Source organism: Lepisosteus oculatus, chromosome 8 (genome assembly GCF_040954835.1).
Source record: "Lepisosteus oculatus isolate fLepOcu1 chromosome 8, fLepOcu1.hap2, whole genome shotgun sequence".
NCBI lineage: Eukaryota > Metazoa > Chordata > Actinopteri > Semionotiformes > Lepisosteidae > Lepisosteus > Lepisosteus oculatus.
This window is the reverse complement of record NC_090703.1, coordinates 10,183,336-10,299,921: the sequence shown is the minus strand read 5'-3', so window position 1 is coordinate 10,299,921 and position 116,586 is coordinate 10,183,336. Positions and strand designations below refer to the sequence as shown.

Here is a 116,586-nt window from a genome sequence, read left to right as displayed (position 1 = left end):
CGGCTGATGTTTTAACCTCTGGCTGTATTTGAAAAGGCACGTTTGACGTTAGCGTGCACCGCTCCAGTCCTGGAGAGTCTATAGGTTGTTGTCCCACCTCTATTCTTAGTGATCTCGTTGTTAGTTTAACTGGCCGAGCTTCCCTCTCCTCAGAGTCCTTCAGCTGCTGATCGTTTAAAGAAGGCCTGTTCCAGTCCTCGTGCGTGCGGGCTGGTGAGACTGCCGGTTTTCTTCAAAGCAGCGGCGCCTCATGCCACTTCAATGTGTCCCATTAAGTTAATAATCAGGAAATGTAGCTTGTCAGGAGCTGAGGTGGAATGAAAACCTATAGACTAGCCAGCTCTCCCGGACCAGGGCTAGTTTAAACAGCTCTGATTCAAAGAGATTTAGAAAACCTGATGGATTCTGCCCCTTGATCACTGGGGTTGTGTACTTGTGTTTTAAATCCTTAACCAAGTAGTCCTGGTCAACAGCTGATTCAGTAGCTGAAATGTGGACTGGAGACACTGAAGTACTGTGTGTCACCCATGCCAGGAATATGAACTGCTGGATTTCCTGCATGTGGCTGGAGGGTAGCTCAGCACTTTGGCTCATTTCAGGCCATAGTGGAACCGTTTTTCACAATCACCCCAATCCTAGCTGAAACTGCTTTGCGCCAAGCACAACTGAACCGGCCTACATATTTCTTCATTATTATTTTATCCAATCTCCCGTTTTTCAACCCCGACCTTGTCGTTCGCGGGGAGCAGCTGAGTCTGTGCTCAGTTTATCCTGCCTCCTCACTGTGTTCAGGCGACACAAGGAGAGGAACTATGTGCCTGGCAGATAACTAATTGGAGGGAGGCTGGAACAGTCAATGAGAGACGTGGTGAAATATTCACGAACTGCCCACCTTCATTGCCTTGCGAGCTGAGCTGTGGCTTTGATATTACAGTACTTCCATCATCACGTGTGTCCCGCTGCACAGGTCTGAATCGATGTGCATTATGGCTTTATCAGTGGATGTGACAGAGGCGATGGCGTGCTTCTGCTTGGTAACTGGAGATGACTGTGTGGCTGTGGGCCTGGCTGTGGCTATTGAGATGGTGTCATCTAGCAGCTGCAGGCTGCACAGAGGACCGAATTAACCTGGTATTCATGCAGTGACAGGTGAAGGCCTGAGTGTTGTAGATACAGATAATCACATGAGTATCATCACCAAGGCTCGGGGCTATTACATTACCTCCCAAACTCTCCTGAAGGAACACACCGTACTTTGCTGCAGTCCCCTTTAAGGCAAAGGCTTAGGCACTGCTCTGCAGGGAAAAGAGCCTCCTGTCCGAGTTCCACCCTCAGATGCTGGTTTATGTTTCAAGTGGGTCTGTCATTGTTTCACAATGATGAGTGCACACCTGCAGGGAGTACGAAAAACCATAAACCATATAATCAGTGGTTGCTTCTAAGGAAAAACTGCAACACCACAAAGTACTCAAACTATTTTTTTTTCTGTTTTCTTCTGTTTTGTTTTTGTGGTTGAAATGTCTCAGTGGTGCTCTTTCAGAAAGAGCCAGTGAAACTATGAGGTAGGTCTGCATGATGACCAGATGCTCTTAATTTGACTTGTGCTTGAGTGAGATTGCTTTCTGATCTTTCTCATACCACTGTCCATTTTTGTTACTTTCCCATTTTTGGACCTGTGTGTCAATTTGAAACAGCCTTCATTTTGACCAATAATTGCCTTTTGTCCATGATGCACACAGTGATGATAAAATGATTTCTGTGAGTTTTTGAATTGCTGTCATGATACCTAAAAGAAGATCTTTAAAACACAGCTGAACACTACAAGCCTGAGAAATTAACGAAATATATTTATAACCACATAAGATGAATACAACACTTTTGTATATGCAGACATTGTAAAATAATTTATAATCTGGAACTCTCTTTGAAGACTTCATCATTAGAATGTTTTTTTTTCCATGAAGAGATAATATTCATATGAATAATTTAAAAAATGATTAATTTTAGTTATTGAGGTCTTATTTCTGGACATATCTGTTGACCTGTAAAGCCCTTATTTGTAACTTCTTTCTGCCAATGTTGAAACAGTTGCAATGCAGAAGCAGCTGTCTGCCCCTTCAAGCAGCTTTAACAGGCCTCAGGCCCAGGAGCACAGAGGCCTGCTCTGCAGCCTGGAGCTGGAGTACCAGCACACCCTGCGAAACATTGAGCAACAGCGGACACAGTATCGCAGGGCGCTGGGCAGACTGAATGCAGCCTGCACCTCTGGCTCTGTGAGGAACCCTGCAGTTCGCCCAGACAAGAGGCCCCGTCCCATCCTCCCAGCCCTCGAGGCAGCTCCAACGGCTTGTGAGAGAGCCGGGAGAAAGGAAACGCAGACAGAGAGGGCCAAGGCTGTAGCTGAGCCAGTGCAGCAGGGCTCCAGGTTGGCAGGAGACAGGCAAAGGATGCACCAGGGGCAGGCGAGCCAAGAGGAGCAGACAGATAAAATGGAGGTGGCCTGGGGGAAGACTTTAAGATCACGCGGCCTCAGCCAGCCTGGGTGGGCCACCCTCTCCTTCGAGGACATCAGACGAAGGCACAGGGTGATGATCCAGACACAGGATCCTTTCCGGAAGTGGAGGCATTTCCTGCTGTCAGCAGCCGGGTCCCAAGCCCATGGACACCTGCCATGTGCGCCGTGCCAGAGCCTCATGGGAACTCTGCCCAGGGCTGCACCTGGGCCCAGACCAGAGCATGCTGGGAACCTCAGATATCCCTGGAAACACTCCACAGCACACGGAGCATTGCAGGCTGGGATCTCTGGGTCAGACCTATGAGCAGAAAACCGCTTGGTCAGGGGACATCAGCTTCTCATGGGTGTGATCTCTTGGAAGATTCAAGCCCGGTAATTAGTTCCAAGTCAAAAGCTGTCCGCTAACACTTATTTCTGTGTGTGTTCACCCCATTTTATTATCTGGCTTTCATTATAATAATAATAATTGCTTACACTTATATAGCGCTTTTCTGGACACTCCACTCAAAGCGCTTTACAGGTAATGGGGACTCCCCTCCACCACCACCAATGTGCAGCCCCACCTGGATGCCATAGTGCGCCAGAACACTCACCACACATCAGCTATCAGTGGGGAGGAGAGCAGAGTAATGTAGCCAGTTCATAGAGGGGGATTATGAGGAAGCCATGATTGGTAAGGGCCAATGGGAAATTTGGCCAGGACGCTGGGGTTACACCCCTACTTTTTTCGAGAAACGCCCTGGGATTTTTAATGACCACAGAGAGTCAGGACCTCGGTTTTACGTCTCATCTGAAGGACGGCACCTGTTTTACAGTATAGTGTCCCCGTCACTATACTGGGGCATTAGGACCCACATGGACCACAGGGTGAGTGCCCCCTGCTGGCCCCACTAACACCTCTTCCAGCAGCAACCTTAGTTTTTCCCAGGAGGTCTCCCCTCCAGGTACTGACCAGGCTCACACCTGCTTAGGTTCAGTGGGTTGCCAGTTGTGAGTTGCAGGGTGATATGGCTGCTGGCATATCATTGACAGTCATTATCTTATATTGTTAATTGATGTGTGGTTTAAATCTAATTCTTGAAAGGTGATGGCAGTAATCCCAAACACAAGGGGGCTTACCTCTTACAGAATGGTTCCGATATATAGAAACTGTAATTGATGTGCTTAGCCTGATTACAGATATTTGCTCAGATATTTAAGCAATAAATGGCAGTTTAGGAAAACTACGTTTTGTTTTTGTGTGATTATTCATTCTTAGTAAAAAAATCCTTTATTTAGTATTCACAGTATTTCACTACTGCACAGACAGAGCGTCCGAAACTAGGTAGGTTGATGGGTCTTTCGGATTTTCCAAGGTCTCTTATCTTGTGAAATGAACAATTCCTTGCGATGTCCACTTTACTCCACAAGGGGGCGCTATATCTCCGAAATGTATGCCAGACGCATCACAGTCCAATTGCCCAGAGAAGTTACACACGTCACTTGGCAAAAATGGCACATTTATGTCAGGTCTGGAAAGCTTCATTGAATGATTTTGAGAATAAAGAACCACTTCTTTAGACGACATTGTTTCAACGTACTTAATGCCATATCAGATTTAAAAGTGGTGGACAACTGTGCAGTCTTTGCAAGAGGCAAAACGATTGATTGTCTTGTGTGAGGGAAACAAAGGCCTTCTGTGGGCAGTTTGAGAAAAAAAACGAAACCAGGCTGCAAACAGATTGAGGAGAGCCGCGTGACCCCAGTGGTTTGACTACTGCAGGGGTCCAGGGCTCGATCCTTATGTTCTGGCTCGGGTGCTTCTCTATTCTGCTCCCTGAACTGGTCCTGGAAAAGCACGTGCACACACAGAGACCGAATACAATATAATGAAGTCCATCGAAAACACAAAAACACCTGTGGCCTAAATAAGAAATTTCCATGGCACTGTATTTGTCTTTCAAATTTGGTGACATTAAACAGAAATATGTTTCAATTCTCCTTTACTTTCAGTGTTTTCTGTTGCCCGAGTGTGAGATGCATGGCAGGCCTTGTGTTTGTTTTTAAAAATAATTATCTCAGTGGAAAGAAAGTCTAAGAAAGTGGAAAGAAAGACTAGTCTAGCTAAACGTCAGAGTGACTGCCTGAGTCATGCTGGCCTGCAGCACGGATTGGAAACTGTGAGTGGAAGTGATTGGATTCTGGAAATTAAGCAGCAAGCTGGAAAGGCATCAGGATTGACAGCTAGCGCCAATGTTCCTCAGGAACAGAGGACGGGGCACTTCCTGGCAAACAGCGCTCTGTCCACCTTTGGTACGTTCAAGGGACAATCCACTGCTGAAGACCAATGGAAACACAAAACAAGAGAGAAGAGCCTGGTGAGAAATGTTCTGGATATTCTGTACATTGAAGTAGTTCGAGTAGGGGGCTGTGTCAGCATGCGTAGGCTGCAAAGGAACAGGTAACGGGTTTATTCCCTGCTGGAAAGAGAAGAAAAACACAACGTTTCGGCTGTGGAGCCTTCTTCGGGTGTGAGAAAGACAGGGTAGACGGCAAAGATTAAAAAGCACAGGAGAACACAGGCTGGAAAAGTGGAGGAGGAGGGAGAGGGGAGAGGCAGAGAGGCCACTCAGGAGGTGCAAAGTGGAGAGGGGTGGAGAATGGTGTGAATAGAGAAGATAACACGAAAATAAGTGTATGAGCAGAAAACGGTGCAATTTAATACCTGACACTCCTTCAGATAACCAAAATCAGCGGTTCGTGGGGTATCATCACAGCCCTTTATTTTATTCACCGCCTGGAGTAAACAGAAATACCAGCCAGAGGACGCAGGTGGAAACTAGGTAACAGTGTCTTTAAAACCCCAAAACAGGAGGTGTTTCTTTACCAAGCCACACTGGTGAAGCCAATACCTTGACTCCTTTCACGAAAACAGCTGGACGAGATCCTGGGATCAATTAACGATCAACTACCAAATGAGCAAAATGGACCGATTGTGGTTTGCAATCCATTCTCAAGCTCAAACCATAATTCAGTCCATCAGATCCATGATTCTGCAGTTAGAAACTTGCCTTTGCGTGGTATTGTGCTCTGATGACATTTCTGTCCCATTCCTGCTTTGTGTTTGGAGTCAGCAGCTTATTTCGCACCTAGACATCCGTGTCAGGATGTGACAGGTTTCCTGCAACATCGCACACGCGTAAAAGAATGACCGCGCACAGGGACGAGCCTCCGCAGCTCATGAAAGACCTGAAGCGCACAATAGCGCACGTCAGCCACATTTTCACTGTCTAACGCTGGAAAGCTGTAAAGACTCGCCCTCGTCATACCCAGCACTGCTTGCATTGATCTCCACAATCGTTTATGTTATGTCGCGATATTTTACACGAGTGCTGTCGTTTAGCGTGAAACGGAAGAGGTTCAGATTGCGCCCAGCGAAACAAAAGGTGTCTGAATGTGAAGACGAGGGTGTGGCGGCCGGTTAATAGGAAATAAGCGCTGTGTGGTAAAGGCGTTTCAACTCATTGATGGTCTGTGGAAACGCCTCAGTACTGCGAAGCTCTTCGGTCTCCTCATTTCCTCATAAATTAAAGCCATTTTTTAATAAAAAACGTAGCCGGTGTCTGTCCTCTACATAAACTTAAGACACATTTGAAACGCTTGTTTTTTTATGAAACGTAAACAGTTGGTGCTTTATATTTATATGTTCAAGAAACTATGGAACGTATAGAAGCCCTTAATTCGCTAAATATTACTATTACCTTAGGGCCATTTCAGACTTCCTGTTAAGTTATACATACTGTATATACACTGTATTACGTTATTCTAAAACGTAATACTGCTTGTCTTCACTCCTTTTTATGGAAACTTTAAGAACCATTTATTGCTGAGCACAGTTGTTCCGGGGTTTGGCGTTTGTAGACTCAAACATGAAAACATTACATTTTGAAAAGGACGCTTGAAACACGGTGAAGTATTTTTCCCCCCTACACTCTGTAGTTGTGTGTCATGGTATACGTTCAATTCGGTAGATCTATCCGCAGTTTTAATTCACCCACCACCCAAGCAAAATAAAGCGAAGTCGTGAATGTAGACATTTGTAAATGCAGGTCTTAGAAACTACTATTGCAACGAGTGCGCGGAAAATGGGCTGGTAACAGAACAGAGCTGGGGCTTTCTTAAAAAGGCTGCTTAGGTGGAGTTGGCCCTAAAATAATCAAGGTAAGGATTATAGCTTTAGCGGTGCAGTATTGCGACACAGGCATACGTGTAATTAATAGCTCTCACTTTTATCAGGATGAAGACAGGAAGGGGTTATTTTAGACAAGCCCCCCTTTCGGTAGCTAAAAGTGTTTCCAGAGCCAAGTTAAAATAACATACAAACCCCCCCTCCGAAGCGCGATTCAAACACCGGGCGGAAGAGACTTCACCTCCCTTCCACGCTCTCGCACGAACTATTTTTACACGGGGGGTGATAATATAGCGAGGGGGCGGTGTCCCTGTCAGCACGCACGGGCAGCGCCCTCCCTCGAGAGTAGCCGAGCCCCCTGTCAGTTAAGCGTGCAGCTCGTGGCCTGTCTGCGGCATTATTTGAAATCCCTCACAGTACCCACTGAGTGACGCCTACGTCATAACGCACCACCTCTTTCTTTTTTCACATTTGAGCGCTGGCTGTCGACTCACACCCTCGTCCACCGAGCGCCTCTCCTTTACTGCCGCCAAAGGCAATAACCCCCTTCGTTGCGTTTTTTCATTCAAGAGAATCGTTGCACATGAAAGATCCGGTTGGGGGGTGACACATCCCGAAACTGCGCTGGCGGGCGGCCGCCATCTTGGCTCCCGCTGCCGTGCGCCGCAATGAGGGACGCCGAGCACGCGTTTGGAGCCCCAATGGCGTCAGTTTCCTGAGCCTCTGAGCCCCGTCAAAGGCGGTGCGTGGTAACTACTCTGCGCATGCCAATGGGCGGAAATGGGGAAAAAAAAGTGCCTGAAAGTAAGCGAGCGAGAGGAAGTGGCGGGTGATCGGGTCCGCACCTTTTCCGGTAGCCGAGAGCCGCTCGGAGCTGAGAGAGAGAGAGGCGAGAGCGGGGTGGATCAATCCGGGGATCGGGGGGCCGCAGAGCAGGTAACAAAAAAGACGCCAGACACCGGCGGGACCGGCTGAGAGAACCGCGTCTCAGAAATGCCGGCGCCGCTTTTGTTCAGCATTGAGCGGAAAACGTAACCACGCTAGCGGCGGCTGCGCTTAAAGTTGTGTTTTTTTTCCCCTCCCCTGACACCCCTCCCTTTTCTCAACCGCTCTTGTGTTACAGGGAGAAGAGAAGAGGAAGCTCTCGAATGAATCAATGACCTTTGGAGTCGCCTCGGCTCAGGCTCTTCCGTCTCCGACAGAAGTGTGGCGGACCCGGGCGGACCAGGCTGAAGCGCGGAGCCGGTGAAATTGCGAGCTGCCCACCCGGTTCAGAAAGGAGGGGAGGCGGCGGCGGCGGAGGAGAAGGAGGAGGAGGAGGAGGGGAGAGAGAGAGAAACGGGCGAGCGGAGACCTCGACACGGGCACGCCAGGAGGAAGTCTGTGAACTAGCTCCCGCAGGCTTCTGCGAAGGCCTGCTCGGGCAGCCGCGCCGATCCTCAGCCAGCTCACTTCTGGAAGTTGAGAGAGGGGCCGGGAGAGCAACACCCACCCCCCCCAGCCGGACCCGTCTGTGTTGTAGGCCCTCGCCTTAGAGAGGAAGAAGGCAAGCCGAGGGACTGGAGAACCGCATTACACGGACCCGTAAGTGGATCCCGGTGTGCTCTTGATGTGGACTTGAAATAACCGGCCTCCCCACACCCTCTTTGTCAACCTCTTTCCGGCACCTGGATTCCTCGCCACTCCCGGTGTCTTTTAACTGTGACCTCGGCCTCCCTTTTGGCGTCCCGGCTCGGTTCAAGGCAAAACCTTTTACTGACTGAAAGGGATATCTGACAGCCCGGGAGGAGGGGGGACGGACCGACCGACGGGACAGCTTTGTTGTTATGGATTCTTTTCGGATGTTGTCTAGAAGTTGCACAGCCGGCTTTTAGTGTTGGGGGAGCAGTAATCTCGCACGGACGGATTGCCGCTTTGCAGAGACACCGTCTGCGTCTACAGCCCAGCGATTGAATGGTTTCTAACTTCAGCCTGTCCTGATGTACTGTCCTTTGCTCCCCACCGGATATTGACCAGTGCGTGACCAGTTGGCTGCTTGGGCTGAAAGTCGGGAACTGTTCGGTAAAAAGAAATACAAAATCAGAACATCTTATTTATTAGGTCTCAAGTGCACAACGGGGGTCCAGGTGACTTATTGAATTTCTCAGAGGAACTGGATATTTATGCGCTGTTTACACGATGGGGAAGATGCTATCCAAGATATTTGGCAACAAGGAGATGAGAATATTGATGCTTGGACTTGACGCCGCGGGGAAGACCACCATACTTTACAAACTGAAACTGGGGCAGTCCGTCACCACCATCCCCACCGTAGGCTTTAACGTGGAAACCGTGACCTACAAGAACGTGAAATTCAACGTGTGGGACGTCGGGGGACAGGACAAGATTCGCCCCCTGTGGAGGCACTACTACACGGGCACGCAGGGGTTAATCTTCGTGGTGGACTGTGCGGACAGAGACCGCATAGACGAGGCCAGGCAAGAGCTCCACCGCATCATTAATGACCGGGAGATGAGGGACGCCATTATCTTGATTTTTGCCAATAAGCAAGACCTGCCTGATGCCATGAAGCCGCATGAGATCCAGGAGAAACTGGGCTTAACCCGCATCCGAGATAGGAATTGGTATGTGCAGCCGTCCTGCGCGACTACAGGTGACGGACTGTACGAGGGGCTGACTTGGCTAACTTCTAATTACAAATCTTAATGGTCGAATGATGACTGGTTAGAACAAGCAAAAAAAATAAAATAATACAAAATTTACACGAGAAGAAGCAATTAACAAATAACATGGCTTCTCGGAAGAATATAATAAAAAAGTTTGATTATAATTCATTTTCTTTTGATTATTATATGACCCCCGTATAACTAATCATTTTTTTTCTTAAAGTAATTATTTGGCTGGCTTTAATTTTGCTTTTGCGCTGTCCTTGGATCACGTTCTTTATTGATTACCGTGACTCAAGAAATACTCCCGTGAGAGACTTTTTAAAAGAAAAAGCAGACTACATGAATTGCCTCAAGCTCTTGAATTTTCTTAGTTTTATTGTATTATTTCCTTTGGCGGGGCGGGGATTTTTTTTTTCTGTTTTACTTCTCATTTTTGCCTCTCTGAACCTGCTTGATGTAGACTTTGCTTCTTTTACATTCATACCGAACATGTGTGCGATGTTCAGGCCTGAAGTTTCTAATAGTAAATATATATAAAAATTGTTTGAAAAAAAAAACAATACGGCGTGTCTCTAAATTTTATACTGTTTCTTTGAGAAGGAATTAAGCCCAGAGCTTACAGATTTAAGATTGCCGAGAGAGCCACCAGGTGTTTAGCAGCACCGTTCTGTTACAACTATGTGAAGTATTACTGTAGGTATAGATGCTGAACGAGGTACAAGTATACTACAGCAAAGTGCTCAAAACACTTCTATATATATGTATTCCTTTGTAAATGAGCGTCCCAAGCATTGGTGACCTGCAATGCTGTTTTGAAGGACCCCCCCGCCGCACACGGGTTTTAAAAGTCAGGCTTGAAGTTGTTACCACGGGTAACTAGGTTGGGCCGGAAGCCCCCCTCCGTGACGGACTGCTGCGCCTCGCGAAGACTTCGCCGAAGTTCCCGTGACGGGCTCGCGCGCTCCGCCATCCCGGTGCTGCTCCCCGCTCCGGCGCGTGGCGGCCGAGCGAGTGACTCATCCGCCGAGAAGGCCCGGCGCAGGCGGAGGAGCGCGGCCCGTAGTCTGGGGTTGTGCCGGGTTAGGCGTAGCTCGTCACAAGGGGGTGGGAGTTTCAAATTAATCCGCCAGTTAAAAGGAACACGTAGGTGTTTTTAACCGACCTCTCTTTTTTTTTTCCTTCATAACGTCGATGTATCAATGCCTTTTTTTTTTTGTTGTTCCTTCACATTTTCATTTATGACCTTTGTCGTGAAGGTGTGGGATTTTAAACTTTATTAAAAAAAAATCAGCTTCAACTGCAGATCGGCTCATGTCATACGTTAAAAAATAAACAATGGAAAAAAAAAACAATGGTCTTCTGTAATTAAATTATAAATCGCGTTTTATTTTTTCTTTTATGTGTTATGCTGATTTCCGAGCACTGTACAGAATGGCAATTGTAACCAATTTAATTCAACTAGCCCTTTTAAATAGTTTCTCTCTGGTTTTGACCAAGCCGGAACACTGCAGGGTATTTGAGAGGTTAATGCTGCTAGCACTGTGGTCCAGCTGCTCTTTGGGACAGGAAAGGTATCATTGTATTTGTGGAGGCTTGCCAGAATCACAAAAACGATTCTGGCGAGTGTAGCTGGGCTAAATCAGGTACTATGACTTCAAGTTTCCATTACTTTCAGGACTGTGACTTAGTGGGTGAGAGAGAAGTTTTCATTAATTTCTTTTCATCTTTTATTTTCTGAGCATTATGCTAAATGGTTAATAGTACTGTAGTAACGTGTAAGGTCATGAGAGAGAAAACTCAGTCACAAAAAGCACCAGTTTGCTGAAATAGCGGCAATAGTTGTTTCTAGCAGAGGAGTTCAGTTTTTAAACACGAGGCCGGTTGTTACTCACAGAGACATTAAGATAGTTGGTTCCAATACTCATTTGTTGCTGATTTAGACCTCCATGGTGTATTTAGAAAGTGTGTGACAAAATTCACCTGTGAATAAAATGGTGGTGATGCTGGCCTTTTGTAGGAAACTCGTCCTGCACAGTGTTTTACACAGTTGAAGGCTGATCTTTTTTCAGATAAAATTGAGGCGCTGCTCCTGTTGCTCTGTCGGCAGTATCATTGTGTTGGGCTAGACCAAGGCTGGAACTTCAGAGTCTGACTGCCACCTGGAATCCAAAATCTAGAACAGCATCTCTGTGCTCCTGCTCAGCCAGGAGAGAGACCCCGTGTGCTGGCCTAAGGTCGTAATGCTGCTTTCAGTGTGGGGTGATTTCAGAACCACCTTTATATACACGAAGGTTGCAGAAATATCTCTCCATCTGGTTTCTAAAGGTTTTGGTTCTTCTAAATGTGAACTCTTCAGATCTGCTGAAGGGAATGGCAGTTCACCCAAGGTAAGAATCTGCACACCGATTTCACGGGCAAGAAGTGACTCAGTAATTTTTTTGTTTTCCGTCACGCGTGAGGGCTGCAGTGTTACGGGGCCATGTGGTGCCATGGGGAGCCCTGTCATCTTCATAGCACCGAACCCTGGGCTCGGATGTGGCTCTGTCTGTGTGGAGTTTGCATGTTCTCCTCAGGGTTGGTGTGGGGTACCCGAAATTGGCACGCACTCACCTCACCTCTTAGCGCCCTGTGATGAACTGGTATTTCGCCTTGGGCCTGGGGGGTTAGTCCCACCTTGTACCCTGCAGCTCTCTGACTGGGCTTTAGCCCAGAGCAGCTGCAGGAAATGATCAGGTGGCTGGTTGCGTGGTTACAGGGACAGGGCATCTAACTAGTCCATTGCTATCTCTTTGTTGCAAAATAACTCCCTGCTGATGATTCAGCTTACCCTGCGAGCAAAAATGCTCATCTCAGACCTCTTGTCATCATCATTCCTTCCATCGCCGAGCAGGGAGTTACCCGAAGGGAGAGGACCCCAAGTACGCACAGGTGTCGCGGGAAGGAAGCGTGAGGGAGCTGTGAAATTCTCGGAAGGGTTCTGAGGTTTGGCTGAAAACGGAGGTGAAGACACTTTAAGGCGCTCTCCCAGTAGGGGATGGGCCTAATTAAAGTGCGCTTTGCTTGAAAACCTGCATGTGGCATTTCCTCTCGGCGTTCTGCTGCTAATGAATGCCAAGTTCACGATCATCAGCCCCAGTCTTGGGTGTCTATATAAAATCTAGCGTTTTAGACCTCTGTAGTAGTATACCTGCTAATTTGTAAGTTTTAGAAAGTTACATGGACTATGAAAGTTTTGTTAATCTCTAAGGCAGGCTACAGGAGTCCATATACAATTCATCTATTCCAACAGGGCTCTAGTTTGTGTTTATACTTGCCTTTTTGTGTCGTTCCCTGCCTGTGGCTGTAGTTTTATTGCTGCTTTGTGGTTGTGTAACTAGGTTGTTTGATGTGCTGATTCCAGAGGGGGGGGGCTGCCAGGGAGAAACTCCAAACTTGCTGATTGGGAAAAATGCAGCATTGCACTCAGGGATGAAGCCCAGCGGTGAAGAATTGGAGACAGCAGCCGGTGCGGCAGTCCCTCTCCTGGCTGTGCAGAACCTGCACGTGGAGGAATTGCAATGGTGACATTGATGTAGAAGGGGTCAGTACAAGCAGAAAGGAAGCTACTTCGTGTGGTGCAGGGGTCTCCACCCCAGGTCCGGCAGAGCCCAAGCCCAGCAGGAAAGGTTTCATCTTCTCCAGTCAGGCAATGTGTTGAATTAGGCGGTCGAGAGCTCAGGTGGAAAGAGAACTCCCTCGCTAGATGTTCCTACCCCAGCCATCACCCTCAGACCTCCCGTTCGGTTGTCCTGTCGAACACAACAGGTCGCGTGTCATTCTGCAGGTCTGTGTCACTCGAGTGTGCGTCGCGGAGATCGATCCGAAACCTCGACTCGCTGTTGAAGCAGTGGCGCTGCTTGCGGTCCGAGGTGTTTCTCGCGTTCGGTGGCCCCTGCTGGTGGTCATTTCAGATGCCTTGTATGTCTCCAGTGCTAACTGATGACGTGATTGACCTGCTGGCTTGACTTGTTCCTTTGGTCAGGCCTGTGTGTCAAAACTACTCTCCTTCAAAGCCACTGTTCCCAGCTAATTCAGTAAACGGAGCTTTCCACATCATCTCTTCGGCTTGTTGGCCGTTATTTCTGATAACACAGCTCTTGTTGGTTGATCCAATTGATGATGAACAGACAGGTGGGGATGATGATGTACCAGATGCATCAGCAATGAGCTGTTATTCCTTCTGAAGAGGAAGAGGACCAGTGGATTGTTTCAGACGGCACACCTGAATAAGGGCAGTTCTGAGAAGCAGGAATCGGTACAGAGTTGACACAAGTCCAATTTGACCTCTGAAAGAGCTGAAAGCATTTTTACAAATTGACCCCCGAGTAGAAAACTGAAATCAATGGAGCAAAAACCAGACAACAGTGTTTGTCCAACAGACTATAGGCACAAAGGCTTCGTTCTTTTGGTAAGTTGGGCAGATTGGTTGTTTTCTGTGATTTTGCTAGGGGGGGTTTGCTAGGCTTGACATTCCGCCAAATCATCTCATCACCTGTGTCCAATCAATATATTCATTAGTGAGCTGGTTTAGTGTTTCTGTTTAGTCAAATTCACTTGAGTGGGTCCAGGTCTGTTGAGAGTGGTCAATGAATCAAAATGACACCAGAAACATTTAATCAATATCCATATCACATACTTTATTTTTCTAAATAATTCATAAATGAAGTGGAAGTTTCTTCAAGTGTAGATTGTTTTGAAGGGGGTGATGGGGTAAGTGATCCGCTGATGAATGGTGATTCGTCTCAATCTCTCATGTAGTGTGGTGGCGACAGCTGTTGCTATGACCATTTCTTAAACTGCTAAGCCGAATTGGTTCATTGGTGTCCTGTAGATGGAGTTCTGAGGTGTGGCCGTGCAGAATGGGAAAAAAAGGCTGACTCGGCTAAGCTCTGTGTTCAGCAGAGGTGAGCTGTGTGCATGTGTGTGCGCACGCAAATTTCTCAACGTGCAAGAAGCTATATCGTAGAAATCACAAGTTATGTTTGTATTTCTTCTGTGCAAGTTATACAGCCTTGTAGTCGACTGAGATGTTTAGGCTGGGGACTGTGAAAACCAGTATAGAAATGTCAGTTTTGCATTGACTTCCAAAAAGACATTGTTTACCTCAAACAGTAGTCTGGAATTTGACCTACTCGTGAGTTGAAAATTAAACCTTAAGATCCGGTACGCCTGGACAGCATTCCACCTCTTTTCTGTGTGTTAAAAATGCACTGTTCAGAGGCTGTGGCATTCTGTAAGGTTTAAAAAGACAGGCTTTCAGAAAAGTGCATGTGACTGTGCTGCAGTTTTATCTTATTTGCTAAGCGAAGCTTTTTTTGCTATCGGAGGCTTAATGCAAAATTAAAAAAAATTAATCTTTTGTAATACGTCTTCTGTTGTACTGAGTGCAGTTTTGTGTTTTCTAGCCTCTTGTAAGTTATGCTTTGTCTTCCGACATTTTTAACTGTTCTGTCAGCTGTCACTTCCTGAGTTTGTGGCTTTCTGCTAAAAAAAGTGGCCAGTCTGAACCAGTCTAATTGCCATTAATGTCAATTAAGACATCATCAGGAGACATTTTAATATAATCAAAGAGTTCTTGAATCTGTTTTTCAGCAGCTTACACTTACTGAAGCAATCTCAGGTTTTGCAGTTATGTTTTGTTAATCAGTCACTCACACTTCCTGATTCCAAAGGGCGTGCTTCCAGCAGTTTGAGAAGCACAGACTTTAGTTTTGTTATTAGATGCTATTTTTTTCATGCAGAATGATAAACCAGTGGTGTATAGCACGTCTCAGTGAAGCATCCGTTTTAGTGAATGTTATAATTTCTGTGTGGACTTTGTTACTCTTCTAAGTGTCTGGAAGAGGCTGGAATCAAACCTAGAGATCTTTCTTCTTTTTACTAGTGCGTTGATGGATTGCTTAGTGAGACCCCACGAAAGCATCTTTTGATTAATGTATTAATTCAGGAAACATTGTGTCAGCAGTTATGACTGGTTATAAATAGAAAAGGGGAGGAGACTGGGTGGAGTTACATCATCAAACACTTCAGATTTCCTTTTCAGAAACCCTTAGAATGGGGATTGAAATCTTGGCTGTGTGTGAAGCCAGGTTTTTTAAAGAAGATCATTTGTTTAGCAGATGCCCCGATCAAGTTACAATATATATTTGTTGCAGAAATATGGCATTCTGTGCCATTTTGAGTTGCATGATATCTTGAATCAGCCCTCCCTTCTCTCTCACACACACACTTCCCGCTAATGAGGCGATCAGGTACAGTACATCTGCGTGAGATCAAATCCAGTGCCTCGATACCCCGCATGCAACTGTCCAGACCTGCACAGACCCCACCTCTCTCTCACGGGCCGGGGAGAGGGGGGGGAGACTGAGGCAGGGATTAAAAACATTAGCTGTGTTTAAACAGAAAATGATTTAAAGAAGGAGAACAGAAGAGGAGAAGGAGTGTATTCTGCCTAATTCATGAAATCATGGGAAAATAACAGAGGGGAAAGAACAGTTTTCAAATAATTTCTCCCAAAAAACAGAGCAGCAAGCAGCTGTTGGTAAGGTTAGCCTTTAAGAGGAATTCCCAAGAAAAGGGAGGGGGTTATTGCAAAACCTGTGGCAACTGTAAACAGTGCATAGATAAAGAGCTTCAGCAGGGAGGTTGGGAAATAATCCCTTCCATACTGACACTCCTACAGATGCTTTCATCCAGTGAAAAATCCAGCCCAACCCTGCTGTGTGAGGCTGGGAGCACAGAGACGCCTCCATTAAGAAGAATATCCCCTGAATGCACAAACTGGTTACTTGAAACAAAGGAATCGGGAAGACTTGATTTTCAGCTCCTGCTGTACACCTGAAGCTGGTGCTCCAGGTGCCAGGTATGCTCAGGTATGCTCATCTTTAGGTATGCTCTAAAGATGGGGCTGGTGCTGAGGCTCTAGGGATGGGTCTGCAGAGCACGATTGCAATCTCCTCCAGCGCTCCAGAAAGCAAACCAGAATGTTCCCAGACCGGAAACCCAGCATGTGTAATAGGGTTGCTGCCATTCTCTTGATCTGGGGAGAGTTCCTTATCTTTCAGATGTGTAACCAGGGGCCTTGCAGCTGTATGGCCAGTGTTTTCCTCAAAGAGGCTGAGTAACGAATGTGGGGAATCACTCTGTTTTTTAACAGCCAAATCCTGAAAGAGCAGGTGGACACAGGGGGGTGGAGCAGTGTATTTTTACTCCCCCACTTAAAGAAGACAACAGAGCTGGGGTGCGAACAATTAAGGTGTAATGGAACTCCAAAGACACTCTACTTGCACCAAACCCTCGCTTGCACTTGCAGGAGTTTCTGTGACGTCTTACAGAAAAAAACCAAACCCACCTGAGCCAAGTCAGACCTGCCCTCAGTCTAGTTATTTGAGCCTCTCTGCTGCATCGGCACACCTCTTGGAGATGAGCAACACTCCGCCAGCAGTTAAAGAGGAATATAGGCCGGCTGGATTTCCTTGCTGCGGACTGCGAGCCTGTGGGTGCATTCGGAGAGCTGGCACACAGAAGGAGCTGCCTGGAAATATTGGTGCTGTCACACATGGCACAGGCGCACGCGTGCCCACACACTGTTGACATTCTTGGTTGCTGTGTGGAAACTGTTAACAGATTTGTGTTACAGGCTGAGCCAACAGGGCCTTCACCACCACCACCACCCCACCCCCTCCAGCCCTCAAAGGAGAAATTCCTGGTGTAAGAATCTCAGCTGTGAGCCTGCGCTTGCCCTGTGTCTGACCTTCTCGAGCGACTCTAGGGCCTGGGGCATGAGGGTAGAAAGTGCACTGCGTCCCATCCGCTGTGGACAATGTTGTCATCGCTGGCATGTTCTATACAGACCTCCGGGGGGCTGAGAATGGAGAGTCAAATGTACGAGCTGGTGTTTTGGCAGCATGTACGAGCGTTTTTTTGTGTACCAGGACTTCCCATTCCTGCTGAGCCTGAGATCTGCAGGTCTGTGCTGTGGCTGAGCTCTGGATGACCTAACGGAGCCCTGCGCCAAATTAATAACTTCATCCACAAGGACCAATTCATTGTGCGGGAGTCCTGAAGTGCTTGGGATTGCAGTCGACTGCAATTGACTCCAAGTAATCCTAGGTGGGCAACATTGCTAAAACCGAGGGGAGACCTCTGTTTGATCACATTCTTGGTTCAGGTATGGTTGTAACTGAGAAGTTTTGAGCACATCTGTTTTGAACGTGCAGGCACTGTGGTTAGAAGCTGGATGGGGAAGCCAGTTTATTATTGTTAATAGTAATATCTGAGCTATTGATCTGATCCAAAACAACTTTTCTACCCGATTATACAGCTGGGCATTTTTACCAACTACACTACACCCCAGGAAATGTGTTTGAAACTGCATAGACATCTCATTCCTCTTCCTGTGAAGTCCTTATTAGAGCTCATCAGCAAGGGATAGCTAACTCCGAGCAGTGAAATGATTGTAAATACGGTGCCTTGCAGGGAGCCCTGAAACCCTGATTTTATTTTTATTTTATTTTGTTGCTGCTATTTCTTTACATGTGTGCATGTAGGAGGGGTGATACAGATACAAGATATAAATAACGTGAGACTCTCAGTTCAGCTTATGCAAAGTACATCTTGCATGCTTTCAGAAATGCAGTCTGCGGATGGACAGAATCAGGCAGTGAAGCGATTGCTGGTTTAGTGATGTTTAGTGATATGTGGAAGCTCTGGAACACGCCGAGTGGACCTCTGGGTTGTCTCAGCCAGAAACGTGAGTCCAGGGACAGAAGGCGATGAACAGCCCCGGGAGAAGAGCTGCTGTGAGCGAACAGCTGGGAGAGACAGAGAAGCAAAAGAGGTTGAAGCTGATTATAACAGGGGTAAAAGACAACGACGATAGAATTTTTATTTTAAAGAAGTACCTGTGGCACTATGTTTACTGTCACATGATTCATCACTGCGAGTGCATTTGCAGCCTGGTATTGTGTATGTTACCTAGGAGCACTTTTTAAAAATATATTTACTTGTAAGGAATATCTTTCTGTAACTGCATCCACTGCATATTAGCTGTACTGTAGAGAAAAATATCATGCACATTTTACTCTATACTGAGCATGTAACCTTGTACCTACTTTTCAGCTACCAGTTTGCATTTTTTTTTGTCCTGAGCTATCTGAGTCTGAGGGCAGCCCTTGTCTCAAATATTGACTTTTCCTGGACTTTGAGCACTTTAGCCTGTGTCCCAGACTGTGGAACTCTTAACCCTTTCCTCACTCCTCAGTGTGCAGTAAGTACAGACCAGGGAGAGGTTCTTGGGATTGTGCATGTGGCTTTGAGTTCATATTCATCGGAAAGCAGCACTATGTAAATAAGATGCTATTGTGTTAGAGTTTTTCCTTGAGTCCTGCGGCAGCTACATTCCATATCTCCTGATCAGGTGCCTCCTGTGCCTTAAAGAGTGGGCTGCCCTGTGTGTCAGTGTCGGTGCATGCTCTCTTCCATGTGGGCCCCACATGTGTCTGCCCTGTGCGATGCAAAGCACCCTGAACCAGTGCTTTTGTTTAGAACACTCTTTTAACTAGCTCCTCTCATGAGAACTTCTACACGAATAGCTCCACGTCTTGTACCGCACTTCAGCAGTTCTTTCTTTTACAGTTGACATGGTGAAATGTTTTCCTTTGTCTGTAAAACTGTGAAAACTGATCCCTTACTGATGTTAATGCCCAACCTGCCGCTCACCTGCAAAAAATGTCACTTGTGCAAGGTGACCGTGCAATGCTTGGCGTGACCAGAGAATAGTGTGCATTTATTGCACCAAAGCATAGCTTTTCCCAGCAGTCTCATGGCATCGAGCCCTACCTCAGCTGACTTGCTGTTGCTGGACAGTGCAAGATGTCAGGAACCGGTTGTGAAGCCCAGGCTTCGAGCCTTCTACTGCAGTTAGTGGCTTCACTGTCAAACATCGGCTGCCCAGCCTAGCTGGTGCAAAGCTTTCTAAAATTTGAGGCGTCCAAAGGCATACCTTTCACACGAAACATGCACTTTGAGGTCCTCAAGCACCATTACTACATAACCCCTCTTGTGAAAACAGAGGTGCATTGATATAATAGACATTAAAATACAGCAGACACCCCTCTGCCCACATGTGTGTTTGCCTGGTCTTATTTTTATATATTCTTAAGGTTAAGCTGTTGAAATGACTCTTTTACAAATTTCAGCACTGGAAAAGACAGGAGGCAAGACTTTTGTTCGCTACGATCCTCACTGTAGGCTCCACATGCCAGTCTGAAATGGATGTTATAAGAAAAGAAACCAGTGGAAGTTTTGGCGACTTGTGGAGCGAGTCTTTCGGGGCCCTGCCCTTGACCATTGAGCGTTACTGCATGGGCAGCCGGAGGGTGGCTGTGTGCCGACAGTGCACGTTTTTCTGCAGGAAAGATTCCTTTAAGCGAGGGCAAGTTGGTCAAAGGAGAGGCAGTGGCCAGGCTTGCCCTTGGTCTCTCACGTGTGGCTGTGTTTTTCTTGTTTGACCTGGAGTTTATCAAGCACCACTGGGCTTTGATAAACTAAGTACACTGTTCCAAGGCCACTCTGTCTACGTATGCGAAAGGAGCCTGCTGACTTCAGCCAGGCACGGGGAGGTAACTGTAACTCTGTGCCTGTCCTGAACTGAAGAGCTGGTTTCACTAAGAGGTCTGACCCGGTCCGATCCGTTGCAACACAACTCCGGGATGCAGAGATTTGCGTCTCTCGCTGAACTTTGGCAGCACATATATTGAACTAGTTACTTGCTTAATTAGACTTGAGACATATTTCCGTACAGGACTGAAGCATGACTTGTTAATTTCATTTATGTTATTGTTTATAATAATAATTTTGTCTTGGAGATGCAAAAATTGGTATTCTCTGCCACATCTTTAATCTCTGCTGCACCAAACCGAGTTTAATTCAGAGATCATGTACAAATCCTATGCTGCTCAGTTCTGTGACAGGACAACATTGCTCATTGTTATAGGCAATAAACATGGGCCGATAAATCAAGGTGGCAATAAAAGAAGTCCACTCATGCAGGTGCAGAATGTCTAATTTGTCCGTGAAAGTCAGTCTCGGAAGTTGTCAGCGCAGTGAAGGACCACGACGTTAAGTGTGCCACTCTTCCTCTGCTGTAGGAAGTTAAATTTAGTGTTCAGTATGAGCAAAAGCACTTACAACCCCAGCTCCACCACAGTGTGTGTCCCTTTCCTGTGTGCGCTGTTCAGGAGGGTGACTAAACCGAGTAACGCGCACGATGACTTGACGTCAGAGACCATCTGAGACTTTCATTTCCCCTTTTGTTCAAGTCTCTTTCTCTAAGGAGCGCTGCTGTACGGTGTGCTGCTGCTAAGTGCCTGCTGTATACTGCATGTTGAAGCACACACCTCTTTGAGATGGCATTTTAGTTTTGCTGAGGTGGTTAAGGCAGGAGGTCCCAGCATGCTGAACCAGACCACAGAGGAATGAGGTGCTGTTTCAGAACAGTCCTGTCACCTGCTCAAGCAGTCTGTCACGGTGCTCCCCATGGGTCAGGAAATAAAACCACTTGATTCCCAGAGTCAGTGTTGAAGACATGGGCGTGTTGGGTGAGAAGATGAATTTCCCTGGAGCTGGAAAGAGTTCAGAAGAGGAAGTGGAATATGCGGTCTGTCCATCTTACCCAACCATGAATTGCCTTAGTACAGTGCAGCTGTGCCATCTGCACAGTGGACCCTTTTTCATCTCAGATGCTGTGTTGTATAAATGCAACAATATTGTGGCAAGCTAAGAGTGTTATCTCACTGAGAATGGAAATATATAGTTAACTAAAAGGCAGAAAGCTAGATAGATTGAAAAAATCTAAAACTGATATTCAATAAATCTACTCTTGGTGTTCAAAAGGACCAGCAGCTGTATCGCCCTGCAACTCACAACTGGCTACCTTCTGAAACAGGCACCGTTCTTTGGATGAGTCGTAAAACTGAGGTCTTGACCCTCTATGATCATTACAAATCCCAGGGCATTTCTCTCAAAGAATATTGGTGTTACCCCAGTGTCCTGGCCAAATTTCCCTCTGGCATTTACCAGTTATGGCCTCCTAATAATCCCCATCTCTGAACTGGCTTCATCACTCTGCTCTCCTCCCCACTGATAGCTGATGTGTGGTGAGCGGACTGGTGCACTCTGGCTGCTGTCACATCATCCAGGTGGCTGGTGGAGGGGATCCCCATTACCTGTAAAGTGCTTTTGAGTTGAGTGTCCAGAAAAGTGCTACATACTGTTAGTGTAAGGAATTTATTTGTATTATTATTATTATTATAATAATTATTATTATTATAATTATTAAGTGATGAAGTCAGTGAGGTGGGGACCAGACAGTAGTATAGCCTTGAAACCCACAAAACTCCGCACTGTATTCTAGATCTCTGCTTTTGTATTCATTGTTGGTAATAAAGGGTCAACGCATTAACCTTTGACAACAGCTTTAACAGCTGGCAAAACTAATCAAAAACTCAAGGTTGTCTGAAAAATACATACAGTACAGTAGACTCACTAGAACTATGTCCTTCACCAAAAATACCTGGGGAAAAAACTTTTTCCATATTAGAAGATAAGGATATCCTGGCGGGCGCCTAGATTAGTACTTGGCCTCCTCCAGCTTGTGAGATCAGCACTGTCTGCAAGCACACAGCGCGTGAGGCTGGCTGCTGCACCAGCAGGGCTGAGACCTCCCGGGTGAGACTGGCCCTTCTCGGGGGTGACTGCGTGGCAGCAGGGCTGCAGTCCTGGGCTGGGCTCAGAGTCAGGGAGTGCAGAGCGTAGTGGCTAGAGAGGGCAGGAACCACGTGCTGCACTGCTTTGCAGCTCTCTGCCACTGCAAGGGGGGAAGGGGGGGTTTCCTGGTTTAATTACTCTAACCAGGGAGGAATGTGAAACTTGCCTAATTGTGGGCGTGGGTGTAGACTGAGAGAGCAATAGGGCCCTTCTGCGGCTCAGAAAAACAAGATGTTGCCATACTGTTGCTCGCACATTTCCCTACCGCAGATCACTTCAGCAGGTGATGGTCGTCTCTGAGCCATGTGCTGAGGGATGACTTCCTGTTGCATTTCCTATTAGTGCTGTCTTCCCCAGCTGGCGAGATGCGTGGTGAGTCACTCCCAGCACAAACTCCTGGGTGAGTGGCAACGTGGATCACATCTAAAGCTTGTTAGTTCCCAGCAGAGATGACTGGAAGGGCATCTGATACACGTTTTCAAAATCCTCTAGATCACTGCCAGCGTCAACCCAGCAAACGTCTTCAGAATGAACGGCAGAACACAAACCAGAGGGCACAAGTGGAAACTGCACGGACGTGCATTTAAAGCCAAACACAGGGGGCACTTCTCTACGCAAAGGGTTGTGGGAGTGTGGAACAATCCACCCAGCCACGCTGTTGAAGCCGACACTCTGGCTTCCTTCAGGAAACGGCTGGATGAGATCCTTGGAGTAATTGATAGCCAATTAGTACCAAACGAGCCAGATGAACCAAATAGCCTCTTGTTGTTTGTAACCATTTTTTATGTCCTTTATCTGCACTTCAGTGCTGCTTTTGTAAACTCATGATTGTTGAGTGTGGTAGTAAGGAAACAACATTACCCTGTTTGCTCATCCTAACAAAGTTACTGTATTATGCCCAATAACTGTGTACCATACTGGGCCTCAGAGGTCTCTAATGATTAGGGGTAACTGATTTTGTATGGTTGTAATTTTAAGTCCTAATTTCATCACAGGAGCTCAGTTTGTTCCTTGCCTTAGTATTTATGCTTGAGCTGCTTGTTTACTCTCATCACTTGTCCTGAACTCTAATGCCTCTCTGATTAAATCTCCTGGGCACTTGGTTGGTAAAAGGTTCCCCCGTTGAGGAAACTTTACAATACAATAAAACAAGTGTTAATGAGTCTTGCATGAACAGACACATATGAAACTCTCAGAAATGGCACAGGAGATTAACATGCTGGGCCTGTCTGTGGCCCAGTGGTTACTTGAATTTCTGTTTTTTTTTTCATTCCATCATCTTTTTATTTGCCCCCAAGTGTTCATTAAACAGGCAAGTATAAGTAGGCCCAGATCTCTTCAAGGTTTCTTTGCACTATTACTTTGTACTGCAGTTGTGTAAGGCTGGAGCGCGGCTTTGATCAGAATGATGCTCCAGTCCTTTCCTCACTTCCTAATCAATACCTGCAAGCAGAGGAGTGACAAACCAGGGAACAGTCAACCTCAATACCCTGCACTCCACCCTCTGAGTTTCAGACATTAATTCTACAGGAGAAGAAAGATTTTTCTTTTAACCGATAAAGCCTTTATCTGGAAATGACACATCTTAGTCGCATCTTTGAACCAAGTACATCAGACAAGGACAAATAATGGAAGCCCCCAATAATTCCCAATGACTCGAGTCCTGGAACTACCTCCATGACTTAAACAAAACCTTTTACTTCATCTCTTCCCTGCCTTTATGAAAGGACAATCAATCCGATTCATCAGGGGGTGCAGGAGGCTGGGGCGGAACTTGGGTTTAGTAGGTAAAAAGAAAGGAAAAGACCTTAAATTAAAGGTCTGAAGCTTTTATAGCTGAGAAAGCACCTGAACACATTCCCCCTCATCTGGCTTTAAAGCAAGGATAACCTCATTACAAACTCAGGTTTTTAAGAGCTTTAGTTTTAACTTGCAGGTCTAATACTTGCAATTCATGTTACTTAAAGTTTTCTTTAAAAAATAAATCCTGAGATAAAACATGAGTCTTCAATACCACATGTACTGTAGCTACACAGGGATAGATTTGTAAAAAATTTAAAGTGTGAATATAAACCACAATGCACATGAAATCTGAACCCCCTACAATCGCCGAACCAAAAGCGTTTTAAACAATGCCCCAATGGCTTTGAGCAATCATTTCTACAGGATTACATTGCAAAACAGCAGCATTCCTTGGCCAGTATGTCCAGTGCATTGAACAAAGTGAAGCTCTTTCTCATGAAATAACTTGGATAGTTTTCAAAATGTGCAGGTGGGAAATTCCTACAATCAACAAGTTCCTGTGCAAAAGTGGTCAGTAGTAATAATAATCAACTTTATTTTATATAGCACTTTTTAAAGTTGACTTTTCAAAGTGCTTTACAGAGAGAGAAACAAATACACAGTAAGAGGCGATAGCAGAATTAAACATTTACAGCGAAGGATTGGAATACAGGAGGAGAGCAAAGGGGCAGACACAGAACCAGTTACATGTCAGCCCTTCTAAAAAAGGTTTGGAAATTGAGATCTATCAACATTATACAGCTATAGTCATACATAATGGCACACATCAAATTCCCTTTAATAAAGTCTTATCTATTTCAGTTCTGAAACTTCCATATTTATTGTTATAATATAGTTTTTTTCATCGATAGCTTTTCTTACAACATTCTATTCAATGAATTAGCCTAATTAGCTTTGAGCAGGCTGAGACCATGTGACTTCCCTCCTCCCTGGGATAGCCAGGTTACCCATCACAGTGGTTACCCCCAGAAATGCTGGGTGGACTGAAGCCACTGGGGTAAAGGCCTTCACTCGAGGCTTCAACAGCAGGATCTGCAGCAGGATCATGAGTCCACAGCCTCACCCACTGCTCTCTGTTGTCCTCTATTAATACCTGAATCAAGTATGTAGCATAATGTACAGTACATCCTTATGACTTTCATACACTAGATACGGAAGGTTCAAGTTGTGTGATAGGACTGGGTACGAGCTCAGCCTGCGTTTACACATCCACACACAAACTCTTTAGAAAGGCTTTTGCATGGTGCTTGCATGCAGTCAGCAGCCAGAAAACAGCAAAGAGGGAGGAAGAGGGATAAACACTTTTTTCACTCTTTAGCGAGAATACCGAGAGTGAAACAGCTCTTTCTACTTTTGACAAAGATGTTATTAACTTCAGTGTTGCAGGCAGAAAGCAGTGTTTTGGGAGCACAAGACAGATTCCCCTGCTATATTTGATCATGGAGCTCTCTTCCACAATAGCGGAGTGCCGGGAATTAGGTCTGCTTCAGCTTTAGAGTTTTTTATCTCATGGTAGAGTGATTGAAAGCAAACATTTGCATAACTGCTAACCCACATTACAGTACTGCTTAGAATTTTCCACGCTGGCATGCAGTTACCCGCCCGATCTTTAAAGAATCCATTGCTGTGAGTAAGTCTCAGTGCGTCAGCCTTTGTTTTCTTGCGTATCCACACCCACAGTTGCACAGTGAAATTCACCCTTCAATTACTATTTATTGATGCAGTGATGTAGCACTGTTTCTATACAACGCTGCTTTGTCATACACCACGCATGTTAACACTGGTATTGTTCAGTTTCATGCTAGGAGGTTCAGCCTGGGCATTGCTGTGAGGAGCATTATTTGTCATGAAAAAGCACTGAATTAATGCTTTTGAGATTATTGATCGCTGTGTCACAACTTGCCACAGCCTCTTTTTACTGGGAGGCTATAAAACACAACAGTAAATGCTTACCAATAACACCAGTCTGTTCTGACAGTGGCTTATACAAGTAATTTATAACAGTTAAATAAAAAAATAAGGGAACACTGAATGAGGCTGTATAGCTTTTCAAATCTTCTGTGAACACTTTTGTGGTGGCAATAGCATAATGGACAAATATTTATTATACAAAATAACACACACAAGACACACAAACTAATATTTATAGTGCACTGTTTACAATAGGAGTGAGTTTGCAGGGTACATCAGTGTTCATCAGAGCTTCTCCCTCTGAACCATGTTAATGCACCTGGGTTTGGGAGTAAACACTTTTAGTCTTTTTCCAAAATATGGGAAACCAAACATTCTACATATTTTGAAAACTCTACAACGTGCCAAGATAACAGCAAGAATAGTTCGGGGCATCTGTCCAGCATTTCCGTTTTTATCCTTTTATCCTTCACGCACTGGAGGGGACCCACTTCTGAGGTGCAGCGCCCGCTCGGGTGACACCCAGCAGCCAGTCTGCGCCATCAGCCGATCAGAAAGACGAGCAAGAAGTAGTGCACCAGCCGTCGGATTAATGGGGAGCTCTAGGGAGGCCGGACTTGCCAGCATTCCCCTTTCCCCAAGAAGGGATAAATCCCTCACTTTTATTTCATACTAACCTTTATCTTGGGTAAATGAGGCCAGAGGTCCCTCTTCATGCTTCAGACCCAGCAGATGAAGGGCTCATGTGTGCTGTCACTGCTCATGCCAGCCTGCTAGCGGACCTGTAGCGGGAGTGGTCCGAGCCCGAGGTGCGAAGTGGGCGATGGCAATACGGTACTTACCGAATCGCCACACTGTGCTGCCGGGCAGGAAGATTAACAATCGCGTGCACTGTGGCACAAAGGCCTCTGTTCTTCTGCACAGAGCAGAGCAGGGCGCTGGGCGGAAGGCCAAGCATGCAGCCCAGGAGAATTGAGAAGTGCGGACAGGGCAGGGCCTGTGGAGTCTACTCTGGCTGAGCAGGCTTTTCCCCCCCTTCCTGCACAACACTGACCGCAGGCGTACGTCACACTGACAAACATCTCCGAACAGCGGCCGCTCAATAAATACACAGCAAGGGCCCACCTCGCTAAACCACCAGCACATTTGCAGGTGTCTTCCCATGCCCACGCATGCAGTATACCGGCACCGTCTCTGAAACACACGTACTCTCTCTAGTCCACACAGACACTGCCACTGCAAGACAGAGCAGCAAGCACAGACAGGCCCAGGCATGGACAAAGGTACAGTGTTCACGCACAGTGTATCATTCCAGGGTCTTGAGAGAAAAAAATACAGCTTTTTAAACAGCTTTATCCTCCTGTGTCTGACTTGTCGCTCACCAGTAGAATCACCCAGAGAGAGAGGATGTCAAGTCATGCCTTCCAGGAGTTCTCACGGTGAGCCTGTTTCTTTTTTTAATCTTGATTGCTCAATCCGAGCCATTTCCACTGAAACTGGAGGCGCAGAGTTATTTTCCAGCATGGACCTTTGGCACTTTGTACATGGTACTCAGTGAAGAACAGGAAAACAAACCACACTTAGTACTAGATTCTAGATCCAGAGCGGAGCAGAAGAAGTATCATGCACATCTGTGTTCAGCTCTGTATGACCTGGAAGATTCCTAGTCAGCAGAGGTGACCTCTGTTCTAGATTAGTGTTTAACCACAGAACCACACCAGTGTGCCAGTGAGTGTCAAGCAACAAGTCTATCTGCCGGTTTGCTACAATACTGACTCCTAGACACATTTGTTGAGCTCTTATCACAGTAAAATAAAGCACTATTGTCTAAAAGCATTTTGGATGATTGAAAAAAAAACCTGTCTGATAAAAAACAAAACTGTCCTTTATAACACCAATCCATCCCAGCACAGGAACCGCAGGACTGGTGCCCTGTCAGGAGACATACCAAGACACAGCCACTCTAAAGGACTTGAGGAGTTTCATAGGGATACGTTACAGCCTGCAATGTGGTCCCTTACTTCCAGCACCTTGCTGTCAGTGAGGGAGAAATGAAAGACCCTGTCCTGCGTAATATGCTGTACTGTGAAGTCTGCTGTGCCCATTGCTTGGAGGGATGCTCCAGGGACCATGAGAGCCCAGCTGTGTTGAAACTCTAGAGTTGTTTATATAATTGAAGAGTTTCTGCCTGAATCAGGTGTACTGTAACCCGGGCTCAGGTGTTGCAAGCCCTTGTTTAACCCTGCTATCAGCTGACTTGCGTAATCGTTGTTTCTGCTAGTGCACGTTCAGCATGATCAACTTTCCCTAACTTGGCATTCTCTGTTTTTTAGTCTGTCCTTATGAGATTTGCCCCCCAAACTGTCCCATGCTTTTGTAATGAGATTCGCCAGGTTTCCCTCTGTAGTTTTACACTGATGGCCGTGAGTGTGGGGGCTGATCTGAGCTGGTCCAGTCCCCTGACTTTTTTTTTTGGGTGAGGAAGGTTGTCTGCTGAAGTTAAAGAAAGAAGGCTCAGGGGCCCACAGAGTGGCTCAGCTGGAAATGATGCATGTCTCTATGCTCCATGCGGAGCGGGTTCGAGCCTGTGTCATGTCATCTGCTGACGGTGCCCAGGATTCCTCAAGAGGTGGCACACTATTGGCCGCATGTCACGAAGGGCAGGGTTGAATTAGTTACCCAGGACTCCCCTTGGCTCTTGGAAAGCACAGCACCCCCTGTGGCTTCCCGTGGTGTTTTAAAGGAGTGGCTCGAAGGTGGGCGGGGCTGGGGGCGGGGTCTGTCTCCACTTCTACACTCCCCCCTGTGTGAGGGGATTCCCTCTCAGCTGTGGGTGGGTGTAACAAAACAATGACAGAATATTCTAAATGGATGCAAGAGACAGCGTTCCTCCAGGAGGTAAGTAACACACCAGGTGGACTATTAATCACCTGTGGAGGAGATTATAACACAACTACTGTTGATTTAGGAGCAACAGGAGATTGACATCAGTCCATATTGGTGCTTATTCTGGTCCTGTTTACACTCCCAGTGACTGGGAGCAGTGAATCCTGTTCAAGAGTCCTGAAGGATGGCAGCTTGGTTGAGGCGATTTATTTCACCGCCAGGTCTGTGGGACCGAACCTGCACCCCTCAGGGCTCTTACTGCTCTTTAGCTTCAAGAAGCAGCCCAACCACGTCATACTACTCCACACTCCAGATTAGGCTATTACACAGCTTCTATTTGTCTGAACTTATTTTTCTGTCTGATATGCTTGCATGAGGTTTGATGACAGAGACAATGGTGACTACAGCAGACTCTAGCATTTGTGTGGCTCTGATCATGTAGTTGTGGAAGACTCTGAGATGACAGTTATCTCGAGAGTTTGCCCTGAGCTCTGAGTCTGAGTCTTTTGTGCACAGGCAGAAAGCCTGTAATGTTTCCATAATGTTCACCTTGTGAACTGGGCTGTAATCACTTGTAATAAGGATTATCATTAGATATGCCCAAGTGATTTCAGATGATTTTCATTGGTGTAATAAAAGCCCAGCCTCAGCTTTTATCTTCAAGAGACAGGCACTAATGAGAAAGACACATTTTAATTCATTGAACAGTCAGGTTACTTTCATAATATTTATGTACTGAAAGCTGCATATGTTTTATAATTAAGAAGGTAATAACTAAAGGGTACAGTGAATGTATGTAGAATTTTAGTCTTGTCTTCTTTTTAATCGGCAGTGAAATCTGTTATACTCTTACCGGAATTCCATTTCGTTCAGACAAATGTGTGGAATTTAAATTAACCCTAAAAAAAAATACATGACCATTACATGGTTATTGCTGAGCAGCCATCGTTTATAAAGTTTTAGACCCCTAATTTATAAGTTAATCAATAAGTTAATAAATGTAATTAATATTATTAATATTAATTATTAATATTATTAATATATTAATACGTTTATAAAGTTTAAAACTCCTAATAATAGCATTCTGTTGTGTTTTGCATTACTACCTAATAATACTTCATATACCAATATCGTTCACATATACTGAAGAAGTTCATAAGTGTGGTGTGAATTAGTATATTAATTGTTGAATGTGAAGTATTGATGATAATATTATGGTATCAGGTGTAATATTAAATTTCACAGTGATATGAAAAAATCCCTGGATGTTATTAGTGTTTATTGAAGAGAGTTCTTTTATACCGAACGTCCTCAGCCTGTGTTCAGGAGCTGCCAAAGCACTCTGTGTTTGTTTTCCCCATTTCCATGGTAACCGCTTGACAGCAGCACTACAGCGAATGACTTCATTTTCAGTTGAGGAGATACAGTAGATCTGAACCAATCCAGAATAATTTTCACTCATGGGCAGCAGAGTACCCCAAGTGTCTTCAAGGCAAACGAACAACCTCATGAATTGGTGAGCAATCAGTTCGTCAAGAGGGTTTATTTTGTGCAAAATAAGGAAGCAGAGATTTTACCAGACGCCAAGAGGTACAACCGCATCACTCCATTCCTGGCTTAACTGCATAGGCTACCTGTCAGTTTTTGTCTCCCGTTTATTTTCCTCGCCTGCTGAGGTTTAAACTGACTTGCTGACCCCCTCTGTTCTAGTCCTGGAATTAGATTCTGTGATTGTGCACTACTGCTAGCTCCTATGCCCAAGGGAATCGTATTCTGGGAATAGTTTCACCTCTATATTGTGCACTTACTCTGGAGCTCTCTGCCAGCTGCTGTTTCTGCCTGTTATTCCACCATTTCTCTTTCTGCTGCCCTGTCACGGCATGACAAAACGGTTCTGTATGTGGCTCAGTTTAGTGCATCATGGCATGACTCCCAGTAGCTTTCACTAATGATCTAAACTTGCACTGCATTTATTGCAACCTTGCGTTCTGGCTCTCATCCCTGTATTGATTGCTCTGCTCTCTTCTGCTTCAAAGGTGCCAGGCATGCTTGCACTGTTACTGCAAGAGTGTGCACCAGACAAGGGTGCTCCTGTCCTGTCCTAAAATGCTATCCTTATTCAACTGAAAAAGCTTCAGCAATTGTCAGCTGATTAAGACCAGCTCTGGGGTTCAGACATTAAGGTAAGAAACATACCCGCTTGTCTGAAAAGGCCAAATCCAGGAAGGACCCCTCCTACTCTTGCTTCCTTTGAAAAAGGAAAAATAAACTTTTAATGGAACATGATGAAATTAATTGTCTGATGGGAACTCTTATTGTTCCATAATGAAAAGCCATGCAAGATGTTTTAACTTTATTTTTGCTTCATCAAAAGATTTAGAAATATAGCCTGGAGGTAGATGTTTCTGAATAAAACCAAACCTCTCCTAGTTGGTTCACTGACACCTGCTGACCTCTGACCTCTTTAAATCCCAGGCCTGTAACGTGGCGCTGTGCTCAGAACTAACCACAGTAAACGTCTTCAAACGACAGTACCCACGGAGAATTACAGTAGTACAGCTGAAACAATCAAGCTTTCTAGCTCTCGTGTTTTAGCGGGGAGCGTGCAGTCACCTGGAATTGAACACTTTCCCGTGGATAGTCCCTGCAGTACATGTACTCCCTGAACCTGCAGCTGACTGCTACACACACACTGTTCTCCAGCACAGTTAAGGAGGATGAGCGTACAGCTGCAGGAAAGGGGAGGGCTCCTAAAGACGCATAGAGACCATTGTTATTAAAGTAAAACACAATCTGATCCAAAGACACTCACTGCTGTTCCTACGGAGAGAAACACTTCTCTTCTTTTGAGACTTAATCCCCCATTTGGTACCCCCCCAACCATTCCTCGCTGTCCGCTGTGGAGTGTCTCCACCCCTCAGGGCTTACAGCAGGGAATTACGCCCCTTGTATCAGTTTACCATGCTTTACCAGGGTGAAATCACAGCACTGTCTACTAAAGCACAGGTATCGATAGGGGTAAAAGGCGGAGGGTTATAGGCAATCATGATACCCGCCACAAGCTATAACACAGTAAATACCAAATATAAATGTAAGAAAAATGAAAACAAACTCTGCATACTCTCCACAGCCACTATATTGCTTTGCAGCTGTGATTTTAGACCAAGCCATTAACTTTCCAGTTAGATCCATTTGTTCAGCTGCCTGTGCTCTAAATATCCTTTAGAACGATCACAGGGAAGAATCTGTGGAACTCTGTAACAAGGGTTTCCCACAGGATATTTCAGGGATTTTGCCCCCCAAGATTTTGCAGGAATTCTGAATGCTTTCTTCATGTGTTTTGCTCCGGGGCTTGGAATCGCAGCAATTATTTTGTGACCTTACTTTAATATTTCTAACCTTTGATCAGAGATAGGCTCTACTAGTGAAGTGTGGGGTGGGTTGCTCCAATATTGATTCATTTCGGATCTCCTTCCTTCCTGTGGTGGTGCTGCTGCAGGTAGCAGGGTTAGTCTCAGTGAGCTCCTGAGGCCCTTCGCCCTGGGCCCTGGGCTCTGGGCTGCGCCATGTGGGACCCCCCACAGAGCTGTGTCTGCTGGGCTGCACTCCGGCTGGCATTCCTGCCTTATCTGAGGCTCAAGGTCATGTGCTGAGAACAGCAAACAAGCGAGGACAGGAAGGAGCAGCGGGTGGTGTGATTGCAGTAAGACCTGAGAAGCCATGGGCACTTATACCCAAGACTGAGATCAGGAAGATCAGTAAGATCAGGACGCCATAGCAGCAGAAGGGTTGGTTTGATGGGATCCGAGATTGTAAGGGTATTGTTTGACTCTGCATTGTGAGGCCAAAGTTCATTAAGCCACAGTTAGATTCAAGCAGCTCTCTCAGAATGCGGCCCGTCTTTTAGCTCACCTGCTCTCGTCTTAGCTTTGGAGCCGTGAGAGAGCTGGGGGTCTTCGCCTTGTTTACCTGTGGAAGTGGCACGTTTCCGAGGCCGAGCGGCGCTGAGTTTTCACAGGCTGTGTCCAGACGGGGAGAGGAGAACCCTGTGAGATGTGTCCCATGAAGCCGGCAGTGTCAGGAGGCCTTACAATGTTTACAGCCCGAGCAGCAGTCCCAGTGCCCTCGTATAGATTTGTCACGGCGCGCGCTCTTGATCAGATCGAACAGGCGCTTTGTCGCCTGTCCTGACACACTTTCTAAAAGCTTCCTCTGCTGCAACGCCTACAGAGTCACACCGCGCCTTGATGAAAATGCTGCTGTTGGCTCATCTGAGGAGAGGGATGGGGGTTTTAGGAAGGCCTGCCACTTATCCTGCAATGGATTTTAATTAAGAAATGGGCCGCCTCTGAAAGGCCTTCCCTCAGTGTAAAAATGAAAATGTGAAATGCAGTATGTCTTTTCTGCCAGGTCTTTGCTGAATGCACTGTCAGCACTGGTTTGCAATGTGCTCAGGAGAAATGAGGTGGCTCAGTATTGCTCATATTGGGATTAATGACTCTTGGCACCTTCTGATGCCAGTGTGCCATTTCTTTCCGATTCTCCGAACAGAAAGACTGTAAACACACCTGCGCTGTCCTTTCCTCCTTTGTAACTTTCCAGAGGTGTTTTGGAGTTGCAGAGCCAATACATTACTCTGTAGCGTAATGTGACTGCTAATGTTCTGGGAACATTAGAACCCCCCCAGACTAAATACATTCATTTTTACCTTATCCTTATCCTGCCTACCATCAAAGCTGTACAATCTGCTGTTACACAGGGGAGTGTGATTCGAAGAAAGCGCAGACTTTCCTGAAATCTTGGTCTCCTACAGAAACAGGGCTGTGACACAGCGACACAGGGGAGAAAGACGAAGCTGTGATGTCCGCACACAAAAAGAAACAAAGTTTTTTTTTTGACGCAGCGGTTCCCTGACGTGTTCTTCTTTTGCCGTATCGATCACCTAAAATCGCCCCCCACTGCGAGGAAGCGTGGGGAGTTCTGCTGAAGCAGCGGGTGGGCAATGCGAGCAGGCCAGCCAGCGAGTCGTTCATGTTGAGACGCGGACGCGTGCTACGGAGGCGGGGCTTTGCTGCAGATGCGTTTCCCAGGCGGAACAGCTAAAGAAACAGTCCCGTCGACAAGGTGCTGACCTCTGAAAGGTGAGAGAGGCTGGGGGGGTTGGGTTCCCTGTGACGCAGGGGACTGATCGGAACTTAATACCGGGCAGTCATCAGGTTTCTGCCTTCCTAGGGTGTCATCAGCCTGGGACCGAAACTCCGCCAGTATGAAGAAACCCCACCCTGAGTCTTCATGCAAGAGCTTCTGTTTCTGTGGTTTAACCCTTGTTACTGGCATGAACAGTTTCACTCTGATTGGGTTTTGCATAATTTTGCTGTGGGTCTTTAGTTTCTATAATTTGCAATTATAAGGGAAGGAACTGGAACATCAAAAGGGAAACCCCAGCATCAGGGAAACAGAGAAGGGATCGCTGCGAGGCAGAAGAGGGCCTGGGAAACAGGGCGGTCAGCACAATGTGTGTTTCTGTGCCTGTGCATGTTGTGAGGATGCCCATGTAAACATTGTATTAGATCTCTGCTCCCTGTGTGCTTCCTGTGAGCCCTTTCTATGTCTTGAATGCAGGTTTTACCCTACATTCAGACTGATTAACCCCTCCCTGATTTATGTGAAAGGGATGCGATGACACCAGGCATTATTAGAGAGCACTTACTAAGAGACTGATGACTGTGTAATCCTGATGAGGACACTGGTGTGAGTCTGTGTCACCGGGTTGTGGTCAGTTCAGTGAGCTGAAACCTGACGCCACACATGACGAAGCAAGTGGACACTGAGGTCTCACACGGCAGCTCCTCGTGCTTGAGCCCCTCTGACCAGACACAAGCATCGTATTTTGGTACCGTCCAGCCCGTGTGTCCAGACTGGACACCATAACGTCATGCAGGAGGAGCTCGGCTGCTGCTCAGGGGCAGAATGAGGGGGTGTAGGTGTGGAAATGTAACCCCCTTGAAACCTGGATGCTGTAGAATTCTCCTGAGATGGACCATGAGAATATAAGTTACAAAGGGAAGGAGACTGTTTGCCCTTGCTATGCCTTTCTTTTTGTAGTCGGTAGGAACTGATGATAGGATTTCAACCAGCCATTTTTTTTTGAGAAAATTCAGAGTATCGGCATTTTGAGGGGGCTTGTTCAATACTCCCACCACCCTTGGTGTAAACAGTGTCTCGTGTCTGCACCGCAGGATGTACTGTGGGGTTGACGCTGGGATTGTCACTGCAGGGGCACTGGATTCTGACAACTTGTGGACCTTGTAAAAGAGAAAAAACGTGAGAAATTCCTGCTAGAAAAGTGCTCTCAAGCCTCACTGAGAAAGAATGTGGAGTCGCCTGGCAGGTTCCAGCCCTGGAATCAGGACTTGCTTACACTGAGGGAGGGGGGTGGTGATTTATATTCCATGTATGCGATAAATACACACACGCAGTGTGCCAGTATATGAACATAAGAAAGCCCAAACACTGTGAAGCACTTGGCTCACCATTTCCACCTCTGACATTAGCTTCTCAGTTCATTTGTCATATGCACAAGTGCTATATGCAAATGATTGATGTTGGAGACAAATCTAGAAAAACATCCAATGAAAATAACTTCCGCAGTAAAGCTGAGGTCTTTGCATTCTTTAGACATTAAGCTTTTTATATATATCTGCCAAAGGACTCCCAGGTCACATCCTAGTCAGAAAGCAGCTGCATGAAGTGAGATTTGCAGCTGTAAAGCATGCAGCACGACCGTAAATTTCAGATTCTGCACTGTCCACACCGGGCAAATTAATTCACTAAAGGCTGCACATGAATCAAGGACACAAAAAAACAACAACATTGTGGCATGTATCCAAGTTAAATAATAATCATCAATATCATCATAACAGCTGTAGCCAGTCAGGGAATACAGCACATGTACGAATGAAAAGCTTCAGAGAAACCTGACAGGCAGGGAGCTCTAGAGGCAGAAGGCTCAGAAAAGCCATTCAGGCTGTATGTGTTTTCCCTGTGCTCATGTGGGTTTGCATCTGGGGGCTCTGGTTGTCTCCCACAGCCCAATGACATACAGGTAGGTTAACTGGCTTCTGTGAAAACTGGCCCTGGTGTGAGTGAGTGTGTGGTTTACTGGGATGGACTGGTGTATCCTGCCTTGACCAGGGGTAAGCTCCAGCCGCCCCCAACTGTGATCCGGTATTGGATAAGGGGGTTAGAAAATAGTTGGATGGACAGTCTTACACATGGAGCAGCAGGTGCTGAGCACAGCCTTAGGCACTTTGCTAAATGTTTTGAGACTGAGCAGTGATACCCTAACTGCCTTTTAAGAAATGGGTGCTCAGGGGGAAAACAAAGACTCCAGACATTAGAGCGCATTTCTTTTAGAATATGTTGTATGAGCACACAGAGACACGTTAATGGATGTCCAAACACGTCGTAACGACAAGTCAGTTATGAATGAACAGCGCCCAGCAAAATCCAGCATCCGGTACACAGGCCGGGCACGCACAAACGCGTTCGCTCTCACGGCACAAATCTAAGAACAGACTCGTTGATCCTCTGGTTGTATTTGTATTTGTAAATTTTCATACATTTAATAAAAATTATGGCCCTCGGGGAATCAGACTGGTAGGCGATCGAAACTTTGGCAAGGACGAAAAACCGCCGCAAAAGCAGCAGAGAGAATAGGCGTGAAGATGTCGCGTTGAAAGTAAAGCAACGTTTCAATAGGCATCGCTGTTTGTTCCAGCAGGGCACGGACGAGAGGTAGCAGCCGTGCTGGAGACGAAAGCGCGCAGTCGGGGAACGAGAGAGGCGCGGAAGGGCCGCTATAATCATGACCTCCGTGCGCGCAGGGAATATGAGCGCCTTCTATCTGGGCGTCGATTTAGACTAAACAGATTCGAGTGCAAGGCAACTTAGTTATCTTTTATTCCCAGAGCTATTAACCTGCTTAATTCAAACAATCGATGGCATATTTTACTTTATTTTTTGTTTTTAATCTCTTTCTCTTTCTCATCTTTCCCTCTTTCTCTTACTTGTGAATTTATTTTAATGCAGCGCGTGTTGTGTTGTGTTGTGTCCGTGACCTGCCGGCAAATTAAAATGTTTTCATCTGGGACAATGAAAAGTAGTGACTAATTCGGGGTTGTGAAGGGGAAACGCCCTTGCTCCTCTGACATGTCATGCTCTGTCAGCAAACGTTTTAAGTCATACACCGACTTTATGTAACATGTAAATCAGATGCCTTTAATGCTCAAATAAAGGTGTATGTTTCTCTAAAAAGTGGAGAGAGACGCCATGATTCCCACATCGCAGCCTTCAGCTATCAGGGTTGCTAATGCACCTAATATACATACACATAAACCAGCGACCTGTGTCAGCTTGCCTATGGTATTGCAGACAGCTGGTGGTGGCAGGGGGTCTAAGTGGAAATGAAGAGGAGGTGCATTTAAGACCAAGTTTCCCCACCTCTTTACGCAAAGAGTTGTGGGGGTCTGGAACAATCTCCACCGTTATCTTTTTGATATGGATTTCCTGGTAGGCTTGAATGAACAACTGGAATCTGATGCTCCAATCAAAATGCTACCGTCAAACTAGCTGAAAGGGCTGAATGGCTTCCACTTCCTTGGAACTGTTCCGACGTTCCTGTGCTCTAAAATGGTCCACCTGGCACATTCCTCGATGCCTGAAAGCAGAGTCAGCAGTCCCCCCTGGTATCCTCATTGTTTACTGAAGAAACACACTGCGCGTGGGTTGGTGTCGGGGCAGACAGCTCTCCGCTGTTGCAGTCGAGCAGGACTCTGCTGGGAGGCCCAGCAGCCCTGCGTCTGGGGGCAGTGACCTGGTGGGCCGTGTTCATCCCCACAGGGGCCCCGGGCATGAGCAGTGTGAGTGGGAACCTGTTTACAAAATTCCAGAGCATCTCCTCTCTCCTCACAAGTGCTGTGTCAGGGATATGGCACGGGTCCTCCCCATGGCACCCTCGAGCCCTGATTATTTCACACCCACCTACTAGGAGCTGGCTGTGTCACCGAGTGCGTGGAACTGGATCGGTGACGAACGGTAGCGCAGTGTGTTGATGTGAAGTATGCAGGAAGGAGCTTTCTCTCAAATGCTTTTATTGTCTTTTCTTTCCCCGGCAGCCCCGATGGTGTGAGCTCACATCAGTTGTGTATTTACTCACATCTACAGGGGGTGTATAATTTCAGGCAGGGCATTTAGCCTGAGGAGCAAATGTGGGTTGAATGTGTCGTGTCTGGAGAGACAATGAGCTGTGTTGTTCCGGCATCGCGGAATGCGAATGTGTGCTTGTGTGTCAGAGCACAGAACTGCATGTACAGAACGCTGGCTAATTGTGCTTTTCTGGACCTCGTGTTGTCAACTGAAGTAGAGTGTGCTTTTTGGGCTGTTTGCGTTAAAGTGATTCTGTTTCAGATATGAAGAAGAAACAGTGTGTTTATTCTAGCTCATGTATGTGCACTCATCAGCTGTCCCTTTGCCCTTCAGACGCTGTGTTAAAGCAGCCGAGCTTACTAAAGCCCAGAGAAATAAGAGTGGATAACATCATGGAGCAAAGAAGTGTGAGAAACAATGATGACATAGAGACCGTGCATCACCAACGTTTGCAAAATCACAGGGAAGGTGGGGAAACACTTTCTCCTATAGGCTCTTTTGTTGTGAGCATCTGCTCTCAAAGATTACAAGACTAAGCTCTCAGAGCTCACATAGTCCTCAGGGGAGATGGCTGGAGACTCAGGCCTCTGGTTAAGGGAGAGCAGACCACCTCTCCCCAGCTCACATGCAGAGACCCTTAGTCAGAATGACAGGGCGCACCCAGGGAAACAAGAACTGAAACAAACCGAAGGGCAGGCTGACTGATCCCACTGATTACTCAGGGACTCCCCCTATCAAGACTCCAGTTAGGGTGTCGTTTGAGATCAGAGAGACACTCCCAAGCCGGTCAGCCTTTATCTAATTAACGTGCTTTTGTGCCACATGGAGAGCTAGGCCAAGGCTTTCCTGCTAGTCTCCTGCTCAGCCAGCTCCCCTCTCCCCTTCCCTGGTCCCTCTCCTCTCTGCCTCCACCTGAGTGATGACAGACGAGCCTAAGAGAAGCCATGAGCGGACGAGCTCAGGCCTGGGAGCTGTGAGACACGTTCCCCAACGGTCTGGCCTGCAGACCCAGAGAGCGACTTTAAGATGCAGTCAGCATGTATCTGTTCGTTATTAGGCCCTGCTCTCTGACTCACTGGAGCTGAACCGGCCCTGCCGTGCTGCAACTATGAGAAGAGGCAACAGCCAGATACTGTCTTATTAAATAAGAACAGCTGAGTGGTTTAATCCTTTGTCAAAACTATAAATAACACAGCACCTAATTGCCTTTTTATAGGCTGATACTGTCATGCATATTAATTCAGGAAGAATTTGTTAATCTAGAATTTTAATGTTTACTTGCTCCTTTTTTCCGAGGAAAGTGTCTCTTCTCGGTATCGTGTCATGGGTTTTCGTGCGTGAAGAACATGATTTGCACAGTCTTTCATAGCAAGGCCAGGCTGAAGAAGAGAAACGGGCTCTGTGCTTGTTCTGAGAGCGCAGACAGCCTGTGTGTCTCTCGGCATCGTGTCCTCGTGTCCTTCGGGCCGCTGAAGGCAAAGACATCGGGCAGGGCGGCTCAGGGCCGAGACGTGAGCACAGGGCAGGCAAAGATGGGGATAGGGGGAACTCTGCCGTTAATACAGAGAACCAGGCTGACGTATCGGCAGCCCATGTGTGAACCGGGCATCTGCTCCGCTCGGTCTCCTCCGTTTGAAGAGGCGAGTGGGACTCCCTGTGAAGTCAAGGCCCGGGACAGGAAGCAGCTCGGAGTGTGTGCTGCAGTGTGACACACACAAGCCCTTCCCAGCCGGCCTGCTTGTCTCGTTTGTCATCCTTCATTTATTTGTGTTCCGCACGAATTAAACTGATGACACATTGTTTCCGAGTTCAAAAGGACAGCAGGGCGTCAAAAAGAGAAAAAGAATGAATAAAAAACGAGAAACGTCAGTAAAGGACAGAGCCATTGATAAAGATTAGCCGGAGCTCTCATCTACAGTAATGCGGTCAGCTTTGAGACATATTGCCTATTTTTCAAGGAAGGGGGATTGTCCGTTTATATCTATGTGTGCGGGGGTGTGTGGGGGTTGAGATCTGCTTCTGCGTGGGGTTATGTGAGGGGGATGGCATGGATGAACGTGAACTAGGCAAGCTAGTTTTGAAAGCAGTGGCAGTTCGAGCAGACGCGGGTCTGTTTTCACTGCGGTGTGGAAGGCCCTAGCAGTGAGCAGAGATACAACAGGTGCTCGGAGCACATCTGACCTTTGTTTTGTTGCCTGCAGACCCCTCAGGGAAGGAGTGTAGCCCACGTGTGTCACGACGGGGCCCCCTGCCAGCAATCCCGTTAGTTACTCCCACAGGGGGGGCTGTAGTCTTGATGACAAGGCTACTGCTGTGGAAAACCACGAAGTCATAACAGTTTTGAGTGTGAGGAGGGCTCTCTCTCCCTTACAGCTAGCATGAAACTAACCCGTTGTGCTCCACTGTGTGAGAAACGCCTGACGCAGGAGGGGGAATAGACACAATATCTCGCAGCTACGTTTCCGGTGTGTCTGGGGATCTTGCTGTCTTACACCTGAAGTGTAGTATCAGCAAGAATGTTTCAGATAAAGCCCATGAGAAAAATGAATACAAGCCTACCCATGAATACATCTCTTCTTTACATGTAGAATAAATTACATTGTTCCTTTTCTAGAACAACCTCCCAATGCCAGTGAGTGGTTTATCAAGGTGGCTTCCCTGCCGCAGTCATTAGGAGGATCGTAGTGTTCCACACCTCAGTATACACCCAGTGGGCCACCTGCTTTCTTCATCACACTGTGAGCCTCACAGTGCCTCCAGCAGAGCTGACAGCAGCTGGAGGAGCACTGCAGTCACACAGGCAACTATAATAATAATAATAATAATAATAATAATAATAATAATAATAATTCCTTACACTTATATAGCACTTTTCTGGACACTCCACTCCAAGCTGTTTACAGGTAATGGGGATCCCCTCCACCACCACCAGTGTGCAGCCCCACCTGGATGATGCGACAGCAGCCATAGTGCGCCAGAACACTCCCCACACACCAGCTATCAGTGGGGAGGAGAGCAGAGTGATGAAGCCAGTTCAGAGATGGGGATTATTAGGAGGCCATGACTGGTAAAGGCCAGAGGGAAATTTGGCCAGGACACCAGGGTAACACCAAGATTCTTTGAGAGAAATGCCCTGGGATTTGTAATGATCATAGAGGGTCAAGACCTCAGTTTTACGACTCATCCAAAGAACGGTGCCTGTTTCAGAAGGTAGCCAGTTGTGAGTTGCAGGGTGATACAGCTACAAGATACAACTCATAACAGGCAAAGGCCAGGGGGAAATTTGATCAGGACACTGGGGTAGCACCCCTGCTCTTTTCAAGAAACTCACTGGCATTTATAATGACCACAGTTGGTCAGGACCTCGGTTTTTACTTCTCATCCGAAGGACGGCTCCTTTTTACAGTATAGTGTCCCCGTCACTACACTGGGGCATTAGGACCCACACAGGCTGCAGGGTTATATTATTGATCTATTGATCTATATTATTGAACTACTGATCCCAAGGGGGCGACCCTTGCACACCAGGCTGGCAATAACCTGTTCAACGGAAGACTGTCCTGCCCTGGAGGTGTTTGGCTGAACGCGTACCGTTGCCTGGGGAATCCCAGCCACAGCTGGCTGCCTGGAGGAAGGAGTAAAATCAGCTTTGTGTAGGCAGGCTTTCAGTCGAAACTGGGCCTACTTGTTTGCACGTATTGTAAAGCCTAGCCACAGGCAGGTGAGCTTGGGATGTGTGTTTCGGTTCCCTTTCTGCAGCTGCAGTCCAGTAGGAGTAGGAGGGACACGTGAGTTTACTTGTTTCCCAGTCTGTTGCAGGCAGTCAAGGTTTTTCTTGATGTTACAATGATGATTTTTGTTATGTTGATCTGCAGTGCATGAAGAAGACTTGGCTTCGGTCTCACTTGGCTTCTGGTGTTTTAACCAGCAGCCAAATCACCCTGCAACTCACAACTGGAACCCACTGAAGCTAAAGAGGTGTGAGCCTGGTCAGTACCTGGATGGGAGACCTCCTGGGAAAAACTAAGGTTGCTGCTGGAAGAGGTGTTAGGGGGGCCAGCAGGGGTCGCTCACCCTGCGGTCCATGAGGGTCCTAATGCCCCAGTATAGTGACGGGGACACTATAATTCTGCCTTATTATTAAGCCTCGCCGCTACACTGTAAACAGGCGCCGTCCTTCGGATGAGACGTAAAACCGAGGCCCTGACTCTCTGTGGTCATTAAAAATCCCAGGGCGTTTCTCGAAAAGAGTAGGTGTGTAACCCCAGCATCCTGGCCAAATTTCCCATTGGCCCTTACCAATCATGGCCTCCTAATAATCCCCATCTATGAACTGGCTTCATTACTCTGCTCTCCTCCCCACTGATAGCTGATGTGTGGTGAGCTTTCTGCCGCACTATGCCTGCCGTGGCATCATCCAGGTGGAGCTGCACATTGATGGTGGTGGAGGGGATCCCTATTACTTGTAAAGCGCTTCGAGTGGAATGTCCAGAAAAGCGCTATATAAGTGTAAGAAATTATTAATTATTATTATTAAGGGGCTGGCGACATCGCTGTGGAAAGGCCTGTGAGAGAGCACCAACAACAGGGCTTTCCTTCAGAGAGGAGAGCTTGCATGTGTTTCTATGGATGTGTTGAGGTCTGTCTGTCTGTGGATTGCTTCTTGGTGTCTGTGTGAGTGCTCCCAGCTGCCTGCATGCCCACAGTACCACATGAGAAGAATAAGCTTGTTGCAGCCAAAATTGACTGCAACACAGGAAGACCAAGAGTTCCTATCAGTGTCACCAATCTGTAGCTGAGTTTGCATCATCGACTTGCTGACAGTTCCTGTGTCTCATGTAAGAAGTCAAGATGCTTTGTAATCCAGTTCGTTGATGCAGTTCATCCTGGACTCCAGCAATTGTTAAAATTGAAAAGGATAATATCCCCATGCTCTGGTCACTTTGTCCAAAGGAACACACAATACACACACGTTCATCGTCTCAGCTGCAGCTCATCAGTGACTCAGTGCCTGACTCACTGACCCCGTGACAGTCACTTTTAGAACTTTTGTACTGCTCTGCCTGATCACTGACCAGGCTTGGCCATCTCTGGGCTCCTGCTCACAGAGCTTTTTCTGCTTCATGTTTTTGTTCGAGAGCAAAAAAAAAAGTTATCTGCCCAAAGGGAGTCTTAAATTAGCAGCCTGAAAGATTTATGTTACATTGAGGTATTTACTTACTAGCAAAAACAGGTGTAAACTTAGCAAAGTGGTAAATTTTTCAGGAATATTGGCCTTAGTCCCCGCGTGCTGAAAGCCCCAGGATCTGCGGTGCTGCTGCTGGACACAGACTGGAGGTCAGAGGTCAGTCGCAGTCACGGACTCGGAAACCGAAGGCGAATTCCTGGCGTTTCTTCTGGTGTGGCTGCAAAGGGCTGTGTGGACGAGAGAGCTGTGTGTGAGGTGCTCTCTGTCCCCAGCCCACCGTGGCAGTAGGTCTCAAATGCCCGTGCCGATTCAAGTTGCATTCGTGAAGAAGCTCTGATCATTCCTGTTCTTGCCGTCTGGCCTCAGTTGGCTTGCTGTTAACGACGCAGCCCTGTTGAGGACCGCTGAGCACTGAGCGGCTCTCTCTGGCCTGTCAAACTGCTTCCGGCCCTCTTATTTATTTTACTCTTACTCGTTTGCCTTCTTCATTAACACCCCTGTTCACATCCACAAGGCTTTAATAATTTAATGAGGAATTTTGACATTCCGGTTTTATTTATGCTGTATATAAATGTAGTTAGACGATGAGAAAGTTTTAGCTGTTTTTAAAACTGAAGATGCTTGGCAAATACACCCCTCTCAATTCTGCAAACGCCAAAGGCCCAGTCCTTTATGCAGGACTGGGCAGCTTCAGGGACTCATTGCTCATTGCTCTTCCAGCGTGTGGGCCCTTTGAGAAAGCTGGATGAGATATTTAGAAGGGTTTGGTGAGTCCTCTGTTTGCCATGAGAGTGCTGATGTAATCTTTCAAGGCGATTGTGCAGCAGCGTTCAATGAGATCTCCTCCACCCATTTAGTCTGGGACGAAGTTAAGAAAGGGAGTTTTGAGAAGAAACATTTTCTTTGTCTGATATCTTGATAAAGCTTTGTTTCAAATGACGGTCAGCTGCTGTTTTGACTAAAGCAGCCTTACCACCCTGCTGATCTTGTCAGATTTCAGAGGCTCAGCAGGGCTGGGCTAGGAAGTACTGGGATGGAAAGACATGCTGTTGAAAGAGGACAAACAGGTCATGATCTGCTTTCTTCATTTCCAAAACAAATGCTCCTGTGTGGTTCTCCTGATGGAGTCTTCCTATCCCATGGCTGTTCGTTAAGATTAGGGATGTTAACCTCAGTGTCCTGAGCTTGCACAATCTGCCCTCCTTAAAGTTCCTTAATTCTGTTGGTGAAGCAATTTCTCATTTCTTCACCCGATCGCCCAGGTGGGTGCTGCTCTTCAGTGCTCTTCAGACAGAACTCAAGTGGGAATCCATCCGTGATGTTGTTGATTTTGGACGCCCTGCTGTTTCCTCTGGTAAGCCCGTGGGAAACGGGAAGAGATTTACCCAAGACACTCTGGGGGGACTTTTCCCTGCTGCAGGGCTCTCACCATCCACAGAGCCAGTTCCTTTGCCACCTAGCCACCCCTGTCTGCCATGCTGCCTGTCTCTGCAATAATGTTTCAAGTCCTTCGTAGTAAAAGACACTAACCTAGAGTGGTAATGTATTGGAAATCAGACCAATAGTAAAGAAAACAATATTTACATTTTTGTTTTGAGGTATTAGGAGAATCTAATATTTGGATGTTGAAAATACACACATTACTATTGTACTATGTACTATTGCGTACCATTGGAGCTCTTGCACTACCGTACTGTTGGGCTACATAGTAATGATCATATGGCTTCTTCAGCGGGGTGCTAAAATCAGTCTAATTCTCTTTCCTCCCAGGGCCTTCTGTGTATTTACACAGCACAGCCCAGTGGCGGGAGGGGTGTGTCTGCCAGCCCTCAGCCTTGGGATTTGGGTGTGCAAATTCATGCAAATGCTTCAGTTTATGATGTCGTCCTTCTTAACTTGAAGAGTCCTTTCATCCTTCCCCCTGGTGAAAGGAGGCTCTGATCAAGCGGTCTGTGCTGCAGGCCGGGCCCTGAGAGTCTGTGTGGCAGGGTGAGCAGTGAGATCTAGACGCTGTGGCCTTTTCAACAGAGCGACGCTGGTGACGTCTGCAGGACAATTGTTGGTTCTCTTTCCACGTTTCTCACATTGTAAGTTAATTCTTGCGGCGCAAGTCAGGAAAACGGCACGCAAAATAAAACACACTAACACCTACGTAACATAAGAAAGCTTACAGAGAAGAGGAGGCCACAATGGTAGATAGTAGCCAATGAAAAAAGACTGTTCCTGAAAGAATTCAGGCCATTGGCTTCAATGGCTTGGCTTGGTGGCTTGTTCCATTTCCCTCAGCCCTTGGGGTGAAGACTGGACCCCTGTTCTCGGCTTTAAATGCACTTCCATGCGGTTTCCTCCTGGGAAGACCGCAGGGTTGACTTTGTCAGTGTCCTTCGGGATTTTGGATATTTGCCGTGGGTCTCTCCAACGCATGGGTCGCAGGTGCCGTCTCGGACAGGAGCAATGTTGGAGGTGAAGGTGATGTTGCTCTTCCCGCCACAGTCCATGCAGAGAGCGATGCCCAGTTCCCTGCCGAGACCCTGACCCTGCCCGACTGTCTAGAAAGGAGATAATCCCTCAGGTTGCCCCACAGAGCCCACTCAAGGTTTTATACAGAATGTACCTTATTGAAGCTCCATAAGGAAATGCAGTGGCCTACAGCAGTCTTGGAGAACACTGCCCGAGCACGTACAAGAGAGGATGGAATGATGACACTGGGCAGCTGCCTCATGCACTAGCGAGGTGCCTGATCAAATCAAGTCTATCTGGAGTAGAGGGCAAGCTGACAGAGAGAAAGGGAGCCAGTGAAGAGAGACGTGAGAAGGCATCCGTTTCTCTGTAGAGATACACCCCCCCTTCTCCCCTGCCCGTGTCCCCAGAGCACAGGGCAGGAGTCGGCCCGGTGCAGTCGGCGTGCGAGCGTGTGTCATGACTGCGACAGCTGTGTCTTGCTCTGCCTGATGTAACAGATCAGGCAGTCAGTGCCAAGAAGGGGGGGGGGGCACAGAGAGGACTCAGTGCTGCAGACTGTGCTGGGACAGAGCTCCAATCACAGTGGGCCCCGGAAAGCACAGTGCTAGTCCAACACATGCCATCTGAACGCAATTTCTCCGATACAATCTAGAGACGGACTTTCAGATCAAATCACCGTCTTCTACAAAGTCGTCAATGTGTGCATGTATTAATGCGGAGCTCTAATCGTTTAATCTCTTAAATGGAAGCCCTCCGCAAAGCACTTCGGATTAGATTAGCCTGAGTCGCCTGTTTCTGTTTGACTGAAGTTTCCCACAGCCTGGATGTAGAAAGCTGAGAGAGCCTCCGTTTGGGCTCCATGTACGAAACGTGTACGACTGCACAGTGTGAGAGAAGGGGTTTGTGAGTGAGGCCAGTGCAGGACGTGGCTGGCTGGGAGGTTCAGGTGCCCTGTGAGTGGGTGTATCGTGTGCTGGAGTCGCAGCAGGGGCATCTCTGGGGGCTTTGCGCAATGAAACCGGGCTCTGCGCTCTCTCTTGAAGGATGAGGCCACATCTTTCTCCTAAATGCACTAGAGGCCCGCGTTGGTTTCTATGGTGATGACAAAGCAGGAAAATATCGTGGTATTGAAACACGATAATAATATAAACATGCAAATAACTGTACCAAGTGAGAGACAGATGTATTATAACTTTGTATTTTTTCATGTTTTTGTTAAAAAACAAAACTTGTGTTATATCTGTTTTAGGAGATGATGGGGTGTCTTTTTAAGGGCATCTTAACACAGTGCTGTTAAAGCTCACAGTGATGTTAGGCTGTGACTGTCCTATTAAACCTTCTTGTGCAATCCCCTGCAATGATGGTGCACACTTCACCAGACAAGGTGAGCTGCAGAGATTACTGGAGGAATGACGCAGGTCGTGAATATATATTCGAGTGCATAGTCAGACTCAAAGCCACATCCTGCCTGTGTGTCAGGCCTGGTGGCGACAGGGGCCCTGTATGAGACACAAGGCTCACAGCTCAGCATAGTGCAGAAACTCCACTCGCTGGGCGTGAGATCATCACTCTCGAATTAGGCGCTGTTTCTAACTTCACCAGGCCCAGTTTGAACTTCAGCACTCGTGTCACACATTCTCCTGGGAGGGAACATGCAAGTTGAAATTTGTAAATAAAAGTGAGCCGTTGGCAAAAACCCTCTCATTTACATTCACATTTCAAAATATTTAAATAAAGCACCAAATGTGCCTTTTTTGTTAACCTGTTATAGTAAAAGACAGTTATGCAAAATTAGTCACTTATTCTATGTAGGCTGAAAGTGCAGTACAGCTGCTTCCTCTCTATAGATTGGGAAACAGGGTCTGGCCTCTTTAAGGCCTAATAACTGAAGGGAGGAAGTGGCAGCTTCTCCTGACAACGGTTAACAGGGAAGTCAAAGGTAATGTAGAACAATTCCCATCAAACTCAAATCTTTGTTTAACTTACTCTACTGACATGAACATATTTGTACACATTTGCTATACATAAAGCCAAGTTGTGTTGCATTATATTTACATGTTTCTGTTTCACAGAATCTGATTCTAATGAAACATGAAAATACTCATTAAAAATATATATTTTAAGGTGTTACCCTTTACCGTGTGAACTGCCTTGCCTCATTATTTAAACACTTAGCTCCATCTGTTGGCCACTTGCAGTAAGTGTAATCCATGTTATATATAATCCACTTGTATGAACTTTTAATGGTTGTAGGTCATTGTGGAGTATCCTATTTTGTATCGCTATTTACTCTCTAACATTCTCTATTTCAAATGTTCAGAGTGAAAGAAGTGATTTCTCATGCAGGTGTCTTCTGTCACAATGAGTCCACCTGGGGAATCTCACAAAAAGAAGGAAGAGACATGGGTGAGCAGCAGGGATGACTCCCTCTCTCTCTAAAGGACAGAGCTGGTGTCCGGTGGTGAAGTCACTGACCCAGGAGCCAGGGTCCGAGAGTGACAGATGTCCTGTCCCAGCCTGAGGGACAGAGTGAGTCTCTGGAATAATAGCATCTTATTGTTCTAAATGTTTGTAAATCTGTGACTGTTTGCAAATTATTGACCTGGCAATACTGTCATTAACCGTCCGCCTCTTCTACCCTCTTTATTGACAGGCCCTGTGCTGTCCACAGCACCCCCACAACTATCCGAACCCTCCTCCTCTTCCTGGAGGGGTTCAGCAGCAGATCCGTGTCAAAGCAATTAGGCCAAAACATATCCTCTCTCCAGCAACCTGGGAATTGTAATGGTGCCTACTGCTGTGAACTTAATCACCCAATTTGCCAAGAGAAAATATAGAGACAGGCAGGAGGCAATTAACTCAAATAAGCCATTGTTTCCATTTATAGAAAAAAACTACAGATGCCAATTAATCTTTCTAGTCCAACCCACCCTCTTCCTCTGCTCTAGTCACTGAAGGGCCCCATGGGAACTTAACCACAATGGTAAAAAAAGTCACCTAAAGGTCAGGACCTGAGGAAGCTGACTGTAATTGCCCTAAACTGCTATTAGACGCTATTAGGTCACTGACAGGCCTCGGTAGGTGGACTCCATGCAGTTGCATTTAAAATTGAGCACAGAAGGCACTTCCTTAAGCTGTGTGAGTATAAAACAAGCAGCCCAGCTCGCTGGTCGAAATGGCCGGAGGAGATCCTTCGATCGGCCTTCTACTGCCCTCTCGGCTAGCTCTGTCGAACGGCCTCCTCTAGCTGGGAGCTGTTCGTTGGCAGTAGGGAAGCAGGAGGCCCAGCTCTCGGCCACTCGCAGCTGACGGGAGCCAAGACTGGGGGCTGTATCGGCGCAATGGAAACGGAATTCGCGTGTTGGAACCGCTGAGTGACGAGGCAGCTGACTCAACCTCACACGGACAGGCTTACTCTCCTTACACACTAAACACACTCCCACGGCCCACTACTCACCCTGCACTTTCATGCACAGAGGAAAACGAGTCAGCATCTATGTGTTAGCCCCCTCGATGGCTGCAGCCCTTTGACCAAAGGTGACAAATCTTTGTTCCTGTTAGGATTTAGAAACCATTTTAAGATTACATCCGCACTGGCCCTGTCTCTTACCCTATAACCCATTGAAAGGCAGTTTTACCACACATGTAACATTATAAGTGTTTCCTGAGCCTGTTCACACTCCTCACAGCAGCCCCAGATAAAGGCAGGAGAGGTGAAATGCCCAATTGCATTTTTGCTTTTTTTTTTAAGAGGCTGAAATTTTAAATATCATCCCCAGCCTTGCAAGACTCTCGATGATAAATGAATGGGAAAACCTTGCCTTTGGCTTGTCTGAGTGAAGGTGACACAAAGGGTTGTTTTGAAGAATGCTTTTCTGTTTAATGCCACAGCCAAGTTAGCTGTAAAAAGGTTCCTTAGCCTCTTGACTCATAAGAGCGAGAGCAGGCAGGATGGTTTCTTCTATTATTTTAAATTACTTTTTCCCTAAGGGTAGTACAATATTGTCTTCCATCCAGTGGCCAAGTTTCCACACCATCTCTGTATACTTCCTTTTCAAGGTCTAAAAGCGGCCTTAAACTATCCCCAGCTTCCTGTTTTTATCCTGTGCTGGGTTGGTCACATGATGCAGACTTCTCACCCACAGATTTCTGGGAAATGTTGTCCTCCCAGAATTTGCCAGAATTGAAGAAACTGGATATGAAAGGATAGAAAGAATGGATAGAAAGTTGATATGGGGCATCCTTCCACAGCCAAAAGTAGTAAGGAAACATGACCACAATCTGTTTTTTTTTTTAATCAAAGTAAATATTTTCAGTCAACATTTTTTGTGGCAAGAGCATGAAATTGTTTTCAGAAAGCTATTATTAAACCAATCCACTTACAATGTATAGTTGGTCTGTAAATAGTGGGAATTAAATATGGTTATATTTATTTTTGCAATCTCATGGATTTCTGTCTTGCGACATCGATTAGCCTGGACCTAAATTCCATGCTAGCTTGCATCTCTCTCGCTCTCCAGCCCGAACTGGCGACTTAACTGATCTCCTCGCCGTTTCAGAAATTCTATTTTACCCTCTTGGAAGAGCCAGCGATGCAGCATTTTTAAAAAAACATTTATTGACGGTAAAGAACAAAAAAAATACTTGTTCACTCGATCTTGAGAATTTGGACGCAGATCATTTTCATTTCCAGCCCACATTCTACACGGCAGCCGACTGGGAATAACACCCTTTTCCGAAGCAGACAAGACCACAGGCCTCTAGCGATGGAAGAGCCCCACTCTCTGCAGGGGGCGGGTTTTAGAAGTAAGCATCTCAAGACAGTTCCACGCTGTACGCCTTCACGACACACCTGGCCTGTCCCTACACAGCCCACTCAATGGCCCTGGTGGCGTCTCCCCGCAGACAGTACCCAGGCCCCAGCATTAAGAGGCTCGGGAGCGGAGGAGCAGGATGTGGATGTCCTCACTGCTGTACTCCGGGTCCTGCTTTTCCAGTGGGATCTCCTCGGCCTCAAAGTCCTGCAGCAGCAGCTGTTCAGCACAGGGACGGAAAAAGACCGGAGAAGGCGGTCAGGGGCCAGTTTCGTTATCCAAAAGACACGTGACGACCCACTGCACTGGAAGTGGATAGCAAAAAAAAAGAAGACGCCGCCACCATATTAAATAAGAACTCCACTGGACCCAAACACCCACTGACTATCACCGGCCCAGTCAAGAGGGGGCTAGGGCTTCGGCTGCTGGTAAAACTGGTGCCCCATCGCAGACGGCTTCTCAAGTAACGGACAGCTTCACGGCAGCTCACACCTCTCGAGGACCAGAAGAAACTCATGGTGGCTGAAGACCAGGCCCAAAAGCCAGGATATCCCTGTATGAAACCTGCAGAGTGGGGAGTGGGGAGGGCGTGGGTGGACGGGAGGGTTGCTCACCTCGAAGAAGCGCTTCTCCACTTCAGGGTTCTTGCCCATGGTCCTCTGTTCATAGCAGCAGAGGACGCGTGTCTGCGGCCCAGCCAGGTCTCTTAGGGTCTTCACTAGTGGCTCCACAGACTGTGGGTGTAAAGACATGCAGGTTTCCAACAGGAAGAAAATGGCACATTGTAACAGTACACAGTCTCCTTTCCACCCTCACTTACTAAGCCAGCAGCCATACCACCCTGCAACTCACAACTGGCAACCCACTGAAGCTCAAGCAGGTGTGAGCCTGGTCAGTACCTGGATGGGAGACCTCCTGGGAAAAACTAAGGTTGCTGCTGGAAGAGGTGTTAGTGGGGCCAGCAGGGGGTGCTCACCCTGCGGTCCATGTGGGTCCTAATGCCCCAGTATAGTGACGCTATACTGTAAACAGGCGCCGTCCTTCGGATGAGATGTAAAACCAAGGTCCTGACTCTCTGTGGTCATTAAAAATCCCAGGGCGTTTCTCGAAAAGAGTCGGGGTGTAACCCTGGCATCCTGGCCAAATTTCCCATTGGCCCTTACCAATCATGGCTTCCTAATAATCCCCATCTCTGAATTGGCTTTATTACTCTCTAAACTCCTCCCCACTAATAGCTGATGTGTGGTTAGTGTTCTGTCGCACTATGGCTGCCGTCGCATCATCCAGGTGGGGCTGCACATTGGTGGTGGTGGAGGGGATCCCCATTACCTGTAAAGCGCTTTGAGTGGAGTGTCCAGAAAAGCGCTATATAAGTGTAAGCAATTATTAATTAATATTATTATTATTATTATTATTATTATTATAAGGTGCAGGTCTTTGATTTCTACTGTTGTAGCTCCTTCTTCACAGATTCTGATGAGCTGCTCAAGAGTTCGCTATGTTCGCCATCACGAGTCAAATTCCTTTGTGTAGTACTTTTATTTTAGCGATGTTTGGAAAACCTGGCACAGCATTACACTTATTTACTGGAGGAATGCAGAAAATGATGCCAAGGCGATGCATTCTTTGATAAATAGTGAATGTCTGTGATAACGCCAGTAAAAGGTTTTTGTTCTTATTTTACTTATTTTAATATATTGTATATTCAATACCAGGTCTGGAACAAAATGTAACATTGCAAATGTCCTACCTGCTCATAGTAGATGCAGTCAGCCATCAGCAGGAAGTCAGGTGGAGGCAAAAACTCTGTCACATCTCCTCCCCTTCACACGAAAGTGAAAAACAACTGTAAGGAAAACTGCACCCTTTTACGCCCTGAAAACAGCCGATACTCGTACAGATTTTGCAACACTTTCACATAATAAAATATACAGACTTAACTTTGTTGTGCTGATTAACTTACTTTTTAATGTCTGTTGACAAAGAAAACAAGCCAACTCTCTGCTATCTCTCTCTGCAACTCAAAATAAATCTCTCCCACCAACCAAAACGTATATCATCCCATTTAAATATATGTTGGTGCAATGCCTTGTTGTTAGTTTTTACTTAATGCATGGCACTTCATTCTTTAGAAACAAGCGATCAATGGAAATGCTGTACAAACCATTTCAGTACCTTGGCTTTGACAGACCCAGTGCGGACGAGAGGCAGGTGGTCCCTGATGTTTAATTCCAGCAGGGGCTGTAGGTCTTCCAGATCCGTCACAGTGACACGGGCTCTGCAGGAAAAAGAGCAACAGTTATTAACAACTGTACACGGTCACTCTTTACTAAACAAGACTACCGTCTTTACCCCTTTCTAAACACTACACAACACGCTACAATAACGTGCCTCATCCATTATAATTGTCTGTGTAAATTATGTTACACACAGACACATAATTATTCACCAGGGCTGGTAATGAGACGAGCTTTCAGCTGGGAGCAGAGGACCCAGCTCCAGGGGGAGCAAAGTCAGATGAAAATGACCGAAGACTCACGCAGCTCCGTAAAAAAGGACTTGACATGTTTGTGCCACATTTTATTTTGCGCTAGGATTTTGAAGCGAGTTGTGAGGCGTGTGTAACCCCATGCAAGTGAAGCGATGACTCAACTCTGTCCCGACCTCTACCACTGACTCACACTGATGTTTTCTTCTCTTCTCACACTTCTTGTTTGACTTGTTTTTTTTAAGTTGTATGTTATTTAACATGGTGTTGTTGCTGCTGCTGCTGCTCTGCGTTTATGTATTGGTGATTCCTTAATGTCTTCGTATCGGCGCACACATGCAAATAAGCACGTCATTGCACTTATGCATGTGTTAGGTCACATGCACTGACAGTTTTTTTTCCTTGTTTGTACCCCTCTCTCTCTCCCCAGCACCTCTCTACAAAAGGACAAGCAAACAGTAAAACCATCAGCAGAGTAGGTGTCCTCCTGTCACAGCCCGAGCAACAGCAGACGAACACATCAGTGGCTTTCAGTCTACTGAGTACACTTAACACTGCGAAGCCCAGCGAGAGGAATGTTCTGCACCAACAAGAAAGGGGGAAAACCTCTGTACTGTATTGTATTGAACTACATTTCAGTGTAAAGATGTATTATAATATACTGTATCATATGATACATACGCGTGTTTTGTACACGGCTACTATTCTGTAATAATACTGTTCTGTACAGTTCATATGCTCTACCAATAAAGTTCCTGGAGTTTGTATTTAAATGTCATGTGATTACGATGGCATGTTTTACCCCAAGACCGGGATCTCTGCTGTTCCCACCACGCAAGGGGACAGACAGACCTGTCTGAAAGGCGGTTGGGTACAAATTTACAGCACGTTGGAGAAAAAAAAAAACTGCACTGAGGAACGCTCTTGATCATCCTGACATCTGGTGTCAGGATACAGACATATTTCAAATATTTAGCATTAGTACTGCTAAACCGTGAAACAAGTTTGTGCGTAATACTATATTATACATAATATTATAAACATAATAAGTTTAACTTCATCTAGTCTAGTCACAATAGAAGTCTAAAAAATAACATTTAAACCTTAAACGAATGATTAAATATGTTATTTACCTGCTGAATATAATTACCACGATACGTTCTGACTTCTCTTTTGCTATTTCTACTAATACATTAACAGTTATGCAAAAGTAAGCATGCACGAGAGAATAACAAGTAGTTCATATCTAATTCAAATTAAAATAAAAAGACGGGGTGCGAACATCGCTTTAAAAAAAAAACAGGTTCTGGAAGAAAACTCCCATGCATTAAAAATAATGCTCAACGCAGCGGTGGTTTTTAACCAAGGTTCAGCATATTCCGTGTGGATATGTTTAAAAGATAAACTGTAAGTGCAAGATTTTCCACCACCTCGCTTCATAGCTCCCTCTTTACCCTATGCTAAAAAAAAATCAGTTAAAGACGTGTATATTATTCACCCCAGCGTTGCAGCCATTAGACCCACGACTCCGGTCCCCGCTCCCAACTCCAAGACTGTTTTGTTTGCCCATGTGTTGATCCCCTCGGAGGGCTGATAAAACTGCTCGGTTTCGAGGTATTTCGCAAGCACGATGGCCGCGTCCCAAACCACACACCCAACATCTCCCTTACTGCACTGCTTTATACGCAAGCAGGACCCGTCTCGCTTCTCAATCTCTCTCATAAAATAGCTTTCACCCTCAAGGTCTTCCGAGGGCGACGCCATCTTGTGTAATAAGTGACTGATGTACACGGGTCTCCGTGGCCAGTTCGTGATGTAAAATTACTTCGAGTCGCCGTGAGGGGGCGATTTTTTCGCGTTGTATTTGGTTTAGGATAGGAGTACGCTTGAACACGTTAGTGCTTTTTTATGAGGTTTATATGGTCTTAACCTGCGTCATGTGTCAATAAACACGGTTTTACTCCACTATATGGCAAAGATAAAATAAGATCTTTTGGGTTATACTGTTGAATGGTTTGTAACATTAAGTAATATATAAGTAAATATGCTTAATTGTGGTAAAACAGTACATTGATCTAAATTCACACTAATGGAGACTGCGCGCGAGCGGTCCGTGAAGTCCACTCGCGCCTTCAGCCGTAACGACAGTAACAAGCTGCGAGTTCCTCATTCCTTGTAGATTTACCTACCGATAATGAGTTATTTTACTTTTGTATGATATTCAGCACATTTCAGCACTCTCTATCTGATAAACGCTTAAGATGTTTCGCAGCAGCACTAACGATACGGTTGACAGCTCAGAGCCAGGTCGCAGCTCGCTTTCTCCGTCGTCCGATGCACCAGGCCCAGCTCCGCCGGGGTCCTGGAGTTCGCTGTCCCCCGTGAAGCGGTGCGCCCGGTCGGGAGGAGGCCCCGGCCAAGTGGGCAGCACACGCAGCGACCCTTCATCTTCATCAGAGAGGTCAAGGGTAGCGCCCACCTCCACTACAGCACCTTCCAGAGACGGTATAACTATTATACCGGTTTTAGGAGTACTAACAATATTGTCCGAGAGATTTAATCATATAATTAGATAGTTTATCTACCTCTTCTACGTTTTTTCAAGACAATTGTGTACTCATTTTATTTCTGTTGAGATTGTTGTTCAATACTGTGTATGAACTTATTGTTTAATAAGTAAAAGACCTAGTCATATTGTACAAATGAAGGCTAACTGTAGAACTCTGTCTTTTGTGCACCAAAATTGAGTTATTAAAATCCAATAATATACTATAATGTCATTATCTCACATTGATCTTACTTGTCTTTCCACCATCCAAAATCCTTCAGCTAGCTGTTTTTGTTTACCATGTTATTTAAGAGCAGCATAATCTGAAACATTGAACCAATCAGCATGGAGAAACAATAAAAAGGTTATCACAGACAGAAAGTTTGATAGAGCAAAAATGAAAGTGAAATGTACAGTAACTGAGTCACGTACCACGCAAACAAATTTGGGTTGTGTGTGTTTACAGTGTGTGTGTTTTTCCACTGAAACGGCTTTCCTTTTTTAGATTCTTCTGTTGTAGGCAGAATCTCTAACCTAGGGTGGGCACGCGTGCCAAACCTCGCCTCGGGTAACAGCAGCTCCTCCGTTTGGGGTGCAGGGACACCCCAGCTGCGCAGGACCCCGCTGTCGTCTGGGGCTTGCAGAAGCTCGTCTGGTCACCACTCTCGCACTCCCCAGATGGAGCGCACCAGTACAGTATTACCGCTTGTAACTGTTCTACTGAGACGGGACCATCATGTTTTCATTCAGACGTGCTTGAAGGACACCCGTTGTATTTCTGTGAACGTGCAAGATTGTTTCCTCACACAATACTATTGTATCAGTTAATGACTCTACACAGCAATTACATTGATCTGTTGAAATCAGTTCATGTAAAAGTAGTCTGCTTTGGATGTATACATTTTCAACTATGCTGCATACAGGAAAACTGAGGAGCAAAAGTAATTTTGTCACGCCTTTTTAGTCACAAGAACCTGCTCTCCTCTGTGCTGTTGAAATGCCCATTCATTTCTTTAAATGGTGTCTACTGTATATTCTGTGCGTGCTTCCCGGGTGTCTTCTTTAACAACAGATGCCTTCTCCCTTTCAGTGACAACTTGTTCATCTGTTTCCTCTGCTTCCGTCGCCTCGGTGATCGTGGCAGTGGTGGAGGGGCGGGGTCTTGCCCGGGGTGAGATCGGCATGGCCAGTATTGACCTAACATGCCCCGAGCTCGTACTTTCTCAATTCTCTGACACTGGCACATATGCTAAGGTATATATTAATGCAGTATAGAAATGAAAAATATATATTTTTTTTACCAAAAGAACTAAAAAAATTCAACACCCTATTTCTACCTTCCTTCTCCAATCTCCTTTTCCCATTGTGGCATTCCAGTAGCTATGATGTATAAGTGCAACTCTTTTGTTTATTTTGCTGAGATCTAGATTTAAGCCTCTTACCTTTACTTTCTGCAGATCTTAACAAAACTCCACATCTTAACCCCATTGGAAATATTAATGCCAGACACTGCAAGTGAAAAGGGCAAAGGAACAAAGCTCTTCAGACTCGTCACAGAGAACCTCCAGGTATACACATAGATTCCTGATGGGGAGTGTGCAGAAGGGTGCAGACTCCAGCGTATCAGATTTTTTTTTAAACCTGTGATTCTGTCAAACTAAACCACACAGCCAATCTGTCTTAACTATGTTCTTGGATTGCACCATTTAAGAATCTCGTTTCAGGTTTTTCATTTCTGTAAGAAACATTTTCTTTTCCAGAATATTTCCATCACTGCTGTTCAGAGGAAGTATTTCAATGAGGGGAAAGGACTGGAATACATCCAGCAGCTTTCTGCACCCGAGTTCAGCACGGTCCTTATGGAGGTGCAAGCTAAGTAGGCGTTAACACAGAGAACATATTTTAGTTTTCCAGAAGAGACTCAACTCGATCTTTAGTATTTTGATTTTTTGTGCATTGGCGAGTTCTTTCAAATGTTTTTTCATTAATGGTTGGATACATGGTTCAGAGTGTTATATTGTGGTTTTATATCTCATAGTTAACTACATTGTAACCAAATCCTGTTATTAAATAAAGTTATTTTATGAATGTGGGATGCCTGAGAAGGACCTCAAAGCTAGAACTGCTTACAGATTTTCTCACTGCTCCATTTATTTTTACTGAACCACTTAAATATCAAATATATGCTTAACCTTTAAAAAGAAACCATACCCAATTCTAAATGTTTCTGCAGTGTGTTAGCGACATTGTAGGTTACCCGAGACAAACGATATCTTGTATATTTTAAACTTTAAACTTTTTATGTTCTTTCAGATACTACTGCCTGGCTGCAGCAGCAGCTTTGCTGAAATACTTTGAATTTATGCAGAACGCGGTATATGCCCCAAAATCCCTGAAAGTGAGTTTCAAAGGGAGCGAGCAGACAGCTATGATTGACTCTTCTTCTGCCCGTAATTTGGAGCTGGTGGTGAACAACAGGGAACCCAGGTGATAACGCTTTTCTGTCAGATTAATGACAGAAATAAAATAGAAATATTTTGCATCATTGCATAAAAAGACATATTAGAAAAACCCTGTCAGTTTAGTAAAAATAAATTTCAAGATGAAATAAGGCCAGGTTTTCTTGAGGCATGAAAAGATGAATACTTATCCAGAAAAAGTATATATATATACAGATTTTCTGTGTTTTATGTATAGGATAAAACATAAAAGGCAGAAAATAATATCTAGCCATATCTGCACAGTTTATATTAATCCAAAAATTATTGTCTTCTCATAAGTTCTCAAATTGTAATTCATTCTTTTTGAGGAACTTGTGAGTGTGGCTAAACCAGCATGTTTTCTTTTATAAATAGAGTGTGGCCCGTGTTAAAAATATTATACTACTAAGCTTTTTGTTTAGTTTGTTCAGTGGTTCCCATTTAGTTTAAAATCAAGTGTAAATTAGAAAGAAATGTGGGCATGAAAGTAGAGTGATTAGACAATAAATTCAGGGAAAAGATTCAGCTTGTTGTTCATAAGTATACTTTCTTGTTAAAGGTAAATCATACAGTGCTGTGCTGTAAAATTAGCTTTGTTTATTGCATTGTGTAAAATGCAGTTCTTTGCCCCTCATTGTATAAATACCAAGAATATTGGAATAGTTCCTTCATCAGGTGTAAATATGAGGGATTTAAAAAATGCTGAAATATTTGACAGATGGTATTATAGCTTTGTGTTAAAAAGCTAAATACCAGTATTTTCTGTTCACTTTCAATTTTGCAAACGTGTCTTTGCAAAGATTAATCTGTTCACTGTTAGAAATTAGTGAGGACGTTGACTAAAATTATTTCTGAATTTAATGTTCACAGGAACTTGAAAGTAAGCTAAATATGTAGTATGTGTTATTTCCTGACCAATTGCTTCACTCAACCATAAGAAAAAGGCTTACATGAGTAAATGTACATTTTAATATACATTTTGTTCCCTGATACTTCATACCTTATTCTTCATTTTATCTTGGTTCTCCCTATGTTGTGAAAGTAATATTTTCAAGATTGCAGTAATTCTTTCTTCACTGTACTATGCTGTATTTTGTGTTTGTGGTCTTTCTGTGGTTTGCCTTGGCAGGAGTGAGCACACTCTGCTGGGGGTCCTAAATTATACCAAAACTGCTGGGGGGGCTCGCAGACTGCGCTCCAACATCTTGGAGCCCCTGGTGGACGCCAACACTATCAACATGCGCCTGGATGCTGTGCAGGAGTTGCTGCAGGACGAAGAGCTCTTCTTTGGTTTAAAGAATGGTAGGTAAGACAGATGTAGTATGCACCTTGATTAAATAAAGAAATATATTTAGAAACATAGGAAAATGACATGAGCCAAGCAGTCTTAATTGATCAGCAAAACCTTTATCAAAAACCTTTACCAACACCTTTATCAGGGCTGTTAACTTAAACCCAGCTTGCAAAACAATTCAATATTAACATCCGGCAAAACCTATAGATATAAGGTTATTTCTTCTTTAACAAAACCCACTTTAATTTAAAATCAATGCAGATATTCTTTATTATCTATATAAACAAATCACTCATAATAGTGCCTTATTCTGTGTACTAGTTTCTTAACATGCTCACCGGTTTGGTGAAGTTGTATTAATATATCATGCGAAACTATACTTTCTCGTAAATGAAGTCTGTTAATTCATGTTATTGTTAATGACATCAATGATAACAAATATTTATGTATTTTTGATCTGAGTACCACACCCACACAGGCTGTAGGTATTAAACCAATGATTTATCATTGTTGTGGTTAGGTTAAGTACTTAAGTACATAAAAGTAAAAGATTGTTTGGTTGGTGATAAATAATTGATGAAATGGATGATGTATTCATTAATATTTCACTCAAGTTTATACCAAGAATAAAAAGCATGAGCAACATGCTTAAATCTTGAACAGAGAAAGATACTTATTATTTGAAATCCTCCAAGGCATTATCAAAGTTCACCCAATGGACTTTAGAACTGGGAGTTAAACAAGAACTGAAGAAACTATGTGAAACTGCAAACTGAGGACAGGACTGTTGTATAAAATGGGTTGTGTGGGTTTGGAAAAACATGCCCAGTTATGTTTTTATAGCCAACTTTTTTTGAGAAATGACTGAATGAAATAATTAGATCAGTTGGATACTAGCTGCCAAATGAGCAAAATGGATGGAATGGCTTTCTGTAATTTGTAAATTTGCTTACCTTCTTATTTGTATTCTTTCGGTTGTGTCGTAGTGCTGATACTGAATAGTAAAAAAATATGTTTGATTGACATATTAATATCTTTGAGGATTTTGAATACCTGAATCAGGTCCACTCTTTGTCTTCCATTTTCAAGTCTAACAGGACTTTAAGCCAAGGAGTTTCTGGTCACTGCTCTCTGTACTGATTCCAGAGTTGCAATACTGCCTGTGTTGTGTTGTGTTGTGTTGTGTTGTGTTGGACCACATTCTTGTGAAATACACTGTGTCACTGTTACTCAATGAGATTAATGACTGCCCAGGAAAGAACTGGAATGCTCCGATGCTGCATATACTGTAAACACAGTCCTTCCCAGTGAGCATGATTTTCCTGTTGGAATGTATGAAGAGCTCATGAAATTAGTTGTGAAGTTTCAGAATTATGGTCAGTGTGTCACTGAGACAAGTCAGTGACAAAATCATGAAGGGGTGTGGATGATGGAAGGTTGCTATAACTTTCTTTCTGCAGTTATTCTGAAATGAACTGCTTCTTTTACCATATCTTTTTCTGTGTTTTATTAAAGCTGGAAACAGAAAATACAGCTTTCACTTAATGATTGTGTTCCCCAACCGCTTCTATTATTTTGTTTTACCAGACTCCTTGTTCATGCACAAAGTTTTAATTTATTATAAATCATTTAATTTTGTCTGTGATTTTGCAGCATAATCTGGTTGGTTATTTTCCATATTTATGTTTTTTCAGTTTTGCTTTTACTTCCTATTTTTGTCTATACTGTTTCTCTGTTTTACAGCAATTGGACGCTTTCTAGATATAGACCAGCTGCTCTCTGTTCTAGTGCAGATCCCTAAGCAGGAAACGGTACAAGTTGCAATATTACAACCTTAATTTTTGTTTGTAGATTTCTCAAATAAATGATAAATGATTAAATTAATTCACAAGGCAATGAGATTCAGACTGTAGAATAATAACAATAAATTGTCTGGGAGTTTCCATGTTTAAAAGATAGTAAAACATTTTCTGCTTCTTCTAAAATTGTATGTATTTAGATTTAATCTATACGGGTTGAAAGCTCAGACATTTGCTGTGTAGTTCCTAGTAAAATGAGGCCTTCCTTTAGCAGTTTTCCATTTGCACAGAGTGGACGGAAATGCTAGTCTGTGACCAAGCTGAGAACACCTGCTGTGGCTGTGTTGCAGGTTCAGCTGTCCGAGGCGAAGATCATGCACGTTATTCACCTGAAACACACACTTGAGCTGGTGTCACCTCTGAAGGTGTGTGGACACTCATTTGAAAGTTAGTTAAAATTAATAGAATGAGCACTAAATTGGCAAGGGTATAAGGGGATTTGTAGAGATAATACTTTCAATTTAAAAACCAATATATGAATTTTATTATCTTTTTCTATGTGGTGTGCAAATATGGTTCATTGAAATAAAATGTAGAATTTCACCTAAAGGCTTTTACAAAATATGAGTTCATATGAAAATATTCACTCACATGAACTGAGTATTTTTTAGAGAATTTAAAATAACATATTACAGAAAGTAAAAGACACAGTATCAACTGTAACAATTCACTACTGAATGTTCAGGACAGCTATGCGAAGATAAGGAGAGTCCCTCTGGCCTTTGCAGTAAAAGCTAACACTGCTGTGCTTTGGTTGTTAGGCAGTGCTACAGAACTGTCAAACTGTCCTGCTGAAAGCGTACTGTAACTCTCTGGACGACAGCAGGTAATTCATCTCAAACTGGGATTGGTGTAAATGAGCCATTAATGTGTTCTTACAGAGAGCAGCAGGAGCTCTAGGACAATGTTAAATCTATGTTAGAACTGCCTGCAGTTCTTGTTATAGATTGTAGTATTAATGTACATTATTTTTCTTAAAATATGAATATCTACAAATGCTGCTCTGATAAAGATAAGAAAGTTATATTATTTAATAGGATTATTCTCCCTGTATTCACTTGCAGTCAGGATAAACCATGATCATGAGGAGAAAATAGCTGTGAAAAATTCAACAAGCTGTGTGATTCAGTCCAGAGCCTTGTCTTTTTTCTTTCACTCAGATTTGATATTATCCTAGAACAGATAAAAACTGTGATAAATGATGATACCACTTACATGAAAGGAAATCTCAACATGCGAACACAGAAGTGCTACGCAGTGCGTCCCAACATCAATGAGTTCTTGGATATCGCTCGACGTGCTTACACTGAAATTGTGGATGACATTGCAGGTAGTCATCTTTCCTTATAGAGTATGGAAAGATCTATATAATATAGAATATGTTGAAGAAATAAAGAAATTTTGTACTAATCATTTTTAAACCGCAGGGATCTGGAGGTTGTGTCATTTCTGTCTTTAGACATAGTATCAGTTTATTCTGTTTTGCTTAAAACAGCATCACAGATTTCCCCACAGATTTTATGACACAGGAAACATGAATTTTGTGTGTCCCTAATGACTGCTTTTGTGTAACGTCCATGTGCAAATAATTTCACCAGTAGTTTCCTTATATTTAGTATCAGTTGGCTTTCCTAGAAAACATTCTTGTGAGTCTGCTAAGCAATTAAATATGATTTTAAGATTATGATCTTGAATATGGTTTTTATTAAAGAGCATCAAAACATATGAAAGATAAGTACTACAAAATACTTGCACTGTGCTATTTCAAAATAAAACGACAAACGTATTTTATACAGCAGCCCTCAAGTAATTGTTTTCTGTTATTGTAATAGGAATGGTCACCCAGCTGGGGGAGAAATATGATTTGCCTTTGAGAACTAGCTTCAGCACAACAAGGGGGTTCTTTATTCAGCTGAAACTGGATGGAGTGGTACTGCCAAATGGACAGCTTCCCTCTGAGTTTATAAAGGTATGTTTTCCTTTTTTGAAAGCGGTAAGTCAACCAGGCAAAACAAAGCAAGCACAATTTAATACGTTACTTCAAAAAGTAGCATAATTCTAAAAAGTATTGTACATCGATAATGAGAAAATTACAAAAGGGAAGACTGCCAAACTTTTGTGGAAGATAACAGGATTGTTTTAGAATCCTGGTCTTCATTGCTACAGATGTTCTGTTTGATTGCGACTGAGCTGTTGAATGTGATAGTGGAGGGTGCCTGGCTTTGATGGTTGATGTCTTTTTCAGATCCACCGGGGTGTGCATGCCACTAGCTTACAGTTTTTATTGCCACTCTAGGTCCTTGCCAAAAAATCAGCTTCCTCCAATTTTTTAGAGCCTGCTATAGCACACAAAACTCGGATGTTCCCTTACACCCTTCTTTGTTTACTGGGGATCTGTCCAAGATTGGTGTTGTAAAATGCTTAAACCTACAGAGCTGGTGCTCACATGTCCTAGGAAGCTTGCACTTTCCATAAAGAATTTCAACAGATTAATGCCTGTTTATGTTGAGAAACATCAGTTAAATATCCTGTAAACGTAATCGACTAATATTTGAATTCATGCAGAGTGCTTACGTATTTTTTTAATGTTTGTGGATCAATGAACTGTATACTGTTTCTGTAACTAACCTTTTTATGACTGTTTTTGGATTGCACCTGAATTCAGGTCACTAAATTTAAGAATAACTACAGCTTCACAACAGCAGACCTGATAAAAATGAACGACAGATGTGATGAAGCTCTGAGGGAGATTTTCCACATGTCCTATGTGTAAGTGTCGGAATAATGATGCTTATGTACAATTAAGATTTCTGCAAAATGTTTTAATTGAAAAGCCCCACTGCTGTGCACAAGGAAGCACTTATCATTGTGTCCTTGACCTTTACAGGAGGCCTGTTGTGCGACAGGATTTTCATGGAGCTGCTGCAGCTCTGTCTCTTATATGCCTCCTTTCTGTTCCCAGGGTGGTATGTCAGCTGCTCAGCACTGTTCATGAGCATGTACACTGCCTTTACAAGCTGTCTGATGCAGTTTCCATGCTAGACATGCTGCTGTCCTTGGCAAATACTTGCACTATCTCTGACTATGGTAAGTACTGTCCTTATTGCAGCTAATAACAATAAAGGATGACATGACTGGTCATCCAATGGTCTAGCTCAGATTATCAGTCTTATTTGAAGGGAAGTCCTACATTTAGCTACATTACAATTAGTCAAACTAATAAAACATTCATGGCTATCTGACAAAATCTGTTCTTTATGTGGTACATCTTAAGTGAGAATCCTAGGACAGTAATATTCACAGATGTGCAGATTCTTCTCAGTACAGATTTATTCAATATATCTGGTCCTAAATGTTAAATTAGTGACCAACACAAAACTATATTTACATAGGTTTGTATAACATTAAAAAGATACCCCAATAGCATGCATTTTAACAATCTGTTATCGTGTCATTTTAAGAAGATGACTGTGAGGGAGATTATTTTCACACCAATTGATTTTTCTGAGACTGCACAAGGGCCGGAGCTGCATGTGCCATTTTTCCTATTTCTGCAACTAGTTTTCCCCATTTAGTTGTTTCCTTGAAAGCAGAAATGGCAGGCTTACGCTAATTTTACAGTGTTGTAGCTTTGATAGTTTAAAGCAGCTGTGGGAAATGTTTGCCAGGCACAGCCATAAATACTCAACTCCTTGTGATTAATAAAACGTCTGCTACTGTTTGGAATCACCCCATATTCAGGCGGACTGGGAATAAGACTGGGGAAACTCTAGCGTTCCGTTATCTGCAGTAGGAAATACAGAGCCTGTTATTTACATGATGATTTATGATGCAGGGATTTATGGCTTTTGTGTTACTTTATCATTGTATGTGCTGTAATCAAATTGCTGCTTCCTTGTTTAGATTGAATGGTGCCATTGAAATGTTTTCCTGAAACTAAATTATTATTTCCTGAGTACTTCTCATGGTGATAAGCAAATGACTAATAGTTTATTAGCTTTATGTCTACCTTACAGAGCTTTTTTCATGTTTTTGAGGAAATTGTTAACTAATAACCATGTTGCAATTAAAGAGGAAATGAAGCATCTCTTAGCACCCTCAATGGAAGAGCGGCAGAATAATTAGTACAGGTTGTGTGCTTTGATAATCGGAACCTTACTGTTACGTTTTTACTTTGTCTTAGTGCGCCCTGAATTCACAGACACTTTAGCAATCAAGCAGGGACGACACCCCATCCTAGAAAGGATCTCAGGGCAGCAGCCCATCTCCAACAGCAGCTACATCTCCGAGGGCAGCAACTTCATCCTCATCACTGGCCCCAACATGAGTGGCAAGTCCACTTATCTCAAGCAGGTGGCACTCTGCCAGATCATGGCACAAATAGGTGGGCAGTCTGACACTCCTAAAATGATTATAGAATTAATCAACAAATCAAATTATGTACCCAAATGTTCCATTAGTTACAAATAATATTTCATACTGTAAGTAGCAGTGTCAGATATTTTGCCATTGTGTCTTCTGGTTTTTGTTCTGACCTCTAAATCATCAATTACTTTAATCCATCTGCTTTCTAGTTTAGACTTTTGATTAACATGTTTCTGCATTCAGTCCTGATTCCAAAATTTAGGTCAGCTCTGAAACTCAGCAAGTAGTACAGGGTTTGATATCCATTACAATTACCATTAACAATTTGACCATTTAAGAGCTCAAATTACCTTTAAAATGTTCCTGCATGTGATTTAGAACTCAGCTGGAGCTCAAACCAGAAGAAGTTGCTCAGCACCAGTGTTGGACATCTCTTCTATACATTATACATCTTTAAACTCGTATCCTTATCCCAAGAGACTTGTATTTAAAACAATCACTGAAGTGTAAAAAATTGAGTTGCTCCAAAAAAGACCTATATTGTTTTCCCAGGCTCCTTTATTCCTGCAGAGTATGCCTCTTTCCGAATTGCAGACCAGATTTTCACCAGGATTGGGGTGGATGATGACTTTGAAACAAGTTCATCCACCTTTATGTTGGAAATGAAGGAGGTAAAGTACATATTGATCTTCATTAATAGCTTTACACAATATGTTATAAAAGTAATTCACATCTAATGTGAAAACAACAGAACAAATGTTAGAACAAAGCTGTGTATGACACTTTTTTCTGAATCTAGGATTGATTTACAGTTATAATAAAATGTGCCATCTAACAAGGTTTATAGCTTCACAAGCAAATGTATATAATATGCATTGAAAACACGAAAAAATGCTTTTGTTTTCAACACTCATTTGTTGTGCTTTTAATACCTGTCAGTATATAATTCAATCTAGTAATCATTCATTGTTCTGTGCTTTGTGCATTAATGGAATCAATAAAACTTGTTGATATGTGCCTAATTTGAATAATTTGAAATAGTGTTAGCCAATGCTGCTGTAAACAAAAGGCTATATACAGTACTTTTTACATGAGGTTTTGGTTGGCTTTCAGGAGTAGTTGTAACTGCCTGAACAAGAATTATTTGCCTACCAATAAAGATGAGGGTTGTCATTCATCATTTTATTTTACTGAGAGGTATGCATCGGAGCCAGAGGCTGGCAACAATAGTTTTCAGTACAAACATTCACCATCTTTAGAGCCCTGCTGAAAGAAGTGTGTCATGGCATTTCTTCCTTTGTCCTCTCCCTTCATTATTATTGGTTTCATACGCATAACAAAATCAAGAATGTATAGACTTTGTCCTTCAATGTTTTCTTGATTGATAGAATTATATTTTCATCGCTTTACCGACCATATTATCAGACGGTCCGTTTTATTGATTTTTTTGTGTCCGCTTTAAGTATTGAATATACCTCATCGGTTTTTGTTATGTTTTTTTCTTTTCTTCTAGCTAGCTTACATTATACATAATGTGAGCCACAAGTCTCTCATCATTATAGATGAGCTGGGAAGAGGTACCAGTGCCGAGGAAGGTGTTGGCATTTGTCATGCAGTCTGTGAATTTCTACTCAAATTTAGGGTAAAATCCTTATTTCTACTACAAATGGCAATGCAGTAAGAGTAGGTTTTGTCTACCTAATAGTCTACCCAATATATATCTTATCTTTGCAATAATTCTTAGCATTTGTATATCTCTCCATCTTCACTAAGGAGACCATCTTTTATTTTCTGCCTTTGTATCACAGAAGACTTTACAAACACTGAACACGTTCTGAACAATTGTGTTTTTCAGTTATCATCCCTAGACCAAAAATCAATAAAAAGTCTAAATTCTAAAGGTATCATATGGAGTATTTTAAAAACTGAGTAGGGTTTGTTTTAGCTTCTTAACTACTTTTGTTGGAAATACTTTTATCTGCAGATGTGCTAATGCCATAATGATAAAAAGCTCGCTGAGATTTCTGGCTGAATGCTGTATGTTATTTTTTGATGACAGTGTTGAAGTTTGATGAACCTCTAATGTAACCAGAGAGTAAAAGCTCTGGAATGTCTGCAGGCATTCACCATATTTGCTACGCATTTCCTGGAGCTCTGCCAACTGGAGACACTCTATCCCAACGTGGAGAATCTCCACATGGAGGTTCAGCACACCCGCAGCTCCGACAACACTGAGAAAGTCACCTACACCTACCTGCTCAACCGGGGCTGCTCTGAGGAGAGAAACTATGGTAAGAATGTTCTTTAGGCTTGTAGCACACACCTGCATTCCTAACAATATCCTTGTACGGCATTAAGCAAGGCTTATTCTAAAATGTGCCAGTACTGTTTATCTATAAAGTGCCCATATAGAAAATAAAACTAAGTCTGTTTAGTAGGTTTGGAACCACTTGTCTCTAAATAAAGGAATTACAACAATTTAAACAACAATTTGAACACCTAGAGCTTATTATTTAATGGTGATTTATTGTAGAAGTGCAGGTTGTTCATAGTATGAACTAAAAAAGTTATAATTTGTTTGGTTCTAAAACAAAAACATTTAATACAGTGTGTGAATTTCAGGACTGAAGGCTGCAGAGATCACAGCCTTATCACCTTCCATAATACATGAGGCAAAGGAGATTACCTCTCATATCAGCAAACAGCTATGGGTAGGAATTACCAAAATTCACTCTGAATTTGTGTGCTTTGCTGAGGTACAGGTTTTCATTTAATTTTTCTTTATTCTTCTGGGCAAATGAATTCATAATGTAGATTAACGATGTCAATTACAGTCATATCCCCAGGACTACTGTTGGAGCAATTAGCAACTTGACTAGGCATATCTGCCCGGATTTATTTTTGTGTTGCTACTCTCAATACAAAACCGTCTTTGTTACGCAGTCAGCAAAAACAATTGGACAAATCATGCATATGTCAGGACATGTATTTTTAGTTTTATCAGCCAATTTATGTTTAAAGATGTGCATTAAAAGTTCTCTTTGTAGAAAGATCACAATAGACTAATTCGTCCATTTAGCAGGTTTTTTGATAGGGACACTAATATGTCATCCTTCTTAAACCTCTTACTGACCACTGCAGTAAATAAAAGTGAACATCTCAGTATTGATCTATTTGTTCCACAATATATTTATGTTACAATTGAAGAAACATGAGCTTTGCCCCTTTCTAAATTCTTGTCTGTGGGTTTTTCCAAATTATTTTTTTTAAATGCTTTCTTGTCATGACCTTTTTCCTTTCTATCAGCCTACTCTCTCTTTCTCCCTCCTATCTCTGTGCTGGTGCGCTCCTGCTGGCCGTGTACCTATTTAAAACAGGCGAAGAAACACAGTGACCCGGAGACGCAAAAACAGCGTTCAGTGTATCACCTGGCAACACGCCTCCTGCAGACTGCGAGGAACTCCTGCCTGGACCCTGACAGCCTGCGCATCTACCTCAAGGGTCTGAAGAAACACTATCAGTCAGAGATCCAGGCTGCCCAAGAGTCTGTGTCTATGAACACAGAGGAGTGACCACACAGGTGTTGGGAAAGTACACGAGACATCTGTCTGGGCACATCAATAAGAGTGCTCTGTCATTGACATTGGGCATTAAATCAACAGGCATGGTGTTCAGACCAAGCTGTTGCTCAAACGGGATTTTTAACATTTTATCTATTACTTGCAAGGAACCTTCCTATGAATTAGTTGGCTGATTGCTATGGTCTCCTGGCAGAAACACTAATTTGGATCGAGTACGGGCTTGATTGAGTTTCTATTGTATTTTTATGTACAAAGCATTAGGATACTGCCTCCTTTGTGAATATCATCAACAATATGTCATCAAAAGCTCATTGAGGTTAATGAGGCAAAACGCCGGGAATTTGTGCATTTTTTTCTGTGAACGTAAGATCTTAACTCTTGCATTTTGAAGGCAAGTAAATTGGAAGTTTGCAAAATAAATATATAAAATAAACTGAATATGGGTTCTCTTTAAAAGAAAGATCCAGGGCACCCTTTTTCTGTAGTTCAAATTAAAAGTGTTTCTGAAAGATCCACACGGGTTTAGGTAAAATGGAAGGACTTCCCAGACTCAGTTCCTACCCGATTCAGAAGCAAGTACCTTTATCTATAATCACTCAGCATTCTTCTGATCCTGTAAAGCAGGGCTTGCCTTGTCTGATCCTTGTGATCACCCCAGATACCTGACAATCTGCATTCAAGTTGAGTTCACAGTCAATACAACAGTTTATTCAGCTAATAAGTGGCAAATTTAGAAACTTCATAAATAGTTCTTATCGATTTGAAAGTTAGAGGCTTTACATATAAAATATAGTTGTTCAAATGAATCAGTCAGCATGTAAAACAGCTGAAAATAATTAGTTCAGATTAATCATATTAGTTCAATTATGAAACAGAGCTCATCTGGAACAAAAACCAGCAGGTGTGAAGAGAACTGGGTAACCACTGGTGTGTGTGTGTGTGTATATATATTGAGATATTACCTAATAAAAGAAACATGCTACGTTAAAAATAAAGGTGATGTGTGTGCTCTGATTCTCAGATTTCCTGATTAAGAACACTTTCACTATGTACAGGGATAAGACAAAATGCTCTCATGTTGTAATCTGATTTCCGAGAATTTTTTTATGTACTCGGAAAAAGGGGGCTGGACGAATCTTTCACACAAGTATAGATTTCCTTAGATGTGAATTCCTGTTTGGCCTTTTGATTTTCCGGAGTTTGCTTATCTTTCTGGTTTGTATTAGTAGGTTGTGTTCTTGAAACTGCGTTTTTATGAAGCATTCTTTGTTGAAAAGATTGCATTATGCTGTGTACCTTGGTTCAAAGTCTCATCAGAAGCGTGACATCACCTACACAGAATATACTGGCTCATAGGGGAGAGTGACACCTACTGCTCTACCAACCCCACTTACAGTGCCAGCAAACCACACTTACACGTCTCCAAACCCAGAACTGACCAGGCCCAAATTTGCTCAGCTTCTAAAATCAGATTAGATTAAGACAGCAAGTCATGCCAATACACATGACTAAGAGGGTTTAATTTATTTAATCTCATTCATAATTTTTTGAAAACGGGCCAAGTATATCTTAACGATCATGCCAGGGCTATTTTCCCCAGTTACGAAGCGCACAGCACAGAGATCGAGCACGAATCCGTGCTCGCAGACGGCTGTGTTCCTGCGGGCTCCACCCTGTCTTTCAGAAGTCCGGCCCCTCGCAGCAGCCTCCTCCCCGGACTGACCTGCGCCTGAGTTGTGCAGCGCCGACCCGCCCCCGCGAAACCGAAACAGGCTGAGGAGCCGAGCAGCAGTGGCTGTAGGGGGTCTCCTTACCATACACTATCAATAGGGAAACACCGCTCCATTTCAGCCTCCACCACTATCACATTCTCAGGTAAATTTATGCCGGTCGTCTCCCTCTCAGCGTGTGTGTGCGCGGTTGTTTTTTTTTACCCCCTTCTCTCCTCTGGGGAGGGTGAAGAGGTTTGCGTCGCTGAGTCAGTGTTGAAACCCCGGGCCTGTCCGGCAGGCAGTGCCGGGAAGACTGGGAAGCGAGACTGGGTCTGAGATTTCAGGAGAGGCGGGGGCTCGGCCATCAGAAGAAAGGCCTCTGGGCGGTGTGGCTGGACCAGCAGAGGGCTCGGTGCCGGGAGTGCGGTTCAGGAGGGTGGGCTGGTAGCGATTGAACCGGGCTCGGTCTGTTTCATCGTGGAAAGATGAAAAAAGCCGGTGTTTCGTTCAGGTCTCGCCGTCTTCATCATTGTGGGGGAGGTGGCATTTAAATTACGCCCTTTTTGCCGAAGAAGGTTACTGTAGATCAAACCTCGGGAGTTTGCCTTCTCTACCTCGCTTAACGGCGCCGTGTGGATCCGTAAAACCGGCGACCCGGTTTGGTGAGGCCCAGTTTTGTGACGGGGTATCCCCAAATGACCACCGATTGCTCGCCTGAGCTGAGCAGCAGTACCCGTGTAATTGCCACCAACAGCAGGCGAGGTCGAGGGAAGCGTTTAGTGACGATAAGTACGTGGGTTTTCCCAAAAAAGAAAAATCGACTCGAAGCGTAAATGTTCAAGTGAGGTACTTTTCGCCCGTCCGCCTCCAACTCTCCTCTCACACGCGTTTTATATAATCCGTGGTAGATAACCTCGATACTCTCTGGTCCTAGTGGAGATGATGCAGTGTTTCTTTGTCAGGTGGAGCAGCCTGTATCGCCACGGTGCCCTTCGCCTCGTTTCTCCTGCTGCGTGTTTCTCTTTTTTTACTTTAAAATGGGTGATTCTGTAGAGGCGGGGAGGGATCTGGTGGCACATTTATACCGCCGAAGAAACAGTTCCTGGTCTGTGTCGGTCTTGCAAACTGAAGCCCTCGTGGTTCAGAGAGGCCAGCGAGCTGTTCGTGTCGGGAGTGATGATGATGATGGCGAAGGAAGTTTCCGTGGAGCAGGGGTGTCATGTCGTGGTCTTGTATGACTGGGGGTTAAGGGGGGAGCCGCACCCGACGAGCTGAAAGAAGCTGTTAAATCCAGTTCAGCCAGCCGGCAGTTGTCTCAGCTCGTTAGGGAGCGGAGCCGGACGGAGACCCCCCCGGTCTTGAGTCCTCCGTGGGCCGCCTGCCTGAAGTGCACACGGAGAAGCAGCATGGTAGGAGGGCTGTCAGCTCGGCTCCAGAGGTCATTTTGGAAATGAACGCCAGTTCCGGCGGTGGGCTCGTCTCTTTATATTTTTAGACCCCGCTGTATTTCTCTGGCAGAAAGTCCCTCGGTTCAGGCTGGCCGGCGCTTTGCGCTTGAACTCGGAGGAGGATCTTGAGCAAACGGCTGGATTCGCAAGATGTTACTTTTTAAGAAAAAAAAAAACTCTGGGACTAAACACTTATCCTTACTATGAAGGACTGTACTGTCGGCGAGCTACAACCCTGTGTCCAAACGCTGGGGTGTGGGGGGGTAGCAGTAGGATAACCAGGCGAATTGCAGTGTTGGAAACAGGATTTGGTAGCATTTCGATCCGAGCGAGCGGTGGGCTCGTCTGCGTGTCTGCAGGGAGGAAAAAAAGCTCCACTGAGACAGTACAGGACCCGGGCCTGGTTCTCCTCCTGAAAGGCAGCCACCCCTTCGGCCGCTGTGGTACATCTAAAGCGATCATTTCCCGACAGGCTGGACGCCCTCTGTGAGCAGCTGAGGGCGAGGGTGTCTCGTAAGGTCACCGCAAGCCGAAGACGACACGTCAGAGTGCCGGCTCGGTTCTGTGTTTTGGGAAACCTTTCAGTATTTAAGTGGGCACCCATGGTAACACTTGACTTGGGGGGGGGCGGGCCGTATTGGGTCGGGTCCGGCCCGTTTGCTCGGTATAGTTGCTGGAGATGAGGGGGGGGCGAGAGAGAGACTAGGAACAGGGATTTTTAAATCTATTTTGTCTGCAGTTTTTTCTCGCCCCCCCCCCCCCCGGAACCAGAAAATGACTTGACACCGCTGGCGTTCAGTCTGTGATTAGGATACTATTAATAAACCGTCAGCAGGCCCTTTCATCACGGCCTTGCCGGGAACACAGCAGAGCGGGCGGGGGTGGCTCTCTCAGCCGCGGTGCCTCGCTGGGAGGCGGATAAACCGTGTTTGAAAAGGAGCTTATTGTGTGCGGCTGGGGGACTTTCAACAGTCGGTGCCGGTTTTTCGTTTCGTCTGAACCTTGGGGGGGGATAGCAGAAGGCTAAAGTCGACACGAAAAAGTGACTTTGAGAACTTCTTGCTTTCAAAACCAGCGAAGATTTAGTGGATCTGCGTGGGCAAGGAGCAGCCGGCTTCATTGGTGTGTCCATGAAGCATGACCTTCCTGAATTGTTTTTGCGACTGTTTAAAAGTATAGGTCCTGACAACGTGTTGAGTTCTTATTTTTTTTAAATCAAGGCTTCAGGTTTCTTTTCATGTTGCTGGTGAGGGGGCACACCTGTCCGGTCTATTCAGCCCCGTCTAATCCGCCTCTAATCTCATTTGGCCGTTGAAATGAGAGGGAAATTACTGGTGGGGTCTCCTCAGGTTGCCGGCGTGTCTGATCCCACGCCGTGTACCGGTTTTCACCCCGTTGGTCAAGTGAGGTGGGCCTGTAAGTCTCCCAAGTTAGAATTCCACTGGTGGAAATGCCTCGTCCGGAGTTTAAAACCTTCCGCCTTGCCCTGTGTGTTTGTAGAGCCCTATGAAATGCACACGAGAAGAGGTGCCATCTTTGCTCTGGGGTGCATTTTTGGCCGCGGGCAGATCTCCTGACCTGCCTGACGTCTATGCCAACCTGTTGCAGAAGACCAGGTAGTGTGGGCGTGCTGGTGGTGGAGTTATTTAGGTACGTGTCAGGGCGGGTCTCTGCATGCAGTTAATGCACAACAGGGCCGGGACGCATGCCTGCCCCTTCCGAGCCCCAAAACCAAACAGGCCCACACCTGATTCTGATAAGTTTATCTGTGGTACGATGGCATTGAAAGCGCACGCTGGGTGACATTGAAGCGTGTCCCTTCTCCGCACGCTCTCTGTGTGACGAGTAGTGTGAAATGGTTACTCGGGGCGCAGAGAGAAGAACATCTGTTTTAAGTCATTCGTGACGGCTTCGGACAGCCTGGTAGGAAAGGCGTCTATGTCTGCAGCGTGCAGCTTAACGAGCAAAGGGGCTCTGTCGGCATGTTACTGGAGACATGAATCGACTTGTACGACCGACTGCTCTTTTTAATCTCCTGCGTTATTCGCTGTTCTGTTCGACCAGGTTTTGGGAACCTTCGCTGGGTGTTTGTTTTTCCAGAGTGGGTGTCAGTGTCGTGGCTGTGGGCTCTCGCCCTCTTCTCGCCTGCTCTTGGTGTGGTGGAGTGTGCTGGTTTCGGCGAGGGCCCGCAGTCCGAGCACAGAACACCCACCCGGGTCAGGACTGCTCGGCGGGAAAGCTGCTTCGTTTCTCCCCAGATTGTGCAGGCCTCGTGACAGCACTGCGACGCATTCTTTTTTTGTGTGGGAGACATGACATTTCCCCTTCTGTTTTTTTTTCTCCTTCTTGCGGTTCAGGAAACTGGGGGTTACACAAGCTCGCCTCAGTTTCCTGTGCTTGGGTGAGACGGGAAAAACATGGCTTTCTTGAGAAACGCATGACTCGGAATGAGCTGAGCCCCAGCACTCGCCCCACCTCAATGGCATGAAGGCAGGAGAAGCAGCTGCACAGCATTGCGAACTCCTAGAGAGCTTACTCATAGCTTTCAGCTGTTATAAGGGAGCCAGTGCTGCTGTTGTCTTTCTCTGAAGGCCTGTTTTCAGGTGTGGTCTGATGTTGTGCTCTGACACTATGGATATCTTATCGCTCTTAGCTGATAGAGGCATGATGGGATATGTGAGTAGCGAATTCAGCCTTGTGGGATACGATAATGTTTTATTAGTGTTGTTTTGCCTCTGCTTCGCTGTCTTTGCATTAAAGATCAAAGATCCCTTTATCTCCTCTCTGTAGGTAAATTTTCTGGCTGTAAATGTGGATTAATTTCTGAGTGAACTGCCAGACATTTCTGCTCAGGTTAATGGATAGTGGATGCTGCACATTGGTGGTGGTGGAGGGGAGTCCCCATTACCTGTAAAGCACTTTGAGTGGAGTGTCCAGAAAAGTGCTATATGAGTATAAGTAATTATTATTATTATTATTATTATTATTAATGCATCTCCCCAGTCTTGAACAGGGTGCGTTGTGTGGGAATTTTCATTTGGGTGTGCAGAAAAAATCCTCAAAGGTCTTTAGTGAGTCGGAGCAAAGCATTGTCATCATGTTCAGCAGGTAAACCAGGATGAAGCCTGCAAATGTGGTGGAAAATTTGGTTATGTTTTGGAAATGAAGGGGATAGGAGAAGTGACCTTTCATGCATTTGGTTGAAGAGAAATCTGTGGGGATGCACCAGAACCGTTGTTGAGGATTCTGCTGTGATCAGCTGCAGGCAACCAACGCAAAACCCTCTGGTATCTTACTTGGTCTGGAATGTGCCCTGTGACTCAGACAAGTCACACCTGAGCTGTAGTGCACTGCACAGAGCTCTCCCTGTTGTTCTCCGACTCTGGTGGCCAGGATATTAGAAATTTACAAGTGCAGTTCCCTTTCCAGCTTTCCTAGTATTTTAATTTTTCTTTTATTCACCTTGCATGGGTGGGAGTGAAACACCACCCAGAGAACACAAGTAGAATCTATTTGGAAGGACATGCTAAAACCATGAAAAGAAGCCATTTCTTTACGCCAAGGGTGGTGGTAGTGTGGAACTCTCCATGCCAGCTGTGTTGCTGAAGCCGAGACCCTGGCTTCCTTCGGGAAGTGCCTGGATGAGATCCTTGGATTCATTATCTGCTAGTGATCAGAACGTGGGGCAGATGGCCTGCTTTCTTTCGTAGCTCCTCCTGCGCGTAGTTTGCACGATGTGGGTGTTTTTGCAGATCAGGCCCTGGCTATCAGCAGTTCCAGTGGCAGTAGCTGTGATGCCCTTGTCTGCCTGCCTGATGATGCTGCCCTTGGCTCTGGGAAAGCCCTGCCAGGGGCATGCTCTGAACCGATCTTTGTTTTTGCTTCCTGAATAGTGGTGTCACTGTGTTCAATATCTGCAGCAATCAGTTCAATCTGGAGAACGTGGAACTCCTTGAAGGAGGGAGCTGTCAGGTTTCTGAAATTTGGCTGCTGTTAATCAGCAGTGGCGCAGCAGGGCTATCCTCTTTTAAAGCAGTATTATCACTACAGTACTTTAGTTTTATCCCCCTCTCACTTATTTAATACACTTATCTTCCATGAGAACATATGGTTTCAAATGAGAGGAAGCCATTCTGCCCATCTGGCGTATTTGGTTGGAAGTTAATTGATCCAAGAATCATCTTCAGCGTTTCTTGAAAGAAGCCAGGGCATGTGGGTTCAGCACTGTGGCTTGGTAGCTTGTTCCATACACCCACCACCCTTAGTGCAAAGACCTGCCTCCAGTGGTCAGTTTTAAATGCCATTCCACACAGTTGCCACTTGTGTCCTCTCTTTTGTGCTTCATGCTTTGTTGGAAGGAGTCCTCTGGGCTGGTTTTGTCACTGTCTTTGAGGGTTTTGAGTACTTGTCTAGAACAACGTTCGGGTCCACGTGGTCCTCTCTTGCTTGTGAGCGGTCCAGATGAAGGCGCTGGTCAATGAGGCGGGCACGGTGTGTGGCGAGGCGGGGAGAGGTCCTGCTCAGGCTGGACCTGTCCCGGGCCTGTCCTCCAGGGAGCCTGCAGTCCCAGCGTCCCTCTGCGTTCCTGTTCTCCGCCAGGACAGGGCCGCGGGGCGTGAAAGGGAAACCCCACACTCTGCCTTGTGTTTGGAGGACAGGGGTGTTGAGTTGTCGATTTTCTGGCACACCAATCCCTTTCCATCACCCTCTCCTTTTCACAGCTGAACACGTTACTCCATCGTTCCCAGCTTCTCTCCCTGTCTGTGTGTCTGTGTCTCATGGAGAAAAGCTGGGGTATGCGAAAAGACAAATTCCTAATGCAAGAAATTGTATAGGGCTAATAAAGAAACATTATCATTAACATTATTATCACTTGTGTGGGAGGGGTTTTAATCGCCTTTCACACACTTGTAACTTTTAACATTGCTCAGAGCCTTTGACTACACGTAGACAATAAGACCTTTCTGAAAAGACGTTTAATGACGGCGCAGGATACGAAGGCACCGTTGGAGACCCGCCTCCTGGCGGGTTGAGCAGGATATTGGAGCCCCATTACACTGAGAGTTAATTGAGGATTACGGTTATTTAAAACAGACGAGACTGATTTCAAAGTGGGGCCTGAAATGTTTCATTCCTCGGCCAATAGTCTGATGCTTCTGAACTCCATGGATCCCAGCAGTAAATACCAGTTACTGATGGGGACCTCACAAGTAAACTTTTCTTGGATTGTTGAAAGGAAGCATTTATTTTTAGTTGTATCTTGTTTCCTTTTTTTTTTTAAAGAAAAGCCTGATGAAGTGTAGGCGATGAGCTGCACTGCCACCAGCCCCAGCACGTTGTTCCTGATGGAACTGGATTTTATACGTGCGAGATGAAGTGAGACTTCAGGATGTATCCTGCACTGCGCGGTGCTGTGGTCGTCTACAACGCAGGCTTTCTGTAATCTGTTTAATCCCAGGCACCCAAGACAGGTCTGAGCTGGGCAGGACAGCTCTGCAGCACCCTTCCTCCAGTTCCTACTGGTGCAGCCGCTGCTTCTGTGACTGTGTTCAGCCCCGCTGCTGCTGCTGGTCTCAACTCGGCCAGCACTCTGCAGACTGATTCTCCACTTCCTACCTTTGCTTGACCCAGTTTAAACCCCCCTGTGGGGAAAACGAAATGGTGGGCCTGTTACAGAAAGGGACCTCGCCGCAGCTTCTGAAGGGAGCGAAGCCTGAGATTTCGGTAGCGCTGTGCTGGCTCTAGAAGACTTGGAGGCTCAGTTTGTGCCGGGGCGTAGCTTGGTTTAATGCAGCAGGCGGGGGCTGAGGAAGCGGGCGGGGTGGTGGAGTTGTGGATGGGGGTGACCCCTGTGACCCCTGCTGTGGAGACAGGCTCCTCCCACTTTTGTCCCCGGAGGTGGCCTAACTCGATTGCTGATGGATGAAAGTCGTGCTAGCAATCGCCCGCCAATCTATTTCAGCTTCAGGGGGTTGACCTGTTAGTGAAGTATTTTGTCCTTCTGTATTTGTGACTGTGTTTGTTGGACTCCTCGAGTTCAGATGATCTGTGTTTCTTGCTGCGCTCCGACTCCGTCTATAATTCTGCACATGGAGAGTGTCCTGGAAGCCCCGCGATGGTATAAGTACCCCTGATGCACAGTGCATGTCTTCAGAGGTCTACCACTGGAATGCGAGCAGTAATGCCTGCCCCCAGGGTGTGGACTCCCGTGATCTGGAAAATGCCACGGATTGCATCCGCTGTGGATAAGCCAGGATAGCAGAGTGTTTTGCAGCAGCGTGTCCTGTTCGGAATGGAAGGTATTTAGCTGCAGGGCAGTTGGCAAGCTGAGATTACTGTGTTCAGCAGATAGTCTAATTGGATCAGGGCGCTGAAGCGCGGGGAGAGATGGGGGGGGGGGAGAGGGCACGCAGGATCCCTATAACGTGTGTGCGCGCGCCTCGAGTCCGCAGGGCTCTTTGCACACTGCCTCTACCATCCACGTTCTCCTGCCCGAGGAGGGCCGGCCATTGTCGGGCAATCAGCTGACTCTTCAAAGGTATACAGTACTATTTATAGGCCTAAACCTGCTGGAAGCAAAAAGACTGCTGGTGCCCTGATTGTGCTCCATTTCTGAGGGCCACAAAAAACCCACTGCCTGCTAGTGTGTATGTAGGTCAGTAGTGAAGGCTCATGTTCATCACCTTTCCTAGCACTGGAAACTCCTCGGTTTAGCAAGGGTCAGAGTGGTGCCCAGCGCCTGAAAGGGAATTTGTGCATGAAGGCCACAGTAGCCAATGTTCTGGGAATTTTTCTTTCTCCATGTGGTAGGATTCCAGAGAGAGGCGTTCTCTGGCTGAGAGACAGAACCGCGCAGTTTGGATATCTCGCCCCTTCGTGGTATTTAAAGACATCCCTGACAGACTTGAGGTTTCTAGGTTTCGAGGATAGTTGTGGTAAAAAGCTGAAGCTTCAGTGCCTGAAGGGGGACAGGGTCTTGCTGTTTTTCTTGCGTGCTGCTCTGAAATTTGCTTGTGATAATTTTTTTTCGTCCTTGGTAATTAACGGTACCCCATAAATCTGAAGGGCAACTGCACCCTTTTCTCTGGGGGAAAAAAGCGTGTCTTTTTGAAGGGAATATCCTGGGTTTCAGTCTACATCTATTTAGAACTATGCATTCTTAGAATTGAAGGTTTTGTTTCAGGTTTTACTGTATTTTATCAGTGCAGAACCCTTTTGGGCAAAGCCTGCCAGAAGCAAGAAAACGTGCCGTTTGTGAATTCCCTCCGGAGTTCGAGTGCCGTGCTTGCTTTGGTTTAGAACGGAGAAGAATCTGAGGGTGGAAAGGGAGGTGTGTGTTCCTCTAATGATCCCCTTCGCACAGACCGGTCCTGTCAGCCTGTAGTTGTGCTGTCGGCCTCCTCGCTCTAATCGCATGCCTGAAGGGTGCGGCTCGTGTCTCCTACCTCGCAGGTGGGGGCCAGCCGACACATTTTGTGGGGGCTCGGTGTTGCTGAACTCCTTCCCTGCAGCGAAGAAGACCAGGCATGCAAGTCACACGCAGGCTGCAGCCATTAGGTTTGTGCACTTAGGTGCTGTTAATCTCTGGAGACATCGTGTGAGCAGACGCGCTCGTTCGGGCACATCAACTTGACATATGTGCTCACACCCGAGAGAGAGAGAGACCAAAGGCATTCTCCTAGTTCCAGAGACTAGCACGGCGCTGGCAATAGAGCATGTGCAGTGAAGCGGCGGGGTCTGTACTCAAGCCTGGGGTTTGGTATGTCGACCTGCTGTGGTGTCAGGGTTTTGGCCGTTTGGTATCCAAGTTCTCTCAGGCCATTTCTCCCCATGCTCTCCTGCCTCCCTGACGACACTCTCATTCCCTCCCCTTTCCTCTCTCTCTCTCCCCCTGCAGCGCGGCGATGGAGCTGTATGACTCCCAGTACCTGCTCGTCCTCGCGCCCTCCCTCGTCATCGTGCTCATGTTCCTCTTCTTCTGGCTCTTCATGAAGGAGACCTCCTATGACGAGGTGCTGGCGCGGCAGAAGCGCGACCACAAGATCCCAGCCGCCCGGCCCGACGCCCGCAAGAAGAACGATAAGAAGAAGAGCAAAAAGAAGGAGGGCGCCGGCGGGGGCGGAGGGGGGGGCGGGGGAGGGGGAGGAGGCGGTGAGTCGGATTCGGAGCCGAAGGATTTCGACCTCGCGGATGCGGTGAGCCCCGGCCATGAGGACGAGGAGCAGCAGCAGCAGGCGGCGGCGGCGGCGGTGGTGGCGGCGCCCCCTTCCAGCCTGCGTGACAGGAAGAGGCGGGACAAGAAGCAGCAGGCGGGGCCCCGACTGGGCGGGGCCCCCGCTGAGCCCGCCCCTGCCCCCGCCCCCGCTCCCACCCCTGTCCGCGAGCTCAACGGCTCGAAGCCGACCAGCCGCAAGAGCGAGGCGCCCAGCCCGGTCACCGAGCAGCCCAGCCCGCCGCCCTCCGAGCCCGCGGCCAAGAAGAAGCCCTCCCAGAAGAAGCAGAAGAACGAGACGGGTGAGAGGGTCAGGGAGGGCGATAGCGAAGCAGGGGTGGCTGTCCTCTGCACCGATAGGCGTCCGCTAAAATATTTGAAATCTGTTGGGGGCTGTTCGTGTCTCAGCGTCTCCGGCCTTTCTTGAAAATGTTTCACACAGGTGGATGGGAGCTTTTCCCTGCCAGTGTTGCCGCAGAGAGAACGCTTTGTGTGATCTTCTTAGCAGGTGACCTCTGGTGCGGGCAGACCTGCTGTGCGCGGTCTGTGCTGCGTCTTGCCCTCTGCCGTGGTGCTGTCCGTTCCCGCAGCTGAGCTTTATTCCTCTCCGTAGCAGATGAGCTCCCGCCGGAGATCAGACTGGATGCAGCCCCAGGGCCTGTAAGGAAGGAGCCCTCGCCGCCCCCTCCGGAAACAAAACTGTATGACGGCGCACCACTCAAGAAGAAGACGGCTCCCAAGAAGCAGAAGGCCGAGCCAGGTGGGGGTGGCGATGGGCCGCTGGGGTTGTTGGGTGAAGCTGGGTGAGCTCTGGGGTGTCGGGGGGCTGGGCGGTGGCCTCGCGGAGCGAGTGGATGGGGCGTAGGTGCACTCTGTGAGCTGCGTGCGGTTTTCCTGCAGCGCTGGTCATCGAGCCGCCGTTCCAGGCCGCAGTGTACATCCCTCTGATGGACAACGACCCTGCCGCGCCCCAGAAAGGCCCCAGCGGGGACACGCCGGCCAAGACCAACGCCAAGAAACAGAAGAATGAGCCGGACAAAGGTACCCCGGGGCGATCTGTCAGCAGGCAGCCTCTTTTCTACAGCAGGCCCAAGCGATCATGCACCCAGGTCCATTTGTAAAAGGCAAAAGAATTAAGGAAGCTTCTGTTATACCATCACCACACGGGCTCTTCAGAAAGAATGAAAGACGCTTTTACTGAGCAGGACTGCGAGTCCGAAGGGATCTCCTTACGTGGGTGTTTCTCTGTAGGGAACTCGGAGGTGAGGCTGAAGGAGTTGCTGGGCGGCCTGCGCAGCCTGGCTCTCTCGGACAGCGACCTTCTGAGCGTGGTCAACGTACTGAGGGACAAGTGCCCCGCTGCCCTGGATGCCTGGCACAAGGTGAGTGCCCACAGTGGGCAGGGAACTGGAAGGCTGGTATAAAGTCGGGGGGGGGGGTGTGCGTATCCCAATGTGGACAGTTGCCTGTGATGGGGAGAGTTTGTCATAGACAGCACCTTCACTTTCTTTGTTTCATTTCAGCAAATCTGAATTTCTATATGACTCTTTGACCACTTGCCCTTCACTCACTCACTCACTCAGCCTCAGGCGCTCTGTCCTCTCTCCTCCCCTCTTCAGACCCTCAGGTGCTCTGTCCTCTCTCCCCCCCTCTTCCTCGCAGTCTTGTCCATCTTTTACCCTCCATGGCTGTCCGATTCCCGGCCTGCTCTGTCCATCACTTGCCCACTGACCATCACTTGCGCTGTTTCCCGTTTCCTCTCTCCACTCGCAGTCGGTCATGAAGTCTGACCCCTCTGCCCAGCAGCTCCAGGAGAGGGAGAGGCTCTTTGCTACTGTGCAGGAAGAGGCCTCAATCGCCAAGGAGAAGGTCAAGCAACTCAACCAGGTACTTCCCTCCTCGCCCTCGAGTGACGTCAACCCCTGGCCGTCCTCCAAGCCTCGCGGTGATGGAGCGAAACCTGTTTCGAGCCCCTTTCTCAGGATTATAGTCCCGGCCGGCAGCTATCAACACAGCCCAGCCCTATTGTTTCCACGCTCCCTTTGAAGCACAACATTATTATTATTATTTCAAATCCCATTTCCTGACAGTCCTCGCAGGCCCTGGAGCACCGGTGGAAGAGGGTGGGAGCGAGCAGCGCCCTGTCAGGCGTGTGAATCTGGCCTGGCCGTGCCGCGGCTGTCCCTCCACACTCCCGGTTCCCATGGAGAGGCGTGTGGGGATTGGGGGGTGCAGGGGGCGACTTGGGATAAGAGCACCTGCCTGGCATAGGCAGAGGTTGGAATTGTACGCGGTGTTTGAGTGGGGGCGAAAAGGCAGGCCTGGCGAGACTTAAAACAGTCCTGCCGTGATGCATGCTGTGGTGGCACGGAGGGAGGGCAGGGCTGCTGTGGTAAAGAAGTTCAAGGGGAGCTGCGTCAGCGTGCGTAGGCTGCAAAGGGACAGGTTTATTAGCCCTATACAATTTCTTGCATTAGGAATTCGTCTTTTCGCATACCCCAGCTTTTCTCCATGGAGACACAGGGAGAGAAGCTTGGGGTCAGAGCGCAGGGTCTGCCATTGTATGGCGCCCCTGGAGCAGTTAGGGTTAAGGGCCTTGCTCAGGGGCCCAATGGAGTAGGATTCCTCTGCCGGCCGCGGGATTTGAACCGGCAACCAGTCACAGGCGCAGATCCTTAGCCACAGAGCCACCGCTCCGCCCGGGTTTATCCCTTGCAGAAAAGAAAAGAGGCACAACGTCTTGGCTGCAGAGCCCCTTTTCAGGCGTGAACAAACCTCTGCCTGTTCCATCGTTGTATTAGAGATTCAGTTGGACATCGCCAGTTTGGCTGCCCGTCTCTCTTTAAAAACCAGTGCGTTTCTCTTCCTGCGGGCCAGGAGCTGCTGGCGGAGAAGCAGAAGGGCATGAGGGCGGAGGCGATGTGGCGCGAGCAGCGGGGCGCCCTGGAGAAAGATCTGGGCGTGCTCCAGGTCAAGGCGCAGGGCAGCTTCCAGGAGGCGCAGGCCGCGCAGATGAAGGTACGGGCGTTCTCACGTCTCACGTCTTGCATGAAGATATTTTCTTCTTGCCATTTTAATTCCAGGGTTGATTTTTTTTTTCTGGCAAAAGAAAAGGTGGACTATATCACAACTGACACGCATTCCTGTTGCAGGTTACAAACCCTGCCTCTGACGGCAGGGTTCCGTTTGCTAGAGCGTCTTCCGTTAACCCAGGGATTCATGAAATGTTGGGTTCGTGCTTTTCATGCAATCCAGATCTGGGCCATCATGCTTTGTATGCTTTGCTCCATTGCAGCTTGTAGTTTCTCTCTTGCCTTTCTGTAAGTTGGCGTCTGGCCGTTGTGTCTTTTCTGCCCCTCTAGTGTCCTGACATGATCTCTTGTGTTCAGTTCCAGCAGATAAGGGAGCAGCTGGAGGGTCAGATCGCCCGCCTGCAGCAGGAGAATGGGATCCTGAGAGATGCCGTCAGCACAGCCACCACCCAGATTGAGACCAAGTGAGTGACCCTCTCATGCCACCCTGCTCTACCTCCCCTGAGGGCAACACACCTCCCCTCACCCCAGTGGACACAGATTTATAGTTCATTATGTTTCTATAGCACTTTTTTCAACCCAAAGCATCCCAGAATGCTTTGCGTATAGGTGGGGACCTACTTCATTCACTCCTGAAGTGCAGCCCCCACCTGAGTGATGAGTGGCGGCCACCCCACTACACAGCAGGTTGGGCATTTTTATGAATCGCCCTCATGTGATCACCCAGCTTAAACACAGACATTGACAGTGAGAAACTGCTGCCAGGGCTGAATCAAGCAGGAATGGAAGGTAGCCAGGACACCGGGGTTCACACCCCTACTTTTCCTGAACGGCACTCTGGGATTTTTAACAATCGAATAGTTGGGACCTTGGTTTAACGGTGCAGAAGGACAGCACCTCCTACGAACAGTGATCCCCAGTCACCATACCGGGGCGCTCAGCTGGAAATTCTGGTCTAGAGGAAATGCTGCTGAATACTAGTCCACCGAAACCAGCTGCGCCCTGCTTTTCCTTAAAGGTCTCCTAGCTCAGTACTGACCAGGCCCAGCCTTGCTCAGCTTTCTATGGGGAAGGTTTATCTGCTTGTCTGCCCACGTGTCCGATGTGCTTGTCTCCCTGTGCCGTAGGCAGTCGGCGGAGCTCAACAAGCTGCGGTCGGATTATGGGCAGCTGGTGAAAGAGCTGACGGACAAGACCAGCAAGCTGCAGCAGGAGGAGCTGCAGAGGAAGACCCTGGAGGTCAACTACAACCAGAACGTCTCCCAGCTCGAGGTACCAGAGTAGTAGGGAAGCATGGGCACTTACCTGCTTCCTAAGACTGGAGGCTAGTACTGGGAAGAGGAACAGTGTGGCAGGCTGTGTTGGATTGGAAGGAGGCAGGGTAATGGGTAAGGATTCTTTTCACATGTTTCTCCCTTTTTGCTCAGGCCCAGCTGCAGGATGCGAAGCTGCGCTGGGAGGAGGTCCAGGGATACCTGCACAGCGTCAACACCGAGCACGAGAAACTGAAGGCTGCCAAGCAAGGTGCCATATGGAGGCTAATTGGTTTCTGTGTAATTGGAAAAGTTTGCCTTATGCGTCAGTGTTAGTTGAGAACATCCTTATTCTTGTATATATTTTGCCCTTAGGTTAGAAGACCCTTATGTTTTAGATTAGGGTTTTTAATAGACTGGGAAGAGGCTTGTGTTTTCTTATAGTGTATCCTCGCCTCACCCTAGGTTCTTAGCATTCCTTGCTTTGCTTTGGGAAACGCTGTGACCGTTTCCAATCTGAGGAATAATAGAATTAGCTAGAAGAGGCAGAGTCCTTTGAGACCTGATCGCTAGCAGCCACAGGGGCTCGATGCGAAGACTTGGCCCCCGCTGCAGGCGTCCGGCTGGTTGCGCCGTGGCGTTCAGTGTAGCCTCGGGGTTGGCGGGCTGCAGCTGAGCTGGTGGTGTCCACACCTTGCAGAGCTGCAGAACAAGCTGATGGCTTTGGAGTCGGAGATCAACGGCAAGAACAAGGATATCCAGACTCTGCGCAGCAACCTGACCGACACCATGGTCTCCAAGGACCAGGTGGAGCAGAAGATGCTGCAGCTCCTGGAGGCCTCGCAGCACAGCCGGCCTGACGACGCGCTTCAGGTACCAGGCAGCCGGGGCGAACTGCACCCGGTCCGGTCCCTGGGCTTTAACACGCGACCGAGTGGGCCATAGGCGCAGGGACCTTTAACTGGACTGTTACAGAAACCCTCCTGCAGTTAGAACTGCAGTTGTGGTTCAGAACTGGAAGCTGAAAATGCTGAAAGTTACCGGACTGGATGCCAGTAAGAATTAGGAAGTGCTGAAGTTTTTAGTTGGCCAGTTATAGGTCTGAAGAAGTTCCAGTAGGGAGCAGCATCAGCATGCGTAGGCTACAAAGGAACTGGTAAAGGCCTTCTTCAGGTGTCATTTTAGATTAGGGTTTATAGTAGACTGGGAACAGTCTTGTGTTTTCTTATAGCCACCTGAAAAAGGTTCCACAGCCAAGACGTTGTCTCTTTTCTTTTCAGCATGGAATAAACCTTCACCTGTTCCTTTTCAGGTATAGATGGGTACTGTAACAAGACCTTTCTCCTGCTGGAAAACTGTAACATTCATCCGGATGCTTGCAAAGTTTGAACTGTTCATTTTAAACCTTAAGTTACCCTGTTGTCAGGTTATTGTAGGTCTTACAAAGCAGGTGTTTCAGTTTTATTTTAGAGAACAAATAAAACCGTTTTAAGTACAAATGACATCCCACACACATCATCCTTTTACAATAAAAATTTGCAGATATACAGCATACATGAAAATTTAGTCTATTGTTATCTGTTCCCTTAATATTTTGCTCGCTTCTAACCAAACTACGTACATTCAGAGTAAGGTAAGAGGGAGAAAAGTATTTTAAATATAAATTTTTAATTCAACAACACTGCTGTTCTGTATCTTGACAAATTCAGACTTAAAAGGTAAAATGTATTTAACCCATCGTAACCAATATTTGACCAATTTGTTCATCCATAATCTAAGTAAAAATGTTTTTTCCATTATATGTTGCAATTATTAACTCAGTCCAGTCATCTATTGTTAGGTGTTGCATGTCTTGCATGTCCTGTACTGCATGTAACTTTTTTTTTTTGTTCTTTGCAGGATCTGCTGCAGGAGAATAAAAATTTAGCGGCTCAGATTGAAAGTCTGCAAGCTCAGATCGCTGCTCAGGTACAACCTTTCAAATTGACAGCCCTATTACTGTTTGCATTTATATAATTGTATGCGTGTCTGTATGCCCGCCCCCTGCTAATTGCTTGCCTCTTTTTCTCCAGAATTCCACCACCTCCCAGCTGGAGGAGCTGCAGAAGCTGTGAGTCTGACTGACTGGGGTACAGTGATGCACAGGGCTCTAGAGACGGGGAGAAAGAACCATTGTTGTCGCTTCCTGAATTCTTCGATTTCAGAGATGCTGCCTGCCACCCAATACAGGAAATGGCAGAGGCATTGAAAGTTTCTATATATGCAGCTATATTATTGCACAACGTTGAGTCAGGCGAGAAGGCAGTTTTAGTTACCAGTTCACTGTACGACCTCCGCGCCCCGTGGTCAGTGTGAGTGTGTGCTCGGTGCCAGTCATGCTGACTGTGGCGATGTTGGCAGGCTGGCGGAGAAGGAGACGCAGCGGAAGTCCCTGGAGGACGCCCTGAACGTGGAGCGGAGTGGCGGGGCAAGTCGAGAGACTGACATGCAGGTACGTGCAGGCTCCCCAGGGCAGTGGGGCGTACAGGGCATGACCACAGGCAGGGTTTCAGCTTTGTCTCCATCACAGGGTGGTCTTCTCCACTTCAGAACAGGCACGAGGCCTTAATGAGTTGAAGTAACCCTGTATTTCTACACTCATACCCTGGTATCCGAACCCAATTGGTTCCTGAAAATCTGTTCAGAAGGCGGGAGATTGTAAATCGGAAATAAAAATTATGGGGAAAATTCCACCCTGTTCCGAACCGAAGACAAGTTCACTCAAAAACCACCCTCATCATATAATACCATACAGACCATTATAGCAAGCTTAGTGAACAACGCAGTCCTACTCAAGCCAACTATAGCTGTAAAATAATTAATGATATCATATTTACATTTTTCATAATAGATCACTATTCAAGCGGTCGGCTAGAACTATATGCATTCTGTTGTTGACTGTTACGCTAAAGACTCTTTTTCTCTTCCTTAAGACCCCATAACAAACATCAACTACAGAACAAACACAAAAAAAAACACTTTGAAAATGAGAGCACAAGTTTTTGCCTTGATCATAGGCGATGGACTGCTGCCTCACGGCGTCCTTAACCACAATGCCTGTCACCCGCGCAGACACGAGCAGCTGTTCGCGGAAGGTTCTCGGCCAAAATCGGTCACTTTCGGACTTCAAAGTTCGGATTACCGAAATTCCGTTCTTATACCGAATTACCAGGTGCAAATTCTTCATGATTAGTGGAAATTCGTATACCGAACGAGAATATAAGTATTTTGTGAATGGGGGGTGGGGAGGCAAAACTCTTTGTGGAAATATTTGTTACAAAGTCACACTGCAGAAAACGGGGATTTCAAGAATGCCTGTAAAGTGGCTGCAGAAGCATTTGTAGTAACACTACACTGGGAAATTACTGCATGAATTGCTCATTACTTGAGGCGTGGGCGTGCAGGAATGTGCCTCACCTGTGACGCCTGGGTACCTGCTGTGTTCACAGGTGATGCACAACGAGAACCTGAGTCTGAAGGCTGACATCCAGAAACTGCAGGCTCAGATATCCGAACAGGTCAGGGGGCCCGTCTCTGCTTCTCTGTTTGGAATCAGTGTTGTTGGAAATTGAGTGGTCAGTCTAATCATCTGCTGGATGCCATTCACCTTTCGGCCTCTCTCCACAGGCCACCTCCCAGCTCGTCATGGAGCAGTTTCAAAAGAGGTGAGGGTCGCACGGCCAAAAAACCCCAGAAACACATATCAGTCTTTTCCTCCAACTCTTCCCGTTTTTGTTAATTGGGTTTTCTGATGTATGCATTTTGCTTCTATGGGCAACCTTATAGCAACACGATTCTATTTTAAACGGTCCGTATCCTTTGTCCAGTACTTGTCACGCATTTTTAAGGAAGGGATAGCTCTGCATAAAAGATAATCGATCTTTAGTGAATGGGAAAGCTTAGTTCTTGGCAAAAAGCTGATCCTCGCCTCATGCCAATTAACAGTAGTAAAATGTGCATAGGGACTGTTTTGTCGGCAGGTGAAAGTAGCATTTCCGTTACATTACTGAATCTTTTTTTTCTGATAGTTTACAGATGTCCTTTTTAGGGAAGGATTTTACCATTTGTCCACAACCGGCGTCTTACCGCTGTCCTTGACGTGCTTGTGGCTCAGTGCTGCTCTGCCGTTCAGATTCTGGACGTGTCTGAAATCTGTGTGTTCCTCGGTCAGAAATGGCTCAGTGCTTCAGTGCCTAGTGGACATAGTGTGTGTGTTGTCCCCCTCAGTGCTCAGGAGAAGGAGGAGAAGATCAGGACGGTGGAAACGTTGCTGGAGGCTGGCCTGATCCAGGTGGCCAATAAGGAAGAGGAGCTGAAGGTGAGGGTCCAGGCGGGATCGTCTTCGCTCAGCAGCTCTGGTGTCGCTCTTCAGTGAGCTGCAGACAGAAGAATTAGGCACTCCGTTCAGACCTTTTCTGGGATAAACGCTGCTCTTTACACGGTTTCTAACCCTCATTTTCTCAGTCTTAGATGGGGAAACTGTATTTTGTATTTGTTGAGGTAGGTTTGAGTCAGTCACATTCTGCGCGATCTCTGAGCAATATTTTCCAAGCACCGAAAATGCTACATTTGAACTCTGGATATTATATGCAAAAATGAACGTTTTTTAATATCTTATGGGGTTTGTTATGAAAAGATGGAAGGCGTTTGGGATCTTGTGTTGGAGCAGGTTTGCCGTGTTTTTACGACAAGGTGCTGTCTGTGCCTTTCCTTTCCTTTGTAGGCCTTGAGGGATGAGTGTGTCTTTTTGAAGAGGGAAATAGAAACCCTGCAGCAGCAGCAGACTGAACAGGTATGACGTTTACCCTTCACTCTTACACGGTTCTGAACCCTGGATGAAATCATCTTCTCAGTCCTCACTCCTGCTGTCATACTGACCTTTGGCCTAAACCAGTTCTGTTTTCTAGCCTCTGCTTTAACCCTGAGCCCATTTCTGTGTTTCCTTGCAGACCGCGTCGGAAACACTAGCAGAAGAGCTACGGAGAACGTAAGTGTGTTCGAACGCTACCACTTGAATCTTGAACCGGATGATGCCGTCCGTCGGCATGTTGCCTCGCCTCTGTGCTGGTGTGAGCGCTGTTGTCTCGAGCCTCCCTAGTTAAGGCGGATGGCCCGGGAGACATCCATCAAATTGATTTGCAGAGGCGAGGACGGTAACGCTCACCGTTTTGGTGTTCGTTTCCCTTAGGCTCCAGGAGAAGGAGGGCTGGGTCAGGCGGCTGGAGGAAAGGCTGCAGGCGCAGGTGGAGAATGTGTCGCACAAGGAGAAGACCATTGAGGTGCTGATCCTGGCTCGTCTCACAGAGCATGCACTCGCCCCCTCCCCCCGGGCCCTGAGAGGGACTGGATCTCTGATCCGCTAGTTTCGGAGATGGAATAGAGCTGTAGTTTCTAACTGCAGACTCCACTGCCTCTTGGGTCTGTGCAGATGCCTAGCTTTTGGGAAGGCTGCAGGGCAGGCGCTCTGAACTGGTATCGCTCTGAAATGGTATCTGAAATGGCTTGTGCCACTTAGTCGCCAAATAGATGGGGCACCTGCAGTGCCAACCCCACTGCACGGCATTCCCTGCACCCACCTGTCCCTACATTCACATCTGCAGCTGTGTTTTTCTAGCTTGAGCCTTGTTTGCCCTGTGCTGCTGATCTGGGTCTTGTTCCCGCGTTGATACTCCTGATGAGAACGTGGGATGAAAGTGGCTCAGGTTCTTACCATTTCTAACATTTTTTACGTGATGTCTTGAACACGTGTGCGACAAGGCGAATTGCAACGTGGGGCTGCAGTTGCTTAAAATAGGAGATTTGGGTGGACTCAAACCCCAGATCCGTAATTGAAATTATTTGTCTGGCGTTAATACTTATCCTGTGCCTTGTGCTTTTGGTCTGCTTCCGTCTGATGCTCTACCATGCTGACTGTTGGCGAAGGGGTAGTCTGCCTTTGTCTCTCTCTTGTCCGTTCTGGGACGCTCTGCTGGCCTGTGTGGGGCAGCTCCTGCCGTCATCGCCTTTTGTGTTTATCTTCGCGCTGGGCTCTGTGCTGTATCTCCTCTCATCCTGCTGTGCGCCCCTGTTGGTGTGAGAGTTGTGCTATGTCTGGTTTGCCGTGTGCGTGACCCCCCTCGTCTTTTGTGTTTCAAGGCCCTGGAGCAGCAGGCGGAGGTCCTGAAGGCGGAGATCGAGGTGGCCAGGAATCGGGAGGCGAAGCAGGTACAAACGCTACTGTACAGGAGAGGAGCACAGGGTGGGGCGGGGAATGGAAAAGGAGAAATATCTCCCCCGTTGATAAAAAAACAAAAACAAGGTGTGCCTTCTGAGCTCAGTGCTTCAGAGATGACTCTTTTCTTGGAAATACATTTCATGCAAAATGCAGATGAATAGGTTGGTAATACTCCAAATATTCTATCATGATTTGGGGTTGAGAAAGATGTGGTAGGATCTGAGCATCCATTTAAATGATTTTTGTGTGTCTCGCTCAGTTTGATGTGCCTCTTTCCACAGGCCTCCACCAAGACCCAGCTTCAGGAGCTCCAGACACTGTGAGTTCAGCACTTCTCTTACAGCTGGCCAGGAAAGTGCGTGTTGTAGAGCACCTTTGTACCGTACACAGTTTTGTATTGTGGTATTAACTGTGTGTTGTCAGAAATACCCTGATACAGTGGTTCTTAGTCCTGTTCCTGTGTAACCCTGGTCTCTGCTGGCTTTTACTCCAGCAGAGCTCTTAATCACAAGCCAATTTATACTGCTTATTTGAAAGATCGTGCAGATTTGCAGCAGGTTGAGGAGAGACTGCATAAACCTCTCGTGCTGAAGTTGTTTGAAAATGCATTTTATCTGTGGTGTTGATGAAAGCAAGGCATGGGAATGAGCGCAAATAATGGTCTAAAGCAGCTAAGCGATGAGTTACGGGCCGCAGTTGGACCCAGCTGGATCAAAACCCTGCAGGGACCGGGAGCCAGTGGTGTGTGAGGTAGGACAGGGGGAGACGGTGACGTGTGCCGTGTCACTTGCCAGGCTGACAGCGAAGGAGGAGGAGGTTCACGCACTCCAGAGAGCCACGGAGGAGCGGACCAGAGAGGTCGCAGACAGGGAGCAGCGGCTCCAGGTGAGACCGGGGTTAAGTGGGAAAGAGTCACGGGGCGGCAATGTGCTCTAAGAGGGAGCAGCCGGAAGGAGACGCCAGAGCAGAAAAAGAACGGAGAGGAGCGGAGTGGTGGCGAGGCCGAGATTGTCCGGAAGTGCAGGGAGAATCCGAGCCCCCGGGGAAGAGACGGTTTGCAGGAAGGAGAAGCACGCCCGTTCACTGCCTTCGTTTCCTCTTCCTCCAGGTGCTGCAGGAGGAGAGCTCGCTCCTCAGGGGGCAGGTGGAGGCGCAGCAGGTACTGCTCTACATATCTCCTCCTGCGTCCGCGCCCTCGTTCTGTACGGAGCAGCTGTTCCAGAGCTGTCCTGCCACGCGCAGCAATACTAGATTGAAAACTCTCCTTGTCCGTCCTTCCTGACGTGCTTTGTTTTTGGCAGTTTTGCATGGAGAAAGCACATTGAGCTAGACCGGCCTTTACAGTCAGTCTGGCCCAAGGCTTTGGAATGGTCTGCAGTAGTGAGAGCATTGTTTTCCTGGACAGCGTGGAACGAGCCTAGCCTGGAGCTGCAGGGCCTCATTGCACTTTGTATAGTTGGTGGCTCCTGACCAAACTTGGTTCCCATCAGACTTAAAAAAAAAAAAAGTAGTGGAAAGGTGACTCCAGCACTGCCCAGGTCAGAACTGTGCTTAGAAAAGGAAATTAGTATCTTTCTGTTTCTACAGCAGGTCCAGGCAAGCGCCCCCAGTCAGGAGTTATTGAAGGCGTGAGTATGTCTTCTTGTTGTATTAGTATAGTTGAAGTGCACATTAAGCAGTTGAGAGCGGTCTTCTGTGCTTCAGCTGGCTGTTTTTCCCCACTCTTCTAAAGCTTTATGGGCGGTTATGGCCTCGTTAATCTGACATTTTTATAGTATGTGGGAAGCCATTCTTTTTCTTAAAGCATCTTTGCTTTAACGTCCATGGAGACAAAAAAGAGTAGCATTTTAGTAGAACATGTTATTTTAGAACGTTTAGTCTTGGGACTAATAACGTATAAATGTTTTATTAGTTTATAGGCCAAGGCTTACAGAATGCATGGCTCAGTCTCTGAATGTCTCAATGGCGTCTGTGCTGTTTGACCTCTCCAGGCTGGCAGAGAAGGAGAAGCAGGTGGCAGAGTTGCAGCGCGACCTGGCACAGATGCAGGACTCCTTGGAGGTGCACAGGAAGAAGAACAATGTAGGTGCACATGTGCAAACTGCCCACACAGGGTGCTGAGGCCCGTGTGGGAGCAGGGGGGTGAGGGGGGTAAGTGTGAGAGTCATGGATGTGCTGGGGCAGTCCTGGGCTGTTGTTCCTAGACCCTGTGTCCTCCGATCCCAAAACCCGAGGGTGAAAGCCCAGTTCAGCTTTCAGACATCCTTCTCTCTCCTTCCCCCATAGCTTTCCCCTTTTTTCCACTTGGTAACACGGCTTTTCCAACGGGAGGATTTTAAAGCTTGTCCTACTGAAAAGTGCAGCAGTCCTCTGGCATCCCAGTTCAGCAGGCATGTTTGAAATGAGACGGTTTAAGCTTCTATTACTCCGATAACTAAGAGCTTAGCTGAAAGGAAAACCAGGAGACCATGTGCCCCTTGAGGACTGGAGTAGTGCATGTAATTGAACAATTACAGTAATTCAAGAATACTACAATGCCGCTAGACCTCTTAGAACTAAGTGAATGTACCCATGATGTCTGAAGGTGCCTTGGGGCCAATGGTCTGACAGGAATTCCCACATCTTAATTCTGACATTCTTCCATTTAGTGATAGCAGCAGAGGAAACAGTTAGAAATGAGGGAGTGTTTTGTAGCTGTCCAGTGGTGTGATTTTCTCAGTCTTATTAATAGCACTCTTGCCCAGTTCCCTGTTGGCAGCTCCAACTAAACCAAAAAAGGTAGAAAACTGAATTTTACATTGAAAGTCTTCCGTATTTGGACAGAATTGAGGAGACACTGAAGATGATCACAATAGAAGATTCCTTAGCCAAAATGGCGTACTCTTTTCCTCTCACTTGTTAGTGCACTATGCATGTAGGGTGAGCGGGTTTTCAGGGCTCGTCGGCCGTTTTCTCAGGCAAACTGATGGTGTTTGGCAGAGTAGAAGTCTTGCTTGGTTTGGCCGAGGGAAGCGAAGTAGAACTTGGCAGTAATCATGCAGTGCAAGCACCAGCACGAAGGACTGAATTCCTTTTCACTCCACAGAGGTGGAGTGCTGACTTGTGTGAGATCAGCAGCCTTGGCAGTTTCTGTGGCAGGTGTGTCGCTGTTAAAGCCTTTGCCCTGTGAATGCACTGCATCAGTGTACCTTCGCGGACGGGCTCGGCAGCATGCTTTGCTGTGGCATGCTGTGGGCCCGGCAGAACAGGTGGAGCTCGTGCAGGTCTGACATAACGTGGGGCCTGGCTGGACTAAGGAGGAGTGCGGGCGGTCTTCAGTCTAGGCTGGGCTTTATAGTGTCACCACCCAGTCACATAACTCGGGGGTTCCCAACTCTGATCCCAGAGGAACACCATTGGCTGGTTTTCTCTACATCTCCACTGCTCCTGGTGGCTTCAGTGATCTCTTTTGCTTGCTTAGACTTTTATTTAAATTGTTTCTTTGGTCGGTACAGAGTATCAAGAATACTGTACTTCAAGAGTACCGTTTTGAACAACTTCAGCAAAACCACTTTACACAGCTTCTCCTCAGCTTGCTTATTGCTTACTGTTGTTTGTAATTGAACAGCTCTTGCTAGTCAATCAATTGATGAATTGACACAAGTGTGAATAACTTACATCCAGCAATGAGAATTTGTTGCTTCTATACAGGATTAATTGGTTGGTGAGGCAACACACCTGAATAAGGGCATTACTGAGACTCAGGAATTAGTGTTGGATTGATATCAATTCCAAATTTCATTTGCCTTTTTAAGAGCCGAAAGCAAATTTACAAGTGCATGCTAAATAGGAAATGGAAATCAGTTAGCCTATGAGAAGGTACTTGGCTGGAGTGAAAACCAGAAGACGGCGTTCTGCAAGAAACAGAGTTGGGAACCACTGCTTTATCATATAACCTGTGAGGCTTGTCCTTGCTGTAGAAGCAGTCCTGTTAACGTGTCAGCTACTGGTCAGTGTCCACTTGCCTGACCTGTTTTGTTTTTTACCACAGCAGCAGAGAAGTCCCTCATGGAGGTTTCTCTCTAAGGATCAGTTCAATTATAAAAAATAATTTGTTTTGGGGGGTTACGGGCATTCTAATTAGATGACCAACATTTATTTTGTATAAGGAAAGACAAGTCTCAAACCCCATTGTCTTGAAATCTTGGATCCCTGTTGTGTCTGTGGGTTTTATCCATTTCTGTATGCTTTTTTTGTGGCTGAACTGAAAAAACGTATCTCTCTGAAACTGACCAGGAGCTACGTGAGAAAAACTGGAGCGCAATGGAGGCTTTGTCAGCCACCGAGTCCGTGCTGCAGGGGAAACTCAACAAGATCACCAAGGTTCGGTTATCACCTCCAGTCTGCTTCACAGTACAGACAAATCTGACAAAAACCAAACAAGAAAAGTGCTTTGCACTAAAATGCTGCATATTCATTTCCACTCAGACTCTTGCTGAGGACAAACAAAAACTTGAAAATAGTTGCATAAAACACTTTAGATACTGTATATCTTTAGTAATACAGGTGATTTTCCCCTTAACTTGATAACTGACTTCAGTCCTCTTTAATGCTTGTGCAATGCTCCTGGGTGTCACAGATGTTCAGGGGAGAGGAAAAGCTAATGGGGAAATGGACTTGAAGGTATTTTATGCAGCTGGCCGCAGATCTGTGCTTTGCTTCCACGGATTCTTTGCCATTTTGCTTACCACACCTATTGAACTTTTTACCATTCCTGGCTTATACAGAGTCACTCTGTCATCTGTGTTCAGAATGTTTCTATAAAAAGTATAACGTAGTCCATTTGAAACTGCGATAGCCAACCATTGTCTTATTAGTGTGAAAACTATCTTATCTTAAATTTCTTAAAAAAAACTGATTTTTAACAGATAGGATCTCTGCACTGGTGATTTGTTCAGCTGCAGTGGTCCACAGCTGCCCTTGATTTTTAAGTTACTGTGATCTGCTTGCCTGAACACCGGCAGAGGTTCGTGGAGTCATGTTTACAGACGCAGAGTTTGAGAATGTGGGTTGGGGAACAGTCCCAAGTTCAAGGATCTGTCCTGGAAATCAATATGCAGTTACTGACCACTGACTTCACCTAATTTCCATTAGCGAGAATGGGTCATTTAATCCACGCTGCCCATCCTATACCTCTGCTCTGTCTCCTTCAATCCCTGATCCCTCCCTGACCTGATCCCTCTGCATGCCATCCCATCTGCATCGTGCCCTGTGACCGTCTGCCATTTCACTGTGGATTGTCGGATGCATTGATCTTTTTTTAAATTAGTCCTACTGTGTATGCTTTTGAGTTCATGTATGCAGGCTAGCTTTTGTGTTTGGCAACAGAAGTCAAACCTTCTGTCTCTCACCATTTGGGATCAATGATTTTTTTCACAATGACACTTTCCACAATGATTGCACTTTTTGCTAAATCTTCTGCAGTTCTATTTTGGGCAGGACACTTTTTGCAAAAGCGGATTTACAGTAGGTCTTATTTTGTTTTCTAATGAATAAATGCACTGCTGTTTTCCGGAGCATGATCTCCTTCATCTTATCCCATCGAGAGTTGCACACGGTTGCATGGCTGGGCTCTCCACCGTGCTGGAGGTGCTGACCTTGAGGACTTTGAAGGGTTTTTCTCCTGCTGGAGTAGAATATGATAACTTCAGAATTTTGTGGTCTTCCTTTTAAATGGATTGTTCTTTTGCTTTGCGTGCTTCAGAGCATCGGAAAACTGCTAATCGCATTTAAGTGCCGTCGCTAATTGCAAATAAGAAATCAAGAAATAAGGGGAGGCCATTTTGCCCATTTGATAGTAGTTAATTCACCCAAGGATCTCATCCTACCTTTTCTTGGTAGAAACCAAGTCATTTGCTTTAAGGACATGGTTGGGTAGCTTGCTACAGCCTCCCACGATTCGCGATGAACTAGAGCGAAGCAGATGTTGGGCGTCTTGCAAAAAAAGGCTTCTCCAGCTTTATTGTTACTAATTTAACTGATGCTTTTATTAAAAGTGACGTAGATTTGTGCCCGTTTATAGAACCAGTTATTTCTTGGTGAAGTACCGTATTCTAAATTGCAACAGCAGTGTTCCACCCAGGATGTGAAGCCCCCCAGCCTTCAAGTTCTGATCTCGGAGCCTAAACCACTCCCTCACCCAGTCCTCTCTTCCTAACATCTGATGAGTGGGAGTCCATGTGTGAGTGTGGGCAGCCCTAGTGTGGCATTGTTCATCTTTCAGGGACAATGTATACCCTGCAGGCTAAACCCTCCCCCCTTGGGACGAAGCGTGGTGCCAGCAGCAGGGTACTGAAAGCTCCGTGGTTTCTCAGGCCTTCCTCAGTGGTTACCTGTAGCTTGGCTTATTTCCACAGCTCTGACTTCCAACACCGTGCATGGTAACCTACAGCTGGCTAGCGTTTGTTATAATGTCTGTTCTTAAAGGTAAGCGTGTGCTCCTGTTTTCTGTAGGTATTTAGGATTTGATATGCAGTCTATGACCTCTACAAGGGCTTTCGTCTTGTCTATTAAAGAATGAGCGTGTTCTCAGCCCCGGGGGCAGGGCCCCAGAAGTAGGCTGTGAATAACAAGTTTTTCAGAGCTTCTGTTTATGTAGCAGTGAGGATGGCACACACGTGCTGTACAAAAACTAGATTGTAGGAACATCTATTCAGCAAAACGGGGATGAAAAAACGTCAGCTGCTTACTTGGAGAAGTTAGGTACCAAAGCAATATTGTAGTGTTTTGTGCCTCTAGATGCCGTGTCTTTATGCTCCTCAGTTTCATTACCTGTTTTTAATCACTGGCTGTAGTTAGGTTTTCTGCAAGAATTGGATAGAAACAGAGGAGAGGCTCTTTAAGACTCAAGAGCTGGAGGAACGGAGATAGGTCCTCTCTAGGAAGCACTGACCCACTGCAGGTTCTCCATCCATGGGACCCTGCCAAGCCGAAGTATTGTTGATTTTCAAATGCCTAGTGAAAAGAAATTAATTAATGGGGGTTCGTTAAGGGTAATGTAGAATTGCTGTGTAATAGATGTACCAACAATTCATCAAGAAGGCTAGATTAGGTCACTTAATCCAAACTCCTCGTGGAACTGACCCTCCCCTGCATGTACAAACTCGAAAGGGACCGTCGTTGGCTAAGCTCTGCAGGTCCTGAGGTCTTCCAGATGCCACGGTGCCCTCGGGTCCCTCCTTTAGATCCAACTCGTCCTGGACGATGAACGTGTTGTGGGTGTAATTTCCTGTAAGTGTATTTAGAGCTGCCTGATGGGTTGTGTTTAAAAGCACTTTTCAGAGCAACAGACCGAGTGCAATAGCCGTGTCTACCTCCTGCATAGGGAGGGGCTTCTCTTTGTGCTGGTGTGGTCCCTTGAACCAATTCTTCCACGTGTCTCATCTGTTTCCAGATATTCATCCATCAAGAGCTTTAACTGTCAGACGTCTAGAGCGCCGTGGCTCTTGGGTGCAGGAGTAGATGTTGCAGCAGTAGGTCATACAGTACGCGCACCGAGAATCCGTACCTGGTTTTCATTTCTGATGAGTGCTGGTAACCAGTATCCTGTCAAGTGAAGATTGTCTGCTGGCTGGAAGTGAAGGCGGGAGCCGATCTTTGGCAGGGGTTCAGGGGGAAGTGAGCTCTGAGGACCGAAGTGCTGGGACTGTGCCTGTTCCTAAAGACACCGGGATGTGTTGCGGTGCTGCAGTGTTCGGGTCAGCTGTAGAGTGTGACGATTGAAGCTGAAAGTGTCCAGCGCTAGTCACTCAGAACAGAAGGCTCGGGGACTGGAGCTGACGTGAACGAAGAGAGTGGATGCAAAGGGTGGAGCTTCAGCCACCAGCTGAGATCTGATGGGTTTTATGGCTATACGGTTGTTTCTGATTACTTGATTTTAAGTTGGTCTTTGTGACGTTTTTTGTAATTGCATCTATACCAGGCGGAAGTAGAGTAGGCCTCAGGGTGGTTAGAGCAGAGTAAATGAGATATGATCATGCTGAAATGACAAAATTGCTCCCTGCCGTTCTCCTGCAGTGAGGCCTGTCTGTCTTATTCTGGGGACTGCAGTTATTTTACGGAGTCTCGCCCACTGCAGTCCCGGCAGGTGTGTGCCTGTGCATGATTTATATCCGCATGGTTCAGTGCCGTGTGTAGGTGTGTGCGCAGCGTGGGGCTGCGAGTTAAAGCTCGTCTCGTTGCTTCTACAGGAGAGTCAGAAGGTCTTGGCTGAGGCCGAGGCTCGGAGCCGAGAGGTTCTGCACAGGCTCTTTCCTGACGTGCCCCTGCCTCACAAACAGGTAACCCGGCCTGAATTGCTATGCTGACGCTAAATGCATGAAAACTGAGTGAACATGCATAGGGATGAGTACAAGCTTTTTAAATTTGTACTCGCTTTATTTAGTGCTCTTAAAGGGGATTTGATTGGTATTCATGTAGGTTTCTGCCTAGCTCCTTTGCCAGTTTGTAGTGGTTTCCTGGCTGCAGTGGTATTATTTAAAATAACAATTTTTTTCCTCTTTTTAGAACCATGAGGAGTGGCTTCAGGAGTTTGAAAAGGCAGCAAGAGAAGTAATGAGATCAGCACCGGCAGATGGGGTATCTAAGGTGAGCCCACGAATCCCTCAGGATCTGCTCTGTAGGATTGCCCGATATGAGCACCAGTTAGAAGCAAGGTGCACAGTGGTTAAATAGTCCTGTTCAGAGTGAATGTTTTGGCACAGTTCTAAGATGGGGAATTCAACGGGTTCCTGACTGTGGCAAGGCTGACTGTGGCAATGATCTGCCTCTCTGGGGAGAGGAGTCTGAGGGGTGGGAGCAGGGCACTGCGACAGAGTTCGTACCTGAGCTCAGGCCTTTGTCTCTGCAGGAGCTGGAGGAGAAGCTCAGGGAAGCGGAGGAGACCCAGAGGATTCTGCAGAAGGACTGCGAGACGTACAAGAAAGTGCTGGCGGAGACGGTGAGGCCTGCTCTGGGGAGGGAGCGGGGGGGGTGTCATGTCCTTGGCGCCTGGGCGGCTGTGACTTTCCTTCCTGCCCCGTCCACAGGAGGGCATCCTGCAGCGGCTTCAGAGCAGCGTTGAGCAGGAGGAGTCTCGTTGGAGGGTGAAGCTGGAGGCGTCGCAGAGCGAGCTGAAGCAGGTGGGCCCGGGGGCTCCGGCTGCCCTGAGGTGGGGCGCACAGCAGAGTGGGGTGTTCTGCCTGCTGAATCCCAGCGCCTGCCTGTGTCTCTCTCCTAGGTGCGTGCCAAGGTCGCAGTGCTGGAAAGGGACGTGGATAGGCTGAGCATAGAGAGCATGGAGGCTGAAAACGTGAGTATCTCCCAGCACTGCCAGGGAAGTCGTCATGCACACGGCATGCTGGAGACCAGCTGCCCTCATCTTCAGCTTAGTTTTCTTTATTATTGAAACGGTTAATTTCAGACAACCCCTGTGATTGACCGAGGCATGAGAACTGATGTTCTTCAGTTGCCATATCACGTTCCAGTTATCGTGCCTGCTGGTCCTGTCAAGGTTCCTGTTGTAATTGAGGTTGCATGCAGGTGACGTTAAAGGCTTTTATGGGATCCTGTGCACGGGTTTTCTTCTCTGAGAAAACCTGGGCACTGCCATGCTGTGCTAGTGTGATTGTTCGTATCTTTCGATGTCGGCCGTGGCAGGAGAGGCAGCACCTGGAGGCCGAGCTGGGCAAGGCGGAGCGGGAAAGTGCCACCTACGTGTCCAAGGTCAGAGAGGTGAGTGCACAGCCTGTAGCTGGGCAAATGGATCAGGGATCAGTCCTGCCATAGATGCGAGCTCACAAATCCTGGGCAGCACCTTGAGCTCATTCTTTCACGTTGCTGTCCGGATCCCGGTCTGTCCCACTTCATTTCCCCCGAGTTATCACTTCGGCGAGACTGGGCAGCTGTACGATTTCTTAAGAAAGCTTACAAACGAGACGAGACCATTCAGCTCTTCCAGTTCTTTGGTTATTGGTAGCAGATCCAAGGATCTCATCCAGCTGTTTCTTGAACGAAGCCAGGTTACCGGCTTCACCAGCACAGCTGGGAAGCTTGTTCCAGACCCTGACCACTCTGTGCGTAAAGACGTCCCTGTTACAACAGTCCTTTTAACTGTTGACATCCACGTGTTTCTGCAGCCCTTAAGCAGCCCCTTTCTGTGACTTTTTTAGAGCGGGCTTGTTTGGAATCAAGGCATCTAAAACAGTTTTAAACTTCATTTCAGCTGAAAGATCTGTTGACTGAATTGCAGAGCAAACTTGATGGTTCATATACTGAAGCAGTCAGGCAGAATGAGGAGCTGAACTTGGTAAGACCTGTCGCGACAGCGTAGAGCAGCTGCTTTCCCACAGTCCCCTGGGGCCAGCAGTCAGAGGGAGGGGCCACTCTGACTCAGTGGATGAGCAGTGGTGGTTAGCTCATCCACAACTTCAAAAGCGTGCCATGCAGCAGGTCAGAAAGATTGTTCCTGCTTTGTTTCAGCTTTTTACATCTTGCCCGATGGAAGCTGTGGATGACAAGCCATTCAGTCCTGCTCGATCTTACTGGGCCCCACTAACATTAACACACATGCTGACAGGCCTGGAAACCTCACTACTATTATTAACGCGTTTGCTCACAGACAGCCTGTCACGCAGCACTAACACAGTCTCATTCAGTGAAGGGGATGTGCAGTGTAATAGCTAACACCTGGTCAGAACAGGGTATTCAGATATAACTACCTTCGCTACATTTTGGTTATCTAGGCAGTTGTGAAAAGTAATTTTTGCATGTTGTCACTCTCAGGCTTCGGCAGTATTTTCTGTGTCTATGATGCATATTTGAGGTTTTTAATGTTACCTCTGTCCTCATGTAAAACTGTCCTGACAGACATGCCTTCCCTCTTCCAATGTAATCCCACCGAAGAGGCTGTGGTGGGTGAAAGGTGAAACCACTGAAGAGCTTTCATTGTGGTATTAATTTGATTGTTGCTGATACTGGTCTACAGGGCAGTGCTAGGTTCCAGCTGGACTGTACAGTCTACTGCCTGTAGCCTTGGAGCACAGCAGGCGTAGGGGCTGTGTTTTCCTCACTGTGGCTTACACACAGTTTCCCCACAGAGTGTGCTTCAGTCAGAACCGAGTGACATTAGGGCACCAGTGGTGAAAATATCCTGCCAGCAGCTCAGTTCGGCTCGTTTTTTGTTGTACTTGCCTTGTTTGGTACAAGCATCTCTGTAGATTGTCAAAGCTACTGGACAGAAGATTTCATCCATTGCAGATGCACACCAGAATCCTTTGGGCGATGTTAATTTGGTGGTGCTGGAGTGCCATTCCCACGCTGTATAGTTCTCAACTGCTTTATGCAGTGTTAATTTATCATCAATCACTGAAGCTCAAAATTGCCCTCCCAGAAATAGCCTGGGGTATTGCCCATCAGATTCTAGCGTATCTGCTTTAATTAGACTTTGTGGACTGTGTAGGTCCTGAGCCAGATGAATCAGCTGTGTCCTGATACCCAGGGCTTGGGCACTTCAGGCCTCCTGTGTGTTCTGGGAAGTGTGTGACTGCAGGGGGCTTATGGGTCCCTTGTCTTTCCCTGTGCTTCAGTTGAAAACCCAGCTGAATGAGACTTTGTCCAAGCTGGAAGCAGAGGAGAGCGAGAGGCAGAAGGTGGCAGGGGATCTCTACAAGGTGAGCCCTCATTCCGCTTCGTTTCGCTGCAGGTTTGGCAAGGCGGAAGAGAATTCGGTGTAATTGAACGCTGCAATTCACTTTGGAATCCAGTAGTTTCCATTTTGGGAGTACTAGTGATCCCGGAACGCTATCTGGCCATCTGAAACGGGACACGGGAATTGTTTGATGTTCCTTCCATATCCTCTGATTTGCCGCTGTTTTGTTTCGTTTTGATTTTCTGCCCTGGGAGATAAATCGTTTTAATCAGGAAGGAAAGGGCATGTCTTTCTTTGTGCACAAGACGTCACCAGTCTGCAGTCTTCGTGGGCACTGAGGTGACCCAGTCACAGTTTCTGAATACGGGACCTTGCTTCTTGAGTGGGAGACACCCAGGGGCTTGTGTCTTTGGAGCTTTAAGGAATATCCTGCTGAAAAGACTTGGCAAGACCCAGGCTCTTTTTGCAGTCCTTCACACGAGAAGCTCACACAAGCTCAGGGATACACTTGGCCTCTGCTCTCTTCCTCCTCTCAGGCACAGCAGTCCCTGGACCTGATTCAGGCTGAGATTCTGAAGGAGACGGCCCAGGTGGACCTGATAGACAACAGCACCATTGAGACGCAGAAGGTGAGCCGGGAGAAAGGGTAGAAGCTGTGAGGGAGGTGTGTGTGGGGACTGGTGTGCGTGAGACAGGTGTTCTGTGTGTGCGCGCGCGGTTGGCTCTCGTTGGGTTGGTGTTCGGCATTGGTGAGCCGTATGCTCGGAATGACAGGTGGGGAATGCAGGGTGCACACACGAGTACTAACCTGAATAGGTGATGAGGGCATCGCAAAGAAGAGTGTTTATTTGAAAGAAACCAAACAGCATCATCTTTCAGCATCTCGCAGCTTATTTTTTTCCCCACCCTGGATCGAGTCTCACTCCAGTTGAGTATAGGCTAGTGAATAGAAGAAAGAGGTACAGGAGGCGATTGGTTATGCTACGTCCTGGCGTGGTAAAGGTTGCCAGGTGTTCAAAAGCGCAGAGTGATTGCATTTTGAATTTGTTTACTTTTTAAAAAGGTTCTAAAAATGCATGGACTACTTAAAAACAGAAAGAGGTTACGTGCAAATTTAAAGTGCGGTATTGTAGAAAAAGTGCTGTACAGTACACACACATTGCGTCAGCTCGTAATGAAGCAACAGCGTTACATTTAGTCTGGTACCTGTTTAATGAGGCATGGATTAGTTTCGAAATACCGAATGGTATTTTTGCTGTATCGTCCCGTGATCGACAGAAAATGTTGCATTTGAGATGGTTGGTTGCCGAACCATCGATGATCTCCTGCAGTACAGTACGCCACCATGTGCGTGCGTGCAGCTTCCTCCCTATGTGACCCCATGTTCCGTTTCCCAGGAAACGGACAGGAAGGAGAAGATGGCGGCTGGGTTGAACCAGACTGTGATGGAACTGCAGCAGCTTCTGCAGGCTGTCAACAGAAAGCTCACCAAAGGACAGGAGTGGGTAAGACAGGGGCTGAGGGCAGGGGAAGTTTTTTTTTTTAATCTAGTGCCTTAAAAAACAAAAGAACATCCCAGCAAACGTCACTAGAATATACCTGGGTATATGAAAGGGAGTCAGATTGATTTTGGATCTCTGCGTCTTTTTTGGTTTCAGAATGAGGACAAATACCCAGCTGAGGCGTAGAGAGTTGGGGGAGGTCCTGCCTGTGACCCCCATCTTAACACAGCCCCTCCCGCCCGTCCTGACCGAGTCCGAAACACCTGCCGGACCGGCCCGCCCGATACTGGAACGAGCTCTGCTCCCGTGTGGACAGGCGTGGGCCGAGGGGAAGGGGGTGGAGGGGGGGGGGGAACTGTGGTGTCCAGATTCAGCAAATGACAAAAGAAATAAAAAAAAAACAGATTTCACAAAACAAAATCCAACTTTACATTCCTGAAGACTACAAAAAAAAAACAAGAAACCGGCAAGCGCTATAGACTGCAAGCAATGACCTTTAACCTCCGTTTCCCCTTCGTACCAGACTTTTAATACGACGCAGAATTGTTGTTTATTAGACGATCCGACTGGGAGACAGCTCCCGTCTTTAAATGTGAGTTTTTAGGAACATTTTATAAGGAAAAGGAAAAGAACACGGACCTACCTGTTGCGTTTTATTCACTATATGTTGCAGCCTGGGGCCCAGGGGGGGCGAGGCTTGTTCAGAGTCCACCGGCACCGGCTTGGCTCTGGAGGTCCAGCTTAGTGACCTGGGCTTGGAGAAGAGGGCCCGCTTGGACCCTGAGCCCTGAGAGACGCGCTGTGCTGATTCAGCAGGCCAGGCTCACACGAGCAGTTTGACCTATGTTATTAGTGGGAACACAGGCTTCCTCTCTTTCGTCTTTAGTAATCACTCCCTACTCTGTGGCTAATTTCATTCATACCGATTTTATTTTTGTTTTTTGTAAAAGGTGACAGTTTAAAAAAAAAATTAAAAGGGATGCTTGGTAATCCTGTGTCGTTGTTCTGAATTGCAGCTCGGGCAGTAGCAGCTGTACCCAGAAGTCCCTGTGAATCGGACACCTCTTTCAGGAGGCCGAGAACTGTCGTTTTCTTGATATCGTTGTTTCGGGGTGACTGCTGGTGCGTCAGATGGAGGTCCCCGCAGTAGTTTGGAGTGTACCCGTCAGGAGAAGCTGAAAGAAAGCTCCTTATGCGGTATAAAAATGTTACGAGTTGCAAACGCGAGGAAACCATTTGGCCCGTCTAGCCTGTTGGGTAGTTTTTTTCATCCAAGGTTGTCAACCAGACATTCCAGGAAGGAAACCAGGATGGCTGGGTAAACTGTTCCGCACTCCCATAATCCTGTTCCTCTTTTTTTCCACTTTTACATGCACTTCAACATCGTTTCCACCTTTGTCGTCTGGTTTAAATAAAATTTAAGTATAAAGCTTAGTTTCTGGCGTTGGGGGTAATGAAGTAATAGCTTTAAACAAATGATGTGTGGAAAATGCAGCAGTCAAGGGTAGTTTTAAGATCTGCTCTCCTGTATTCCCTCCAGTAGCCACTGGAGGGCGCTCATGCTTTAGGATTTGTGTGGCCAGCTTGTTAAAGCATTTCCACTGTGTCCCACATTGCACTTAGGTCTCTGAATTACATCCACGGCCGGATATAGTCTAGCAGGATGTCTGTGAGTGGGGGACTGCTGGAGCACATTGGGACCCGTTTCACCCACCAGTGAAGTGCAGTGTCCATGGGTCAAAAAGGCTATATTGAGGCAAGGAATTATTAAATTGACAAGTATAATCGAAATCCTACAATAGCAAAACAAATTCTCCCAGTCCCTGCTCTGCAGAAGGAGTGCATGTTTCAGAAAGCAGGTGCCTGGAAAGAGAGCCAAGCTCTTATAAGTAGACACTCTGAAGGCACTGGGAAAGCACAGTGAAGACAACTGGTCAGTCGGGGGTCATGACCACATGCGGCAAGCACTGGGTTTACTGTCTGTTACAACCATGACCAGAGGTCCATTAATGAAGGCTGTAAGGCCAAAACATCTGTCCTGAGTGTTGAGTGGTACAGGTTTTTTAAGACCATCCGCAAGGTGCTTCATCCGGATTGTGCGCAGACCATTTGCTGAAGTGTGGGAATTTGGGGTCTGTGTACCAACGCGGCTGAAAGGACTGACATTGGTTAACCTACAGAACAGAACGGTTGTGGAAATGCTGATGGGCTGTGGGAGGGTGCAGTGTTCATGTTAGTTGGAGGCTCCATGATATTCCAGGAATGCTACAAGAACAAAGCGCTTAAGTAATTAAAACAATACCAGGCAGGCTCTCATGAAAGGACCCACTGTCTGTTTTTCCCTCGAACCTTCAGACAAATCTCTTTAGGTCATGTTTGAACAATCCCATTTCTGTGTCGGAAGGGTGTATTCAGCACTCCCCTCTGGCAAGAGAAGGATTGTTTTCAGAAAACTTTATCTGGACCCTTACCATGTTCTTCCCCATTTTAGTCCAAGAAGAGGCCAAAGCAAAAACCCCATTTTTAGCAGCCGCCTCTACAGGGATATTGAAGCTTAGGGAGGTCTGTGTTCAGCTTCTCCTTTTCTCGTCCTGCTGGTTTTCAAAGAGCTTGCTGGGTGTTTCTTAGTGGGCCCAGTTCCTTCAGAGCCAGGCGACGGTTGCCCCATTCCTGTGGGCAGAGATGTATTTTATCCGGGGGTAGCGAGCTCCTCGTGTGCTGGTCTACTTCAAGGGAAAGAGGGTGGGAGTGAAACAGACAGAAGAAGAGGCCTGTGAGAGGGAGGGAGGGACAGGTTCAGTAAGAAGACTGCAGAAAAACAGGCACTCACTTTATAGGCTAGAGGTGTGCCCCAAGTCCTTTGTCTGTTTATTGGGGTGCTGGGAGATTCTGGTGTTGCTTGAACACCTTTCATCTGTAGTCCCCCTAAGTTGGAAGAATTGAAAGATTCAGGCCTGTGAATGTTGCTTCTGCTATATTCCGTGTTAGTTTCCTTAAAATGTCTGGAAGCAGCGTGTTTTGTGAGTTGTTCCAGAACACAGATGGGATTGTTTTATGCTGCTGCGGTTGGTTATTACGTTAATACAACTTGATTAGCCTGTGTGAGGAATCAGCACAGTGCTCCTGTCCCGTTCTGGCCCTGCCGAGAAAGAGTGACCCTACGTTAAGCTGTATGTGGGTGGCTAAGGGAACTGTTACTGAATACACCATTACATCCTCAATAAGGACTCCAATCCTCCATTTACATGCAGTTCATTTTTCAGAAAAGGGAGGGACACGTTTGCAACTGAGATGTTAAAGTGCAATAAAGATGGATGAAATGCCTTTCCCTGAAAGTGCCAAGAAGCTCTGCACTGCTTTCAGGGGTGCAGTTTGAAAAGCTGGGTTCCCAGGTGGCAGCTCCGGTATCTCGGGTGGATTGGAGAAGGTTGCAGAAGTGCCGAGGTTGGAGAGCTGAAAGGGAAGTGGTGATCACTCTTTGGTTCCCTTTTTTTAGCAAGTTTGTTCAGATAAACAGCTTATTTTTGAAGATCTGTAGTTCCAAAAAAAATCCTAAACAATGCAATGAAACGTTCGAGCGTGGCCCCGGGTTTCATCGGGACGTTATCGTGATAAAACACTCTCAGGCGGGGGGGGGAACATGATGACACCTCCTAGAGCTCGCTCACTGTCGGGGATGTACTGCTGGTACTGGAAATTAACATTAAAATTGCACCCTACAATGCCGTGAGGAGTTTCTCGAAACGCCTGTGCCCTCAGGAGCAGAGTTGAGGGGGTAGGCCAGCAACGTTACAGCACAGCGCTGCTTGAACTGTGGCTCCAGAAGGCCTAGCATACAGCACAGCAGGGTGTGGACACCAGTGTTCGCCTGGGTCCTACTGCATGGGCTCACAGAACAAAAGGGGCCTTTGTAATTCTCTCGTATCAGCAGATAGCATCCCCGCTACAAGCTCGGCACATTCCTGCCATTCCTCTGCCTGTCACGCTGCAGTCAGTTGACCCAGTCCAGAACAGGCCTGGCTGTGAGGAGGGTGTCCCCCAGCTGTTTCCCAAGCTCACGGGTAGACGGAGGGGGAGTAGATGACGTTGTGTCCACGAAATTGACGTTTATCCCCAGACTTTCAACAGGCCCTGTTTAACCCTGGAGGAAAAAGAGGCATCACAACTGCAACATCAAGGAAAGTGAGTGTGGGCCCACAGGGGAAAAGAGAAGGAAAATGTAGATAAAAACCAGGTGGATGCCCAAGTCTGGACTGGCTACATGTGTCAACGGACAAGGCAGTTCTGGCTGGACATTTGTTTATGGTTGGCCCTTTCCACATTCCTACCTGTGGCTCTTTCTCTTATCTGCTCATCACATAAACTCCAGCAAGGGCCTGTCACCTTGACAACTGGTGGAATCACCTTAGCAACTGACCGGGGGGGTCTCTGGAATGACTGACCGGCGAGACCAGAGACGCTCAGGACTGGGGCCCTAAACCCCCCCTCCTTGTCTTTGTTTTGTTTGGCCCTTGGCTCACTCTGAGTTTTGCATTCCTTTTCACATAGTGTTCTCAGTCTAAAGGGTGTCCTACAGAGCCTTGCTCTGTCTGCAATAAGGACGAAGAAAGGACACAGACGAGATGAGGCCATTCAGCCTGCTTGGTAGTTAGTAGTTAATTGATCCCAGGGTCCTATCCAGCTGTTTCTGGAAAGAGGTCAGGATGTCAGGGTATCGACTTCAACAACATGGCTGGGTAGTTCGCTCCAGACTCAAAACCTTCTCGCTAAAGAAGTGCCCCCCGTTCTCAGTTTTAAATAACTGTCACGTACTGTAGCTTCCACGTGTGCTCTCTGCTTATGTTTCACTAGTCGTTCTGAGGAAAACTGCTGAATTGAGCATTTTGAGAACTTGTATCAGGTCTCCTCAGAATCTTCTCTGTTTAGGACTAAAAAGGTTCTGTTTCTTTTGCCTGTGTTTCCAAAGCTGCAATATCTTCTATAATGTGCTGACCAAAACTAAACACAAAAGTCCAACTGAGGCCATACTAGTGTGTTATAGAATTTTAACATATTTCGACTAATTTAAATCCCCATTAAGCTCTATATCCTCAGTTTTTCTTTATTTCTTCCCCACATTGTAGAAGAAGTCAATGTTTCAAATCCCCTTACAAGCAGCAACTGAAGCACCTGTCAATGCTAGACTTTACCACGTCTGTCAGTCACTTGATTAAATTACTTCACACCCCTCTCCCACTTCACACAGTTGAGTTGGAGGGTCCCCCAACTCTCAAATTCAGCCCGACCCCTCCTCTCAACCCAGAACAGGGCAACTCCTCAAAATTCCAGGACGCCTGCCCCTCTGGAGCAGCACCGAGCACCTGCTCTCCATTAGGAGCGTGTTTGTTCAGAAGTGTCTTTGATCTCCCGAGCGGCTGCGATACAGGAAGTGAAGATGCTGAAAAAGAGCTCTTCTGGGCCGGGCCTGCTGTACTGGTAGACCGAGCGTGGTGAGGTAAAGGCCTGTTCCCCGTACTGGAAGAGAGGATAAGTTCAGCACGCAAGCAGTAATGTGCTGAGGAGCACACACTAACACGTGTACTGTACTAGTCCTCACAGTTATGGAGTGCAGACTTGCTCCTGACAGGGCTGCTGAAAACTCTAGATGCTTGGTTGGCTTATTCTGGAAATTGCAGCATTTAATTGCATTGGCGAGTAATTAAAAAATGTGTGGAGAGCAGGTCAGAGTCGTGTCCTCTGAGAAAGAATAGTACAGTTTGTACCTGCCTGTTGATACTTTGTCCTGCAGCCGTGGTTATAATTAGTAAATCCATTCATCGGTACTTATTCATGAATTTTAATGAGCTCTACTTGTGGTGCTTCGATTCGGACACCTGCATCCGTGTTTGTTATAAGGTTAAAGTTCTTCCCTGATTTGGTTCTAGATTAATGTGTCTGTTTACTTCTAGACATGCTTTCTCACTTGAAAGGTGGTTTAACAGCAATATAATAGGTTTGATTTTTGCAGTCACTTGGCGGACCTCAGCGTAGTCTGTAGCTCTTACAGACATCTCTTTGCATGTTAAACGAGTCTGTGCACCTAAGTGCTGTAGAACAAACTTTAAGCAACAGCAGGGAAAGAGGGCAGGAGGAGTAAAACCCTTAGCATTCTAGTGTTGCACTTTTGTTGGGAACTTCATAGCAAGCTGATTATTCATACAGAGTATTGAAAGCAAACAAGACTGGGAAAAAGAAATAAAGAAAAAACAGGTATTTGGTAATCAGTTATGTTTTTCACAAGGCTCTGCCCCCTTCTCCAGTCTGGAAAATGTTAACCAGTTCAGCTCGACTGCTTCAGTCCTCGGTGAATTATCTTGGCCCACAAAAAATCCACCCGTCTCGAGTGGACCTTGTGGTTTTCAGTAATGGTCAGCTGCTGACAGAGCCCAGCCTCAAACGGGTCACATCTGGATTACGGGCCTCAGCCTGAGATTCAGACAAGCTCCTTTATGGACAGAGCCACTTATGTTTTGTGCTTTTTAATTAATGATCTGCATCCCAACGTGACTAGATTCTTCCTTTCTGAGCTAATCTCTTGATTATCCTGGCACATGGTGTGTCCCCTGAGCCTGGCACAGTATCACATGGCAGGCCATGTGTTGTCAGAGTGGGTCACAGGAAGTTTCCGGGCTCCTGCGCACACACAGGCACATGACACCAACCTTGAGCAGTCACCTCTCTCACTTCACAAAGGTGGCACGCCAAAGTTTGCAAGCATTGATAGGGAACCTAACCAGCAACTGTATCTCCATGGTGACAGGACTCTTCCTCCTTTGCTGGCGCTCTCCCAGCATCCATCTGATTTGAGATAAACCCTCTAATCCCACACTGTCACGCAGCGCAGTCATCACTGTGAGAGAGAGGCACGCGGAGGGAGATGGGTATCTCCTAGTTCCTCAACTTCTACCAGCCTGCTGTTCTGCCCGGATCCCTGCTTTTGTGTGTCTCATCCAGGTCCACACTCCCTTGGCCATTCCGGGTTTCTCACTTCTAATATCTCGCCCACTTTCCCCTTCTTTTCTCTCATACCCATCCTTGTGGCCCAGACCTCCTCCTTTTCTTGCTGCACCTAGACTCAAACCACAAGTGCACAAAACATCCTTCTTCCCAGATGCTCTTTCAGCCCACTCTTCCTTCCTCTCTCTTCGTCTCCCTTCTCTAACCTCTTCCGCCCCTCTAGCTCAGTGTTTCAGCTCTCAACCCACCCAGCTTGGCTCTCTCCCGTTAGCTCAGCTCTAACCTCTGGCCCACACTGCCTCCCTCCAGCTGTGCTGTGTTGTGAAAGGCCGTGTGCTGCTTCCTCCTTGTTCAAAGCTGTGTGAATTTTTCCCAGCTGCTCCTCCACAGTGGAGGTGGGCTCCAGACCGCGGAGTGCATAGCTAGCATTCCGTGGACATGTGGCAGTCTCACTGTGGGATTTTGGCTGTATCGTGCACTGATGTGTTCCAGCACATCGTCCAGTCTGGTACTGTTAGCACTCCAGATCATGTCAGTAGGCTGGTCCATGTGCCTTTCCCTATGGAGTGGCTTGCTGGCATAGTGGGCTCCACAGTAATGGGAGTGGAAGTTATGGAACCTGAAAGCTGCTTTTGCCTCTCCATTATCTTTGACCATCCATTGTGCTGTAAGATGCAAATGGACCATATCCTTTCTTCTTCATTCTCTGCAAGCAGGACACACACACAAGCCAGATCCACCCATTGTGTTCAGTTAGGATACCGAACATTTTGTGTCCTGTTCTCCTGCAAGGTTTTGATGGGGAACAGTGTTTTAGCTGGCTTGTACGTGCGTTTGTATGTCCCTGTGTCACTACGTCACCTAGAGCGAGCTCGTCCTCTGGTCTTCTCGCAGAGACCAGCATGCCCAGCTCTGCACAGGCTCCCTCTCTACCACACACGCACACACACACGCACACACAGAGACACACGCACACACAGAGACACACGCACACACAGAGACACACGCACACACAGAGACACACACACACACACACACAGAGACACACACACACACGCACACACGCACACACAGAGACACACACACACACACGCACACACAGAGACACACACACACACGCACACACAGAGACACACACACAGAGACACACACACACACACACAGAGACACGCACAGAGACACACGCACGCACACACAGAGACACACACACACACACACACACACACACACACACACACACACACAGAGAGAGACAGGCCTTGCAGGCTCCCTTCCACTCTGAAGCAATGACCTGCACAAATTGAAATTGATCTGCTGGTTAATTACCACATGGAAGACAAGGGTTGTGGAGGGGAGGAGATGGGGCAGATGGGTTTAAAGGTCTGTGAAGTGTGGGCAGCTGTGGACAATGGGAGGGAGCGAAGTGGGAGCTTGTTCTAACAATAACCCTGAAGATATTTTCAGCTTAATATAGGAAGAGACAAATTGTGTCACAGTTTTTAAAAGGGAGGATCTTCATGAAGGGAGAAGCGCAGAACGTATTCTGATCAATGAGGACCTTTTACTTATGTATCTGACCTCATTATGCACTCAGATGAACTGATATATCTATCCCCATGCATAAAGGGGGGGATTTTTTTTTTTTACAAAAGAACTTTGAAACATGCCCTGCTGAAAACCTGCTCTCCAGCTGGACCGGAACGGAGCACCGTGCAATGTGTCACTGACAGTGAAGAGATGTGCTTTACCTGCAGCAAACCTCACCGTCTCAGAGTACGGGCAGCAGATCCTGATCATCTACCCATGCTGTACGCATCAGTGTCTTACCACAGGCAGCAGATCCTGATCATCTACCCATGCTGTACGCATCAGTGTCTTACCACAGGCAGCAGATCCTGATCATCTACCCATGCTGTACGCATCAGTGTCTTACCACAGGCAGCAGATCCTGATCATCTACCCATGCTGTACGCATCAGTGTCTTACCACAGGCATCAGATAATGATCATCTACCCATGCTGTACGCATCAGTGTCTTACCACAGGCAGCAGATCCCGGTCTATGCATGGTTTTTATTCTAGCTGAGCCATCAGTTAATGAATTTAAGTGATTTATTTATTCATTCTTTTGGGATGTTAATAGTTGGTCATCATTTCCAGACACCTACAAGATTTTATCACTACCTTGACACCTTTACTTTTTAGGACCCAAAAACTAGAAGAGAAAACCCAAGAACCCTTATGAGGTTTCATTTCAGTTATAGCTCAAGCTGAAGTGTAATACAGAAAGGCAGTGGGGTCCTGAGGAGCAGATTTGGGCATCCCTGCTGTAGATGTACATGTTCAGGGGTAACCACAGGCTGGGAAGTAATAGTGACATGTGACACTATTTTCCAATTGAAATCTGGAATCATGCTCTCTTTCCAATTATGCCCTGGGAAAACAGTCAGGTCAATGATGCTTACTGATGCCTGGACCTACACTATCCGGTTAAAATAACTGAACCTTTTTTAGTTTTGAACAGAGATCTGTATTCAAATTCACCGAAGGCTCTGACAAAGTCAGTCCAGAAACAACAGTGAAAGAGGGAAAGAGGAACCAGAGGTTAGAATGTGGAAGCGCATTTAAAGGGGTTTGAAAACAGGAACAGGGTGCGCTTCTGTGTGCAAATAGCTGTGGGAGTTTTGAACAAGCTACCCAGCAGTGCCGACTGGATCAGGTCCTTGGATCAATTAGCTACTAACTACAGATTACCTCGATGGGCTAAATGACCTCCTTTCATTCGTAGATTTTCTTACAATTTTAAGACGTGTCAGAGCTGGAAAGAGTATTTCTGTCAGTGTTTTTAGATTACATTAATCTTATCAAATCTAGTATCTGTATCCACCTTTCTGTAATTGTTTTTAAGAAACGGGACAACCATACCCAAAACAGGAGAAGCCTTTAATACTTGGCCGGGGCTGCATCAGGCTCAGTCTGCGCTCTGGCTAGGATGTGTCATCAGTGGCTTCTGCCATTATAAAAGGCTCACTGGCTTCGTTGAAGAAGCAGCCCAGGACCGGGCGGAGTGCGACTGCGCATGTGAGGGAGTGCGAGGGGCTTCACGTGGGTGGAGAGCAGGGGGCCGTGGGGAGGGGGAAGTCAGGGTGGGGCTTCTGGCTTTGTGCTTGTGACAGACCTGCTGACTGAGAGAGAGAGAGAGAGAGAGAGAGTTTCAGCAGCCCTCAGCCCAGCATCTGTCCTCCGCCCACTTACTCCTCTCCTCCCTGTACCGGGACTCAATCACAAACATTCCCGTGCCGGACCTTTTCTGTCGCCGCTCCAGTGTTATGGAATGCCCTTCCTTGGACTCTACGAGACAAAGACTTTGACTCTCTTCCAATCCAAACTCAAAACGCACTTTGTGTTTTACTTGTTTTCCCCCCATTCTGTATCAACATGTATGCTCGTTTTTCCTTTTTTTTTTTAAAGCTCACTTTTATTAGCCCTACACAATTTCTTGTATTAGGAATTTGTCTTATTGCAGACCCCAGCTTGCTCTCCATGAGACCCACAGACGGGGAGAGAAGCTTGGGGTCAGAGTGCAGGATCAGCCATTTATACGGCGCCCCTGGAGCAGTTGGGGTTGAGGGGCCTCGCTCAGGGGCCCAATGGAGCAGGATTCCTCTGTGGGCCACGGGATCCGAACCAGCAACCTTCCAGCCACAGGTGCAGGTCCTTAGCCACAGAGCCACCGCTCCGCCCCAGTTTTACCACTATGTACATCATGCTTGGAAAGGTGCTTTATAAATATAACCTATTACTATCACTCCTTTCACCCCAGACTCGCGGCCCAAAAAGAAACAAGAGCATGAGAACAGTTGCATACGACAAGGATGATGTCTGGCAGGCACGCCGTACCTGTGGGGAGTTAGTAACACATTGATCCAGCCGTTTCTCACAGGAATCCAGGGCATCAGCTTCAACCACATGGCTGAGCGGCCCGTCCCAGACTCCCGCCACTCTCTGTGTCAGGAAAGTGTCTCCTGCCCCCACATTTAAGTGCACGTCCTCTCAGTTTGCACTGCGAACCCTGTTCTCCTGTTCCACTGCTGGATCCGAAGCTTGAGGATTGTGATCACCAGCGCCTGGTGGCTCTTTGTTAGGCTGATTTCAGGGCAGCATATTTTTTTTTTAACATCACGACAATAATTGGACACATTTTTGCTTTATTGCATCTTACAGTTTAAACAACATCACTTGATTACAATTCTGCGTTTCAACTGCGTTTTTATATGCGCACATTCTGTTGGTGCTTTTTCTTGCTGTCCCACGTCGTCAAGATGGTGAAAATGATTTCTTTTGAAGGCATTCCTCAGTGCTTAGTGCCCCCGTCTTACATTAATAGTTTATGCATCTGCTGCCTCCAACCTCTTGTTGTGACTGTTTTTTCCTGGTTAGTCTCTTTCACTAGAAAGCCTCCACACACCTGGAAACCTTGAACACACAAAGCTTCTTATAACAGATTTGGTTGTTTTAATGTGTGTATGGTGCCATGTTCTTCAACAGCACAGCTCATCTCCCGACAGGCAGGCTAGGCTGATAATGATCACGCCGCTCTGCTTGCTCCTAAACGGGCCATTAGTTCTCCTCATTCAGCAAGGGCGTTTTATTTATTCTGATACACTGAAAGTCCATAAGCAGGTTTTGTGATTTTTAGCATAAAAAAAACATGTCACGATCTCCTCTGTAAATTGACAACAGCTTTTGCAGTGTGCACGGGGTGCCGGATTTAATGTTATCTTAGTCGCAAAATGCCTTAAAAACTATCGGTCCCATCCTATCCAAGTACATTGTCTCCAATTCCGTCTTCTTTTATTTCTTTGGGTAATAAAAATATTATTAGAAACTTTTTTTTCTTGCTGATCGAGACCAGGTTAATCTCCGGTCCACAGGACATTCAAGCGATTTAAGGTATTCTTTTAGCTCAGGGTGTTTTTCCTGTTTTATACCTGTTAACTGTACCTTCACAGGATTTCATTCAGCAAAATCTCACAGCACCACTGTGGCCCCGCCCCCCGTTTGAATGGTATAGTCCAATAACAGGCTGGAGTACTGGAGACACCCCTCCTGACACACCCAGGTGGTCACACCCACTCCTAAGAAGCAAGACTAAGCTTCAAACCAAAACTCCTTTCGCGCTACAAGTCACTGATCTAAATAAATATTTTCAATTTTAAGCACCCCCCCCCCCCCCCCGCTCCCTATTTATTTCCTTCAATACTCTCGCAGGGCTCTGTCTTTTTTTTTTTTTACAACTACCTCAATGAATCCTAACTGTTGTCCTACTTCACTAATGTAAACCATACGTTCTCTGCTGGGCTAGGCTTGATAGACCCCCTTCACCTGTGAAGCCGCTGTATTGCCAGTTCTCTTCGAATAAAATAACCCGGCAGAAAAATAAACGGCTTAGAATATTTTAAATTTCC

General features: G+C 46.4%; 4 protein-coding genes and 2 long non-coding RNA genes across 14 annotated transcripts; 5 read left to right on the top strand and 1 right to left on the bottom strand.

Moving 5' to 3' along the window:
• The first annotated feature begins 7,173 nt into the window (after positions 1 to 7,173).
• On the top strand, positions 7,174 to 10,654 carry arf6a (ADP-ribosylation factor 6a). Its single transcript, XM_015350590.2, has 2 exons — positions 7,174 to 7,619; positions 7,807 to 10,654. Exon 2 carries the CDS (start codon positions 8,862 to 8,864, stop codon positions 9,387 to 9,389), a length of 528 nt encoding a protein of 175 aa, XP_015206076.1. The 5' UTR covers positions 7,174 to 7,619; positions 7,807 to 8,861; the 3' UTR covers positions 9,390 to 10,654.
• Positions 10,655 to 30,209: 19,555 nt separating this feature from the next.
• Positions 30,210 to 40,752, top strand: LOC107077739 (uncharacterized). 2 transcript variants are annotated; one of them, XR_001478739.2, is made up of 3 exons: positions 30,210 to 30,275; positions 30,796 to 30,942; positions 33,663 to 40,752. It is a non-coding gene; the product is annotated as an uncharacterized lncRNA (long non-coding RNA). The 2 variants fall into 2 exon arrangements; XR_001478738.2 differs by having other exon boundaries at positions 30,217 to 30,349.
• Positions 40,753 to 42,532: 1,780 nt separating this feature from the next.
• On the top strand, positions 42,533 to 49,961 carry LOC138241021 (uncharacterized). Its single transcript, XR_011190218.1, has 3 exons — positions 42,533 to 44,508; positions 47,964 to 48,146; positions 48,271 to 49,961. It is a non-coding gene; the product is annotated as an uncharacterized lncRNA (long non-coding RNA).
• Positions 49,962 to 50,217: 256 nt separating this feature from the next.
• On the bottom strand, positions 50,218 to 54,711 carry vcpkmt (valosin containing protein lysine (K) methyltransferase). Its single transcript, XM_069193196.1, has 5 exons — positions 54,418 to 54,711; positions 52,596 to 52,709; positions 52,182 to 52,254; positions 51,046 to 51,165; positions 50,218 to 50,650 (listed from the first exon to the last, which is right to left on the bottom strand). The coding sequence occupies exons 1-5, from the start codon at positions 54,681 to 54,683 to the stop codon at positions 50,543 to 50,545; spliced, it is 681 nt and encodes a 226-aa protein (XP_069049297.1). The 5' UTR covers positions 54,684 to 54,711; the 3' UTR covers positions 50,218 to 50,542.
• Positions 54,648 to 70,136, top strand: msh4 (mutS homolog 4). 3 transcript variants are annotated; one of them, XM_015350211.2, is made up of 20 exons: positions 54,650 to 55,424; positions 55,973 to 56,158; positions 56,558 to 56,721; positions 56,925 to 57,035; positions 57,228 to 57,343; positions 57,781 to 57,954; positions 59,077 to 59,249; positions 60,985 to 61,052; positions 61,391 to 61,465; positions 61,862 to 61,926; positions 62,261 to 62,430; positions 62,933 to 63,069; positions 63,766 to 63,869; positions 64,063 to 64,187; positions 65,284 to 65,484; positions 66,018 to 66,136; positions 66,979 to 67,107; positions 67,585 to 67,756; positions 68,088 to 68,176; positions 68,772 to 68,934. In XM_015350211.2, exons 1-20 carry the CDS (start codon positions 55,181 to 55,183, stop codon positions 68,835 to 68,837), a joined length of 2,688 nt encoding a protein of 895 aa, XP_015205697.2. In that variant the 5' UTR covers positions 54,650 to 55,180; the 3' UTR covers positions 68,838 to 68,934. The 3 variants fall into 3 exon arrangements, with proteins under 3 accessions (XP_015205699.2, XP_015205697.2, XP_015205696.2); XM_015350210.2 differs by having other exon boundaries at positions 54,652 to 55,424; positions 68,843 to 70,136; XM_015350213.2 differs by lacking the exons at positions 68,088 to 68,176; positions 68,772 to 68,934 and having other exon boundaries at positions 54,648 to 55,424; positions 67,525 to 67,613.
• A 489-nt stretch (positions 70,137 to 70,625) lies between these two features.
• Positions 70,626 to 105,113, top strand: ktn1 (kinectin 1). Of its 6 annotated transcripts, none has more exons than XM_069193193.1 (38): positions 70,626 to 70,921; positions 80,104 to 80,720; positions 81,032 to 81,178; positions 81,319 to 81,459; positions 81,670 to 81,800; positions 82,192 to 82,305; positions 83,296 to 83,436; positions 83,808 to 83,914; positions 84,578 to 84,722; positions 84,878 to 84,974; positions 85,404 to 85,576; positions 86,603 to 86,671; positions 86,776 to 86,813; positions 87,104 to 87,194; positions 88,192 to 88,260; positions 88,370 to 88,407; positions 88,970 to 89,060; positions 89,466 to 89,534; positions 89,692 to 89,729; positions 89,931 to 90,021; positions 90,878 to 90,946; positions 91,238 to 91,275; positions 91,751 to 91,841; positions 92,065 to 92,115; positions 92,547 to 92,584; positions 92,948 to 93,038; positions 95,232 to 95,318; positions 99,185 to 99,274; positions 99,501 to 99,581; positions 99,844 to 99,933; positions 100,022 to 100,114; positions 100,213 to 100,284; positions 100,632 to 100,706; positions 101,197 to 101,280; positions 102,560 to 102,643; positions 103,158 to 103,250; positions 104,019 to 104,126; positions 104,280 to 105,113. In XM_069193193.1, the coding sequence occupies exons 2-38, from the start codon at positions 80,111 to 80,113 to the stop codon at positions 104,307 to 104,309; spliced, it is 3,765 nt and encodes a 1,254-aa protein (XP_069049294.1). In that variant the 5' UTR covers positions 70,626 to 70,921; positions 80,104 to 80,110; the 3' UTR covers positions 104,310 to 105,113. The 6 variants fall into 6 exon arrangements, with proteins under 6 accessions (XP_069049294.1, XP_069049293.1, XP_069049291.1 ...); XM_069193192.1 differs by having other exon boundaries at positions 70,628 to 70,921; positions 81,035 to 81,178; positions 92,544 to 92,584; XM_069193190.1 differs by having other exon boundaries at positions 70,628 to 70,921; positions 92,544 to 92,584.
• Positions 105,114 to 116,586: the final 11,473 nt, after the last annotated feature.

Bases quoted from the DNA above. Each gene is read 5' to 3' on its own strand.
- arf6a (XM_015350590.2), top strand. From the start codon at position 8,862: ATGGGGAAGATGCTATCCAAGATATTTGGCAACAAGGAGATGAGAATA.
- msh4 (XM_015350210.2), top strand. From the start codon at position 55,181: ATGTTTCGCAGCAGCACTAACGATACGGTTGACAGCTCAGAGCCAGGT. The intron at 57,344-57,780 runs GTAGGCGTTAAC...ATGTTCTTTCAG, and splicing joins CTTATGGAGGTGCAAGCTAA to ATACTACTGCCTGGCTGCAG. The intron at 59,250-60,984 runs GTAGGTAAGACA...TCTGTTTTACAG, and splicing joins CTTCTTTGGTTTAAAGAATG to CAATTGGACGCTTTCTAGAT.
- vcpkmt (XM_069193196.1), bottom strand. From the start codon at position 54,683: ATGGCGTCGCCCTCGGAAGACCTTGAGGGTGAAAGCTATTTTATGAGA. The intron at 52,710-54,417 runs GTGAATAATATA...TTTTTCCTGCAG, and splicing joins CTAATGGCTGCAACGCTGGG to AGCCCGTGTCACTGTGACGG. The intron at 52,255-52,595 runs GTTTGTACAGCA...TTTCGTGTGAAG, and splicing joins AAAGCCAAGGTACTGAAATG to GGGAGGAGATGTGACAGAGT.
- ktn1 (XM_069193190.1), top strand. From the start codon at position 80,111: ATGGAGCTGTATGACTCCCAGTACCTGCTCGTCCTCGCGCCCTCCCTC. The intron at 84,723-84,877 runs GTACCAGAGTAG...CTTTTTGCTCAG, and splicing joins AGAACGTCTCCCAGCTCGAG to GCCCAGCTGCAGGATGCGAA. The intron at 103,251-104,018 runs GTGAGCCGGGAG...TCCGTTTCCCAG, and splicing joins GCACCATTGAGACGCAGAAG to GAAACGGACAGGAAGGAGAA.